Source organism: Acomys russatus, chromosome 24, assembly GCF_903995435.1.
Source record: "Acomys russatus chromosome 24, mAcoRus1.1, whole genome shotgun sequence".
NCBI lineage: Eukaryota > Metazoa > Chordata > Mammalia > Rodentia > Muridae > Acomys > Acomys russatus.
Genome location: NC_067160.1, coordinates 24,630,069 through 24,774,247, shown reverse-complemented (window position 1 = coordinate 24,774,247; position 144,179 = coordinate 24,630,069). Strand labels below are relative to the sequence as shown.

At 39.3% G+C, this 144,179-nt stretch overlaps 1 protein-coding gene across 1 annotated transcript; it reads left to right on the top strand.

Annotated features, from left to right (window-relative positions):
• The first annotated feature begins 81,509 nt into the window (after positions 1–81,509).
• Positions 81,510–122,428, top strand: Tank (TRAF family member associated NFKB activator). The gene is made up of 7 exons (XM_051166775.1): positions 81,510–81,638; positions 95,914–96,022; positions 96,985–97,103; positions 112,871–112,941; positions 113,489–113,604; positions 118,642–119,192; positions 122,239–122,428. The coding sequence occupies exons 1-7, from the start codon at positions 81,540–81,542 to the stop codon at positions 122,413–122,415; spliced, it is 1,242 nt and encodes a 413-aa protein (XP_051022732.1). The 5' UTR covers positions 81,510–81,539; the 3' UTR covers positions 122,416–122,428.
• Positions 122,429–144,179: the final 21,751 nt, after the last annotated feature.

The following is a 144,179-nucleotide window of genomic DNA, read 5'->3' as shown; positions in this document are numbered from 1 at the left end:
TTAGGCTTTAGGGATTTGGGGTTCAATTTTTAAAGAAATTATCAAAGTAAATAAACATGAAGGTAAGAAAATTTCTTACAAGGAACTTTGTGTGGAACAGTGTTAGACACTGACTTGTACTATAAATATATGAGACTTTCAAAAGTGACACTGACTATAAGAGTATACGTAATATCAGTGAAACAGAACAGATAGCTCAAGGATAGACCAGGATACAATCAAATTTACCCTAAGGATGTAATTTGTATTTTCTACTAAGAATATTTGCTTTAATAGTTCACTATAAAAAAAATAAAAATAAAAATAAATAAAAATTTAAAAAAATAGTTCACTATAATTAAAAAAAAAAAAAGTCTTTTAAAGCCAGGTTTGGTTGTGCACACAGTTGTAATCACAGTATTTGGGATATGGAGGGAGAAGGATTAGGAGTTCAAAGTCATCCTCAACTACAGAGCATTTAAGCCTGCGAGACATGACCTGTAGTCTAAAAAGAAAAAGGAAATTTTGAAATAGCCATGTAAAACAGTTCTTAAATAATGATGACATAGCTATAGTGGTGACAGAATGCTATTTAGATGATTAAAATCATAACTTTTAAAGATGAATAGGTGTGTATAAAAATAGCCATGAGAAAAGCAGAAAGCAAAAACTATGGGTTTGGCCAGGTGGCACAGGCTTGTAGTGCCAGCTACTTACAAGGATGAGGTGGGAGAATTCAGGTATAAGGTCAGCCTTAGCAACTTAGCATGCTACCCAAATGTGTTTTATATATATTTACATTTGTTACATATTTATATTTGAATCAAACTTTTTAATTTAAAGATATCTTTATTTGTGTGTGTGTGTGTGTGTGTGTGTGTGTGCATGCACATGCATGCATGTGTGCACATCTATGACATGTGTATTCACTTGCCCTGTGAGAGAAGGGTATGGAATTCTCTGGATCTGGAATTACAGGCAATTGTGAAGCCTCACGCCATGGATGCTGGGAACCAAACACAGGACTCTGGAACAGCAGCAAATGTTTCTAACTGTTGAGCCATGTCTCCAACCCTTTAGCAAAAATCTTAAGGAAGCACATCAAAGTATTGACATCATTGGTGTATGGTACAGCTGTGTTTCTTTTGCTGATACTTTTAAAGGTTGTTTATACTTTCTAAATTTCAGCACTTTTAAATTAGAGAGGCCACCTAAGAGAACTTGGGCCAATCTTCCTTTCAATGAAATAAAAAAATATAAGTAATAAAATTTAAAGCATGTTTATTTATTTTATTTCATCTTTATAGTCAGTTACTTTATGGCTATACAATTCTGTTGATGTTGAGTTTAACAACTTAAAATATGGAATGGGCTCCTCTATTTTCTCAAATTCCAGAGGCAAATGCCATGTTTTCCTTTGACACTGCATGATCCACAACCCACCAGCACCATACAAATAAGACACCAGCCAATGTAAGGCAATCCCATTGCGGCTGCCATACAATTACATCAAGTCTATGTTATACATTTCAGTAGAGGCTACTGCTCTATTCCAGGGCACTACTTACCAAAAGAAGGAAAACTGGTGGCACATACTTATGTCATTTCAAAGGCATTAGGCTTGAAACCAAAAGACAATTCCTAATTCAAATTTATGTGAGAGAGAAAAAAAGAAAAGAAAAGAAAAAAGAAACTTGTTATCCCACACAAGAAGCCTGGAGCTTGGCTGGGCTCCTGGCAATCTGATCAATGGCTGGGTGGTCCCGCCTCTTCACTCAGTCATTGTTAGCATCAGCTGGATTCCCAGGCTGGTTCTCTTTCTGGGACGTAAAAATAGACTTTCTTACTCTGTAAGGAGACTCCTTACAGATGCCCTTATCCCTCTTTGTCCATGTCACAGCCATGCAGCCATCTTAAACCACAGCAGAGGGAAGGAAACTGACACAATCATAGACAGATCAGGTTGGGGAGGGAAGACAATGGGCACACATACTGGGCCTGCTGTGGGAAGAAAGCGGGGAGCAAGGGAGGCTGTAAAGCAGTGCATGTGATGTGCATGGCAGGTGGACAGTGATGCCTGTTTCAACCCTCCACTTTTTTGGTGATGTGAGAAGTGTTCTTTTGAGGATTAAAGACTATAGTAGACCCTATGCTAGGTGCTAATGATGATGTGGAAAGGACTGATCCTTTCCCTTTCGGGATCTGAAGTTTCAAGGGGATCAGGTACATAATTACTCAGTCAATTACAACACTATGTTAAAATCATGAGGCCACTAAGACTCCTTGGATGGGTGACTTGACCAACTTTGCTTCCCAGAGGATCAGTTGGTCCTTTCCAACATATCAGTTGGTCCAGAATGGGGACAGATCACTTCTTGGGACGACTGAGAAGATGACATACCTGAAGCGCTGCTGAGCCATAGAATGGAGCGGGGAAGCCTAAGTGTAGAGAACACGTAGATAGATGCTCTTCAGTAATGCAAGCTAGATAGTCACAAATTATAAGATGATTTAGGCAACTAAATGTCTACTGGTCTCTTGCATGGAGTCTACCATGAAATATTGGAAATTTTAATAATAAAACATTTAAGTGAAAAGTAAACATTTAAGTAAAAAGAACTCCTCTGGCCTTCTTACAAATATTAGCAATATAATTAAATTGCTAGTACATAGTCTTAGGAAGACCATTAGTGACTGTCAGATTATCCAAGCATTTTTTCCTTTCTTGCTCTGACATGATTGGAGTGATATGAAATAAAAGGCATAGGAAGTGGTTTATATGTGCTGACAATTTAAACTAATGGTTTTAGATGTTGTGGAAGAAAAGACCTGTGGACTAAAGACAGTGCTGACATGTAAAGGCTCTCTGTAAACTTCAGAACTGTTAACCCTTAGACAACAAGACCAGACATTTAGAAATAATGCTTAGCATCTTGACCTAGTACTTTCTCTATTTTGCCTTCTGTCATAGGGTCAGGCATGCCCATCCTTATGTATAGTTAAGGTCTTTACTCTGGTCTGGATGTCTTGGTGTCCTCCTCTAATTCCAGCCCTTGGGACACAGAGGAAGACCAGCACGGTCTACAGAATGAGTTCCAGGCCAGCCAAGGCCACACAGTGGGACCCTGCCTTCAACAAACAAATCTTTCCTCTTCTACTTTGAATTTGAGCATGTGCTTAGAAAGTTTATCTTTGTCTCCTTGATGTATCTCCAGCAGGACAGAAAGATGAGCTTTCAGGTTATTTTGACACAGATTCAAGGATTGCTCTGACTGAGGAGCAGGAATATAAATCCTTTTGATGGTGTAGAAATGGCATTTTACCAAGTTAATCACCTGTCAACAAGTGTTTAGGCAACTTCCAATTTTTAAAAATTTTATTTTATGTGTATGGATATTTTCAGTTACGCATGTCTGTCTGCCATATGCATGCCTGGTGTCATGGAGGCCATAATATGCTTTGCAACTAGAATTACAGACAGCTGTGAGCTGTCAGGAACTAAACCCAATCGAAGGGTAGACAGGGCTCTTCACCACTGAGCACACATCTGTCCAGCCCCCTCAATTCTTTGCCTTTTCAACAAAGGCTGAGTTGAATGACCTTGAACATAAATGTCTGTCAGCATCTCCCAACTTCCTCAGGAAAATTCCCCAAAATGAAACTACTGAGTCAAATACTGAATGTTTTTTGAGCTTTCCATGCACTTGTCACATGCCTGTTTTTCAGGAAGTCTGTACCAATACATATTCCCACATGATGTAGTTTATAACCATCTAAGAATAAATTACTAATGCTTTCTCTCTTATAAGTACTCAATCTTATTTAATATTTACAGAGTTACCAATCTGCTCCCTTAACTTGTGACACTGACCAAGAAGTTTCTAAAGATATGACAGAGGATGTAAAACATCCTCTTTTTTTGGATAACTGTCAAACAACCACTTAGCCTAAGATTCTGGAGAGGAGCTAGAGCTGCCAGCCCTCCTGAGAGGCTAAAACTAGCTAAGGTGGATGAACAAAACTGGTAATTTTTCTCAGTTCTTCTAGTTCTGGAAAGTCTTTAAGGAGCATCTAGGACATGGCAGGCATTAGTTGGGGGTTGGGGGGCAATGAGGGAGAATTTCTAGACTCTCTTCTATCTTTATTTCCTCTCTTAACCATATTATTTGATATGGACTGTTAGCATTTTATATGTGTTGGTTCATATTCTATATGGTGCTATCAAAACATAGCTTCAAAGTTCTAGGATGATTCCTTTAAGCACCCACTCAAATCTCCACAGTCACCTGCACTTTCCCCTTGGAATGCATAGGTGTCATAGGATAAGAAAGACACAGATGCTTGTATAAAACATCTCCTCAAACTAGCTGAGACATATGCTCAACAGATTCGGTTGCTTTCTATGGTTTAAATGGAGATAAGGTAACAGCTTTCATAATAAGGAAGTGTGGCTGAAACCCACTTGTACCTAGATCATCATGAAAAAGCAGAGGATAAAATAGAATTCAGTAAATGTGGACTGTCTTTAAGTCCTCTTGAATATTGAAAGACCTTGCCCTGTGTGATGATATCTAGGATATTCTTGCATTCCTCTTTTTTTTTTTTTTTTTTTTCACTCCAGATTACCTCATGTAAGGTTGTGCTTCATGTTCCCAGTAGGGAACATGTTTTTGTTCTGTTTTGTTTTGTTTTGTTTTGTTTTTAAGAATTTTTAAAAGGCTTTAATTGCCCTACACTGCTGGGGTAGCCCAGGCACCCTTTGCCTCGCTTTCCTGGGTACTGAAATTACAGGCATGCACCACCACTTCTATTGAGGACACGCCTCCTGAAAGCCATGGCTGTTCATTTCCTTCTGGGGATTTTAGCATTCAAGATACAAGGAATGCAGCTGTGATGTGTTCATAAATGGATTAGAATAGAGATTAAAGGCTGCCCATAACTGGTCCCCTAGTTACCTGGCTACTTTGGGTTTCATCCAGTGTATGCCTCAGAATGTGCTTGCGTGGCAAGTATGTCAAAGAAAGATCCCGATAGGATTTTTCTCGGGGACAATTTATAAGTATTCATTATGACTTCTGCTCAGTTACCACCGGTAAATTTAAAGCCAAAATGAATGTTTGGTTCTCTTTTAGTTGAAAGTGCCACAGCTATACCTACCTATTTAGGAAGTCTTTCAGTCTTTACAAACATGATGACCATTAATCAAAACTTCTGTGAGCAACTTCAAAGAGAAGATTCCAAAATGTGACTATATCTGACCACCCCCATTTTGTACTGAGCTTTAAGAAACTAGAACATTAAAAAATCATGTTTTAGTTCTGCCTCTGCCCCAAAGATTGGGACTTTTTTTTTTTTTTAACACAATCGAATTTTTAAAAGAATGACTATAGTTTCCTCAAAGAGCCACTGAACCCAGATTTGTAGTTCAAATTCAGCAGCTATCTCTGTCCTTTTTTTTTTTTTTTTTTTTTTTTTTTTCCCCTAGCTGTCTGCAGGCTGGACTTGTCACAATTGGGTCACCTCCTTTCATTCCTTAATTGTGTGTAATGCCCTTCCGTGCACTGAAACACCAGACACTGTTAAGACCATGCTGTTCCAGTTCCGACAACTTATCTGCTGCTCCTATGTGTTAAATCTCATCACTCTGAAACTGTCTGTGCCCCCTATGATTATGACGTGATAAAATTGCAGCTCAGTTCAGATCACAACGTGGGGAGAGGTTTGCAGGGTTTGTTTACAATTAAGGATGCCATACGCTCCTCTAGGAAAAAAGATGCTAATTACCAGGGAAGAAAGGAGACATGAAAATATGGAATTGCTGTAGACCTACTATGCCAACGAGCAAGATGCCCTCAGTTCACTGGGAGTAAATGTGACACGTCTGTCCCACTGTGGTTTTATGTCCAGATGAATCTGCTCAGAAGAGGATCAAGAGTAAGAAAAGCCTCTTTTCTAATACTCATGTATCAGAGTAGAATGTGACACATTTCATAATATAAGAACAAGCTGCTTCAAATATTTGTTCACGTGTAAAGTTATGTAACAAGATTGGAACTTTTAAAAACTATGTACAGTAATAATCTAAACTGAATATTTAACGCTGGTTAAGGAAAAATAGACATTTCAGTCCGACATTTGTCTTCAAATGACTGCTAGTGCTTAAATTCTTCAGGTTATTTTACTTTCTATCCTCCAAGTGGTTTGTGACTTTGGGTGAATCTTTGCTTTCAAGGAAAGAACAATATAAAGGGAAAGCATGCAGCTTTGCACCCAACAACACACTGGCAGGAAATGTCACTGTAAGTCACACCTTCAAGGACAGTAATACCAAGACACTTCCACCTTGGGTGCCCTGAGTCCTCTCTTTAAGCCCAGGCAGCCATATGGGAATCAAGCATCCATTATGGTATGCCAACAGCCTAGGATCAGTACCAGCAGTCTGTACAAGGGCCATTCCTCGGCAGTGTTGTGAAGCAGACAGCCAGGCAAGTCGGTTTCTCCACATTCCCAACTGAACTAAAATAAGGAAAAGGCTAGGCTTTTAGTAAATGGCTCCTTAATGAGAAATCATTTCTAAAGACTAACCCCACTTGTGGTCCTTTTCAGCTGACTTGATCAGAGCTCTGAAGGGGCAGGCACTTGGCATTAGCCATGGAGTTCCCTAGAAGACACCCATCCCTCCAGTGTCCTCCATGGTCTTTTCATCCAGAGTCAAGCAGTGGTCTAACTTTGGACAAATTTCCACCTAGACTCCTGTCTAAATCTTACAGCTGTATAGCACGGGTAGGCATCAGCTTTTGTTTCTTATGCTTTAAAATGAAGATTGCTTCACAGTATCGTTGTGATTATTCAGAGATTATTTTCTTACCACTTGTTTCCCCTACCCAGAAGGAAAACACACCCCTTCCAAACTCTCTGCAATAGGATGAACTAATGTGGCCCTAATATTGGCAAATTCAATGTGGACACCCAGGCCTCAGCTACTGAAATGCCAAGTGGGCTCTGGGGACAAGCAGGAAACACACTGGAACATGGTAAGTAATGGTGGCAGAGAAAGACTTACAGGAATAGCGTAGAGCCTTAAGGGCTGACATGACATCAGTAGTGCTGAGATCCTGGTCTCTTTTGACCTTTTGGGGTCTTTGCTCAGACTTTCAGGACACCAAACTTCAGCCATCTGTTTTTTGGTTAGATTGTAAACAAAAACAAAAATTGATCTTCAGTACGCTTGGTTTATTATTCTTTTTTATTTAAATTATATTTATGTATGTTTGTATGCCCACACCCATGTGGTGGTGGTGGTGGTGGTGATGGTTGTGGTGGTGATGATGATGATGATGATGCTTATAGTGGTGGTTGTGGTGGAATGAAACCTAAGGTCTTGTGCGTGTTAGGTAAGCTCTGTGACTGAGCTACAGCCACAGCCTAGAATTCCTAAGACCACTATTCAGACTCTAAGGCTTGCATACCTAAGCCATCGCCGGGTCTAGATAGTCTAGTGTTCATGCCGTAAGTGGCCTTTGAATATTTGCACAAACTCAGAGCTCAGCAACACTGCCCCTCCGAAAATGAGTGTCTTGTTTGAGGCAAATGTACCTCAAGACATCTGAAAACCTAAGCACATAAATGCCTCAGCTGCTGGCACTTGGTTGTGTGAGCTGGTCCCTTAATAAGCAGTGGAAACATCCTAGTGATGAAAGCAACTATTTCCATCCATTCTTGTTCCACTGCTTTGGGCCATCTATCTTCACTTTGATCCCTTCTCCCCTTGGTCCCCAAATCATTGACTACATAACATCAATATAAATCCAACCTCTAATCTCCCAGATTTGATAATTATCCCAGATGTTTGCCCTGTCTATCACCTTGGATTTGACTCACTCTGGGCAATCCTCTAAGCACAGTGGACTAATTCATCTAGATCATATGATGAACCACATGACCTATATTAACTCATTAGGCCTTGTAGACACCGCAAGAAGCAAGTGTTCTTATGACTCCCCTTAATGGGTGAGGAAAATGAGGCTGAAAAGTATGGCTAGGTCACAGAATCACGCAACGAGTAGAAGGAAGATGACCTATCAGGAACACACTAGGCACGGCATTTTCTACCGCACATGCAACTGCTCTTGAAGAATGTCTAATCCTTTCACCTATGGGGGAATTGTGCCTTCAGCATCCTAAAACACATACAGTAGTTCAATCTTGAATTATCTCTAAGACTCCAAGACAGAAACAGTCTCATCTACTGATGGACAACCCTGGTGGTCATACGGTTCCTAAGCTTATTTCTTCAACTTTAGTTCCCTTTCCACACATCCTTCCAGAAAGCATGAGTTGCAGATGCCTCCTTATGATTAGATCTTATCCATTACTGTCCTGACGCACAGCAGCTTCAATCATCAGCATGAGGCCTTTCAGAACTCAAGCCTACTTACTAAGACTCCCTCTGGAGGGAGCTGAGAAGGTTCATAGGGCTACGAGCCTTCATGACACTCCTACAAGGACCGTTCTCTCTCCGAGATTATATAACAGGTACACAGTTGATCCGTGGTGTAAGGAGGGATAGGGGAAGGGGGCAGAAGGCTCTTCAGTGGTGTTGTTCCTATAAACTCCACAGAGAATTTCCCAGTAGTTTGGGTTGTCTGTGTTCCTGTAATTAACCCAAATAAACTCATTGGTCCACCAAAGCTGGACTTAGGTCTTTTCTTATTGTCCTTGTGCCCTCTCTATGTGGACCATGTATGCATTGCTTTATATCTCCCCAGGAGAGGTTTGACAATAGCATGGCTGAAACATGGCTGCAGCCATGGCAACAGCATGGGTGGTATATGCTGGCTAAGCCTACCTACGTATACCTACTAAGCATTCTTTCCCTAACTTCTGGTGTTCCTCTAGCCACCAAGGACCCTAGACTATATTTTTAAGGATGGAGATAATTATATTGACTCAATCAATATGTTGGATCGGTGCTAAGATCACGTCTGTCAAACAGTTCATGAGCCAGGTGCAGACAACTTTGAATGTAATAATAACAGTAACCAAAAATATACACATAGCCACAAGCCACGCCCCCCAAGGCTATGGGCAGTGCTCCCTGAATGGCAACAGACTGGCTGGCTGGCTCCCAGGGCCTCCCTGGCTCTCTGCTGCTGGGTATTACTTAGGTGTCTCTCAAGTCTAACTCTGCTTCCCTCACACATTCCCACAAACCTAGTCCTAAGACTTTGAAATTGCCCACAGTTTTTGTCCATGGCTTTTAATTTTTTTTCTGTAACTCAATATTTCATTTATCTGTAGTTTATTTAAACTGTGAAGAAAGATTACACATCTTAGTCTTTCTCTCCTTGGAATAAAAGTGTATTATTACAATGTACCATCGACTCTGATACAACATCGCCTCCTATCTATAGGTTAAGCGATACTACAGCAGGAGACCCAGATGTTCAAGTGGGAATGGACAAGATCCCCATCATCCCACAAACAAGGAACAGCTGCTTTGTGCTAGACTTCTAATCCCACCCCTCCCTGAGCCTTCACTTACTAGCTTCAGGTTTCTTCTGGAGCTCTTGGTTTCTGCTTGAACACCTTATTCTGTCTCTCCATCTCCTTGGCTTGTTTCTGGGTCTGCTTCTTGCCATCTTGCAGCCCAACTTGATACCTGACACCCCTTCTCCAGACCCAAGGTTGTTATGTAACTTTATAGGATGAGTTTTTAAAAATCTGAATGTGCTCCATTTGTGACCACACTTTTTTTTTTTTATTGCTCTTCTGTTTCACAATTGTCTCTTTCCCAACCGAATCCTCCAATAAACTTAGTATCATATTGCATAACACTTGACCTCAGGCATTCAGCAACAAATGACAGGAGAGAATGATGACAAAGTTATCTTGACTGTTGATCTTTAACAATGGATTCTTTAGTTTCTTCTAATTTTATGGTTTCTGTTACACAAATGGTATAGCTGGAACTCAAAAGGGAGCCTGGCTGAGTATTTACTGGGCACTCCAAACACGATACAGTTGCTACTCCAGCTATTAACAAATGATGAGGCCATATTGAAGTGAGCTCTTAGCTTGACTACATGCAACTAGAAAACCTGAGTGTACTGCTCCTGGGACAGTAAAGCTGGTGGTTAGTTCTTGTGGATATGAACAGAAACAGGCACCCAGGGCATTTGCCACCCAAGAAGCATAAGATTAAGAAAAACTGCATTGCTGTTTTTACCTCTAATACAATAAACCTGGGTTATTTTCCTGCTTCCCCAAAATATGGAACAACATAGTTGACAAGCTTTCTTACAGATTCAGAAGAGTATAAAGTGAGTTGGAGTGAAAGCCGTGGAGAACCTAACTGGGACGTGACTATGCTGTTGTGCTGTACGAGACTCCCAGCTTCGTTAGGAACATCTCTCCCTATGGCTAACTTGTGCAGCAACTAGCATAAGATTGGTTTACTAGCCAGATTTTGTAAAACAATAAAAAACACACACCCACGAAAAGATTTCTTCGTAAAGTGTGATTAGAAAATTTCATTGTGAGATTCATAACGAAAGTAGTTCTACAAATTTCAATAAAAATTGAGAATAGGAACAAGTGGCACATTCATTCGATAGAATGTAGTAAGTCCATAAGACAGGTCCAGTAGACATGGATTTCATGCTGGAACTGAAATGCATGCTATTATAAGTTTCCAGTTAGGAAAAAAAAAAAAAGTTCCCAGTTAGGGCTTCTCTTGCCCTCTTCGTTTTTCTTGGGCTTTCTCATTACAGCGAAAGAGAAGGTACAGGTCAATTGCCGCTGCTGTGCCTTGATCCCCCCTAATGCCTGCAATACAAACGAGTATTCCAATATCTTGACATTTCAGGCCTCGGCTGAATACAGAATGCTTATTTTGCCACCCTAGTTTCTCTTCTGGCCTGCTACTCTTCCTTTAAGAAACACATTTGCTTTAAGATGGCAAGTAAGAAGCCACTTCAAATGGAGAAAGTTCGTCCTCTGTTGTCACCTACACAGAGGCCAAAATTGAAAATGTGTAGGTGTCTTATGGTACCTCTCTATTCTCTCATGAGGTCATAAGAGAGTAAGCAAGTGTGATTCTTTGGCAATGAACTTTCTGTGACCTTCATGCAAGCATTCCATGACCTCTTCCCTGATGCATGCATGATTACTCTTTCATAAAGATATTCACAGATTCATCCCCACCTCCTCACAGTTATGATCACAGTTTGTTAGTGCCCAATCTGTCCAAGAGTTTATAGTATACACAAGCCCTATGACCCACTAAATCTACTTTAATTTAATCCAAAGTACAAAATTCGTGAGGCAAAGTAAAAAAAAAAAAAATTAGACATACTAAGGAATTTTTTGTGAAGAAAATATAAACTGAAATGCCCCACAAATAATACTTTATTCTTGTGATAATTATATTGCTGTTGCCAGGTAGTGGTGCACACCTTTAATCCCATCACTCAGGAGTCAGAGGCAGGTGGATCTTTGACCTTGAGGCCAACCTCGTCTACAGAGCAAGTTCTAGGACAGCTAGGACTACACAGAGAAACCTTGTCTTGAAAAAAAATTATATTATTGTTAAAGGCCACATTTTCAAAGGTATTACCGAAGTCATTATATAAAGATCCATGCCAAAACTAATGTGAATATTTACCAAAAATATGTAGGGTACATACAAGTTTGTAAGATATTCACTGTAATACCAATATATAATTCCAGATGCAACCTAGGTCTCGTCATCTTGTATGCAAGGAACTACAAACTATTCCAGGGATTGTTAGGTCTTGCTTTCCAATCGATGAACCCTAAGGATTCCTTTTGTTTGACTAACCCTCTGGAAGTCTCCCAAGGGTAGATGGGCTGTTCAAGAGAACTCTGGATAAAGGTGGATGTTTGTGCCATTTTCTGAGCAGCCTCTAACTTCTGCCCCTGCATAATAAGCAGGCTTTTCAATAGAAACAAGATAGAAGAATAGTAGGACAATCACTTTTTTTAAAGACCAGAAAGAGGCCTGTCAGCTGCCATGAAGTAAGGGTTGGCACATCTACAATGAGCAAGTAAGTACATGGTAAAGAGATTTGAGAGGAAGAGAAGTGGAACAGTTTATGCACTAGGAAGAGGCAGAACTGGGAACATGAGATGGTGAGGAACAGCCTGATATGAGTAGCCTGCACTGTCACCTGAGGACATGGTGATGTCCCTGCCCACACAGCAGCAAGGAGCTGTGCCAGTGCTACCACCAAAGGCCGTGTGGACATCCCTGATATATGCTGCCACCTGGGTCCATGCTGATGTCTGGGGGCTGCACAGAGCTGGCCCTAGCCCTCAGCTGCTGCACGAGAAAGAGCTGGTCCTGCCTCTCACCTGGGCAGTATGGAAGAGCTACCCCTAGGGCATGAGAGCAGGAAAGCTGGCCTCAGCCCTTGCTGGTTGACGCATTTGGGAGAGCAGCCTCTCACCTTGCCTGGGAAAAATGGAAGAGTTGGCTCTGTACTTTACCAGGGCAGTGCAGGGAGGGCTGGCCCCAATGGTGTGAGCTCTGAGAAGCAAGCAGAAGAGCTGGCCCCACCCCTCACCTGGGCAAAGCAGGAGAACCCACGCTGGTGGAGCACGTGCAGGAGAGCTGGTGGGCTGACCAACTCAGCTACCATTCCAGGCCCTGATGCAGAGCTTTGAGTTTGGCCCACCCTCACATAGATCTACCCCATCTACGAATTGCTGAAGCATGTGAAAGGGCTGTTCCTGCAAGACCAAAGCTCAAGATCTCCAGAGAACAGGGCAACAACAGTATACCCAAGAGGAGTCTTGGTGAGGTTCCAGTATTGATAAGGTAATAGAAGCCAGAAGCCTCAAACCAGTCCAATGACTCATTGCAGTGAACATTTGCAAGAAAAGCTGTTTGGGCAAAGGGGTATAATGTGTGCACTGTGACACACCACAGTTTCCACACAAAGATTTTTTTCGTTTGCTTGTTTTGTTTGTTTTCTTTGGGGAGAGAGGTTGCAAGGGTGGAGGGTAGATATGAAGGGATGGGAGATGAGTTGAATTAGGGTGCATGATGTGGAAATTTACAAAGAATCAATAAAATGTAAATTTAAAAAAAAAAAAAAGGAAAGAATCAGAAAACATTTCACAGGATTTTCATTCTGCCTCATTAATGGAAACATTGTCACGTGGCCACACTTGGCCTCAGGGGAATCTGGGAAATGTAGTTGGATCTTCCCATCTCTGGGAAGGATGAATCGGGAAGGCGAGTAGCCTGTTTGGAGGCACAGATTTTTGTTGTTGAAATGCAGAAAGGAAATACACCCAAATATTCATCGTAACCATCTTTTAAGTTAGTAAGATTTGGGAAGACTTTATTTTTATACTTTCTGAATTGCCTAAACTGTCTTCAATGACTGTTTTCTTCATAGAAGATAGTTTGAAACTTTATTAAGTTATAAGGAAAAAGACTAGAAATGAATACTCTAAAACATTACCATCGGTTGTGTCTGGAAGACAAGATCCCGTTTCCTTCTTTCTTTCGTGTGGTTTCTGATTTTTTTTAAAAATTTATTTGAAATTTTAGAAAGTAGTTCACCAAATGTCTTAGTTCCTGCAGGGGCAGGTAGAAACGTTGTTATGGACTATATATGGGCTTCACACATGGTCACAATTACAGTGTACTTCTGTCAAAGCCCTCTGCTTTCTTTGTTTTAAAATAGAAAGTGAACCTGTTTATGTATGACTCTCGGTAAGATGATGAACGGTTCAAAAATCTGCAGCCTGCCCCCCTAACGCAGCCATTTTAAGGAAGTCATCTGTTCAACTGTAGACTGGAAGGTCTTCCACCTGCTAAATAATTCTCCTTGTACAACATTCTCCAGCTATAGAGCAATACCTCAACTGTACTCAGTTATCTCTGCGAGACACAGCTGCCCCCTTCTCTCTTACCCGCCTGTGGTACATCCTGCATTCAAGTAGGGTTAGCTCACTAAATCGTTGGCTATGGTTCCAAATGATGAGAGCTCAAGATGCCATCTTGCTGTGCACTTTATATTTCAGTGACAGTCTTGAGGATCTGAAGAAATCAATCCTGATTAATAAAAGATTGAAAGAGGAAGAAATTAGAATATCATGAGCAAAAATGATAAGACTCAGGCCAGCAAAATGGCTCGACAGATAAAGGACTTACTGACAACATTCTTGTGGTCTGATTTGTGATCCCTGGAACTCACAGGATGGAAGGAGAGAACCAATTCCCACAAGTTGTCCTCTGACCCAACGTGCGCACTGTGGTACACATGGATATACACATATAAACAAATAGATAAATGTTTAAAAGATAAAAAGAATAAAATTCTCAGTAACATAAAAATAACAGCTCACTCACTGGGATAACTGCATTTAGAAGCATCTATGATAGCAGAAAGCAAAGCAAGCAAAAGGTAGACACCACACCCTGGAAAAGTAGCAAACTTGTAGAACGCTCTTCTCCCTCTTCTTTTGCCTTTGTCTCTCTCTCTCTCTCACTCTTAGAACTTGTAGTACCTTAAATGGAAGCATCATGGTAAAATGAGCAACAGGAACACTTACTACATACCAGTATTTACAAAAATCTTTTATTTCATGGGCCTAGTGACTCGGCCTACCAGCTTTTGGCATGAGCTGGACTGGAGGAGGGAGACAAAGAGGAATGAAGGCTGGTGAGCCTCTCATCTTAGATAAGGCTGTAAAGGCCTGCCTCCTGTCTTAGGCACAGCTTAAGTATTTACAGAGTCTACCCCTGGCTTTAGATTAAGCACTCTTTTGGTCTCATTTAGCTGTCCTGATAATACAGGGCTTTGGGGTTTCACCATGTTCTAAATGTCTTATCATCTGCCCTGGCATGGTCCTTTGTTCCTCTAGCCTTCCCTTTTTTTTTTCTCTGAGAAACACTGAACACACCGATTCCTGGCAGCTGTTCTGCATATCTTTGTGAAGACGGAGACAAAGAGTTAGCTGGGTCTGGTATACATGTCGGTCAAACTGCCCTGGGATTTTGTCTTTCTAAATATGTCATTAATGACTTTTAAAAAGGTATTATTCCCCTACTTCAGGTTTTCATTTTTCTAACCTACCCTTATTACTTATGAAACATAATAGGCAACCAATATAATTAACTTTCTTATTTAAGAACAATAAGCCAGGCATGATGGTACACACACACAGTCCCAGCACATGGCAGGCTAAGGGCCACACATCCAAGTCCATTCTGAAATAAAAGCAAAAACCAAATGACAAAGAGAAAGGAGGAATTGCCACTTTTTTAAAACATCCTGCAACTCTAGGTTTTTTTTTTTTTTAATAATTGAAAGATCAGTGACTTTGCAGAAACAGGTTTTTATGATTTTTACCCTTTAAGGTCCCCAGATCTGAGGGTTTACTCTGGAAACTACTTAATTAGAGCTTTTGCTGAAGTCCATTTTTAGCTGATGTTAACACAGTAGGTCACTGTTGGCTTTTTAATAATTAGAAAACTTTTCCTCGTAAAACATGGGTCTTACAGAAGAGCATCATACCCACAATGGTGTATTTGATGGTAAAGAAATGCATTTCTTTGGTTTACCTGTGCCCTCTTTTGTTTTCTGCCAAGAGGAGGCCCCTGCAAGCTACATTCTGCCAAGTGGCAGAGCCCTAACTCATGGAAAAAGGCTGTCCTTACGCTGTTTGCTTTGTAACAGAAAGAAGGAGAACTCTTTGTTGTAAATTTTGTAAGTTGCTTAAACGATAATACATTGTTAAGTTCAAGAGGTTTTTCCCCCCAGAAGAGCCCTGCGAAGTCGTGAATACAGAACATGCGGAGAAATTTTAGTCACTTCTGCCATATGGAAAGCAAACTAGGGAGGTCAGAGACATCTAAGGCCTGGAGAAATGTAGATGAGCTGACAGGACAGCTAGCTGCTCTTTTTTTCCAAAGCTGTTGACTTTTTAACAACCAGCAACTTCAGGCTTTCCGTCTAATGTTTTATTGATTATTATTTAAGGCAGCACATGATGACAGCCTATAGCTGTGCAGAAGGGGTTTGAAGAGTGAATTGTGGGAGGAAAATGTCAATTTAAAAAGTCAATCTAAACTAGAATAGTAAGTGAGTTTTGACATCGGAAACTAATGCCACATTATGGAACTCTCAAAATTCACACTTGCCTCTGGGTAATAAAGCCTGCCTGGATGCTCATAGCCCCAATACAATGGCATTGAGAACAGCCTATCATTGTTTATTATTTGTGATCAATTGTTTATCCAGTGTTAAACAAATATTGTGGGAAGAATAGATTGGAACAGGCTTCAGAACTATTCCTTGGATGCTCATCAACAGAAACACAGAGAGACAGCAGAGCTCGGCACTTGGATAGATAAAATCCAACATGAAATCTAAAAGAAAACTGACTCAAATTTTAAATCTTCAACAATGAATAGAGTCATGGGATTACTGGTATAAATGCAAACCTGATGCTGCAGAAAATAACTCTGAATTTTTGTTTCCAAAAAAATAAATATATCAACTTGTCTTTCCAAGGAGATCCTTAATGATACATGTGCCAGGGTAATGTATGCATATATATATATATATATATATATATATATATATATATACACATACATACATAGTGTGTAATTTATATATAGTCATTTTTGAAAAAAGCAGAAGGGGAAAAAAACCATGAAGAACATATAACATATGGCATTCCCTGTCGCCTCAGCTGGTGTTTGCCATTTCCTGCTTGTAACTTTCTTAATTTTACATCTTCTCCTCAATTTCAATATACTAGACATTTAAATCAGAATTTCAAGTTGGCCTTCCCCCCCACACACACACCCCTTTCTTCCATTTGCTGTTCTTACTCCTATTAATTTTTTTTCAGCTGCACGATGGGCTCAGTCTAATTAAAGAAGAGCTAGTGAGTACTGTGGGGTATTGCCAGGATTAATCAATACCATTTTCATTCTGATGGGGCTGCCCAGGTGGATGATGCTCAGAGGCGATCAATAAAATACAAACCTACTCTAACATTGTAATCAAATTCTGTAGGGCTGATGATATGACTGACATTAGAGAGAATGAAAATCTGTGACTGGCACAGAACCAGTCTTCAAAATAAAAATCAAAAGTCAGTGTGATTTGCTTACTCATTGCCTCTCAGTGTGGTGCCTTAGTTTCCTACCTCCCACCTCCAACTGAAGCCAGGCCACCTAAGGAAGAAGTCCTCTTTAGATAACTCAGGAAAGCAAAAGTGTCCTTAACCCTCAAACCAACAAGTTCCTCCTCAAAGCAACTTACTACACTTCCAAAGTATTAAGAGCCTGACCGTGGTTGGCTGCTAAACCTTTCTAATCAATTTTACAAGTCAAAAGTGAAGGGGAAGAAGAGAACAAAAAATAAAAATAAATGCCACATTACTCTTCTATAGTGAATCTTAGGGGCCAGGTAGATGGCTCAGAAGGTAATGTTAGTGGCTCCCACACCGAGAACCTGAGTCTGATGCCCAGACCCACGTGTGTCTCTTCTCACCTCCACGTGATTACCTGGCACATACCCATACCAAATACAAAAATGAATGAGATGTAATAAAATGTATCTGACTTGTTCTACACTAGAGATTGTCTCCTGGGAAACTTGCTAGCAGGTCAGGGTTGTCTCCAACTTCTATCAGCGTTCTCTTGGGATGTTATAGTCCTTAAATTTCTTCTAGTTTGTTTCAGTAATTAACTCTTGTTCCCATAGGTACTCCAAGGGGTGTTCCTGATTAAAAAAAAAAAAAAGTAAGTTACCCCAAACACATTCTTTCCAACTCAAGCAGCAATGTCTAAGATTAGACAGTGTCAGCTAATGGGTAAGGAGACTAGGTAGCACTCCATCAGAGTCTCGGCTGTCAAAGTGTACCTAGCTAAATTCCTAAACACAAACATCCACATGCTAGGAACCCATCACACTCCTGCTTCGTTAGTTTTTAGAGATTAGGGGTGTCATCTTAAAATCTTAGTGTATGCGATTGCAAACTCACCCCAGCACCCTCCTTGTATGCTTCCTCAAAGTTGGTTCCTCAAAGAGGGGGTTATGCTTTGCTCCTGCATAGGTCCGCCTCCCATGTGAGGATGACCAGGGTTTCAATGGAGATACAAGAAAAAGGGGTGAGGCTGGAGAGATGCTTCAATGGTTAACTTGTATTCCTCCTACAGTAAACCACAGCTTGGTTCCCAACATCCATGTGAGATGCCTGGCAGTTGCCTATCACTCCAGCTCCAGGGGACTCTGAAGCCCCTGATGTCTGTGGGCACTGGTGCTGACAGACAGACAGACAGAAGGACAGACACACACACACACATACACACACACACACACACACACACACACACACACAATCAAAATACTTTAAATTTTTTAAATGAAAAAGATATAGACATTGTAGGGTCTTCCTGTGATGTTGAGGACAGTAATTTCCTCTGTCTGCTGATGCTTTTGATGAACCAGTTCATAAGCCAAAGTTTGAGTGTTCAAGCACAGAACCAAGGCTTCAATAGAAGAAGAAGAATCCAAAGGAGTCGGGAAGCCAGCTGCAAAGGGGCTGGTGTGGGTGGCATGATCTAAAACAGAGAACTTTATTCTAGTGTCCTCTCACCTGTGAATTAGCTAACTGTAATGTGGAACCAGAGACATTTATGTCATGTAGCCATGAACATGACCAACCCTTATTGCGAATATTTTTATAATCATAAATACTTAGTTTAGAATTTTTTTAAATCTGTTCATAAAAGGGCAGTCATTGCCTCCTTGACAGTGTGAAATTTGTTTCTCTATAAAAGCAAATGAAAACAACAAATTAAAAAGAAAAAAGCATTTCAGAAGTTCACGTGGACCTGGGTTCCAAAACTACTTGCCGAGGTCGAGTCTAGAGAGATGTGTGAATGAATTGTTAAGTCAAGTGAATCTCTGAGTCTGTAAGAAATCACGTCTAGATATTGCTAACCCTAAGAATTCTCGTATTACCAAATGAAATGGGAAAAGGCTAAAAACTACTCCATTAAGGCAAGTCGGGACTTAGTGTGTCTTCACACAAAATTTAGCATTTTCGTTTCTTGCCCTTGTGCATTATAGCAGCTAGAGAATTGATAGGGAACTGGGGCTTAAGGCATCAGGTCCCAGCATCCATAAATCACCATGAAGATGCGCTATCACAAGACTGACAAGAGAGACGCCTTATGACGAACATTTACAGCATTCAAAAGCAGTGATGCCAGATGTCAAAATATGTACTTAGTGACTCATAAAATTTCATTGCCCTAAAGTGAAAAAAAAAAAGGAATACCAGTTAACAAAATATTTTCAGCAGATGTCCCTAAAATGCTTCTAACTTTAAAAGCATACTTCCACCGTCTCAGTATTTCCTCCTCCTTAAGTATCTCTCGCTTGGTTGGCATTTTCTTAGCACGGTTCTCCAGGATTAGGTACAGATCCAGAGGCAGGAGAAAGGGAGGCAAATGCTGAACTCACACTTCCCGCTTTTCCCCACCTTCCTCAGCCTTCCCAGACACATGGCCAGATGGACAAGTGAGGTCAGGGACAAAAGGAGAAGTAACCAAGTGGTTTGAACCGTATCCCTCCCCTCCATCTCTAGGAGAAACGATGTACATGGTCCACAGTGCGCATAACGTTTTCAAATTGTTCAGTGCTCCTCTGAGACCAAAACCCCTGCTTTCCCCAACCTCTGAAGGAGACTTAACTTTTACAAAAATTGAGACCAAAGGCTGAATAATCTGTCTACAGGTGTTCATTGCTTTGGTTTTTGTTAACTTGCTATCGGTTTTGTTTTTTAAGACAGGCTGTTGTAGGTGTGTTTTTTTTTTATCTATTTTTAATTTGGTTTCTTATATATATATTTCCCTCCTCCACCCCAATTCCTTCCAACACCTAACATCAGGTAGGAGAAAAAGAAGGATGGTGGGGAGAATAGTTTTTCTTGGCTCCTTCCTGCTGTTTAGGGTAGTTGGGTTCCTTGGGGGCAGGTCCAGCCTCTGTTCTGGATCTGTTTGACTTCTCATCAAACTGCGCCATCAGCAACCAGGGGCCGCACCGGGAAGCACCAGCAGCCCTTATTCTCACAGGCAAGGACCACGCCCCTTCCCAAGGTAGTTCCCCGCTGACAAAGATCAAGCGCCCTCTCAGGAGACAACTATCAATTGTGCACAAACTGGAGCAGCCCCTCCCCCGCCCCCATATTCCACACCTGGGATTAAAACCCAAACATGCTTACCTAGAAACCAAAACTTCCATCCCAGGCTGTCATGAAGCTCAGGCTATTGCCGAGAGAGGGATAATTTCACCCTCACTCTTGATCTTCCTTCTCTACCTACCAACGCTGGGATTCCAGGCATGTACGGTTTTACCAAGGTACAGCTACATTTATAAAAACTGCGTATCCTTCAAGAGCTATTCGCCCTGCAATTTGCCGTTGCAGGTGCCGCTTATTACCACCTCCTACAGTTCGCTTCACACATTCACCTTGTTTATTAGTCCCTGTATGCATTTCAGATTTTGGGGGTCAAAGCTAAAATCATCTTTATCCACTCACATAAGCTCAGCACTGGCAGAGGCTTTCAAATCCATCTTTTAGGACAACCGCTCATTAGAGAATTAGATTTCCTGATAATTATTTTTGCCTAGCTTTTTGCAATCCAGAAAGACCAAAAACATTTAAAAATTAGAAGCCTACGTCCTATCTCTCTCCCACTGAATTAAACGAGCCAAGAAACAGCAGGAGGGAAGCCCTTTATCTAGTCGGGTAAATCTACCAGGTGAGCAGTCAGCACACTGTTTCCTTATTACATCTAATAAGAGCTCACAGTTGTGTGTGTGTGTGTGTGTGTGTGTGTGTGTGTGTGTGTGTGTGTGTGTGTGTGTGTGTGTACAACGAAAGAGCTTTTATATTAGATATCAGTGTAAGAAAGTTCTCTCATCAGGCAAATGTAGGTGCTCTTACTAGGGAGAGAAAGCATGTGCCTGCCTCTCAGCCCTGGGGTACTTTGACAGTATATCACAGAGCCTTGTCAGAACTCAGAAGGGTTTGTCATCGAGTCCAGTCTCAACTTCTTCCTCTTCTTGGATATGTTTCATTCCCTGCTGGCTCAATCTGGAGAAATCTTCTCATCTCTATGTCCATTGAAATCTAACGGTACCTGTTTAGGTATTTCAGCTGCCATCAACAATATCCTGGTGTTGGGATGCAATAGATTTTGCTCCCAAAACTATGAAAGAGAATCGGCATGCAGAAATGACACATTACAAAATGACGAAGAACAACAGCTGGCTCAGAATGAGTCACACAAGTGCCGTCAACAAGACAAGCAGGAAATTTCCTTACTAAATAGCAAAGGTAAACTTCCAGGCTATCTTGGATGCTGTACTGGCGTATTAATCAACTGAATAAAAATGTGATGAGAATAGATTTGACCAGATGTTTGCCTGAATTAGTTAAAGTGATGATCATCATAACATGGCAAAAATTTACCCACATACCTTACCACATAAATTTAATACCGATAGCTAATATATTATAATATACCTGGTAGACATTGTAAGGTACTTTATACTTTTCAGAGTTTTCATTCACAAATAATCTCTCTACAGTAATAAATAAACCAGTGTCAGGTGATAACAAACCCGTATAAGAAAGAAACAGACACCCGTCACATGAATTACTCATTTAGAATCAGCGCCTATGAAGAGGACCAAATTCCCAAATCTGACGCCAGTGCGGAAGCCCTGCAGATCTTCAACTTTCTGGTTTACGGTGTCTAAGAAGAAGCTGGGAAGAGAGAGAAAACTTAGCTAACAAAAACCAAACTGTGACTGTAGGAAAACACATCTGCAGACAAGAAGAAAAGCAGGGGAGAAAATAAACGTGAGAACTGAGTGTTAAGGTACTGCTGGGACATAAACACCTGCAAACAATTCCCCAGCCCATCAGGAAGTGGCTGTCAAAGACGCAGATGCAGGGCAGCAAACAGGAAGACGGGACCAGCTGAGCAGCCCTGGCCCCACCAAGCAGAAGAAAACTGACGCTTTTTCTTGCTAAACTGATCCTGGCTGAGAATTAAGCTCTGGAACATTTGGGGGAGGTAGCTGAAAGGGTTTCTGAACCTGGGCAACCAACGTGCTTCCTGATGGCCCACGGACTGTCAGAGTGGGATACAAAGCACACACTCTGCTTTGTGAGGAAATAACTTTGAAAAAACAATGCATAGTTATTTGATTCTGCCACATTTTATTCAGTGTGCGAAGGTAAGTGATGATAAAAGTGAGGAGGGACAGTCTCTTCTATGTCAAGATGTTCATCCTTCTAGTGATTAAATTCTGGGATTAAACCGGGCGTGGTGGCACACACCTTTAATCCCAGCACTTGGGAGGCAGAGGTAGGCAGATCGCGGCCAGCCTGGTCTACAAAGCAAGTCCAGGATAGTCAAGGCTACACAGAGAAACCCTGTCTCGAAAAACAAAAGCAAACAAACAAACAACAACAAAAAAAAAATTCTGGGATTATCAGTTTGAAACGAACAAATGGCAATGGACAGGCCTGGGAGCATACAGCTTCAATGTCACTGCTCAGGAGGCAGAAGTAAGTGAATCTCCATGAGTTCAAGACCTGCCTGGTATGTATAAGGATCCCCAGACTAACCTAAGCTGCATAATGAGACCCTATCTCCAAAAAGTTAAACATAAAAAAAAATAAATAAATAAAAATAAAGCGTGACACTATGGTTTCATGCATATGTTTGCGGATGAGAATTAGCTGCGGGCTGCGGCCCTCTTTGTATGACTCCTCATGCTAGGACAATGTTAATAAAACTGTGCTATGGAATTGTAGACAGATTACTAATCTCTTTGAGGATTGTTTTATTTGTTTGTTTTGATTTTTTGAGACCGCATTTATCTGCATAGCCCAGGCTGGTCTCGAACTCAGAGATCCACTTGCCTTTACCTCCTGAGTGCTGAGGTTAAAGGCATGTACCACAACACCCAGCTCTCCTTGAGATCTGAACTGTATCCGTTTCATTTCTTTCACCTTTTTAAATTTTACTAGTTTCCAGTGTTTATTTAAAGATAGATAAACTTGTTCTAATTCTCATGTATGTTTGTACCAATATTTATTAGTAAGTTTTATATATATATATGAGTGTATACATGCCTGCTTTAGAAAAAAATGTAAATTCATAGGAAAAGCCAACATCATAAAATTTAAAATATTAAAATAAAAAGTGAGGAATGGAGAGATAGCTCTGCCGTTAAGAGCACTGTCTGCTCTTCCAAAGGCCCCAAGTTCAAATCCCAGCACCCACATGGCAGCTCATAACTGTCTGTTGTCCCAGTTCCAGGGGATCTGACACCCTCACACAGACATACATGGAGACAGAACACCAACGTAAATAAAATAAAATAAAATAATTTTTAAAAATTAATAAAGTAAAAAAGTGATTTTCTCCTTTGCTAAATAAATGCCTATGTGTTAGAATTCTGCTTCAGTCTGCCTATTTTCTTTTATTAAACATAAAACTGTGAATCTTGTTTTATGTTATAAACTGTGTGAATTACAAAGCTGCAAAGTGGAATACAGGTGAAGTAACCCACATCTGAAATTCCCGTGACCAGAAACCCTTCAGGTGTCAGAAGGTTTTTCAGGGTTTTAGAACATTTGTAAAAGCTTTATTGATTACGCTTCAACATAAAACTTCAGAGGAACACTTCTCTGAAGAAGAAGAGAGATTTACCTTGGAAAGAAAGGGAAATTGTTTAGGGGTTAAAAAATTAAGAAATCAATGAAAATATAATGATATTCAGAGGAAAGTAAAGACACAGGGAGGGTTCTGATGATAAAGGACTATGTAAAGCACCAGGGGAAGTGGGTTTTTATTGTAGGCAAGAACCATTGGCAAGTTTTAATAGTAAATGATTCTTAAAATCATATTTAAAAAAATAGTATTTCACTAAAAAACAAAATTGTTTGAAATGATAAAAACCAAGCCCCTCCCCCCTCTCTCTTTCTCTCTCTCTCTCTTCTTCCCTCCCTCTCTCTGAATTTCAAAGTAAAATGGTAAGGTCTTAGACCACCCATGGAAATGGGTGTAACTAAGGTATCCAATTGCCTGACTCAGGTATTGCTTTGAGAGGATCTTCCTGTACAAAAAATCTTAAGCTAGGAAATCCCTGACTTTTTAAGTCAATAAGTAGGAAGATAATAGTTTAAAATAAGTTGCTGTTTTTATAAATTCTAGGCTCTCTTTGTGAAACTGAACTTCCAGAAAGCTAGGCAGTAAAGGATTTATAAAAGCCCACAGTACAGGGCAAATAAGACTACAACTATAGAAATATTCTGGGTCAACATAGGAAGACTTCACCCACAAGGTAGGAATGAGTGTCATCAAAGAAAAAGAAGGACACTAGGCCAGAGATTTGGGTAGATTTCCTGAAGGTCTCCAGGAGATATTAAAAAAAAAAAAACATTAAGAATCTAAAATGATGCTCCATATCACGAATCTTCGGAGAAGCGCACATCAAACCCACAATGAGCCGTTGTCTCACCCTTTAGAGCAATAAGGGCGCCAGTTAGCTAGTGCGTTAGTGGGAATATGAAAAAAGGAAAGCTTTTTACACTCTGATGGGATGGTGGGACTGTAGAGCGGTGCCACTTCCATAGCAGTTCCTTTAAAAATTAAAAATAGAGCTACCATATGAACCAAGAATCCCAGCTTCCAGCATGGATATTTGGAAAAATTGAAAGTCGTTTTAAGGAGAAATTTGCAGATTATGTTCATAGTGGCATTTACAATATCCTGGGTGGAAGCAAACCATGTACCCATGGGCCAGTAAAAGGGATAGGTAAACAAAATATAATGTGCACACAATAGCCTTTCACTCTGTCTTAAAGGAAGGAAAGTCTATCATATGCCAAAACATGGATGAAACTTGAGAGTATCATGTTAAATGAGACATCAGAAAAAAGACTGAGTCCCCTTACATGAGATACATAGATAAACACACAACCTTCTGAACAATTCGCCTATAAAGTCCAGTGCCTTGGAAGATCTCTGTGAGTTCCAAGCAGCTAGGACTACATCATCTCAAACAAACAAACAAGATCACCTACAAAAAGAGATTCTGGCCAGCACTCTGTTCCCCAGGGCCAACCTGTGACTAGGACACAGAAGATAGTTTGGAGTGTCGGTTGTCGTATTCATGAGAAAATAATCAGAAGCCATGATGACTTCTCCAACAGAGGACTGCGTAGGCAAGGTTGCATAATTGCCTAGGAGACCTGCTTTGAACCTGCAGAGATAAAGGTGCATGTTATTGGCATAACCAGTGCATTCTGCCAGCAGCAAGAAGGAGGTCTCAAGAGAATATGGGAGTCAGTTGTAGAAAATAAAGTGAAAACATGAGTCTCGGTGTGTAAATTTCTACCACCTGCTACATTTTCTGTGTTCTGAGAGGTAAAAGTCACTGCAAATTGCGCAGATAAGAATAGGCTTCTGGAAGTCTTGATTTGGGATTTGGTGCTCTCTGAGTTCAACACAATGCATGCCCGTAATGGCAAGAGAGAAAAGGTGCTTGAAAGTAATCTATATGGAGACGATCAAGAGCATCGTGTATATCTTGTACGTTTCCTGGAACTACAACATATGTACTTGAGCCAAAAGCAACTCTATGACAGAGGGTTCTCAGAAGGAATGTAAGGCCCTCCCTTCCCCAACTACATAGCTGTGTGAGGCTGGATTTTAAAAATATACACTTCAACCAAAACAACATTTCACAACAGATTGAATGCAGGAGCAGACATGAGAATCCAGCTGTCTTCTTGTCAGCCAGACATTAAAGAGCTTTGCAAAGATGTAAAACAATGCCACTCTCCACATTCAGTTTTCTCTCTTAAAAATTTATACATAGTACTGTATCATATATAAATGTACTATGTCAACGAACCCATTACACTAGTTTTCAACAATTTAATAAATCTAGGTAAGCTTCCCTAATTTCTGCTTTGAGAAATATTAACATGAATCACAGACTTGGAGGATTCCTCAGCAATTTTCAAGAACATAGGGGTAGCAAGGATGATGAAACATGCCTATAATTCCAGCAACTTGGGAGGCTGGGGCAGAATAGTCAATCCTTGTGGGTTATGAGCTCAAGACTAACCTGGAACACACAGCCTTATAAATTAAGAAATAAAGCAAACTTAAAGGTGTCCTGACATGAGAAAGTTTAAGAGCCACTGTTCTTAAAAACCTAAATGTTTGTTATGTGTAAAAGACACTGTTTGACTTTGTAACACATTGGACCCAACAGAGACTAAGGGCTCAAAAACAGCACAGATCACACACACACACACACACACACACACACACACACACACGGGACTGGGCTGGCTTATAATGAGTGCATTTCTATAAAAGAGGTCAATGTGTGCTAGGGGGAAACATTTAAGTGCTTTCACCTAAACAAAGAGTATTTATTAAGGCATTTACAAAGAACACATATTAGCGTACATATAGCATACATAAGCATACCCTAAGATGATCTGATCTTTTCCCACAAGTGTATGGACAGCACTTACTAGATCATTGAATTCTAGATTCCCCTAGATGTTTAGTTTACAGCATAAACCAGAAAGTTCCACGGTTACTGCATATGGTATACATCCCTGCCCCTGCCCTGGTTGAATCTGAGATTGCTTCATCACTAAATTCCTTGCCAAGGTGTTTTGTTTGTAATACATAGATAATAATCCCTGCTTCAAGACTTCATCCTAAAAGGCTAATGTAAAGGGAGATAAGATTAGTGAAGGCAATGCTCTTTGTTTGAAAGGTACTATTTACATTTTTAAGTGCTATTCTTAGGGCTCTCTGCAGTGCAACAGATGGGACCTGGAAGACGCTTAGTGTTGTTGATATTTCCTTTGAATATTTTCTTCTTCTCATTTCTCTCATTTATTATTTATTAAAAGTCTAGCTCTAATGTGCATAATAAGAAAAAATAGGAGGTTTCTATCTTCGAGCCGAATTTGCCAAGATGACCTTATTCAGACAGTGTAAAGTGTGTTGCTTCATCCTTTGGAAATTATCTGCACAATTGGATTGCTACCCTGCTAGGACTTGATGCACATAAATAATAGATGATAAGCTATTTTCCTTGTAAGAGCATTGGTTTTTATAACTGACAAAGAATATGAAAAAAAAAAAAAGCGAAGACTTACACAGTGTTGGTGGGGATGTAAGTTAGCATAGTCTTTATGGAAAAGACTATGGCAGTTCCTCAAAATATTTAAAATGGAACTATCATGTGATCCAGTGTCCTACTTCTGGATCTGCATTAAAGCAAATTCAATCAGTATATGGATGAGACATCTGTACTCCCACGCCCATTGCAATATGATTTTCACAATAGCCAAGATAAAGAAATCAACTTCATTGTCTATTAAGGAATGAATGAGTGGACAAAGAAAAGGTGGCAATACACACCACACTTGAGCCACAAGAAATGAAATCTTGACATTGTGATAACATGAGTAAACTTGGGCATTAATAATGAGAAAATTTGGATAAACACAGACAAGCAAACGCCCAGGCTTCTCATTTGTGGAATCTAAAAAGTAGATTCTATAGACAGAGGGAGTAGAATGGTGGCTACCAGAGGCTAAAGTAGTTGAAGGAAAACAAGGAAGAGCTACTGATTGAAGATTATAAAAGTATAGCTGGGAGGAATGATATAAAGTATTGTAACTAGAGTTAATGATTCTATGTTGTTATTTATTCCTAAAACACAAATATGAGGAGTGTTAAATATCCTTATTTCAAAAATAACTGTGTAAGGTGATACATTTATTACCTAGATTTAACTACTCCATGTGCATATGCTTCAAGATATCATATTGTGTACAAGAAACATACAGTTTTTAACCTTTAAAATTAAAGTATTCTCTATTGGTATTTAACGTTTGTGAAACGGAAATAGGGAATTAAATAGAGTGTTAATTAATATTCATCAAAACAGGGCATATTAAAGTTCCACTGTGACTTAACTGTTTTCCTGGGATGACTAAGTGGATACCATGGATGGAAGCAGTGGAGTACAACTATCAGTATGTGCCGGCAAATCACAGTCACAAGGGAGGGAGATCAGGAAGGCCCAGTAATGGGAGCACTGGCCAGCCAACAGAGGACACTGGGCAAATCACAGCCATGAGGGAGGGAGATCAGGAAGGCCCAGTAATGGGAGCTTGGGGAGCTTAGAGCTGGTAGGTGGAAGTATTACAGCAGAGATTAAAAAATGGTTCTGCTATAAAGGCCTGATTCGAGAACCTAACAGAATTAGATGATGCCTCATATCACCCACTACCAACTTGCTTTCTGCATACAATCACCTCTGGGCCAAAGCAACTTTATTTCCAGGGTAACATCATCTTGCTTTTCATGTGAATGGTTTCTGCAGTCAACTCGCTGCTGCCGTGGTACAGCACCGAGAAACACACTGCCAATTTGACAGGGAAAATGCCTCAGAAGATGCCCAACTTGGATTAGCACAGCCACGGAGAGGAAGATGCTGCTTCTGATGAAGCAATCCAATGAGCAGGCTGCTGCTGGGCAGAATCTGAGGGAAAAGAACAGGTTGTGCCTGTTTATTGCTGCTTGGTGTTGTTCCCAAATAAATGGATGCTAATTGAGCGAGAGTGTGGCTTCCTGTTTTATGACACCCCGGGTATATACTAGGAAGCCTCAGGAGAGGTGATTTAAATTAAAGCTAATGTTAAATTCCACTTAATTAGCATTGCTGTAGATGATTTCGTTTTTTTCCCTGTTAAGGGAAGAATGTGCTAGGTTACTGTTTTCCTGTTGCAAATACTCAACTGTATGACGGAGGTGAAGAAGTTATTTCAGAACTGAGTGACTTGCTGGCAAAGGAGAACCAGACAGGATGGCATGCTACTAATTAAGATGACTGATGTTCTAGCCAGATGGAAGGAATACAGATTAGAACAATGGAAAGAAGTCCTCAGAATGACACCATTACCTTGGAAACTATTGCAAATCAGGTGTGGGTAGAGACTACAAGGAACTTCCATTAAAAAAAAAAAAAAAAAAAAAAGAATCAGTCACTCCTAAACATCCTTAGGGAGAGTCCATAATAAAACCTTTGAATTGAATATTCATCTCTCTACCTAATGGAAGCCTAAAAGTCTGGCAGGAGAGGGAATAGCCCTTACTTTTGCCAAATACTGCCAGTCAGCCCGCCAATTACTCTCACATTGGCCTCCCTTCATCTTAAGCTCTGCCACTTGCCTTTATTTTTCTCACATTTATGTGTACACTGTGCAGACTTTATGCATTAGATCAAGTTTTTTCCCTTAAGTGCCAACGCTAGAGTTGTCATGTTGACTACCAGTCATCCAATCTGTTGACAATTTCATCTGCAATGAACTTAAAAGCACATGACTGGTTTGCTGTGATATAGTCACCTGACTCTAACCTCTGACCACGGCATAAGGCACAAGTAGGCCAGAGGCACATTTTTTACAGATTAATAAAACAATCAGCGGACCAGAGAAGAAATGCAAATGTGTAATGATTCTACAAATGGTTTGCTAAGTGGCCTGTCCTGCTCACAGTCTCGGGAGAAAAACTCTGAAGTCGGCCAGGACTCAGCTGGCTACCTCTGCCAAAGTGGACCACTGCCATCTCAGAATCAAGATGATTATTCAGCTCCATGATGCAAGTCAAACACACTCCCAACGCCTGCTTACAAGGTGCCAACATAAAATGGATACTGAGCTGAGAGAACAGGTGTGTTTGTGCTTGGAGAAAGCAGCCAGGGATATGAAAACAACTTAGCAGCTGGTGGGAACGAAGACTGAAGCTGTGCCAAGCAAAAGGTGCTCTTCCCTCTCATTATGCAAAAGCTTTCATTTCATTGATCATGTTGTTCTCTTCTTTCTTCATCTAAATAATATGAAATCTATATAACAACTCTTTGGGGAAGTCAAAATCATTGCCAGCGATGCTTATTAAGAGCACAAGGGTCGGGAAACACTCTTTGGGGAATAACCTTGCTGTTTTATGAGGATTTGTGAACTGTGGTAAGATTAATTAGGGGGAAAAGACATGTTAAATGAGATGTAACGTTAAGATCTGATAAATATGTCAATAGAAAGAGTAACCTCTGAAAACAAGGGCCAGGAAACACGAAACGCTTTTAAATATTCCCACTGTTATTAAATTATTGACATTCATTCATTTTTCTCATTTGATAAAAATGTATCGACACGTATTTTGGGGTCACTGAACTATATATACTTATGAAACATAGGATGAAAAATACAACTAATACTTTCTATAGTGGCTCTCAATGCAGGTGTGAGAAAAACGTGCTGCCCTAACTCATTTGAGATGTGAATGAGGCAGCTATTTGGATAGAAAGTGATGCTAAAATCAATCATTTTAGGTACAAATTTAGTTTTTTTTAAATTGAATCTTATGTGATCCTGATAATTTAGGGGGAAAAAAAGAAAGAAAGAAAGAAAAAAGAAAAAGGAAAAAGGAAAAACAAAACAACTTGGTAAAAGATTTTAATTTAGTACAAGAGCCTTGCTCATCCATGTGAGAGTGGGAAGCACAGGCCTACGGCTTCCCCTGGCATTGCTCTCTAACCTATATGTGGCCCCACATCAGTACCTTCCTAAGATATGCCAAGCTTTTCCAAATAAGGTTTAAAAAGCGGGGGATTATACAATCAGACAACACCCCCTACCCATACACACACTCACGGCAAAGAACAACTGCGCGAAAATGTGCTGGTGACATTGTTGTTCGTTGCCTCACTTTATTCCCGTTTAGGAAAGCAACGTGTGCCAAGCCACCAAGTGGAGGCCACCTTCTGACTCTACAGCTTGTGGTTATGAACCAACATTACACATCTCTCCACACTGTCAAAAACTGTACCAGCAGTCCTCAGAGCTGGAAACAGCAGTCGCAGAGTGAGGTTCCATAGCTCTCTGTTTGACTTATAAAATGTCAATCATTGTGTGGTCTCAGATACATTGACTTGCTCACTGTTTGGTAACATTGCAATGACAATGTGTTTTAAATATATGCTGGAAGGACAATTTAAACACTTGACAGCAGTGAGAGTCAAGACAGACCATATTTTCTTTTCTGAATCTCGTGTGCGAGAGAATCTGCACATACTGCCAGTGTTTTATTGTCATTTGCATAGTCTTGGAATGTGAACGTAGTGGCTAAGCAAGCGTTTTGCTGGTTGATTTTACCTTGAGAGCCTGATACAGGGAAAGAGAATGTTGGCGGAAAGAGAACAAAGAGGGCATAAGCATAGAGAACCTATAGGCATCCTTTTGTTTTGCTCACTCTCTGCATGTACTTTATGTATTTACCGTTTGTTTATTTATTTATTTTACTACCTCTTTCCTTAAATTCCATATCAGGCTACTTCCCTGGAACATGTAACCTTAAAATGTTTCATGCAATACTCTGAACATGGTCACACATTTTTATCATCGGAAAAGATTCAAAGAGAATGTAAAGAGCGAGGTACAAAACACAGTGTGGTCATATTCATTATTGACCCAATAAGTTGTGCTTTATTTGCAAATTATTTTCCCCCTTTAGTCCCTCCCCAGAATAAGAGTCACACATACTTTAGATTCTAAGCAACATGGTGGTACACTTTTGTAATCCACTGTAGAGGTAGAGATGGGAAGACCAGAGGTTGAAGGTCATCCTTGGCTATGTACAAATTTTGAAGCTAGCCTGGGCTACATGAGGAATGTTCAAAAAGAAAAAAAAAAAAGTTCTCTGGGCTGCTTTGCTCCACAGTGGTTCCCTCCTGACTCTGCTTTCCAAAAATTACAAGCTCCTCGAGGATATTATGCTATCATGACGGTTGAGAAAGAAATTGGCCTAACAGAGATTCTCTGGGACCTGAGAACAAAGTTGGAGTGCCTAGGACTTGTAACCCCTCCCTGGGTAGAGCCTTTCCTGAGGTACTTATGGTCAAGGCCATAACAGAAGCAGCTGCACTAAATACATCAAGGGGACTGCAATGACTTGGACAAAGACATGTCAGAGGTGAGCATAATTGAGCCAGACTGACTCTGTCCCCATTTCCTGGGTAAAACTGAAACCTCTGTAGAGAAATAAAAAGAAGCAGTATGGACAATGATTTGATTTCTAGTAGTTCAGTATCTTACTAGACCATAATAATTTCTGTTGACACAAGTTTGTGATTCCAAATTCAACAACCAAGATTCATTATCTTTATTAATTATTCTACTAAAAAAAATGTTTCTTTTCCTGTCCCAGGGAATATTTGGCTTCTCTTCTGCCTCCTCTCTCCCCTACTTTCTTCTGCCCCCTCCCCCACCCCCACACTTTGTAGGCCACATGCCATGAATTTGGAGTATGAGGCCCTAGAGTCTTCTGGGTATTATTTAATCACGCTTGTATTCCACAGATATCAATTGACATCCACTTTTTAATCCAAGTGACTGGCTCTAGCATTTAATTGTGCTGATGAATAAAGCAGCCTGTCACGATTTCATGGATGTTGCTGATGGATGACATCTTGGGTCAAACACAACACATTTTACAACTGATGGTCATAAAGCTACATGAATGGTATACTTTGTGTGAGTATGCTTGTTTGTGTGGTCAGTCCTTTCCTGCCCTTCATCCCCAAGCAGGCCTACGCATTATGCTTGTACGTGCTATGTTTCAAGAAAGCAATGCTAAACTTAAGGGTCTCTAATGTTTCTCACTTTATGGCAAACCAGCTTGTTTTAGGCTCTTGAGACTCTAACTCTATCTGCAAAACCTATTGGCTGCACAAGCTATTTTGAAAATGCACCCAGCAATACCTCTCTTCCTAAGGCATGCAGAAATGTCATAGATCCATGGAAAGTTGTCTCCCAGCAGTGCTAATCCTACTTTAACATTTACAAAGGCTAAAAGCATGCATGACCTCGGCCCTTCAAGAATTCCATAAAAGAACTCAGATTAGCTGATGTGAGATGGCAAGCAAGGAACTTCACTTTTCAGTGTTCCTTTCTGTGACTATGAAATAGGAACGATATCTGCCCACTCATTGCTTATTTTGAGAAATAAAAGGGAAAGAACAGTTTGACTTTGGGTTTCATGACGGACACTAAAATAGAAGAACAGTGTATGCAAACATACTGAGTTCTAATCATGGCTTTATTCTCTGATGCTTTGTGGGGAAGTATGGTAAGTGTACAGATATTTTATTCTGATAAGGTGGAAAGCATACTTTTGTAAGTGTTGATCCTCAGTTTAAGCCTCTCGATTCATCAGATTATAAAGTCAATCAGATATGTATCCATTTTGTTGTTGTTGTTGTTATCAAAACCACCAAGGGATCCTTGAGGTCACGTGATCCTCATGATCTCCGAGTCCCCCGTGTAGCTCCTTCCCTGTGCCTCTCATCATCATACACCCAGGATGTCTGGCCCCTGACTCCCTTTTGTCTTCCAGCTCAGACCTGGGTGTTATCTTCAGTCTTTCTGCCTTAACAGCCTCTCTGTTGTCTGTTGAGTATGGGAATAAAGCCAAACTAGACTTTAAGCTTATAGGTACAAGAGTCATGGAACTATACCAGCTGCCTTTTCATTTTTATCTAAATTGCAGACTGCTAGCATTTTATGGTTAACCCTGCTAACAACTCAGATAGTCTGCATTTCCCTAGAAAGTGTTTACCCACATGTAGTCCCTAACCTTCCATATGACAAAGACACACACACACACACACACACACACACACACAAACACTCACCCCAGGTTAAACTTAATTAGAATATCTGAGGATGGAACCAAGATATAAACAATGTAGGTGAGTCTGAAAGTCTCTAGGGCTTGAGTACTGCTCATTAAAATAATAACTAATACAATAATACAATTCCAAGAATTATGTTAACCTTATACATTTTAGAATGTAAGACACAAGCATAGGCAACTCATTAAAAGGAAAAATGAGACAGAAAGATTCACTTAGGTAGTCTTTTTCTTAAAAGGACAATGGGCTAAAAAAAAAATCATCAATGAGGAGACAGTTAAAGTGTAGTATATCCACTCAGTGATTTTTTTCTCCCAGTTATTATAAGTAATCATTATGGAACATAAACAAAAATATAGAACACGAAATTGCGTGTTTGAAACTAAATATCTCATGTATTTGGAAAAGATGAAAGAGAAAAGGTCAGAGTTGTAAGATTATATTTGCTTATATAATCTAAGCTGAAGCAATAGAATGTGCCTAAACTTAGAAATTCTAGCCACAGCCTCAGCCAGACACATCTTAGTCTTATGAAGCAACAGATGAAGATGGCACATATTTCATGTTAGCATTTAAAATATCCATGTTTTCCATATTCAGTCACTTATGACCAAGCCCTCAAGACAGTCATCAATCTAGAAACCACATACTGTCTCTTTTCTTTCTCTCCACTCCCAGCCTCAAATGCCTGTTCCTCCAGTCATTCACAGTTTCTCAAGTGAAATCTCAGTAATCCACTTTCCAGAAGATGCTTGTTCTTTTCTTTCTGTAAAGACTAATCCCAGCACTTGGGAGGCAGTGTCAGGTGGATCTCTGTGGGTTCATGGCTAGCTTGTAAATACAGGACAGCCAAGGCTACACAGAGAAACCCTGTCTCGGACAAAGAAACAGGAAAACAAAACAAAAACAAAACTAAACAAAACAAAACAAAACAAAACACAAACCCACAGACTTTTGTGGCCCAACCTTAGGATTCATAGTTAAATTTGCTCTGAAGTGCAAAGGTCACTGATTGACCTATCAGAATTGGCTGTATATTTCTGGTTGCTGCTGTTCTTTTTAGAGTTTCTATTTGGGAAAAGAGGGATTTCCCCTCACTCTCTTCTACTTATCAACTGCAAACATACAAAATGGAAAATCCTAAGATGAAATGCTCTTCCATTCTTTATTTAATAGGAAGCACTGTAGCTCATATCAGGAGTACCATAAAATGCTGCTCAAGACACATATAACACAAAAACTGAGGCAAAGGTTGAGAGGCGGCAAACAACCAGCCAGTGCGGTGCTCACTGGACCTGTTCTTTGCTTGACTTAACACCTGGAGGAGAGTACGCATACCCTTATCGGGAGAAAAAAAACTGCGATATGTTTGTCTGTCGTTAAAACTCCCTGATTGATTCTTCACCCCATCAGAAACGCCTGCCTAAGCCTTCAGCACAACTGAGAGTCTGTGAATACAGAATTGTTCCTCTTCCGGTGCTTTAAAAAAAAAAAAAAAAGCAACTGTACTTGCAAACAAAGGAGCTAACTCGAATCCTGCCAAGATTGCCCCTAGTATTTGGTTTCTTTACTGCAGTCTGGTGAAGAGAACGTGGCTTGTAATTCCCTGCTTAAAAGAAACTCAGGCATCTGCCTTGCACTACTACAATCCAGGGAAATTCAGTAATAATAATGCCAGGCAGTGTCTCTGGAAGCAGCACGTCCTTCAGCAGATAGAGTATGAAAGGGCCATGTAGACACAATAGGTCCTATTAATAAGCTTTGAACCTTAGAGGTAATTTATACAGGTATTTAAGGCAATGCATAGAACACATGTGTGTCTAATAAACAGTGACTATTGTCATCACAATTATTGTTTTTCTCATGTGAAGTCTAAAGAAAGAGGACGTCAGTCAAGGATTAAGTTAGAAGGGTGGGGGGGCAGGATTCCCAAAGTAATATATGAGTTAATTCCATATTAATAACTGCTATATTTTCCATTTAACTAGCTTCTTTAACTGGGAATGATGACTGTTTCCACCACGCTCAGCAATAAAAGCATGATTTATGACTGTCATATGCCCATTCGGCTTTTCCACAGCATCAAAACATCAAACATTGTCTTTGCCACTGTGCCCATCTTCAGCTCATCCGTTCTTTAATTGGTGATATCTTATGAAACTGTTTTAGCACTATTTGTAGTTCAGACTAACCAATCCTGCAGTTTTCATTTTAGATATTTGATATTCAAACATCTATTTTGTGGTAATTCCCTTTAATGTCTGCTTTAATGGTCCAATTAGTCTTTTTGTGTGTGTTTGTTTGTTTTGTTTTGTTTTTCGAGGCAGAGTTTCTCTGTGTAGCCTTGGCTGTCTTGGACACACTTTGTAGACCAGGTTGGACTTGAACTCACGGAGATGCACCTGCCTCTGGCTCCTGAATGCTGGGATTAAAGGCGTGTACCACCACTGCCCAGCAATTCAATTAGTCTTAAGAGCATCAAGTTATAAGGGTAAGAATCACCAGAATAAACCCTTAGGAATTATTAGTTTTCGTCAGCCCCTTCAAAAATTCAACAATTCAGTCTGGGGGACCTATGAGGGTTGGGGGACCTATGAGAGTTGAGGGGTCTATGAGATTTGGGGGGTCTATGAGAATTCAGCCTGAACGAACCTGACTTCCAGTGGGAGCTAGGGAGATAGAACGATTGTGTCTCTCATCCATCACAAGACCATGGCTGACAGCTCTACAACAGAAGGCAGATTAACAAGGGAAAACTATGCAGATTCATTTAATAAGTTTTGTGTGATGTGAGCTTCAGAAAGGAAGACCAGGGGGGATAAAAACATTTCTCTTTTGTGCAGTTATACAGTAACAAGGTTGGAGAACAAGAGATCTCATGTAAAGGAGATGGTGAGGGTACAGCGTGCTCAGAAAAGCCTCTTTGCTCAGGTTTTCCTCGGCCTCCCTCTCCAGCATTCTTTCCCTTTGTGTGTGAAGCAGGTCGCCTGTGCAGTGGGTGCCTCATGAGCCACTTGCAAAGAGGATGGAGCAGAGAATGTGTTTATGGCCCAGTCTCTGAGGAGAAAAGCAGAAGGTGGCTGCAAAGCTGGATAGTGCTTGTCAACCTGTCCATATTGAAAAAGCTAGAAACTCGTAAAGCAAGTTCTAGGTAGGTCTGCGAGGGTATTTCCAGAGATGACAGCCGTGTGGGTCAGGAAACAAAGTGGAGAATGTTTGTCTAAATGAAAGAAACACCTTTCAATAGGCTGGTTGGGGGTGTTCTAGAATGGAATGAAAAATCAAAAGAAGTGGGAGGCTCCTACAGGACCATTTCTACTCGATTCTTATTAATAGACGATTTTCCCCCTTTGTCTGTTGCCCCTAAGGCGCGTGAACCAGATTCTTCAGTCTCTGAAGACTAATTTTCTCCAGCTATGCATCACTGGCCTATTTTATTTTGAGACTGCCAGCTTCCAGGACTGAGACACTACTGGTGTCTTTGGCTCTCCAGCCTACAACAATTGTGGCACTGTTCGGCCTTAGTTCACTGTCTTAGTTACATTTCTATTGTTGTGATGAAACACCATGACCAAGGCAACTTATAAAAGAAAGCATTTGATTTGGAGCACACACACACACAGAGAGAGAGAGAGACAGAGAGAGAGAGAGAGACAGAGAAAGAGACACAGAGAGAGAGAGAGAGAGAGAGAGAGAGAGAGAGAGAGAGAGAGAGAGGAATCCCTCCTGAAATCTCAAAGCCCACCCTCAGTGACATACTTCCTCTGACAAGACCACACCTCCTAACAGGGGATCAAATATTGAAACTTATGAGCCCATGGGACTAAACCACCACAATTATATGAACCAATCTAATAGATTCTCTCTTTTATTAGAAATATGTTCTATTGATGGTGCTTGGCCGGGGCAGAGAGTAAGCGTCCTACCTCTGCAGTGTTCTCATTTTGTTTTGTTTTTCCCTAAGCCTCAACAGAACTCTCAGTTCTCTTCCAGGCTGACATAAATGGACATGAGCAGGTTCAAAGAGCATCTCTGTGAGTTCTGTTGACCATCTTCAGAACTGGACCAATCTGACCCATTGCCTAAAGTTCTGAGAGATGCAGGCCAGGATCTGCAGCTAAGAGACTTGTCAGGTATCTGGCAGCTAGTCCAGCATTTGGCTCCTCAGTTACACAGGGAAAGAAGCAGTGTATTGCAAAATGCAAATTGCCAAAGGATACAATAGAAAGAAGATGTCGAGAGACGAGGAGGCGGAGAGATGGCCACTATCATGATGTAAGGAACTTATCTACTTAAAATGTGTTTTGTATGTAACTCATTTGTTCATTTGTGGGGGTTTTTTGGTTTGGTTTTGGTGTGTGTGTATGTGTGTGTGTGTGTGTGTGTGTTTTAAAAGTTTGTCCATTCTTAAATAATTGTCATCCTTTTTTGTGTGTGTAGAGTTTATCTTTATGGAGATAAACAAGGATGCTAGAAGTCCCATTTGCCCTCTGAAAAACACAACATGTATATGAAGAACACAGACCCATGAGACAGATATACTTGTCATGGTAGTTAACTTTTGTTGTCAGTTCAATTGGATCTGGGATCGACTAAGAGACAAGCCTCTGGGAGAGTCTGCAAGGCCATTTTCTGCCCCAGCCTTTCCTACAGCCATCCAAATACAAAAAAAGACCTGGGGGCGGGGAAGCTGTGGTCACCTGCCCACTTTCCTTCTTCCTGGTGAGTGCATCTGTCCCACTGCTGCTACTGTGGCCATCCTTCACTGATACCAGAACCTAGGTTCTTCAGCCTTCCAATATGAACAAAACCCAGTTGCCCTCCAAGGATTCTACAAGCCTTCAGCACCAAACTGGCATTCGTGAAGCATCCAGGCTTGAGGATGAGCACGTTGTGAGTTCCCAGCCTCTCCAGAGAGCAGACAGCCAGTGTCATGCAGATGGCCACCATCTGCAAACCAGTCTAATAGAGCTCCTTGTAGCATATATTCATTCTCTTGGTTCTGTTCCCCTAAACAACCCTAACTGCATACCTGACAGTTAGTGTATCTGCTGTTTACTGGGACTGAATCCCTAGGCCTGCCTTGCATCCTGAAAAATATCAAATTGACAAGGTAATTGTGAAAATAAAAAAGAAAATAGCCTAGCCCGGAAGAGGTACCACAATACAAGTTAGCTTCCTGCCCCTTTCTTTCACTGAAATTTGCAAACTAGGTGTTAAGTTAATAAAAAAGAATCTCCACATTTCCAAGATTAGCCTTTTGTGGAGCTGCTCCACTTCAAGGCAATCTAATTAACACCCATTTCACCTTCACCCACACAGCCATCAGCTCCAACAGCACTTAATCACCAGCAGGGGGTCACCGGGTGTATCCAGGCCTCCTGAGTCTTACTCCCAATTTATAGTTCTGAGTGTGTTTGCTACAGGAAATTTAAAAATGATGACAACACAATATTTTATTTGTAGTTCTAAAAATAGATAGGGAGATGGAGCTTTGAATTTATGCTTCCCCCTCATCCTAATTTCTAATATAAATAGATTATCTATAAATACTCTAGTATACATAAATTATTTCCAATTAAATATTTGGTATAATTTTCATATTCGTTTATGCAGCATTTATTTGTGCTGTAATGGAGCAGCTTTCTTTGGGCTGTAAATACTTGCTTTTCTGTTTCAGGACTTGAATTATTTTTTATTTTACTTATTTTTGTTGTGTGTGTATATGAGTGCACACATACAGATAGTACATGTGCAGGTCAGAGGGCAACCTTGTGCAACTGGTTTTACTGCTTTACTGGATCACCTTTTAGGTCTTTAAAAACATCTTTTTTATTTTAAGGTCTTTTAAAACGTCATGGATTGTGCAATGCTTGCTGCATATAAACAATAAACTTTAAATGCTGATGCCTGGGGCAGCACATCTGTCTGGATTATGTGGCAAAGCTAAGCTGCCCCCTCATGTCCAGGAAGCTGAAGAGAAATGGAAGAGATGGAGATCTTACAATCTCTTTTAGGGCGTGCCCACACTGATGCTAGTACCGCCCACTGGCCACACCTCCCAGGATTTCCCCTACTTTCTATTTGTGCCATCCTGGAAACAAAGCATCTTTTTAACACATGGGCTTTAGTAGGGTGGAGTCGGGTGGGGAGACAAAACACACATTATTCAAGATCCAAGCCACAGCACCAAGCTTGAAAATCAGTACCAGTATCAACCATACTGTGACTGTCATCCTGTTATTGCTCTGCACAGTGGCCAGCCAGGATTCCAGGAGTCCAATTTCCATGTCTATATGCCCCACTTCCTCTTCCTTCTGCTACCTTGAGGGTCCACACCCATAGGCTCTAGTATATCCAAGTTATGGCAGTCCTCTCTCCTGTCAACTGAAGAAATGTCAGACTCTGAACAAAAAAAAAAGAGCTGCATATTTTTTCAGTTTTTCTGGAACATAAACATCTCGTCTCTGTCAAGTTGCCACAGACAGCTTTATACAGTGTGGGCTGCATATATGAGCAGCCAACACAGTGTACGTACCTAGAGTAGGGGCAAGACCCTGAATCTCTGTCAGGATTGAATTCTGCCATCTTTTAAAAGTTAGTGTTGTGGTCCACAGAAACAACTAAGCAGGTCTCGTAGAGACTGACTTAGCATGGGCTCTGTACGACTCTGAGCTAGGTTCTCTGCATATGTGCTATGGTTGTGTAGTTTGGGGTTCTTGTGGGACTCCTACCAGTGGGAGTCAGGGCTATCTCTGACTCTTTTGTCTGTGCTTGGAACCCTTTCCCTCCCACTGGGTTGCCTTGTCCAGCCTTTATGTGTGGGTTTGTGTCTGGTCTTATTATAATTTGTTATGCTATGACATTCCAGGGAGGGCTGCTCTTTGTTTTTGAAAAGAAACAGAGGGGGAAGTGGATGTGGGGGAGGGGGCCAGAAGAGTGGAGGGAGGGGATGTAATGTATGAGAGAAGAATTTTTAAAAGCATATGAGAGAATAATTTTAAAAGGAGGTTAGTGTTGATGGGGTGGAGAGGCAGTTTAGACGTTAAGACCACTTGCTTGACTTCTGCAAGACCAGAGTTTGGGTCCCAGTACCCTTGCCAAATGGGTGAGTCACAACCACATGTAACTTCAACTACAGGAGATCCAGGCCTCTTTTCTGGCCTAGACAGGTACCAACATCCATGTGCAACACACACACACACACACACACACACACACACACACACACACACACACACATCTAAAAATAAAAGAAAATCACTTGATAGAGGAGGTAATATTATATTTTAGCTATGCTTTAAAACTGACACCAACAGCCATAAAAAAAATAAAGGCTTTTGAATTACAATGCTTGACTTCCCGGTTGCTTACTAGCAGGCAAGCTGTGAAAGCAGAGGCAGAGTCTTTCCTGCTGAGGGGACACAGTGGAATGAGTCACGTGGTTAAGTAAAGACAAGACCATAGACAACAGAATTCATGCAAGGGAGGAGCAGAAACCAGGCCCAGATTGCACACTCAGGGTTGAGAACAGACCACTGAATTCAACAGTAAAGCAGAAATAGTTCAGGAACACAGGCTGTTAATGCGTGGGGACTGTGCCAAAAATCTAGAGCACAGGAGATCAGAATTAGGTTGTTATTTTAAAAAGGAAGAGCACAAAAGACCAGAAGCAAATGAATGCTAAGCAAAACCCCTTGGTCTTTCTAGACTTTTCACTGGAAAGAAACCCTAACTATATCTCTTGTGAGTGCTCTCTGTTCACCCTAGCCTACAAAAGCATCAACATTCGCACAACCTGTTTCCCAGCCTGTTGGAACTACCCTGAAAGAATCACGGAAGTCTTGGAGCCTACACATCAAACTGGTCCAACCACATGGCCTGAAGGAATTCCTTAAGAAAGCATGTCCATGCACCATACTATCTTGTTCTATTTATACTCATAGCCAGATTCTCAATAGATTACTGACATGGAAAGCCATGCAAGCAGAATTTTTCTTACATTACACGTAAGAGCTAACCTATTTCAAACATCAGACCATGGTGATTTGGGTAGAAACAGACCTTTGTGGAAATATTCCTGAAAAAAATATTATAGTTAATGTTCATCTCTCCAGCTTCAACTAATGTAGCTAAGAAACTTAAGTAGATGCAGCTGTTGAATGACGGCACAACAGGATATCAAGAAAACTAATCCCCGTACACACAAAAGTGTGGCAGCTAAGTCTGCATTGTCCTTTTGCTCCAAGCCCATCTTCTACTCTTTGCTCTTCAATGGCTTGAGGGGAGGGGCTGACCCGTTGAAATGCTTCTTCTTTGCAGTGAACGCATGTATAATCTTTTTTCAGTATGGGCAGTTACAGGGGCACAAGAAACAGAACAAAGCTTTTTATCTCTCTCTCTCTTTCTCCTATTTTTCCATTTGTTTCTTTTTCCTAGCTCATGAATGACACCTAGATATGTGGGTTTGACCAGTGACATTTACCCCAAGTTATAGGGTCTCTATCTAGGAGGCCCTATATATACAGGTACCGGGCTAAGTTCCTCTGCACTTAGGAGGTGATCTCTGCTTACACAGCATGTGTAGACCGTTCCTGGTGGAAACAATCAAGCAGACTTCCCACAGGTCTCTTCCCCATACTTTGGCTTTATTTGGACACTCTTTCAGAGACTCGGGATGGTCTTAGGAATTATTTTGCTAGCTCTTAAGTAGAGCAGCACCTGGCATAACTTGCCATATTAAAATGTCCTGTTCAAGTGGAATGTGGTGGCGTACACCTGTAATCCCAGCAGTCAGGGAGGGAAGAGGCTGGCAGATCTCTGTGAGTTTGAGGGCAGCCTGGTTTACAAAGAGAGTCTAAGACAGCCGAGGCTACACAGAGAAACCTTGCCTCCAAATAAAAAAGTATTAGTATTACTATTTGTGCATAAAGTGTGTGGTGTGGAGAGGGGTGTGTGGGTGTGTGTCTCCCAGCATCTTTAGATTACAAAGTCACAAATGGTCAACGCTTTGGAGTTCAGGTCTTTAATGCCTGTACAAATCTGTTAGCATCATCACTCAGCTGTTCTATATTGGGAAAATCAATTTGTCTCTTCCTGTCTGTTTCCTTTTCTTTGAAGTAAATGCATCCAGCCAGGTTACCCTGAGAAGTGTCACGCCCCACACACCATCACTCTGTATGTTTTGCTCTACTTGAATCTTTCTCCCTGGTAATAATAGCTTGTGATTTTCCTTAGAACCTATTTTTATTGAATCTTCTATTGTAGATCAGGCATCTTACTAAATATAATCAACTTTAAAAGGAACTTAACTGATAAACTAAAGAACCTTGAAGTCACTTTGCAAGCTTCAGCCTGTTGACCCCCCCCCCCCCCACCCAGCATCATCTTGGGATCAAAGCTAAACAGGTTTCAAAGGTCAGCTCTCACAGTGAGTCTGACTTGTTTTATTACAGTCATGGAAACACCCAGAGCCATGGATTTTCCTGTCTCGGCAGCTTTTTTTTCTACATCTGATTTCTCTCTCCCTGTTGTTGTGCCTTAAAGGTTACAGACAGGCTAGCATGTTTTTTTTTTAATCTCATTTACAGAGAATTATAAGTATGAACTATGAATCTTGCTAATATTAGATGCTGTATACGTACAAAATTACCATGCTGTGTGTACTCAAATGGAAAATTATCAATGACCTATGCATCTTGAAGCAATTTTAATTTTGTGAATTTATCAATTCAAGAGAGACATATTTCAGGCCTACAAATTTGTTATAAATGTTGAAACTCTTTAATAGGAGCCAGTCATTTCTATTTCGTTCTGCTATCTAAGCCCTTCCTTAGGTTTCTCAGTTTAGAAGGAAAATGCCTATGAGACACATTTAGTGGCTCTCACTAACATCAGACAGGGATTTGGATACAAACTAAGTGGATTGATGCCTTAGGTACTGAAAGAGAAAGAAAACCATCGAATGCTTGGAACAGGCTTGCCTCATTCCCTGATGGGTTTCTGTCAACTTAAGATTTTTAAATGAAAACATAAGCAGCTCATCTTGTGCCTTGTAGGCTGGCTAAGCTGTCTGTCACGGATTAGAAGTGAAAAAAAAAAAAAAAGAGTTGAAGAAGAAATAAATCAGAATGTACATTGCCACATTCTTTAAGTAATGGCATTGCCTTCTCCAAGGCAGATCAGTTTTCCTAAACTGGCACTTATGAAGAGACTGTGAGCCTAACGTGCTCCTCCAGTTCATAGCCTGAGCATCCCCCTGCATCACCTTCCTTTCTGCTCACCATTCTCTTCCTTTATTGAACTGCACTGTGATCACACACACACCCCATGGCCAAACTTGTGGAGAGTAGAAGTTGAAAGTAGTGTATTCCCAGTCCACTACTTTTTGTCAGTCTGAAAGCTTCCAAAATGGCATGAAGTAATCAAAAGTGGCAGAGGAAAAAAAAATTGAATTCCTTTTCCCCCTCCCCTAGAAGTCTGTGCTGTTATTGAGTGATGGTCTCTGTGCTCAGGTGCATGACAGTAGGCAAGTAGACATGGCAGCTGTGCTATAGGGCACTTGTTAAAACCACAGGCCTTGGAGACAGGCATGAGGGCTTCTACATACTAGTTATTTGTACTTGATTAGGTTAGTTCATTTTTGTGCATCCATTTTGTCCCTGTAAAACAGCACCTTCACCGTGGAGTGTTTATAAACAGCACCTTCACCATGGAGTGTTTACAAACAGCACCTTCACCATAGAGTATTTATAAAAATTGAATGAAGTGATTAAGACTGTGTCAGGGTCACGGTAAATGTTGTTTTTAGCCATTGTTGCCTGAGAGGTTAATCCTCTTTCAGTGTTTGCAAACAACCATCACTTGCCATGTATTTGATTTATTTGTGGATTAAGAAGGAACTCATTGACTCAGAGGAAACTCCTAAAGTGAATTACTTATTTTCTGAGTACAAGAATATTGCTCTCCCTATAATAAACTAAACTATTTTTCTAATTGCTCCTGTCCACTAGCCTGAGGCCTACCTTGAAGAATTTCATTGGTATTTGAATGCAGGTATTTTCTCTCCATTTTCTTCTGAGAAAGACATTCCCCCTTTCCAGTAATAATGTGTTTATGAAATGAATATTTAATAATTTATCTTTGGTCTCAGAGATGAGAAAGACGGGACAGGAAGCAGGAATGTTGCTTCCTTTTTTTCCAAGGGAATCCCAAAGCTCTTGCTAGTTTGGGGATTGTTTATTGCCTCCACATTACTGCCTCGCATAAAACCCAAGTCAATTTCAAATGAATGCCCCTAAAGTGAATCTCATCAACCCTTCCTAAGCACAAGCAATTTTTGTTCCTGTTGTTTTGTTTGTAGGACGGTAGGCACCAGCAACTAAAAACTTTGTCATTGTTCCTATTAAATTTCATTTTGAAATCAGCCAGTTGCTAAAGCTTGTCCAGCGATTTCTAGATTTTGATTCTATCAGTCCTTAGTTCATAATATATTACCGCATCTTTTTCCCCTTTGGGTAGCCAATCAGACTAGTTGTCAAATAAATGAGAATGGCAGAGTGCTAGGGAACTTAAGATCTTACTTTTATTGCCATTCTCAAAATAGTAGAAATAATAAACCTAGAGTGCCTCTTAGCCGCTCAGTTTGTAAACCTTAGAAACTTTATTTTAAGAAGTGCCAAGAATATTAAGCCATATCTGTCATCAAAACTGTAAATATTCTTCTATAATATTAAAAAGAAAAGAGATATTTTTAAAAAATCTACTTGAAAAGCAATAAAAACTATCAAAAAGCCACAAATTTAACCCCAAAGAAACAGTAAATTCATTGAGATTATAGAAAATATATGAAATAAAATTTTAGCCTTTGATTCTTTTACTCCTTCAATGCCTGCTCCTCATGAATATTTCTTGGCCTGAGAACAGTCTCTTTGCCCATAAAGCACTGTTACATTATGTAGTGACTTGGGTATGACATACTCTCCACGCTCCCACACAAAAGGCCTGTGTGTAAGTGGGGGAGGGGGGAGGGGGGAAACACGCTTTTAATCCCAGCACTCAGGAGGCAGAGAGGCAGGCGGAGCACTGTGAGTTCAAAGCCAGCCTGGTCTACAAAGCAAGTCCAGGACAGCCAAGGCTACACAGAGAAATCCTGTCTCGAAAAACCAGGGTGGGGGGTGTGGGGGTGGGGTGGGAAGACCTTGATTGCCAAATGGTGAACATTCAGCAGTGACTGGATTGTAACGGTTTTGACTTCCTCAACAGATTAGCTCACTGATGAATCTGTAGCTTGGTGCATCATAAAGAGGCGGGGACTGCTCGGAAAAAGTAAGTCACTGTGTCTTTAAAAGGTCCACTTTGTCCCTGCTTGGCTTTTGTTGGTGTCACACTGTCTCCTATATGACATTGCCGACTGTCTTCAATGAAGTCTTACCTCACTCTACAAGCCCCCAGAAGCAAAAGAGTAACCATGAAGTGAAATTCCTGAAATCCTCGGTCTACAGAAATCCTCCCTCCCTTAAACCGTGTTCTCAGATGTTCTGTCACGGTGACATAAAAAGTGAGTAACACATCCTACTTTCATCTTTCTCAATGAGTCGGGCACACGCCATGTGCATGCACCCTTCAGCTCATGGGCTGTGGCTGCTGAGGCAGCTCAGTATGTAAAGGTAACTGCTTCCAAAGCCTGGGAACCTGAGGTCAAGAAATAGGTAATACATGTTTATTAAACAAGCACTGACATAGTAAATCATTAAATTAGATTACAGCTTACATATAAGAATTGCAACACTCTGTCCTATTACCAAAAGCTCAGGAACTATTGCAGAAGAGGGCGGAAGGAATGTAAGAGCAGGAGAATGAGGATGAGGCTGAGAAAGGTTCTTCTGGACATGCTATGTCTGGTGCCTTCATGAACTCATTGGAGTTGTGGCTTCCTGAACAAGGCTCACACAGATCTGGCTTGTCACCAATTCATTAAGAAAGATAGCAGGCTACCAAGAAGAGACTTGAGACCCTATGAGCATATACAGGGGGAGGAAGTCCCCCTCGGTCACAGTCATAGGGGAGGGGAGTAAGGGGAAAATGGGAGGGAGAGAGGAATGGGAGGATACAAGGGATGGGATAACCATTGAGATATAATATGAATAAATTAATAAAACATAAAAAACAAAAACAAAAGAAAGAAGGAAGAGGAGAGCTAGTGAGATGTTATCCTTCCCCAAGGAACTATGGACAGTTAGTGGTGGCTGGAGGGAAGGGATTTCATTTTCCTCAGTGATGTAGCCACTGACAAGCCGCCCATACTCCAGTAAAGAATTTCCCAGCCAGGTTCATTTAGGTGACCCTAGTGACACACACACCAAACAAAAACATAAAAGTAGGAGATGGGTGAGTTAGGAAGAGCAGGGGTTTCAGTGGGAGGGCCATAAAACAGGCTACTAGCTCGTTACAAGGACAGACATGTATGAAACTGCCAAAGAATTAAAAAAAATTATCTTGAAGAATTGTAACAAGAAAAGTTACTTCACTACCTTGCTACCCTTCTTAGATTCACCATCCATTCACACTGGCCCCACATTCTATTGAATGTGGGTATCAAACATAAGTATCACCATTAAGAAAGAAAATGTTGGCAGAAATGTATATTAAGCTGCAAACTCATATTATCAGCTTCTCTCTCCTGGACATAGTTTATGGGAATTGGGGGAGTGAGGTTTTGTTTTTTGTTTTTTTGTTTTGTTTTTTGGGTTTTTGTTTTGGTTTGTTTTGGTTTGGTTTTGGTTTTTATAAGCGTTACTTGTCTTTTCAGATATGAACTCTTCACTTTGTAATGGTTATTTACATCTCAGGGCCAGGCCTGCTGTAGCCATAGGCCAACAAAATCTTAGAGCTTTCACCTATCGTCAAGTAGAGCCAGGAAAAGGTTTCTACTCCCAGAAAACCCTTACCTGGAGCCCTCATCTTCCAGGTGCCCAGAAGTTTCTAAATTAAACATCTACTCCTGTACCAGGTAGTTGTCTAACTAGCTTCTTGGTCAGATTTGTGGGTACTTGGGTCCCCTGAATCTTAGTTAGCAGTTAACAGGACTTGCCTTTTACTGTTTCAGAGGAAGAAGGAAAAGAACAGCTACAGAGGGGACACCTTCCACACAGACTTACACTGAGAATCCCATGGCAGTCCTGCTCCTGTTGGTTAGCCAACATCTTAGCCATTTGTCTGTCTGAATCAAAACCTAAGTTTTTCTCCTACTCCCCAACTTGGGCTTCAACCTCCTTTTTCCCCTCTCACCTTGGTCGCTGTTCCAAGATATCCCTGCTCTTTCCTTGCCGCCTGGGATTTCTATGAGAAGATAAAAAGGGCCGAAGGGGGGGGGGGGGGGGGCTGGGGGGAGTACGAGGGGGAGGGGCAGGACAAGACAAAAGAGTTAATCAGGACAAGAAAGTAAAATACTGTTACCTTGCCTAAAGTCTAGATTAGTCAGCGATGTCTTAGGCTTTTAATTTCACACACTTACACAGAAGTTCTTCAAAAAGCATTTCTAAGCAAATCAAGAAGCTTCTAAATCAGTGGCCCGGGAAGCCTCTCTCAATGTCCCACCAAGCTGAGGCCTTTCCTCCAGGAGCTTGAGTCTCAGCCAAACTCAATGTCCAAAGTAAATAATAGAAGGAAGGAGCACAGGATGGAGAGACGAAAAAATTAAAAGTGCGAAGGAGAGGGGATTTCCCAGTCAACATGAAAGCGCTGCTTTTCCAAAACTCTGTCCTTTTAAAATCTTCCCACACAACAATACACTCTTAAAGAGTAAATCTCCTCACACCTATGTGCGATCTTAAGTTTTTGATGTTTGACTTAGTTGTAGTTACATTGTCAGAGTTGAGTTTTCCACTGCCCAAAAGCATGTTTAATATTTGATATTCAACAGTAAGATTATTACCAGTACACGGTGCTGAAAGAAAGCCAACACTTCACTGTGTGTTTTATGAATAAATAGACTGGTTAACCACATGCTTATTCAGCACTTTAGAAACTAAAATTAAAAAAAAAAAAAATATATATATATATGAAATAATTCCACCATGTGCAGCATTCCCTCCAAAGTAGTTAATATGTAATTTAAGAGATGATAGTGCTTTAAAGTAGCAAAGAAACTAGACTATGAATCAGAAATTGTAAATTTTCCACACTCTTCTTATGCAGGACCTCAGCAGGGAGATTACTCACTGGATTCTGTCGCGGACTTGCCACGGAGAGCAGACCACAGTAAGTCTGAAATTGCACTTAGATTCAGACCACTCGGCCTGGCTGTTGCTTCTAACTGTAACCCTGGGCCTACACCCTCCCTCCCCTGTCTAACCAACTGTAATAAAAGGGAAATGGGACTGGTGGTGTCAAAGGACATTCCCAGCTCTAAAATTTTATAACAGAGAAAAATATCCCAATATTGCTGCCTTCCACTTGCGTGTGAAGATGACAGCAAAATTCCACCTGACCCAAGAGAAACCCTCACCCAGTGGGCTGGGACAAGTACCTACAGTCACAGTCTGGAATCCTAATTTTTTTTTTTTTTTTTTTTTTTTTCTGTTTTCATTAGACCAACTGGCCTCTGAAAGTCAGAAAGCAAAGAAAAATAGACTGAGATTTGGATTTTGCCTGTTATTTATAAATACAATGATTTGGGGTCAAATGTGACTCCTTAAAGTCTAAAATAGCATTTTCAAGTAAGCTTGCTTTTAAAACTTTTTATGTGAAATTACTCGCCCCCCCCATTCATGTTTATAATTTCTAGATTTTTTTTTTTAAATGCCTTAACTATTCAGGTAAAATATCATTGCTTCAACAGGAAGTCAGAGCTATAGTCACGGGTGGTTTCAGAACATTTTCTGGTAGTTTTTGCTTCATTTCAATATCTGGCTGCGATTGGCTGTTGATAGCTACAAATAAGGAAGTCTTCAAGTCAGGGGACTTCTCAGTGGAAGTCCCCAGCACAACAAGGGAGAGGTCAGGACAGTTTGGGCAGCATTTGTAGAGTCTGTGCAAACGGCTTCCAGAATGTGTATGTGTGCCTACCTACATCTTTAAAGAGAAAGCGTCGGGGGAAGGAAAAGAGTGTCACCTGGAGAAGAGGTAATCAGTCCTTACTAATTCCTATCAATTCTTAGCTCAACGTGGCGGTTGGGATGCCTCAAGTGTGGCAAGATCTGTTCCATTCCCGTACCAGCCAGCTTAGCAGTCTGTAGCATGAGTCAGTGATGCCTCTGTTGTCATTGTTGCAGTGAGAAGTCTGCCCTTTAAAGCAGCCAAGACCCAAGGACAATTGAAAACACTGTGGCCCTTTTACTCTTTCCGTAACTTTAAAGATGGAATTGGCTATGTATTTAATTGAAATGAGTTTTAAAAGTTTGTATCTGGTATGTAAGTCTTCTCAAGAAGACTGAGAGATATTTGGTCTAAGTTAGGTTGCATAAAGCTTACCAAATTGGAAATAAATTAAAAGTATATATAGTCATACTTTTTGCTTATACCTTAAATAATCAATTCCAGCCTGATTAAATGTGTCTATTCAAATACTAGATTAATATTAGTACTTTTATTCTCATAAGAAAAATATAATGATGAATATTTATGACATCAAGTATAGCTTTATAAGCAATCCTAATTATAGTAACCAATCCCTATATTGTTACCCGCAGACCCTTTTATTTTTATCACCACAACTAAAATTGAAGATCATATAATGTTATTTTCTTAAGGGTACTCTTGGATTAATTATCAAGAACTATTTTCAGCTGTTGTCATCTTTTCTGTTTGTTTGGTTTTGTTTTTCAAGACAGAGTTTTTCTGTGTAGCCTGGACTTGCTTTGTAAACCAGGCTGGCTTCTAACTCTTAGAGATCCACCTGCCTCTGCCTACCTAAGTGTTGTAATTGCAGGAGTGCTGCCACCATGCCCAGCTTATTTTTAGTATTGTTATAGTAAATAGTTTTTAGACACTCAGTAAGAATGTCTGCTTAAAAAAAAAATCACATATTTTCAGTGGTACTCACTCCGTGGTATAGTCAGACCAGGCTTAAACATAAAACTCATACTGGTTTGTTTTCCCTGGCTTTTTATCACTACTTTATCACTGCCTTCTTACAAAATTGAATCCATGTTTGGGATGTTTTACCCAGGCTGCAGTAGAATGGGGAAAAGAGAAAATGACTTCATCCAAATTCCAGAATACCCACATCATTTCTGGAAACTGTCTCCATTCTCACTCATCTACTGCCATCTATGATTACAGTTCCGTGTGGACATACAGGCCCTAGGATTATAGTTCTATGTGGACATATAGGCCCTAGGATTATAGTTCCGTGTGGACATATAGGCCCTAGGATTACAGTTCCGTGTGGACATACTTGTCCACCTCCGGGGGATGTGGAACTGTATATCAACTTAATGTGCCTAAAATGTATGCCCAGAAGCCAACTGGGGTTCTAGAGCAATGTCCAATTATTTCCCTTAAACGTCTGTGATTATGGCTACCAGTATGACTCAAAACAAATCTGTTAAATTCCCCTGGAAATAAATCTGGTTGGAATGTTAGAAAATGCGTGCACTAACTTGAGAAAAAATGATCCTCTTTGCAGTATAAAACCTTCCTGTCTGTGAACACCCTGTCTTTCTATGCATTGAGGCTCCAGTAAACATATAAAGCCCTTTGCATTGTACATTGTAGATATAAATTGTAAGATATATCCCAAGCCAGTTTTCTTTGTTACCTTCTTAAGAGTGCGGTAGGGTAATTATCTCTTTAATCCCTTTAATCCCAGCACAGAGGCAGGAGGATCACTGTGAGTTTGAGGTCAGCCTGGTCTACAAAGTCCAGGACAGCCAAGGATACACAAAGAAACCCTGTCTCAAAGAAACCAAAACAAAAACCAAACCAAACCAAACCAAAAAAAAAATGAATTTTTTCTGGTGTGTTTTAACTACTGCTAACATTTTGATTTCATAATTTTATTTAGTCATTTTATTGATCTCTTAGTTTTTCTAAATTATATAATTCACATTATATAAATATGAATACAAAAAAATACTTGGACATGCTTCCTCCTTCTTGTTTCCTCACCCACACCAGCTAGAATTTCTGGATCAGGGCGTCATAACAAAGAAGAAAGCAGTTGACTATGACATTTCTGATCTCCGGGGAATTTCCCTAGTGGTTAATATAAAGAATGAGATTGAGATAAAGGATTTCATCATTAAAAAAAAATGACCAATACCCTTACTTATTAAGGGTGCACCTAAATGTTAAATAATATTTGATGTCTTAAGTAACATTAGAGACAACTATATGAGTTTAGCATTTTCAAACGACGCAGTGCTCTGCTTTCTTGAAAGATTTCTCAGAAGTCAGGTTTCTGCTGTGCTTCTGTGACAGAGCTGGTTTATAATTAGAAGCTGTATTTTGTTGTTTCTCAAATTAAAATAATAAATTGGTTGATCAAACCAAAGCAAGCCTACACATTTCCTTTTTCTCTCTGATCCACATGCTTAGACGCCTGTCCTCTATCATTTTGGCTTCACAATTCAGTTCACAGCTCAAACTAACAGGAAAGGGTGAAAACAATGTGCTGTAAGCCAAGGAGCCCTATCCAGGCAGAGCAACCAGTTCTATAAACAAAGCAGCTGTTCATATGCTTCCTGCAAACAGCTTTCGAAAGTCACATCCAAAGAGAGGATGCAAAATGCGTGACCAAATTGGTTATCCTGTATCCAGTTTACATCAAGAAAATACAGACTGGAAAGCAAATGTCTGCGGTTTACTGAGAGTTTTTGCATTCATATTCATAAGGCAAATCCATGTCTATTTTCATTTTTATGGCGCCTATCAATGATGAGTTTCCATACTAAAGTTTACTTTCAAATAGTAAAATGAGAAAAATGCCAAGAACGTGCCAATTTTCTAATGGCAAGAGTTTCATGCCACATGGTCTGTCCCTTGCAATGGTTCAGGGATAAATCCAAGACACCGACCTTGGCATCCCTGCTTGCAAGTGAGTCTTTAAAGCCTTTCCTCAATCTCTTGTATTGTTGTTGATCTGTGCAAATATAATGCTGCTTTTCACACAGTTTAGGTGTTTTGTAGAAATAAAATAAAAAGTAATCTTTAGTTGAAAAATTTTTTCATACAATGTATTTTGATCATGGTTTCCCCTCCCCCAATTCTTCCCAGGTACTCCCTGCTTCTTTACTTCCCCAACCATGTGTTCTCCTCTCTCTGTGTCTAAAAAACAAACAAACAAAACTGCAGAAACACACACACACACACACACACACACACACACACACACCACAAAAACAGAAATCAAAATAAAAAAACAAAAGACCAGGAAGATTAAAAAAAAAAAAAAAAAAAAAAAGTCCAAATGAAAGCAAATGAAACAAAAATTCTACAGAAATAAAGAGTTTATTTAGTTTTGACTAGCTACTCCTGGGCGTAGGGCCTGTCCTGAAGTGTGGTTAATACACGCAGCAAGACCCTATTGAAGAAAACTGATTTTCCCTTCGCCATTGGACATCTATTGCAGAGAGTTTCTTAGTCTGTGTCCACTCCCTCTTGTCAGTGCTAGGAGTCTGTCGTCTGTCTGGCTTGAACCTGTGCAGAATTCTGTGCAGGCTTTTGAAAACAATTATTTTTTAAAACAATTCGTCTGCTCATTTTTTCAAACATACTGATGTATGTGATAATAATCCTACAGTTTTATTTTTTTATTTTTTAAGACAGGGTTTTTTCTCTGTGCAGCCTTGGCTGTCCTGGACTCCCTTTGTAGACCAGGCTGGCCTCAAACTCACAGGGATCCTCCTGCCTCTGCCTGGGATTAAAGACGTGTGCCACTATACCCGGCAATCCTACACATCTTCAAAATCCAGTTCTATAACTGTATGGATAACCCTTTTTAGTACCCATTTTGTCTATGTTTTCTCTCTTTTTTTTTTTTCCTTGATTAGTCATACCACAGAACTAATCCCTTTGGATGTGACATTTTATACTTGGCTTTTTACAAAGTATCTTTTGGGTTTATCTTTGTTAATATTTTTTTGATATTTTAAAGATTATTTTACTTTTCTCGGTTGTTGAATTGAGTGCCTAGTTTCTGTGTTTTTAATCCTTTACTGTTTTTTATTAACACTTAATTACATAGTAATTAATGCATAATATATTGTACAATAATTAATCAATAATACATTATTTTAATAAAATAATCGATAATATGATTACATAATTTTTAAGGCTAGAAACCTTTTAGCACCATTTTAACTGCTTCCGATCATCGTTTTTATGCTGCTTTCACATTAGCATAATTTAATGGTTTAAGGACAGCTGTTTTGTTTTGACTTTGGGGGTGTGCATAAGGTGGGAATGGGGGAGTCTGAGTATTGACTCCAGGAGCTCACACAAGCTCAGTAAGCATTTTACCTTATAGTTTTTAATTGCAGTTTTGTTTTCTGTTTGATCATAAAGCTATTTAGGTTGGTAAAATTATTTTAGAATAATTTTAGATTTAGAAAAAAATTAGCTGGTCACGGTGGCACACGCCTGTGATCCCAGCACTCAGGGAGGCAGAGGCAGGCAGATCTCTCTGAGTTCATGGCCAGCCTAGTTTACAAAGTGAATCCAGGCTACACAGAGAGACCTTGTCTTTAAGAGAAAAAAAAAAAAAAAAAAAAAAAAAGCAGGGACTAATTCCTGTACATTCTCCAACCTCCTCCCTTCAAGCCAATGTCCTCTCATATTGCTCTGTATTAGCATAGTTGTAACAAATACCAGATCTTTTTATTTTATTGAGTCTTTACATTTTTTAATCAGTTATTTTACTTATACCTCCTCTAATCTTTCTTAATCATTTTCTCCTGATAATTTGTTTTTCTTTTTCTAGTTCTTTGAAGTACGCAGGATCTTACCTTATCCCACCTCTCTGACTCTCTAGAATGGAGTTTCAAGAGCCACACCACCATGCCCCACGGGGTCTGGAGATCAAATTCAGGCTCCCGGGCATGTAAGGAAATGCCTTCTCAGTAGAGCTAGTTCCCTTTCCTTAGTTTTCTCTTTTCTTCTTTTCTTTTTTGATCACATTTATATATTTACTGGGTGTGATGATCAGAGGCAACTTGAGGGAGTCTGTTTTTTCCTTCTACCTCGTTTGTGCTCAGGATAGAACTCAAGTGGTTAGGTTTGGTGATGAGTCTCTTTATAACCACCAACCTATCTCACTACCCCCTGTTTTTCCTTCTTAATGTGGGTGTTAATTTGTAATAATGTCACACTGAGCACTGTTTTTACTATATAAGCTTTCATGTGCTTATATAGTTTTGCTTTCATTAATTGCTAACAAAATCTACTTTCTTTTGCGACTTCCTTCTTGACTCATTAATTAGTAGCTAAAAATTGCATCCATTTTCATAGATTTATATCTTTTCCAATTTCTTTTTTGGATTACAGACTTGCAACTTTGTTCCCTCTTGGTTGGAGAAGATATTTCCCATGACTTATCTTCTGAAATATGTTGAGACTTTGGAGGGGGCAGCATTTGGTCTGTCCTTAAGACAGGTCCTTGCTCACTTGCTGAGAGTGTGTGCTCATCTTCCGTTTGGCACAGTGTTCTGTTTACGTTGGTTTGGCCTAGTTGGCTCACGGTAGCATTCCAATTGTCATTCTCCTCTGTTCTTTTAGTCTATTTATCATCAAATGTGCCATAATTAAGTCTCCAATGATTACTGTAGTCTATTTCTCTTTCCAATTTTGTAAATGTTCCTTTATCTACTCTAGGGCCCTCTTTGCTATTTATGTGTTTGTTATGTCTTCTTGGTGAGTGATCCTCTTGTTAATATTTATAAAATCTTATGGTTTGTCTCCTATAGAAATTATTTGTTTGTTTGTTTGTTTTTTACATAATGCATATTCTGCCTAATATTAGTATAGTCACCCATCTCTACTTTTGGTTATTGTATACAAAAATATTTTTCATCTTTTATTATTATTTTATCTTTGTGTGCTTGTGTACAGTGTGTGTGTCTGTGTGTGTGTAAGCATTTCTATGTGTGAATTCGTGTGCATGCATTTTGAGGTGCACCTGTGCAGATCAGTGGATCTCTGTCTTTGCAAAAGGTGCTCTTGGTTTGGTTTTGCTTCTTCCCACCACATACGCCAGGCTCCTTGGCCCCTGCACTTCCAGGGATTCTGCTGTCTCCATCTCCCATCTTTCCTTAAAGGTGTTGAGCTTATAGACAGGCGCTACAGCGTCTGCTTCACATAGTTCTGGAGATTCGAAGTTGGATCCTCACACTTGCATTGAGCCATCTCTCCAGTCCACACCTTTAACTTTCTTCTGTTTGTGCCTTTTCACCTAAAGTAAGTCTCTTCTAGGTAACATTTAGTTTGACCATTTGATTATGTTGAACTATACACCGGCCAAGCTCTGCCTTCTATCTACTTTTAAAACTAATTACTAATGGAAAAAAGACTTCCAGCCGGGTGTGGTGGTGCACACCTTTGATCACAGCACTCAGGAAGCAAGTGGATCCCTGTGAGTTCGAGGCCAGCCTGGTCTAAAAAGCAAGTCCAGGACAGTCAAGGCTACACAGAGAAACCCTGTCTTCAAAACAACAGGAAAAAAAAAGAAAAAGAAAAAAAAAAGAAAAAAGAAAAAAAAGAAAGAAAGAAAAAAGAAAACAGATTTCCGCCATTTACTACTTGATGTATGTACTTCTTATTCGATATTTCTTTTTTTTAAGGTCCAAACAAAGCAAAAACAAACAAACAAAAAACCCAACATGTTTAACAGTAAATGAATCACCTCATAATTAAAAAAAAACCAATCCAATGAACATATAGATAAATGCCTACAAACATTACATTTTTACTGTGGCACAACCTTAGGCCATAATTACTTTCAATAATTCAAGCGATGTTGTATTTAGAAACTAAAGTCCTACACACAAGCGATCTTGCTAATGACTAGCGACGCTACAAAATTAAAAAAAAAAAAAGGCACTCAATCAAGACAGACAACAAGAAACCTTATCAACCTCAGGCAAGGCAAGAAGTTGAAGCTTCTCGGATCTGATACTATTTGCCTACTTTCGCTAGGAATTTGCTACAAAAGTAAAAGTAACATCTCTAAGTTAAAAAAAATAGTTACTTCCTATCTGCATTCTTATCATGAAATTTAAATATTCCCTTATTGAAAGAAAACCATCTTTAAAGCATTAATCATTTCCATGCATTCACAATAGAGGGCCTAGTTATGAATTTGAAATATTACCAAGTATTTGGTTGAGCATCAGTTTAGACAAGGTGGCTTTTGACATTAAACGTTCATAAGAAAAACTAAGCCGTCTTTTAATTTTGCTTGAATGTCAAATTAAATAAAGCAACTTTTAATATTCATTAAAAAACAGTCTATTTTAAAAAGTATTTCCAAATTTCAACCGCTGAGCTTCTTTTCAGGAGAAATCATATGTTAGTACAGAATATTCTAACTTAACTTTGGAGGGACAAATACAAAGTCAAACTCACAGCATAATGATTTCCTCCTCAGTATGGAAGAATCGCTCTTTTATGTTCCTAGATGCTATTCTATTTCAACGGGTGATCAACTCATCTGGTAGCTTGACTACTCAGCATCATCCCAATCGCTTCTTGTTTGTATTGAAGATGTTCTGACATCATTGTCACTTTCCTTAAACTCTTCTGTGAATGCAAGCTGGCAACTTCCTGCCTGACCCAGCAGCTGCCAACAGCTTGGTTAGCATAACTACCACCCGAATGCAGGAGTCCATCTTCTCAAGAGAAGCCCCTTAAAGCCAGGCATGGTGGCACTAGCTTTTAGTCCCAACATTTGGGAGGCAGAGGTAGGTGGATCTCTTTGAGTTCAAGGCCAGCCTAGTCTACAAAGCAAGGCCAGGACAATCAGGGCTCTGTTAAACAATGAAACCCTGTCTCAGGGAGATGGGGGAGGGAGGAAGGGAGGGAGGGACGGACAGACTGACGGACCGATACCCATTCATGGACTGCTTGGGTCATCAAATCAAATTTGATTGCCAGACACCATGCCCTTAACTAGTAAATGCCTTTGTATGCTTTTGAAAACTGTTGTTGCATTCCTTACTTCTCCTATTACTTTTACCTACCTACTTTAACTAATTCTTTGCATTACACCATTTTGTCCCCTTCTCATTTTTCTTTTATGTATCTTTAAAAGATATTTTCTTAGGGGTCATCTGGAGGGTAAGATAATTTGAATGGAGATAGGCTTAGGTTTAGTAACATTCTATCAGTTGAATTCCTTCCTTATGTCTTCTTGCAAGTTATCTTTATATATTGTATGCTCATGTCAGAAAAAAAAAGAAAAATTATAAATAAAAAATGAATCATGCCAGAATTTATATTTATGTAGTTCACTGATTATACACACGTTTGTTGTTTCTCTACATGGTTTGAAGTCTAGTAGGCTTTAAATGTTTTCATCTTCCAGTACCTCCTTTATCATTCTTTAAGGTAATATTCTAACAACAAATTCCTTCAGCTTTTATTTAATGTCAAACTGTCTTTATTCTCTTGAATTTTTGAAGGATAGTTTTGCTGGATATAGAATTCTTAGGTGACACCTTTTCTCCTAAATTTTCTTATGGCATTGAATGATCTTGTAGTTTCTATGGTTTTCAAAGAAAACTGCTATTAATCTTTAAAAACATACAACCTGTTTTTAAATGTGTATGCTTGCTTTGACTGAATGTATGATATCCATGTGCCATGTGTGTGCCTGGTGTCCTTGGAGGCCAGAAGACGGTATCAGAACCCGTGGAATTATATTGCAAACTGCTGAAAGTTATCTCACGTACTGTTGTGAGCCACCATGTTGTACTCTGGGAAAGTAGCCAGTGCATTTGATTTACTGAGAAATGTGTCCAGCCATGGAAGTGTCATTAATCTTAATTGTAACTACTTTCAGATAGTGTGGCACACCTTTTTTTGAGACAGATAATAGGTAGACAGGGATTTGTGTAGTCCAGCCTGGCCCCAGACTTGCTATGTTTCTGAGGCTGACCTCGACCTCTACCTGAGAATTCAGCTGTGAGACACTGTACTTAGTCCTCCTCTGGTTCTCTCCATACTGCTAATATTCTCATTTTGTCTTGGGCTCTTTATGTTTTCCCCTGGGAGGTAGAGTGTCATGGAGCCCAGGTTGACCTAGAACTTACATCTGAAGATGACCTTGAACTTTTGATTCTCCTCCCTTTAGCTCCTGAGTGCTAGGATTACAGATGTGCCCGCCCACACATACCATACAGTGCTGGCTGTGACAAAACACAAGGTTTTGTGTATGTGAGTCCAGCACTCTACCAATAGGCTACATGCTCAGCCCCAAATAATTTTTCTTTGAGATAAGGTTTCATGTGACTCAGGCTGGCTCGAACTCTCTATGTGCTAAGGTTGACTTCGAATTCCTAATCCCCCTACCTTCACCTCCTGAGTGCTGGGATACTTTCTAGAGATGTGAGGATAATTCTCATTCCAGGCTTGTAGTTTGGGTTTTATATTAAGGTGATGAGATGACATGTAGTGACACAAGGTGATTAAAAAAAATAACATTAAAAAACCTGGAAACACGATAAGATTATATTTTGACAGGAGAAAATATGAGACTAGATATAATGTCAGTAGGATAATTATGAATTGACAGTGGTCTGAACAAAGGGTGGCACAAGCACACACACGTGAGCGCAAAAAATTGGGGGACGAATCTTTTCAATTCCTCTAACTCACTTTGCCAAGTGTTCACTGTTTTGTGTTTTCTTTATGCAGCATAGTCTTCTCAGAGGCGTGCTTGTCTTACTCGTCTGCATTCTGTTTTCCTTTTATTTGAAATAGGCTCTTGCCGTGTAGCTCTGGCTGTCTTAGAACCCACCGTATAGATGAGGCTGGCGTCAGATTCACGGAGATCTGGCTGCCTCTGCCTCCTGAATGCTGGGATTAAAGGCGGGAGCCACTACGTTCAGCTTATGATGTTCACTTATTTGAAGCCTAACGTAGCCCTTTCTAACTGGATGCATGGACTCTCCTTGGTCCCCATGTTCTGCCCGGTTGCTGCTTGTTCTAGCACAGATCTTGAGTTGAGAGGCCGGATAGACATACACAGTTCACCGCTAACCAGCTCCTCGGCTTGAAACTGATGGTCATCAACTTTGACACTGTGGGTGTTGGGCTGAAGTGAGAGCCCAGACACAGATGTCCACTTTCCGCTGTGAAAAGAATTCCTGTCTAATTAGAAACTATTGCTGAATTTGCAGAGGAAACTCACTTCAGATACAGAAGCTTAAAATTGAAAGCTTTATTTTCTGAGCTCAGGGAGGTGGCCAGTTTGGGATCTGAACTGCGTCTCCAAGGGGAAGCTTTATTTTCTATTTAAAGGGTGAAAAACAGAAAGCAAAAAGGAACAGGGTGGGAGGTAGCACGGTCCAATCATATTTTGACAAACAGAGTTTCCACCAATCAGGATAGGAGGAGGTCCCCCGGGCCTGGGAACATGAACTCATTTGCCCCTGGGAACAAGATGGAGAAGTTGTGCCTGAGATGTCTGGACTCAGACAACTATTTCTTTACAATAGGAGCTGTTCAGCTATTGGGAAGTTCCCCGTTCCCCTAGTCAAGAGCAGAGAGTTAATGAATACATGAGTGCACGCTTTCACACAGCTTGCTTTCTCTACTCCTATACAGTCCAGGATCCCATGTCTAGGGAATGCCACCACCCAAGTGGGCAGGTCTTTGCACCTCAATTACTGTAATAAAGATAACAGGCTGATCTAGACAAGCCACAGAGAGACTCCCGTCTCAGGCAATTCTAAATTATCTATCACAGGCCCAAAGATATTTGCTAAAAACTTGCAGTTCCCCATAGTACCAACATCAATGCCACGTCACCACTCACTAACCAAAAGTTTGTATTAACGTGTGCAAGGAATAATTGTGTTATTGTTTTCAAGGATTACTCCTCAAATATCTAAGCTCATTTTTTTTTTTTTAAACATGAAGTCATAAAGTCGTTGTTGCTTCTTAAAATTCTGACAGTGTTGGGGCTGGGGAGATAATTCAGCCAGTAAAGTAGTTGCTTCACAAGCATAAAGATGCAAGTTTAAGCATCAGTACTCATGTTAAAAAGCCAGGTGTGTGTGTGTGTGTGTGTGTGTGTGTGTGTGTGTGTGTGTGTGTAAGCCCAGCACTGGAGAAGTGGAGAAGGCACATCCTTGGGACTTGTCAGGCAGAATGCTTATTCTAATCAGTGCGCCAGCCCCAGGTCCCAGTGAGAAAGTATGTCTCACAGACCACTATGGCTGGACATGCCTGAGGAACAACACCCAAACTAGTCATTGTCAAGCACACACACACAGGTCAGAAACACATGTACACCTGCATATACATACACACAAAAACAGTTCTACCAGTGTTAGTTCCCTATAGTTTTTAAAGCTTTTATAAAGCATATACTGTACACCGAGCCTATTCCCGCCCATCCTTCCATCCTCTCTTTTTCACTCCTCTCCCTTCCCCTTAGTCCCTTTTGTTCCCCTAGATAGTTTCACTTCTACTTTTGCATTTTGATTTTATATATTTATTTAAAATCTAGGGACTACAAATGAAAGCTAAAACTAAAATAGAAAACCACGCTGAATGGGCTAGATTTCATTAAAATGTGAAATTTCTGATCCTCAAAAGACATTGTCAGGTGGCCGTGGCGGCTCATGCCCTCCACCTCAGCACCCAGGAAACAGAAATAAGCACATGTTTGAGAGTTCAGGTCAGCCTGGTTACATAGAGATTTCCTGGCCATCTAGAGTGACAAGGTAAGACCATGTTTAAAAATCAACAGATATAAGCATATCCAAAGAAAGCCCATGTGTCACAGGGCCAGGGCCTTAAACTAAACACTTCCTCCCAAGAAGCCATCAGTTATAACAATCAAGACACGACTGTCTACTGTAATGACCAAAACAACCCAGAACACTGAGAACACTATATCCTGGGCGAGGGCTAGCAAGGACAGACCTGTCCCTTCAACATTGGTGGGAAAACAAGCAGCTTGGCTGTGTCCTAACTAAACACACACTTACTACCTCTCATATTCCTTGCATTTGCCTTAAGGAGTTGATTGTTTTCTCCTCAGAAAAACTCGCACACTGTTGTCTATAGCAGTTTCTCCAGCCTCAGTGCTGAGGATACTGACATCGTACACGCTGACAGATGTGGGGATGAAGGGCGTATTGGAAATTCCTAGACCTTCCTCTCAATTTTATTTTGCACCTTAACCTGCTCTAGAAGAGGCAAAGCAGTTTGTTTTTGTTTTTAATGTAAGCAGTGCTGTATCACATTTAACTTGATTTCTTACTACAATTTTTTTTTTCCTTGATCCGTATGTTATAGATGGGAAGTTCTGGTTGTTAAAATTTTTAATGATATTTTTATAATTTAAAAAAATTTTATATAATATGTTTGGGTGTTTTTTTTTTCCTTTTTTAAAAAAATTGTGCAATCATGTCCTGTTTGCATGTACGTCTGTGTGAAGGTGTTGGGCACCCTGGAGCTGTGGTTATAGACTGGAAGGGCAGCCAAGCTCTTAGCCTCTGAGCCATCTCTCCAGTCTCACAGTATGATTTGCTCATATCTTCCTCAGTTCCTCCTTGATCCACTCCCTCTCCCAACTTTGTGTATTTCCCCCCAAGTGACCACCAAGTCCAGTTTGTGCTTCCTGTATGTAGTCAGACATACACAGTCGTCCACTGGAGCACTGGCCATACCTTAAAGAGAACTGGCCCCTCCTCCTCCCCACAAGCCCATCCATTGCCTGTGGCTCCTCAGTTAGAGGTGCTGGTTCTATGGCTTCATGTGGCCCTGCTGCTACCATGGTAGAAGGCTGATTGGTCTGATCTTGCACGGTTTTTGTACAAGCAGCTGAAGCTGATGTAAGTTGGAAAATTGTTTTAAACTACGATTTCGATTTTAAAAGTTGTCTCAAATATTCAAGCTCGCCGTTGTAAGCAGACAAGTGTTTGAATCCTTGGATTTACTGACCTATATAGAACACATGTAGGCTCCAGGGGTAGAGAGAAATTGGGGCATCCAGAATCCAGTCCTTTTATTCTAACAGGAAAAAATGTTTTTCTCACTGTGTCAGTCTAAAACTTCTCTCTTAGCTACCATCCAAGCAAGCCTGGCAATAGAATAATGGGAAAGTTTTAATCCATGGGGAATTTAAAAATACATTTCTACTCCTGTTTACTAACAACTGAATTTTATTTAGCAATTATATTCATAGAAAAGTATTACTAGCAGGGGAGCGGGGAGGGAGACCAAGTTGATGTGCATGTGTAGTATTTCCCAAGTTGTGGACTTTAATTCACTTAATTAGATTCACATAAATATCTGGTGAAAATGCAGATTCCTGGGCCTTCCCCTACTGTCTCTAAACAAGAATTTCACAATATCTCAAGTGTTTCTATAGTCTACATATAGGGTGATATTAGAAGTAGTTATTCATTGTTTGCTCAAAATTCTAGGTAGGTCACAGAAATGACCTTTAAATAAGTGACCTGTGTTTAGGGGTCTCTTGTTGTCATATGTACTTCCTGTATGGCCCCGGGTAGGATGGAGCTTGGCGGGGCGGGGCTTTACTGCAAGAGGCGGGGCGTGGGGCGGGGCCTGGCCCTGAGGCTGGAAGGTGAAGCGTTAATGACTCAGAGCGCAGACTTTGCCCTCTGAACTGGAACGGAAAGCAACTTCCGGCTGTAGTCATTCTGCCGGGCACCGGCGACCTGTGGCGTGAGAGAGCGCAGCGGAACCCCTCAACTGTGAGTAAAAACTGAGTTAGGGTGTCTGGGACGGCCGAGCCCGGGGACGCAGGACTGGGGTGTGTGAGCGGAAGGGACGCGCTGCCTCGAAGTCGCCTCAGAGAAGCGGAGCTGCGGCCACGGCGAGTTTACAGCGTGATTTTGAGCGCGCGAGAGCGCGGGTCCCTTGCCCCCGAGCTGACCCGGTGGGGCTTTCCCGGCCTGTGACCTCCGCTTGACGACGACGGTCTCCCGTCCGCCGCGGCTTGGTGACTGCCGCTCTCAGCGCTGCTTTCCTAGGGCGGGAAATGAGCGGCGCACGGCCTGCGGGTGTTGGGGTACGGGGGACCCCGGAGTCCTCGACTTCCCTGCGGGAGACAGGCTGCCTCGCAGAAGCGGGCGCCCTGGCGGTTATGCCCTGGGACGCTTGAACAGGGTCTTTGTGTTTATCCCGGGAGTTGCACAATTCCCTTCTCTGCTTCCCTGCGGAGTGTCATCATTGCCTTGTCAGTGAGAAGTTGGGTAACTTCCCCAGGAGACCCGGAGAGAATGGGTGGCCTAGGCGCAAAGAGCAGAAGTAGCCGGCCACCCTGCACCAGGCAGCCAGACGCTAGGCAGAAGCCCCACCGCGCTGTAGACTGACTGTGAAGAAATCTGAACACAGGGGAAGATGCTGACTGTAACCCAGAGGCTCTCCCGCTGTTAGGATGGCTGCACTAAGCAGCCTTCCTGGGTGTCTTTTTTTTTTTTTTTTTTTTTTTCCTTCCTCGCAGATGCTTTTGAGAAGTTATCACGAAGAAGAAATGATAGCGTAGAAAGTAAAGTGATGCGAAGTTGAAGGAGAAATAACACCCTTGCCATTTGCAACATGGAGTATACACTTAGCAGAAAAACAAGTACCACTTTCTTGTAAAAAATCATTTTGTCCCCCTTGAGAGGGACCCGTGAACCCTCAAATGGTACAGGAGAAAGTGAAACCGCCTGGTAAATGATTTCCAATCCTGTAAAGCAAAGCCTTCCATGTCTCTTAAAGGTGCAAACTCATATTATTTTGCTCCCCTATGAAAACGAGATTGTGCACACTGTCCTATGATCTGCTGGTTTAGATTTTTCCAAAATGTATGATAAAGTATGTAGTTGTATTATTGCGTCATGGTGACATTCCTCTAGCAGTGCTGTTGCTTACTATGTATGCCCTTTCCTCGTTGTTTATTTTTCCCAAATTTGTTTGTTTGTTTGTTTGTTTGTTTTTAACAGTTGTTACCAGGCATGGTGACGCCTGCTTTTAATACCGGCACTAAGGGGGAAGATACAGATACAGTAGCTTTCATGATCTATGCCAAATACTTCACAGAACTATTTGGCATTTAACTTTCAGCGCTTAGGTTTTGTATCCGTGATTATTGTCCTCTCACAAATTATTGAAATAGTTTCCTATGTTATTTCTTTTTAATACTCTGTTCATTTTAAATATCTATAGTTATTTTTGTACACTGTAGATGCTGAATTTTTCTTCAGCGATATCATAGTTTTTGTCCATGTGATAGGAACCTAGACACACTGAGGCAGTGGGATTTTCCTTTGAGGTATTGCCTCTATCAGATTGGCCTGTGGACTTGTCTGTGAGGCATTCTCTTGATTGCTGGTTGATGTGAGAGGGTGCAGCTGGCTCTGAGCGCTGTCATCCCTGGGCAGGTGGGTCTGGGCTTTATAAGAAAGAATGACCAAGCCAGGGAAAACAAGGCAGTAAGCAGTGCCCCTACATGATCTTTGCCTCCAGCCCGCTGCTTCTGACAGTGATGGATTGTGAACTAGGAGTTCAGAATAGAATAAAGCCCTGCATCCTCAAGTTGCTTTTAGTCATAGTGTTTATCACAGCAACAGAAACCAAACTACAAGTGGGTAATCTTTTTCCCCCAAATAATTTTTTTATAATTAGTATTTAATTGGTTGAGATGATTTATCAAGTACCTGCCTGACAACAGAGGTCCATTCTTAACCAGCATAATAAAACCAACTCCCCAGTATTGTCCTCTGACTGTTTACACACACACACACACACACACACACACACACACACACACACACACACACAGAGTTGTTTTCCAACTGACTAAAAATTTTGTTTTATTTTTTGAGGTAGGAGGATTGAACCACATGAGACCTTGCCTAAAGAGAAAGAGTAAGAAAAGCCAGGCGTGGTGGCACATGCCTTTAATCCCAGAACTAGGAGGCAGAGGCAGGATCTCTGTTGAGTTCAAGGCCAGCCTGGTCTACATAGCAAGTTCTAGGTCAGTCACGTCTATATTAGTGAGACCCTGTTCTAAAACAAAACAAAACAAAAACAAAAAACCTCCAAAACAAAACAGTTTACAATGGTTAATTTTATGCTATGTATATTCTATCACAAGTTTACTCTTTTGTTTTTTTAATCTTTTTAAATATTAGGGATTGCGCCAGGCATGGTGGTGTATAGCACTCGGGAGACAGAGGCAGCTGGATGTCTGTGAGTTCAAGGCCAGCCTGATCTACAAAGTAAGTTTAGGGCAGCCAGGGCTGTTACACAGAGAAACCCTGTCTTGAAAAACCTTTATTAAAAAAGATTAGAGATTGAAAATGTGACACATATATTACAAAGGTCTGAAAGACATATTTTCAGTTGCTTAGAACTAGGTACTTTTGTCTATCCTAACGATTCTCAGGGTTTTCCTGACTGCATTAGGCAGCCATCCACTCACAGTGGACCTTTGTTATCCCCTTCTAAATATAGTTCATAATCTTGATTTTGAGAGATATTTTTGCCTATTCTAATAGCTTCTTCTTTTTCTTACTGAAATTCCGCACCTCAAGGAAAGGAGAAATGGCACTATACCTTCTAAAAGAAATGTGGTTTGAATAAGAATAGGCTCATGTATTTGCATTATTTGCCCCCAGTTCGGTGAACTGTTTAGGAGGAATTAAGAGGCATAGCCATATTGGAAGAAGTGTGTCAGTGGGATGGGCATTGAGGTCTCAGAAGCCCCAGAATTTCCTTTCCTTGCTGCCTGGGGATCAGCTGCTACTTCCAAATGCCATGATGGTCATGAACTAACCCTGTGAAACTCTAAGCCAGCCCCAATTAAATGCTTTTCTTTATAAGTTGCCTTGGTCATGATGTTTCTTCACAGCATAGGATAGTGACTAAGACAAGATAAAAACACAAATTTTACTTGACATACCTGAACACAAATGAGTTAAAGTCACCCAATATTTATGAGTATGACTTAAAAATATTTCTTATACGGTAACCTCAAACGTCAATAATTTTTTTTCAGATTTTATTTTGTTTGTGTTTGCATGTGCACATGCATGTTTACATGTGTATGAGGCAGGAGGTGAGGGTATGAACTTAACAATGTGGAAATCAGAAGCAAGTGGTTTCAGGATTCTGTCTTCATCGTTTACCTTGGTAAGACAGTGTCTCTTGTCTCTGCTGAGCTGTGTGTACTGCAGGCTAGGTGGCCCACCTTCAGGTCATTTCTCTCATTTCACCAAAGGAATGCTAGGATTGTAGGTACACTCTGCTTCACATGGCTTTTTGTGTGGGTTATGACCTGAGCGATCTTGATAGCCCCAGTAATTTTTTTACTATAGAAAACTTAGTTATACGTTACAATATCCATTCACTGAAATGCCTGCATTCTAGTAAAAGTAGCATTTATGAACATCATGACATATCATCCACAGTTTACTGATATCTATTGCTAAGTTCCGTTACTTGCCTAAGGTGATTCTTGAAAGTAACTAAAAATTGTTTGAAATAGCCATTTATAGAAGTTGATAACTTTAGGGCCAACTATATGGCTCAGGAAATAGAGAGCTTGCCACCTAGTCTGATGATCTCAGTTTAACCCTGGGGACCCATATGGCAGAAAAAGAGAACCAACTCCCATAAATTGGTCTCTGGCTTTCAGACATGTGTCCTGACATACAACCTCCCCTCTATTTACATCCATATGTAAATAACCAACTATAGGGATTGAAAAAAATTGAATTGGTTATTCCAAGGCTAGCTAGATGGCTCAGCAAGTAATGGTGCTTGCTGTGCAAGCTTGGCAACCTGAGCTGGAACCCTGGTGTCCACTCTGGTAGCTGGAAGGACAGCTGACTCCATAGAGTCCTCTGATGGGCACATTCACAAATAATAAGTTACCATTATTTATATATTGACAATGAACTATTAGTTAATAAGTGCTGGCTAGTTTTATATCAACTTGCTACAAGCTAGAGTCATTTGGAAAGAGGAAACAACAGTCAAGAAAATGCATCCACCAGAATAGCCTATGGACAAGCCTGTGGTACATTTTTAAATTAATAGATTAATAGAGGAGGGCCCAGCCTATTGTGGGTGGTGCCACCTCTGGGCTGGTGCTGTAATAAAGGCAGAGCAAGCCGGTAAGCAGTACTCCTCCATGGCCTCTGCGTCAGCTCCTGCCTCAGTGTTCCTGCCTTATTTGAGTTCTTGCTCTGATTTCCTTTGAAGATGGACTGTGATGTGGAATCAAACCCTTTGCTCCTCAGGTTGTTTATAGTCATGGTATTTTATTACAGCAATAGAAACCCTAAGAAAAACAACTTTTGTATGATGATTGGCTTATAACCAATCCTTAAAGTTCTGATTCATGCTTATATAGCATACCACCTTTATCCTGAACTGTCTTGGTGCTTTTCACTTCCTATTATATCATATGTATTTTCTCACCTATTTCCTTTGAGTCAGCTTGGTTATTACCATTAAAATAAGTTTCCCAGCAAAATTGGGAAACTAAAAACAATAAAGTGAAGCTGATAGTTTCCTTCAGGGTATAGAACTTGCCTGTGCAGAAGCAGCAACACCTTTTCTTCTATAGTAGAATTGAAGGAACGGATAAAAAAGCAATGTGTTTTACTTACTAGCGCTCTCCTACCTACTTCATTTTTCATTTTGTGTGCAGGATTGGTGTTTGATCAAGATTAATAAATCAGTTCTTTGCTCTTGTTACAGTTGATGTCTTCACCTGGTCATTGATTTGGGTTTATTCCGGGATTTTTAAGTTCTGGCCTTGCTCTCCCACTGTAGGCTAGGCAGGCCTTGAACTTACGATTCTTCTGTCTCAACCTTCCTGCTGGCTGGGATTACAAACCTGTGCCAGAAGGTTCAGGAGTATTTTTAAAAGGACTTTTTGAATTTTTGTTTCTTGTTTTTGAGGGAAAGAAATTAGAGGAATATATAATGCTAATTTTTTCCACAGGAAAAATATCCTGGACAGTGACTTGACTTTCCTTCTTTCAGAGATACTTTAAGTATCAATATTATTATAATGACTTACTTACTACTAATACAGTTCCTTCACACATACATGAAAGTAAAGTCTAACTTTGATAGTAGGGAATTACATGAAATTGAGTAGATTAATAAGAATTCTGTTGCACTGGTTACTTAGCGAGTTAAAAGTATGAGTCCTTGAAATATTTGTAGTAGAATGGGAAATTGCTTATTGAGCAATGGACCGAATACAGTTATGATTTTGCTGCAGTCTACTTGCTACCAAGATGGAAATCAGGACGTATATCCTCAGTATAAAGGACCTGCTATTTTACATTGCTTGCAGAAAATTATTTGAGGGAGTCAGCAAATCAGCTGTTAGTATGAGATGGTTGAATAGTTTACACTGACTGTTTACTGCATCATAGTTTCATCTGTTTGTTGTCTCTACACTAGAAATGCTTCTCACTGGATATTAACATTTCTCAACATTTTAAAGTTATTTCTTTCAGATTAAATCTCATGAAATATCGATAATAATTTATGCCACTTTCCCCCACATAATTGTACTTTTCCTCTTCATGTGGCATGCTGAATATAAACACTCTCTGTAGGTTTCTCATCTATAAATGTCCCTGTGACTTATAAGAACAGATTAACATGAACCATATAAAATTTCATTTCCTCATGTCTCTGTCTCTAAATTCTAACATGGCCCCTTCTGAGGCCTTTTAAACATTACTTATGAGGTGGCACACTGCCTGTAATCCTACCACTTGGCAGGAGAATGACAAATTCAAAACCAGCATGGACCAATATGGAATGCTTCTGTCTGTTTCTCTTTTCCTCTTTTTTCCCCCTCTTCCTTTCTCCTTCTTACCCTACCCCTACCTCCATGAAACAAAACGGAATAATCACTCATATGTGTTAGCACAGCTTACTAAGTAAGTACCATGTTTATATTTAGCTCAGGTTGAAAATCATATCCCAGTTTTTCTTTTGATGTTCTGTTTTCTAATTATACTTGAGCCCGTGGCATTTGATAAGGAGTCTAAGAGAAAGTACAGTCATATTCCTGATGGACAAATAGACTATATATGATGATAGCTACGCCACACAGCCTGCATGTGTAGTAAGCTTGTCTGAGTATACAGTATAGTGTTTACATGGTGACAAGATCCCCTAGTACTTTGTCAGAATATTCCCCAAGTACTATGGAGAATAAGGAAGTGATGCAAAACTGAAACTCATGGGTGTGGTCCTATAAAATATTTCCTTTCTTGGGAGATGCATTTTCACCAGGTTCTAACATTTAGCAAAGTGTTACTCAGGGTTCTTTGGTTCAGCTGGTATAGTTGTCCTATTTTGTTTAGATCATTTCAGCTAACCAAATTATAGGAAAAAAAAAAAAAAAAAAAGAACAACCCTTTTTGACACTGTTGGAACTATGATAAAATATATTTTGTATCAGCTGCATAATTGGAATATAGAAATTGTTTATGTGGCATGCTATAAGAATATCCATAACTAAGTTTATGAACGAAAAGTAAGACTGGAAATGCAAACTGACTTGAGAGCTTGGCTGATTGCCTCTTACAGAGTCCTGGAAGTGATGAACGACCATTAACATTGGGCATGACAGTTCTCTACCACTTTCTTTTGAAGAAGAAAACATGAGTGTCTTTAAAGGTCTGCCTAACTCATCCCTAGCTGAGACTAGTGAATGCCTTATTTATGTGTCTGTACTGTTACTGATTTTTCTGGGTTTTGCTCCTGATGCTAAAATTAGAGATGGTTGAGATGCAGAAAAGATAACATATTTCTTTTGTGTACTCACCTGTGTACCACCCTGCTCAGGTGGCAGCTTTTGTGAATAGAATGTGGATTCTTACAGTTCCTATCCAGAAGGTGTTGGAGAGACTGGTGCCCTTCTGCTTTAGGGCATGGTAGAAGAAGTTGATGTTTTTAAGGTGATTTCCTTTCTCTGTCCTAAAACTGCATTAGGTCTGAGTTGGCCTCTCACCACAAGTGTGAACCCTAACATAACATTTACCCAGAAGTTCAATAGGCTCAGCAGTTGGGGAAATCTAGCAGGGAGCCTTCCCTACCTCCTAACTCTCCCACACTTGTCTCTCACCAAACAAACAAACAAACAAACAAACAAAGTAGACCTTAAAGAATGATGTATCACTTTAGGGTGGATATGCTCGAGTTTTTACCATTAGGCCTGTGGTTTTCCAGTCTTGTTGAACTGGAATATTGGATGTACAAAACTGTTTAGCACCTTTATCCCTAAGTCTTAGTGAGCTCCTAAGGCACCACTACTTTCTCTTGGTGTTTACTTTCTCTATCCAGGGTTGGCTGGCTCCTTTAGCAGCTAATACTGGCTTCAGAGAAAACAGACTTACATTATTGTGCCTGAAAATAGGGAAAGTTTATTTTAAAAGGCTAGGGGCTGGGAAGCTAAAGGAAGGTGAGGGCAAATCTGAGGGCTTGAGGCCAGCCTGGCCTACATAACAACACCCTGTTTTCTAGGAAAACAAAATAAAACAGGGAAGGGGAAAAAAAGAAAGAAAGAAAGGATGGGCCAGACATGGTGGCATAGCCATTAATCTTGGTACTCAGGAGGCAGAGGCAGGCAGGCAGATCTTTGAATCTGAGGCCAGCCTGTCTACATGATAAGTTCTTGATCAGCAAGATCTACATAGTGACCCTGTCTCAAAACACAGAAACCAGAGAGACAGAGAGAATGAAGGATAGTGGTAAAGATTAGTGTACCAATTCAGAAGATCTATCACTCATATACTAGGAGTCTCAGAAAAGAACAGAAAAATAAGAAAAATGAAAACAAACTCAAGGACTGGAGAATGGATTTCTAGGGTGAATGAACTCACCAAGTCTCAGTTCATGATGGATATAACATTTCAGAAAACTGAAAACAAAAAGAGAAAAACAATTGCGGAATATTGATATGGCAATAGGAAGTAAGATGAAAGATTTTTCAGGAAATTTTCTCAGGAATGAAAGCAACCATAGAATAAAATACAGTAAGTGCTAAGTGCTGATCTAACAAAAAGTAGAGGAAAATGGGGGGAGTAAGGGGTATTTAAAGACAAATTTGATATTTTGCATGTGAGGAGGACAAGTAACATAAAAAAATCATTGTGTCAGGCTTATATATTATTTAGAGATACAAAATGATAACCAGACAAAAAGAGTTGTTGCCAAAATGAAGTAGGACATTTAGAAGGAAAACAAAGGACTATTATCTGTCTTAAATCTTGTAGAGCTATTTCACTCAATAGGAAGGGTAGAAATATGGATGGCTTTGGTAAAATAAAGGCTACATTAGGCTAAGTAGAAAGGTAGGTCACACACACTTAATCTGAGCACTTACGAGACAGAGCCAGGTGGATCTCTGAGTTTAATGCCAGCCTGGTCTACAGAATGAGTTCCAGGACATCCAGGAAACCCTATCTCAAAAAACAAACAAACAAACAAACAAAAAAGGAGCAAAGAACTAAAAATTGTGTTTTCACATCAGAGACTTGCATTTTTCCAGTTCTTCCATTTTTTAGTTCTGTGATCTTAGGTAACTTTTGTACCCTTTGAAATTCAGTTTTTTTATTTCCTAAATACCAGAATATGTGCTCCTGCAGCAGAAAGCTTAGGTAGTTTATAAGAAGCTTCTGGCAAATACATGCCAAATTCCACCCTAGTCCTTGTAGTCTCCCATGAGGAATAGGAAACCACCTGTGCAGCCTAACATTTCTTGTGCTATTGTCTTACGTTGAGAGGACTACTTTTTACTTCTGACGTTGTTGGGATACAAGTCAAACAAAGAACTTAAATTGCTCTGGCCCATGACTGTAAATATATTAGGATCCTGAAGACATGCCATTAGGATTATGTCCTTAATTATTTATAGACAGTTTGAAATTTTAATTGGATTTAGCATGGTTATATATTGATAGGAGAAACATCAATTAAAAGGATCATTGTTGCGAGGTCAAAGAAGAACTATGTCATACTCAACCTTCTCCACAAGAATGTCATTATAATGAAAACATTTGCTTATACTATGAAAAGTAATGCAATTTTCAATAAATTACTGTTGTACTGGGCTATCAGCCAAAGCATCAAAATACTTATTTTTTTTAAAAGAGAAACTCTTCTGTAGAGTGGTAGTAGTGGTGGTTACCTTTAATCCCAGCACTTGGGAGGCAGAGGCAGGTGAGTCTTTGTGAGTTAGAGGTCAGCTTGATCTACAGAGTGAGTTCCAGGATGGCTAGGGCTATACAGAGAAACCCTATCTTGAAAAACCAAGCGGGTGAGGGTGGCATCAGAGTCAGTCTACATTAGCAACTGCTGTTTTTTATTTACATATTTTGTACTCTTCAGGAATATCAAAAAGCAGATCATGTGAGGAGATATGTTTTACAGTATTATTCCAGCTATGGCATGACCCATGGCAATGATTTAAATTGTTTCACATTACCCCTTACACAGAATTACCAGAGGACTTTCCTACAATTTTGCTGACCTGTGCTGCTTGATGGTTCTAATGTAATTACCAGAAGAGGCTTCTATTATAACCACATCCCAAACATTTTTAGATGGGCAGATGAATGAGGTCCATGGAAAGGTCTATATAAAATACCTAAACATATATTCTCTTAGAGAGAGTATGCTTTAATGCTATTTGTAATATAACCTCATCTGTAATCAGTTTTATATCATTTAACTTTTCAGTGACAAATGGACTCAGTGTAGAAGATGAAATTTGTAGTCAACTGTTGCTTCCTTACAGTAGGATGGCACAAAAATAATGCTAAAATTTATTAGATCTGACTCTTCATATTTAAGAGAAATGGGTATGGTCCTAAAGAAAAGGTGAAAAGTTGAATAATTGTGGCACACAGACAGAGATCTGAAAAACTGCCAGGCTAGCCAAGGATTTGGGGCAGATGAGGCTCATCGGGAATATTCAGCAGTTGTAATGAGAGTATGCTACGCAGTATAAAAATATTGAACGTAGATTTAAATGTACATTGTATATTTAAAGCCACACCCTAAACATCTTGGGAATGGCTGGAACTTGAGATCTGGAGAGCTCCGAAACCTTATTTATTTTCTCATTGGAGTTCTCACAATTACTTCTAATAAAACAAGTTGAGACTTGCAACCAGTTGTCCAACAGCCTCTAGGTGTCCTAAGGGAAATTAAACACTGAGATATGAAGAGCTATGCCAGTGGTTAAGAGCATGCAGGTTACAGCTTTCTAATTATGAGGCCTTTACTTCTTCTATTTATCAATGTAATATTCTCAAGGCTAAATGCTGCTCAGCAGTTTTAAACTTACGATTTAAGGAAAAAATAGGCCTTTTATGAAAAGCTCTAATTCCTGAAATCTCACTCTCTAGAGAAAAGCCTCCTCCTTTCCTAGTCTCCTTTTGTTTGTTCTGAAATGGGAGTGACTCTTACGCAGAATGGGAGGCTAATCTGCTGACTTGTAAGATTTTAAGTACTAGTTTAGAAACAGAGTCCCCATTATTAGTCTTATATAGCCTATGGCATTTCTTATGTTGTTCTCTTATGCTTGCAGGATCTTTTAAAAGATCACTGAAAAATAATTTTTCAAAGTTTCCATGTTAAGAGCTTAAGATGATACAAACTGCTATTCTTGAAGAAAACATTATTGGTCATACTTTATTAACATAAGTTTGGTAGAATAGAAAAGAGATTAAAAAAAAAAACAAAAAAACATTCATTCAAGAACTAAAGAGATGACTCTGTAAGCACATAGACTGCTCTTGGTCTTGAGCACCCATGTACGAAGGCCCAGCCTGGCCGAGCAGGCTTTCCTTCAGGAAGATTGCTAGTGCTTATTAGCTGCAATAGTGAACAGCAAGTTCAGTGTCGAGATACTAAAGCAGAGAACAATTAAGCAGGACAACAGTGTCTTCCTCCAGCTGCACATGGCCACCTGGATGTGCACATACATACATATTAAAAACTAAAATAAGTCATGCCCCCAAGCACCCTGCCAGAGATTTGTTTTTCATGTTGTTTAACTGTATTTAAAAGGTAACAAACCTGCATTACTACCTATTTTGTTAACAATTTCCTTTTATAAAAGCATGGAATTATGTTATAATGCCAAGTTTTATGCATTTCCTACTTTGTCTTCTAGCATTTATAGATAAATAAGCTGGCCTATCTTTTTGCTCTATATATGGAAGAGGAAAAAAGTATAAGTGTTGGTGATACAAACTGATATCATAATAAATTCTAATTCTCTTTTTTTTTTCTATTTCTTTTTCAAAATGATTTTTCCTGTATTTTCTTGCTGAGAATGTTTGAGTACAATTGCTCAAATGTATATCAATGTCAAAACATTCAAAACCAGGAACACAAGCAGTGGGAAAAACACATTTAACCTTTAGTTCTAATAAATTATCAATTCATTGGCTCTTTCTTACTCATTATCATGTACAATGTGTTTATCACTGAACCTATCTTGAATATTGTATTGAATTAGATATGGTACATCTCTTCTCTTTTAAAACCTACAGACCAATGGCAAACCAAGACAAATGGTTTCTTTTTCATAAAACAATTGAAATATAGGATGTTTAGACCTGAAGTAGTCACTTAACAATGTCATAGACCTGAGCTTCTTCATTCTCGTTCCACCTTTTCTAGGAGCCTTACCTGCACATATTCCATCCAGCTGAAAATGGAAATAAATAAAACAAAAGACAGCTTGTTTGGTGGTTGTGTCTATTTGTCAACGTCCTGACTATAGTTCCTTCATCAATACCTTCTACAATTAGAGGTGCTTGTAACTAGGCAGGTGTATCTCTGAGTTCGAGGTCAGCCTGGTCTACAAAGAGAGTTCCAGGACAGCCAGGGCTATTACACTGAGAAACCCTGTCTCAGGGAAACAAAACAAAACAAAACAAAAATCCAAAAAACCAGAACTACTTGTAACTTAAGGGAAGGAGGTGATTGGTCATGAAGGTTAGACTTAAGCATGTTTGCTCCAACTAAAAAGTATTTTCCTAGGGAGTAATTTTTTTTTCCCAAAAAGCACACTCAAAATGTAATTGACATGTAACTCCCCAAGAGACCTTCCTTTTTCTCTGGTCATTGTCAGAAATCTAACACACATTTCCCTTCTTGATTTAAATGTATCATTGAATTTACTTGTATCAACCAAAGCTTAATTCCTCAGCATATATTCTTATTTCGGGGAGTAGTATACACCCATGTAAGATTAACGTAGCAGTTCCTCTTATTGACATTCATGAGATCTCATTCAAGGACCTAAAGTGTTGAAAACGCCGCATGATTTGCTTGCATGTGATGAAGGCATTTTTATTATAGCATTTAGATTTTTGAAAATAAGAATGGAATTTTTTGATGGAATAGATGTATATACATTTTTCATTTACAGAGTAAAGAACTGTAGAGTAAGGATCCCACTTAGAAATCTTGTCTAAACATCATTTTTGTACTGATGAGAAAGAAACTTGGGTCACTGAAAATTTAGTGGCCAAGAACTAAAGATTATTAGCCAGTAGTAGAATAAAATGTTAAGCTAGAGTCCCAGTTTGAGGCTTTAGTGTCCCGGATTTTAAAATAGAGGTGTGGTTTACATTGACAAACTGCTGTATGTACAGCATTTTAAGGTTAGATAACTTCTAACATCTAACCTCTGCACTAGTGTGCTTTTCTTTCTGCCTTATTTATTTTAACTCTTATTTTTTGTAAACTGTCCTGAGTATTTGTTTTCTAAACAGAGCAAAAAGGAGAAGTGAGTAGGAGTGGCTCCAAGAGCATATCCTTAAATGGCTTTTGAATGAAAAAGCATTTAAATAAAATATTCAAAAAAGCACTTTATCTTAATGTTAATTGCTGATGTTTCTTTAATATCTGTGGGTAAGAAAACAACCTAGCCACATTAGGTATCCTAATAGGATTAATTTCTTTCATCTATCAGAGATATCAATGGGAATTAAATTCCTAAGTGGAACAAATGAAGACTTACTATTCCTTCCGTTCTTCAGAAGTAATTACCACTTTGATCTTTGTAATTAAAACTTGGAAATTGTTGTTAAGCCTGATAAGTTACTTAGAAATGTATTTAGTATCTTAAAATGATAGGATTTGGCAAATAGTATTGAAGTATTATTTGTGCCTGTGTTTAAAACAGCATTGTGGGAATAGGGCTGTAGCTCAGCAGGAGAGCATGTTCTTACCATGTACAAGTCCCTGGGTCTAATCTCCAGCACCACCACAAACAAAAGTCTGACATATAGGCAGCTGATTTTAAGAACATAAGACAAGGTAGCTAAGGATATTCAGCAAGAAAATAATACCTCTTTCAATAAATACCATCAGAACACCTAGATAGCCTCACACGAAAAAAAAAAAATGAATCTAGACTCTGTCTCATGCCATATATAAAATTAACTTACATGTATCAAAGGCCATATGTAAACACTAAGATTATAAAGCACTTCTAAGGAAACTTGGATTAGGTCATAGTCTTTAGATAAGGCACCAAAAGAAATTACCAGCAGCAAAAGAAAACTATTAGTAAATTGAAATTCATTCAGGTTAAGAATGTCATGATGTCATGTGCCAAAGAACACTTACAAAAAAGAAAGGAACTCTTTGCATCAGGCATAGTTCCCCGTGAGATTATGCCTCTCATAAGCAGCCCTTGTTCTCCACGAGTGACGAGGAAACACAAGCAGAAACCCCAGATGCAGAGCAGAGACTGGTGTTGTTGCCTTGTGTGCGTGAAAAACCCCGGATGCTATAAAAGCACCAGGGTCATACGCCTTTCCTAGTGGTCATTTTGTTTGTTGGCTGTTCACTGTTCTGTGTTAGCTTATAAAGAAAAGGCAAAATGAATGGAAATTATTTCCAAAGATAAGTGGCACAAAAGCACAAGGGAAACCATTTGTTATCGTTAAACATAAGGGAAAAGAAAGCCAAAACGACAATTTGATACTGCTTTACACCCAAGCTAATGCCCCATCCATTTTAAAAAATATATCTTTAAACAAAATATATCATATCCCCATACCTTTCCTCCAACCATTCCCATGTCTTCCTTTCCCACATTCCTCCCATCACTTTCTCTTAAATTGATGCCTCTTTTTCTTTTTTTTTTTTTTTAATTCGCTCCCCCTCCCTCTCTCCCCCATCTTTCTGTGGTTTGGGTTAGAGGTGTCTGCATGTTTGCACAATATAAAACCTACCTACCAAGTACATTTTTGTTTTTATGTGTTTATGATTTCAGTGCTGACCACTTAGTATTGGGTAACTGTTAATGTAGCTGTTTCCTCTGAGGTTAATTTTGGAAGGAAGCTTGTTAAGACATAGGATATAAAAGGAAAGCAAAGCAACAGGTTATTTAGGACAGATTATTTATTTACAAGGAGATGAAACAATGAGACTTATAAGTAGAGGTCAAACACTCCATCCATCCTGCAAGGAAATGCCATTATAACAGGAACTAAACAACTCAAAATAGCTTCAGAAAGTCTCTGAAACTTAATCAAATTCTCTATTCCCTCTGTTTGCAAGATTTATAAACAGTGGACTGCTTAGAGTCACTTCCAGACTAGCCAAGCTTCAAAAAGATTCAGATGAGGGGGCTGGAGAGATGGCTCAGGAGTTAAGAGCTCTGACTGCTCTTCCAGAGGGTCTGTGTGTTCAATTCCCAGCACTTACATAACAGCTCCCAACTGTCTGTAACTCCAAGATCTGACACCTTCACACAGACATGTGCAGGTAAAACACCAAAGCACATAAAATAAAAATAAATTACTTTTTAAAAAAGACTAAGATAAGCCCAACAGCCTAAAAGCAAGGACCAGCCAAACAAGCAATATGCAGAAGAAGGGACCAACTGGGCCACCTGGAATGGATACTTTCCAATGCATTTGGGTTTGCAGTGTGCTCCAGGTTTCCAGCTTGTGTGAGCTGTCACCTATGCTGGAGTAGCCGAATCATTTCTGTTCCTTTAAGTAACTCCTCACCCATACTCCTGTAAATAACCACAATAATCCTCATCGGTTTAACCAAGTTGGACTTTGGTAGTATCCATATTTTGGTCTGTTACAGACTCCCTATTTGGGGTGAGTAGATGTGTATATTGAGTCTCCTCAGGGAAAGTCTGTCACATGACAGTAGTCAGGTAGGGAGCTCTTACTTGAGAAAGAGTAATTTCCCTCTTTCAGCAGTCATTGGCTGCTTGTAGTTCTTTGCTTAGGGGTTGTACACTACCCCTGGGAGATTTTTCCCTATTGTCTATTGTTCAGATCTTAGCTTAGGCAATCATTTCTAGGAAACACAGTCTCACAGTGCACTTCCTGGTTGTCTGACTCTTAGAATCTTTCTTTCCAATCTTTTACCATGTTCTTTGAGACTTAAGTATAGGAGTGGTGTTGTAGACATATTCACCTGAGATCGCCAACCTTCTGTTGGTCTCTGCAGTGTATCCACTTGTGGTTTTCTGTGATGGTCTCCATTTGCTGTGGTTCTACCTACACTTATGTGTGGGTATAAGGATAATATTTAGAATGTAGTTTGGAATTATGTTTGTCTAGTAAAGTAGGGGTAGTAGGGTCTCTTATACAATCCCTGACCTCACTAACCCAGGGAAAGTGGTAAGGTTTCTAGTACCAGAAGGGATTAGTCTCCTGCTAAATGGGTCTGAAGTCCAGTTAGGCAGCTGTTGGTTAGTTCTAGCATGTGAGTGCCATTATTGCTATGTGGTTCATAGATGTCATGGCAACTATGTTTTTTTTTTCTTAATGGCCTATAGGAAGTGTTGGTGAGGATGTAGAAAAATTGGAGCCTTTGTGCATTGCTAGTGGAAATGCAAAATTGCCCAGCCATTATAGAAGCAATTTGGCAGTCTCCCCAAAAGCTAAACATGGAATTACCATTTGACCCAGAAATTACCCTCCACAGGGGGCTGGAGAGATGTCACAATAGTTAAGAGCACTGACTATGCTTCCAGAGAACCTGGCTTCTATTTCAAGTACCCACATACTGGCTTACAAAACATGTGTAATTCTAGTTCCAGGGGATTCGATGCCCTCTTCTGGACTGGGTATGTATGCGGTATATGGATACACATACAGGCAAAATACCTGCATATATAAAATAATAAATTAAAAAAATTTAATGTGTACACAAATGTTCATAGTACCTTTATTCACAGTAGCCTAAAAGTAGAAACAGTCTGAATATCCAGCAACTAAAGAACAGATAAATAAAATGTACACCCATTCAGTGAACATACAACATTTGGAATATATTAGCCTGTAAAAGAACAAATTATTGTTATGTGCTACAACATGGATGAACCTTAGAAATAATATCTTATGTCAAAGAAGCCACACATTAAGGTCTTGTGTTGTATGATTCCATTTATTTATTTATTTTTATGATAAATATGGGTTAAAATAGGGTCCTGAGTATGTTAGATTAGCACTCTGCCACCAACCTATATCCTCAGCCAGCCTTTATCATTTCATTTATATAAAATATTACAAAGAGGCAAATCCATTCAAACAGACCAATTGCTTACTAGGAGAGAGAGATATTATAAAGATTTCCCCAAAGAAACAATTTGTTACTCTTGAAAACCAGTAGAGAATTGTGTCTCTTCTGTGGCTTTTAGAAAATCTGAAAGAAAACTCTGGTTATATTTTTTTCATAACTGCACAAGAAGAGTCAGAATCATTAAAGAGCTCTCTGCTCAGTGCCAAGGATATGTTAGAGATGTTAGGCAAACTGAGATGATAAAACCAAATTACCTCCTCTGAGAAAATCATCTGTGTTCAGAAGCAGCAGGGAAGTTAGGAAACTAAGAGGTGGTAGAGTTGAGGCTGAAGGGATGTGAGTTTTCTTTTTTTAATGTACAATCCAACAGCAGCTCTCCCTAGATTTTGTTCTAAAATAAGAGCATTTTCACACATTTTAATTGCTCTGTGATAACAACAGTGTGAATTCCATCCACAAACATTTATTATCTATTTAGTTTTGCTCTAATTCAGTGTAGCAAGAATTCACCTTATAAGTAGGAGTAACTGTCCATTTAGTAAAAAGAAGTCCCTTCCCACATTACTAATCACATTGTAAATTTCTACACTAAAGTATTAATAATTAAATGGTTTTTCATATTTCTTCACTTTTAGATGGCATTGCAGGTTCCTGTTTTTCCAAAGCAGCATTGTTATGAGCTGGACCATGATTTAGGAATTGGAGTATTAGTAAAGCATATTTTACTTAACATTGTAAATTTCCTATTTTATGTCATGATTTCAGGCAAAATGTTTATGTTTTTGTAAACCTTGATATTACCTGCTGCTGTGTGTAAAAGGCTCTTTCAAGGAAGCATTTTAAAAGTGTATGTAATTTAATAACTGAGCTGTTCTGATATTTTCCAGAGCTGACAGTCATACCATCCTTTACAGTGATGCTACAGGACAAGGAGGGATGGACAGGAACATCGGTGAGCAACTCAATAGAGCGTATGAAGCCTTCCGACAGGCCTGCATGGACAGAGACTCGGCAATAAGAGAGCTCCAGCAAAAGGTGTGTGCTTTGGGGTTTGAAAATTGTAAATTAAGGTTGGTGCCTGAAAATGTTAGATTGTTGGAAACTATTTGAACTGTAATTATTAAAGCCCAATAGGGTAGTAATGAATAAACATTGAGATATTTATTTGTTACCTTTAAAAACATTTTATCTCTTATGGGAAAGATTGATTTGATGGGTTTATTTTAAAGTGATTATGATTAAGTGAGACAGAACATTGTTTCTCCATGTATAGGCTTTTAAATATTACTATTTACTTTTACATGAGAAAGAAATAACTATAAAAGTAGTTTTGTGACTAACTGAAATGTATCACTGCTTCTCAGTTTTTCATTGCTTCCTTCGTTTTTTTTTTGTTTTGTTTTGTTTGTTTTCATATTGTTATTTGGGTAACAAGAACTAAATTGTTAATATCAGAAGATGATAAGTTGTTACAGTGATGTATGCAGAAATTCATAACCAGAGTATTCATGGAAAAAGATATGTGAAAGAGTCTAGAGGAGTCTGTGTTCGGTCTTCCCGTGTACAAATTCTGTCACATGTGTGCAGAGCACAAGCAGTTCCACTTAAGATTCACAGTTATTTGGGGTTTGTTGTTATTTTTGAATTCAGAGCTGGCCTCATAGATACTATGTCAACCAAAAGTCCAAACTCAGGGAAAGTAGATTCTCGGTAAGTGTTGTTGCGGTGTCTAAATAAGCTGACACAGCAGTTACAGTCTTACCACATAGGAATGTTTTTAAATGCCACTTTCCCAAGTAATATCAAAGGACCAGTTTTTCAAGTAGGCATTTATGAAAATAATAGCCAAAGACTTACTAAGAGGAATGTTAGCTTATTCTTCCACTGACAGTTGGAGGTAGTTTTCATTGGTTAAACATTTTCTTGAGGAGCTAGAGAGATGGCTCACTGGTTTAAAGTACTTGCCGTGAAAGCATGAGGACCAGATCTGATTCCCCAGAACCCATGTAAATGCTGGGTAGGCATAGTAATCTGCCTATAATTTCCAACACTTGAAGGCAGATACGAGGATATCCCCAGAACAAGCCAAATAATCATTCTAGCCACATTGGCAAGCTCCAAGGTTCAACTGAGAGACCCTGGTTCGATGGATAAGAGGGAAAGCAATTGAACAAACTCTGAGCATCAACCTCAGGTCCCTACATGCACACACTTACACATGTGCCCATAAACATGAACATACACTCATATACTACACATATAAGTACATATAAAGGAAAATGTTATGCCATGAAATTGGAAGTAAAAATGAAAAAAAAAAAAAAAGAAGAAGAAGAAGCAGCTAGCCATAAAGTCCTTTGTTCGTTCAATAAATACAATAAGTCACTACACAGTTTCTCCCTTTGTAGGTGATACAGCTACTATTAATTGTTTCTGTATCTATCTTTATTCTTTGTGAATCTCCTCTTGGTTTGCAAAAGAATATTCTGTTACGTGAACTAGAGACTCTAAATCTTTTCCTTTTAGGTAGCAAGAAGGAAGAGGGGCATGATATGACAGGGCCTTCAAGAATTATTTAAATGAGTTAAAAAAAAAAAAAAAAAAGCAAAAAATACCCAGGTTTTAGTCCTGCTCTTTTATAGTTAGGTTCATTAAGAGACTTCACAGTTCCATTTGTGTTCTAAGGTAGCTTGGAACTAGTGAAAAAAGAATGTCTAGATGATTTTAGTTAAGACAAAAACTGGAATTTTTCTTACCTTCTGCCAATTCAATCCCTTTCTGACATGGTAGAAGCCTTTGCTCATATTAGCATGAATCTCGAACACGGAAATAGGAATTTAAGTTAATGTTTGTCAAGTACTCGAGAATAGATAAAGAAAAATACATTCTTTTATTTTCAAACTCAAGATAGCCTGATACATTTCTTTGATACATTTATTGGGAATCTGAGTTATTGGACTTCTGATGAAGTTTTTAGGATACTAAGATGAATGAAACATTATTTATGCTCTTAGGAACTTTTAAAAGCTCAAATAGGTAACAAATAAAATGGTTATTTCATATATAATTTTAAAAATAGAAAAGAAACTTAATGGCTGTTATCAGGCATTACAGAAAAGATCAAGCAGGTAGTGTGTGCCCAGAGAAGGGAGATCTAATTCACTCTTTGTGGATCAGGTCCGCACAATGCGAGTGTGGGTATCTGTATCTGTGTGTCTATGTAGAACAAGAAATGAGGGAATGTTTGCTACCTTGCATGTCCTACCAAGCGGTCTTATGAATCCATTAAGAATGATGAGGTATTACAGAAAAAGAAGCTGCAAAAATAACAACAGCCTCATTATGAGGAATATGACTAAGTAGTATGTATTGTATCTTTATTCAGTCAAAAGTTACTGAAGAATTGTATGCTTTAGAAAAGTCTTGACACTGACAAAGAGCTCAACAAACATACCGAGGATACATCACATATGTTCTAAGTGCAAGTAATATAAAAATATGACAATCATCCAGTCATACTTTATAAATTCTAAGATGTACATTAATTAAAATAATATATTAATAATTTGTATATTATACCTTTATTAACATATATTAGTAAGTATATGTACATTTATTGCACTGTGGTTTAGAAAAGGAAAAAAATGAATAGCAATCATTTTAAGAATTCAAAACAAGGGCATGAATTAGCAGTTATGGAATTAAAGGAAAGATCTAAAATTTCTTTAGGAGATAAAATGGAATGTAGGTCACTTACGAAGATGACGACAATAGACTCTAGAATGACTAGTGCAGTGCTGATTACTGAAACCAAAAGTGATAAAGGCTGGGCTGTAATGACACATACCTTTAATGCCAGCACTCAGGAAGCAGAGGCAGGTGGGTCCTTGTGAGTTCGAGGCCAAAATTGAGTCCAGGACAGCCAGTGCTTGACAGAGGAAACCCTGTCTGGAAAAACAAAAACAAAACAAAACAGAAAGAGTGAAAAGAAAGGTAGAGTTTGGGTATACATAAGATACATAATTCTATGATTCAGTTCTGATTCTTTGGTTTAGACCTATTGAACATATGGAGGAACCATCTGATGGGTAGGTACAAGTTCAGTTCTGAAGGCCTACAAGGAGCTCTGTGTTGGAGACTGTGGTGGTTTAAATAAGAATGGGCCCCACAAGCACATTTCTGTGAATGATTAGTCACCAGGAAGTGGCACTATTTGAAAGGATAAGGAGGATTAAGAGGTGTGATCTTGTTGGCTTTGAATTTTCAGTAGCCTAGACACACATATATACTTTTTATTTTACTACTCTATTCTTTAACAATCTTCCAATCACACATCTTCTGAAAAATTTCAAATCGTATTCGTTCCTTAGGGCATTTATGACTGCTATTCCTAAAGTGGCTTTCGTTTATATAGCGCCATGGTTTTCTTCCTTACTGCTTTTCAGTTCTCTCTTCAGATGCTGCCACCTCCTCAAGGATGTCTTGAATTTAAAAGTAGTCTCTACTACTCTTCAAGCTCTATTTGCTTTTTTTTTTTTTTCAGGTTATTCTCACTTTATGCCAAGGTGTGTGTGTGTGTGTGTGTGTGTGTGAGAGAGAGAGAGAGAGAGAGAGAGAGAGAGAGAGAGAGAGAGAGAGAGAGAGAGAGAGAGAGGATTTTTTGTTGTTGTTGTTGTTGTTATGTTTATATATGTGTCTACTAACAGAGTTTAGTCCCTATGATGTATGAGAGGATGAGGCTTTGTCTTGTTCAGTACTGAGTCTAGCATACAAGGCATCAGCTATTTAAAGTACAAGGAAGAAGGTAAGAGGAAGGCAACCAGTCAGTTTGCTTTTGGAAATTCAGAACTTAGGTTAGAAATCAACCAGGAATACAAAGGAAATTTCTCTCAGGACTGGAGGGAACAGGACCAAAACAAAACAAAACAACGAAACACAAAAGCACAGACACAAGGGAAAATAAATGTGGATGTTGGAGGAAGTTGAAGAAGAAAGAGGGATTGTCATATAAGAGTCTTTTTTTGTTTTTGTTTTTTCTGTGAAATACAATGTCAGATACTAAATAAAGTGATTTGAGGGTAAAATACTGAAGTAATGTCAGGTAAAAAATAAGAAAAAAAATGTTAGATTCAAATTATTTTGAGTTTTTAATATAACAGTTTATATATTTGTTGGTCTTTTTTTTTTTTTTTTTAGCAGCTGAGAAGAATCAGTAGATAAGATACAGAGTTAAGTGGTACTTACACATTAAGATGCTAAATTAAAGAACTGAGAGTAAAAGAAGTGTAAGTACAAACAGAAATGATATCAATTAGGTGCCCTGAAACATGAGCTGAAACTAGAAAGGAGCTTCTAAGAACAAAAAGCTGGTTGATGACTGAGGTCTTTATAAAGGGAAAGAAAATTTAGGAGTATAAGAGCAAAAAGATTGTAATCAGAGTTTGGCCTATATTAATGGCTAGGATCCCCTGTCTCTCACATCATAAAAGCAGGTAGCTAGAGTGACTTGAAGAAGTAGAATGCTTCCTGAAGTGATGGTCAGACTAGTAGGATTTAGAGAAGTCATATGAAAGAACCAAAGTTGTTGAATATGAAAGAATGACCAAAATATCAGATAGCAACAGTTTTGAAGAGAGACAGTGATAAATGGATAGTCCAGAACTGACCATGATAGGCTAGGATGGTACTTTTTTCTTTTTATTTTCTCATATTCGATTTCATTGTCCAATCTTTATGAGTTCATGCAGTATCACACAAGGTTTGTGTTGGGGCGGTTTTTCCTCCTGGTCTTACACTCCTGGAATAATGACTCATCAAACATATATTTACAAATACCAATGCCATATAGCTGGGCTCTTCTTTGACTAGCTCATAGCTCATAACTTAAAATAACCAGTTTATTCTAATCTACATTCTGCCACATGGCTGGTTACCTGTGTTCAGGTAGGTACCATGCATCTGTCCTCCTCAAGTCTTCCTGGGAGGAATCTCCCTCCTGGCTCTATCCTAGAATCCGTTCTTCCTCTGGATGTACCACCTTCTATTTGACAGGTGATGCATCCATACAGTCATAAAAGATTTCTTCTACAGGTTCATTTGTTCACAAATTTCAGAAATTCCTTGTTTTTAATAGCTGAGTAGTATTCCATAGTGTAAATGTACCACAGTTTCTTTATCCATTCTTCTACTGAGGGACACTTAGGCTATTTCCATGTTCTGGCTATTATGAATAAGGCCAATATGAACATGGTTGAGCATGTGTCCTTGTTGTGTGCTGGAGCATCTTCTGGGTATATTCCAAGGAATGGAATAGCTGGGCTTTGAGGAAACCCTATTCCCAGTTTTCTGAGATAGCCCCAGATAGATTTCCAAAGTGGTTGTATTAGTTTGCATTCCCACCAGCAATGAAGGAGTGTTCCTCTTTCTTAGAGATTTTCTTATGTGGTCATTTGTTTTATAAATTGCCAACTCCAACTCACTAATTTTCTGTCTAATTTGTACTTAGGAATATAATGTTGAATTTTTTAGGTAAAACAAGCTCATTTACAATCTATAAGAATAAAATGACATATGTTTTCTAACTTCAATAATGAGATAAGTGTAAAGCTTTGAAGTCAAACCTGGTGTTTTGAAAATTCTATACCACTCCAAGATTTTCAGTCTTGGTGGAGATTTAAATGTCCTCAGAAATACAAAATACTATATTCCTGCTGATACTGGTAAAGGATTTTTTTTTTTAATTTGGTTAGATATATTGAGCTTAAGTTCTAGCAGATGAGTTAAAGAAGATTCTCAGCAAGTAGCTGAAACTGAGTCTTTGAAGTAAAGTTACACTTAGAAATGCAAATTGGGGCTTATCTGCGTAGAGATGAATTTTGATGTGATGAAAGGAGGTGCTTTAAGTAATGATTACAAAGCAAAGAAAAAAACAGAACCAATGATGGCAGAAAAGTAAATGAACTCAACTGCTCGTTCTAATGTTGCATTTAAAGGAATTGATCTGCTGAGTGACATTCACAGATGAGAGGCTAGGACATTTCAGGACTACATTCCCACATGAAAGCTGACCCATATAAAGACTGTCCCAAAAATAATTTGTAAGAGCTGGTAAAACCAGTGATCTACAGTTACCAAGTTTATGCCTACTAAAGAAAAAGTCACATTCAGAATGGCAAGAAGTTTTGTGGCATTTTTCTTGTCTTTGTGCCGCCACTGTCCTAGTATAGCATGTATGTTTGGAGGAAAGAGCCCAACTTTTTGTTCTCTCCCTTGTAAAGAAGGAACATAGTAGAGCCAGCTGAAGTGTAGCTCTTCACATTTGATGGTTTCTGATGAGTGTGAGAAGGACTCAGTTTTCTTTAAGGGCCTGGCCACTGTGAGTTTAGCCATCCTCCAGTGAATATATGGACAACACAAAATAGACTTGGTTGTAAATGTAACTTTTTTTTCTCCCAGCTCAATTGTTGTCTGGGAGGCTTACTGCCTCCTTCTGCTAACCTAGGCCTAGTCCTGGAACCTTCTAGCCTCCATACAATCTAACCTAGGCTTAGAATGTTTTCAGCCTCTGAGACTTACTACTTAATAAGCTCACCCTTTCTTGTTCTTTCTGAACTCTGGGCTGGCTGATTTAACTTTGGTGTTCTGGCTTGAACTCTTCTCCTAGATGACTTATTTAAATCTGGCTTCTCTCTAAGCTTCTGAGTTGTTCTGCTTGGCCTCAAACTAACTCAGCAATATGCTCTCATCTGGCTTCTCATTTTCTGGCTGTTCAGTCTTCACCTGAGTTCTGTCTCTGCAACCCATCTCCCTATTACTGTCTGGTTAAAAAAAAAAAAAACAAAACTGTCTACTAGCTTCTCTTTCCACTCTCTTCTCATGAGAACTGGGCATATCCTATTCTGTCAAATCTCTGATTTGTCACCTTTTCTGCCACTCACACATTACTTTCCAACATGGGTGCTTCCTTTTACAAACTAACTTTACTTTTGTTTGGGATTAAAGGTGTTTATCACCATGCGTGGACCTAAGCTTTTCTTGTTCTGATACTTGTTCTATACCAGGCTGGTCTTGAACTCAGATCTGTTTGTCTCTGTCTCCTGGATTAAAGGCATGTTTGTATTCCAGCTGGATCACACAGACCTAGAAGATCTTTTGCCAGACAGCCATGTTCTGGATTAACATGTGTCTATACTTGTTTCTTTTTCTCCTTCTCCTCCTCCTCCTCCTCTTCCTCCTCTTCCTCCTTCTTCTTGTAAGAGAACAAAGTTGGAGGGTGAAACTGGGAAGACTAGGAAGTGAGTGTGATGAGATATATTATGTGAAATTCTCAAATAATCAATAAAATATTATGTTGGATTGAAAAAAGATTTTTAAAGCTGTTATTAGAATGTATCAATTCTTTGGGGGTATGAAGGTATTTTAAATACATGAATTTGGAGGTGTGGCGAATTGGGACAGAAGGTCATGTTTTGAATGTGTCCTTGCAAAATTCATGATGAAAAGTGGGGACATGGTGTTTATTCTTCATGGAGGATGCAGTAAATAGGAGCTACCTTCAAAATGAACATGTATGTATGTGCACCACATGTGCACATGGAATCTGAAGAGGCCAAAAAGGATGGCAAATACTGAAACTGGAGCCACAGAAAGTTGTAAGTTGCTATCTGAGTTAGCCAGCTGCAGCTGGTAGTTCATGATGCAGGCGCAACACCCATGCCCAAAGTAGCACGCCTCCCCAGCTTTAAAAATCTTAAGTACAAAGTCTTGTTTAAATATCTCAATCAGATATAAATGAGACTCAAGGTATAGTTCATCCTGTAACATGTTCCTTTTCGGTTGTGAGCCTGAAAAAAAAAATTAAACAAATTACATGCCTAAAACATACAATGATGGGGTCCTGGAGAGGTGGTAGCTAAGAGCCCTTGCTGCTATTCCAGCGCCCTGCAGTTAGCTTCCCAGCACCCATGTGGCAACTCACAACCTTCTCTTGCTTCTCCAGCTTCAGAAGATCCAAAGTGGACACCACGCACATGATATATAAAACTACATTATACATCAAATAAAATTTTTAAAAATCAATGACAAAACATGTATAGGATAGGCATTTCCATCCTAAAATTAATCAGTGAGAAAGAAAAGGGGTTAACAGGCTCTGACTAAATCTAAAATGCAGCAGGGCAAATAAAAATCACAAGGCATGAGAATCTTCTTTGAGTTCATGGTTCATCTTCTATACACTCTAGGGTAGAGGTTGGGCCCTCAAGGTTCTAGGTAATCCTGCCCCCATTTTTCTATCTGCAGATCTCCTGGTTTGGATAACATGCCTTTGATTCTCCCAGGCTAAATTACATACTGGTACCTTTACCAGTCTGGAGTTTGAGTTCCTTTACCCTGACTACTTCATGAAACTGCCCTTGGAGAGCACTTTAAGTGACTCAAACCCCATTACCCTAGTGGAAACTTCAGTGGTATAGTTCCCACAATTCTAAGAGAAGATATAACATTCATGAAAAGGTTAATATATACCACTATTTTATATTTGCCAGTTTTCAATCATTCCATTAAAGATTATTCTTATTTATTTATTTAGTGTTGAGATAGGGTCTCACTGTGTAGCCCTGGCTGCCCTGAAACTCACCGTGTTGTCCAGACTGATCTTGAACTCAGAGATCTGCCTGGCTTTGCTTCCCCAGTGCTAGGATCAAAAGTCTGCACCACCATACCAGGCTTGTGTATGCACGTTTGTTTGTTTGTTTGTTTCTGTCTGTCTTTCCTTCTTTTCTTTCCTCCTCCTCCTCCTCCTCTTCCTCCTCTTCTTCTTCTTCTTCTTTTTGTTGTTGTTGTTGTTTGTTTTTGTTTTTTTGACACAGGGGTTCTCTGTGTAGCCCTGGCTTTCCTGGACTTGCTTTGTTAACTAGGTTGGCCTTGAACTCATAGCGATCCGCCTGCCTCTGCCTCCCAGAGTGCCCTGCTTTATCTTTATTTCTAATAAAACCAAGGTTTTAAAGGGGGTGACCAAAATTGGATTGTAAAATGTATTAGTCAGGCTTCTCTAGAAAAACAGGTAAAGAGCAAAAGCATCTTTCTTCCATGTCCTTATTTAGGCTTCCAGCTGAAGGTGTGGCCCAGATTTAGAGATGGGTCTTCCCATCTCAAAAGATGTGCCTGTATTAAAGGTGTGCCTTCCCACCTTAGAGATCCAGATTAGAAGCCAATCTTCCCACTTCAAATTAAGCAAAAAGCACTACACAAATGCACCCTTTCATTTTGGGGTTTAGTTAAGCCCAGTGTAGTCAGGTTGACAACCAAGGATAGCCACCACAAGTCCACCCTGCTTGTCACAGAATCGTATCTCCTTATGTCATGATTAATTTCCAAATTAAACCAAATAACCAGGTCATAATTATGCCTAATCACATATAATCACAAACACATATTTAACCAGGTCATAACACTGAACACAATATAACTATCCCTAATAGAACCAACCACAAATGCATTATAAGTTAGAATAGGTGGCAGTGTTTCTTGGGAGATGTTCTTTTAGTGTATCAAACTTAAATATGATAATCCTTAATTGACGTTACATAGCATAATAAACTGAGTAAAAAAACAACAGCATCTGTACAAATGCATTCTTTACAAAATACAACAGAAGTACTCCTGCCAACTGTACTCCTTATTTTTACAACTGGTCACTTGGCCTTGGATGGTATTTATAAGTACTTCCTCTACTACCTGTTCAGTATTTCCTCTGCCCTTGGCAAACACCTCAGCAAATCTTGACTCTTTTCCTGGAGGAGTGACTTATACCTTTGTTCCTGAAGGAGCTGTTCTAGTTTCCCATTGATTCTAATCACTGGACACGATAGCACTAAGAGATGCCCTAATGGATCTTCTCACTCCCCACTCTTTCTCAGCTCCATGTGGAGAAGCAATCCAGTTTCCCCATGTTAACCTGCATCAATCACCCCTCCTAACACTGTGGTTCCTTTCTTAGCCTCTTGGCTTAAGAGCACCAGAAGCCCAAAGTAGCCAAGGGAAGTCTTGAGTTTCCAGCTGAGTGGAATGTTTGTTATGGCTCCTGGCAGGAGTGCTCCCTCCCCTACAGAACCAAAACCTTAAAAAGTCCTTCATAGTTTATCATTTGCCGTGCCCATTAATAGATGATAGTATTAGTAGTAGATAATCAAATTGATAATCTGATTTATCCAGCTTAATATATCCTAGTTAAGTCCTAGCATCTGATGGGTAGTGGGGTGGGAGCTTATTAAAATAATACACTAAGAATGGTTAAAGAAAGATCTACATGTAAGCCAAGATATATGATCGTATACATTAAAAATGAAAGTAAAATTGGTAACTCAGTTTACTAAAGTCTTATGATGGATTTTAAAATAGATTGTATAAATTATTAGCTTTTGTCTAAACTGCTGCACATTGAAGTATATAATACTTATTTCCTTCATGACCTGTGGCGCTTCCTGTTGTGAGCATTTTTGTGCAGGCAGAGACTTCAATAGAGCTCTTATATCTATTAATCTTGAAGCAGTTTTGAATGTTTTTAAATTGGGACTATGTTTTATCCACTTAACATTTATTAAATGCCCTAGTAGAAATCATTGGAAGAAAGCCATAGTACTTTTTTCAGAATATTGGGAATAATACTTGACAATGAGAGAAATAATACTTGGCCAATGTAGACTATTACAGATGACGTAAGGACATTTTAAGTTTTTCCCTCAATATAGGAAGTAAAGGTCTTAGAAAATATGGAAAATTGAGCATCCAAAGTCTGTTAGAGGAAAAAGCTTCAGTTAACAGAACATTATCTTAATATTTATGAAACTCATGAAAACTTGGACAGCTGTATGTCCAAAATTATTGGAAATATGCTATCTTAGTTTTGAAGAGGGTGGACTGAAATTTTGCTTTAGTCTTTTTATTTTTATTTCATGTGTATGAACATTTTGCCTGCATATATGCCTGTGCATCATGTGTGTAACTGATGCCTACAGAGACCCAAAGAGGGCACTGGATCCACTGAAACCAGTGCTACAGATGGCTGTGAGCTTCCATGTGCCTGCTGGGAACCTGACCCAGGTCCTGGGCAGGAGCAGCATTTGCTCTTAACTGCGGATCCAGCTCTCCAGCTTCAGGGTAATTCTTAGGATGGGGCTTTTGCTTTCTTTCTTTCTTTTTTTTTTTTTTTTTTTTTTTAATGATAGTCTATAGTATGTTTGGATGATCCTTTTTGATAAATTGATGATATCTGTATTATTATATATTTGATCTCCATGGTTCTGTTTTGCTATTGAACACTAAGAAAGAAAATGCAACCCTCTATGACACATTACCTGTATACCTATTTACTTCTTAGATTTTGATAGACCACTTGTTTTGCTAGTCTTTGGAATTAAAAGGAGTGTCAAGTACACAGAAGCCAGAGTCATCTTGGCCAGATGGTGTTTGATACAGATGGATGGTTAGTTGTCATGCAGATCTCCTAGTTGGTAACTTGTTGCTGCCATCTGACTCAAAAGAATCATCCACACACACTGGCTGTCAAAAGCATCTTCTCTTCTGTCTGTTTTAGCTGTCATGTCTGTGCTCTGTACAGAAGTGTTGACAAGACATTACTGTTGTACATTTTCAATGTGGTTGTTAGTGAGTTTTCTGTTTGTGGGGTCTTTGATAGTACTGGAATGCACTTGCTTTGTAATTGTACTATATTTTAAAATACTGTGACTGTGCATCAATTTTCTGATCTTTAAAAAAAGATTTTGTGCTATTTGTTTATTCACAGTGAACATAACCATTTGATATTAAAAAAATACATATAAGTAGACTTATTTTTACTTAGTTTCAAACATCAAAAGCAAGGCCACTTATCCCTCCATTATTTCAGGTTATTTCTAGAGGCATATCTATTTCTCAGATATTTCATTAACAATTTAATTAGGTTGTTATTCAATTGATATATACTGAACACTTCTCTATCTGCCAGGCACTCTATGACACTAGAGAAAAAAATATCCTCTGCCCATCAGACATGTAGACAGACTAGAATACCATAAACACATGCAAAGTCCTGGAGAACATGGGCCTTATTAGCTCTGTTTGCCCAGCTACACTTTCAGCATATTGATTTTTTTTTTTTATTTAAAAAGATTTTGCCTTGGCTTTATAACATATTATCATCTGATTCAAGAAATAGTTCAAGATTTCGATGTGAAATAGCCACTGATATATTAACTTTTCCAGCTATTGAATACATTTCATCATTATTTATTATAATATGTTGTAAGCAGATGTGCTGAAGTGTGTTTTTAAGCTAGAGAGAAGATGAAAATTAATTGGCAGAAGTGTTCTGAGTTGGTTCCAAATGAACATACATGGTCTTTTGGTTTCTTCACTAAAGTTGGGGAGTGTGCATAATAGATGAAGAATGGGCTGAGGCTTGAATAATTTAGACACTTATTCTCTGCCTATCTCTAATTTGCTAGGTTTTTAAAAATCTGGTTATTTGCTCTCTGAATAACTGTAGGATGTATGCACCTATCAAGATATAGTGAAAAATGGGTAATTATTAAAAATAACTTATTTAAGTTTATAAAGAATTTTGAGTTCTTTGAAATAAGAATATTCTAAATACATAAAATATATTTGGAAGATCATAACATATTGTTGATTCTTTCACCTCAGAGAATGTAGGTAGCCCAGATAATTTTAAAGTATTTTGAATTAACTAAATTGTTTGCATTCTTCTTGTAGTCAGTTTACCCACTCATTCCAGCAGCTTAGATGCCAGTGTATGTAGGAATAAGATGTTTTATTCCGAGAAGCATGGCTCTGGATTAGACTTGAATATCTAGGTTCATTATCTAGGGCTTGAATCCTATAAGGCTGAGACTTGCCATTGATTCTTCTGCTTATAATAGTCAACATATATTTAACATCATTTGTGGGGTTCTGTGGAGAATGTCAAGTTATGTAAAACTGCCCTAGGCAACATACCAAACTAACATGCCAGTTTGGTTACTTATCTGCTTTGCCAGTTATTTATGTTTGAAGTGTCTTATGTATGAAAGCCCATCTTTCATTTGAGTAAATGTAGTGTTTTTCTTTAATTTCTTAAATTTATATTTGAGACTTAAGGAACAAGTCTTTGATTTGTAAGCCGGGTGTGGTGGCGCATGCCTTTAATCCCAGCACTCGGGAGGCAGAGGCAGGCGGATCGCTGTGAGTTCGAGGCCAGCCTGGTCTACAAAGCGAGTCCATGATGGCCAAAGCTACACAGAGAAACCCTGTCTCGAAAAACCAAAAAAAAAAAAAAAAAAAAAAAGTCTTTGATTTGTAAAGAACTTTAGGATAACTTGGGATCTGAAAACAAAACAATTTCATTAATTGTTAACTTGTTGATTTAGTCCATTTAAAAAATCAAACATCTAGTAAATACCAAATGTTGCTATAATTATTAATACCTTTTTCATATTTTAAGGAGTTTATGTTTAGTCATTTGTTCTCCAGTGATAGAAAGTAGCCAAGCCTTTCATATTATGAATGCTTTCTTACTATAGCTTTTAAGAATATACTCCTTAGGTAATTATGATACAACATTTCCAGATTTTTCTTGAAGATTGGCACATCTGTATGTTTTACTAATACATATGTCACTTTCATTGTAGTTTTTATAGCCATTATAATAAAATAATATGGTGGGTAGAATAAAAGTATGAGGGGATTATACCTCTTAAAATCTATAAATAGTTTTTATATAATAAATGTTAATCCTAGTGTTCTTGTGTCTGGCCACAATCCTTTTAAAATTTATATTTGTTTCTTTCACTTTCATAATCTTTACTAATAAGCTACTTCTTTTGCAGTTTTATACTGTAAAAATTAATTGCAGTGTTTGTTTAAAAAATATAAAATTTTGTTTTTAAGACCGGTGTGTATTTTTAAAGCATAACTTTAATGCAGCATCTACTTAATCATTCATTCTTTTTTCTTATTTACAAGTATTAAATTTCAAATTATAATTTTTGTCTTTACTGAAAGACCAAGAAACCATAGTGTCAAAATCTTGACTGAAATGTCTTTAAATAAGAAAATTTCTGAAGGTGTATAGTGCTGTAATGATTTTAAGTCACCGATACTGTAATGATCACAAGTAAATTCCTGGAGCTACTCAGTGACTCCTGGATAGATTTTTAGTTACCTGGGTGGAACAGGCAGCTTCAGTGCTTATTAATGGACAGTAAGTGCATCTGTCAGTGATTATCCGGCTAACTGGGTTTTCTGTCAGCAGACTGAGAACTATGAACAAAGAATACGCGAGCAACAAGAACAGCTGTCATTCCAACAAACTCTTATTGACAAGCTAAGATCACAGCTGCTTCTTGTGGATTCTACTAGAGGTATTTCTTTCTTTCTTTTTTTAAATGCATTTCTGAAAACTTTTTAGAGAAAAGGTAAATTTTGAGTTATTCTTTCTTGTTTTTTATTAGTTCTGATGCAAGAATCATAGTACAGCTATATATTATGTTTATTTAATTTAAACTTGAGGCCATGAGGCGTGTACACTCGTATATTCTATAGGCTGAAACTCTGAACTGATGAAACTTCTTTGAAAGCACTTTGCCAATGAATAGCAAAAAGCTTTTTTTTTTTTTAAATGTTTGTGCCTTTGAGTTGAAAACAGCTGCCTAAGAATATATTGTAAGACAACTTGTATAAGTACAGGAAGATATACACACATTGCACATCACAGTAGATTTCTGGAGATAAGAAATCAAAGCAAGGATCTGAGCTTCCAGAAAAGGTGCAGAAGCTCCGTGCCCTTTCCATAGTCTTTGCCCTGGGCATCTCTCCCTTTAAATGTCCTTTGAACAAACCAGTAAATAATCCAAAAAGACACAGTGCCCAGCAGTTAAGGCACAGTGAACAACCGTGCTGCCAAGAAGGGCAGTGATGATAGTTGTTAACTTACCAACAGGAAATATGCTCATGATGCACGGCAAAATAAAGCAAGGCAAAAAGCAAATTAGTTATTTCATGTGTACAAAAGCCTTCTTGTTTGATTTTATATGTAGAAAACAAAACACTGAAAATATAAACCACAATGTTAATAAGAATAGTTCACAAGTCATGAAAATTTAGTTTTTAAAAATAATTTTTAAAAGTTTATATTTATCTTATGTGTATGGGTGCTTTGCCTGCATATCTGTCTATACCACATGTGTGCCTGGTATCCACCAAGGCCAGAAGGAAGGATTGGGTCCCCTGAACCTGGAGGCTTGCGCCACCACATACAGCTTCATTTTTATTATAATTATTTTTCCGGGGCTTTCTACTGATACACAAGTGTTTTGTCTTGCAGATAACAGTTATGGCTATGTACCTTTGCTTGAAGACAGGGAAAGAAAGAAGAATAATTTGACCCTTGATGAACCACATGATAAAGTGAAACTAGGAACACTGAGAGATAAGCAATCAAAGGTAGGAGGTCCTGTCAGACTCAGGTTTAAGGGTTAGGCTCCACAGAGTTGAAGATTATTTAGTCTATCTGCTCTCATAGTTTGCATGAGTAGAACATGAGAAGAAAGGAGACAATATTTTTTTCATCCCTAACATTGCTTCTGAAGAAACTAGCATTTAAATGTTGATATGCAATATATCTTCCTCATTTCTTTGATCTTCCTGAGGCAATGACCCACGACTAAAATTTGTTTAGAGATATTTTAAAATTAATTACATGTGTATGTATGTGTGTACTGTATGCATGCAGTTCTTCAGAGGTCAAAAGAGGTATCAGAGCTCCTGGACATAATTACAGACAGTTGTGAGCTACTATATGGCTGCTGGAATATAAAGCCAGGTTCCCTACAAGAGCAGTAAGTGCTCTCAGCCATTGAGCTATTCTCTCTAGGTCCTAATTTATTATTTTTAATTATGTGTGTATGTGTGTCTATACGTGGATATATGCACATGTATGCAGATGCCTGTGGAGGCCAGATCATTAAATCTCCTTGATCTGGGGTTACAGTTGCTTGTGAGTGGAGTAGGTGCTAGGAACCAAACTCAGGTCTTCTGCAAGAACACACTATTTACTGATGAGCCATCTCTCTCCAGTCCCTTACCACTAGAATTCTAAACAAAGTTCTGTATCTGCAAACATGACATATCTTCCTAAATATTTATATTTAAAATAAAGCTTAAGCTTCATATTTCCTAATGTTTTTAAAGGTTTGTTGGTGTATGTCTGTATGTTAATATGCTCTTTGTGTGTGTGGATGCATGTGCCTATTACATACAGAGCTAGAAGGGAGAAGCAAGTATCTTCCACTGTTGCTCTCTGCCTATTCATTGGAGACAGGGTCATTTTAAGATTCATTTGTGAGTTTTATGTGTGTGGGTGTTTTGCCTGCATGCCTTCATAATGCACATATGTGCCTGATATCCATTGAAGTCAAAAAAGATCATCAGAGTCCCTGAACTGGATTTAAGGATGGTTGTGAACCACTGTCTAGGTGCTGCAAATCAAACCTGGGTCCTCTGAAAGAGCAACAACTCATCTTAACCTCTGAACCATTTCCCCAGGCCCAGAAGGTAGAGTCTTTCCCTAAATCGGGATTTCCATTTTCTGCTAGGTTGAAAGCCAGCAGGCCCCAGCAATCATACCCCCACCTCCATTAGTGCTAGGGTTACAGATGAACACAGGCACTCTGCTTGTTACTTGAGTACTAGGATCAGAACTCCAGTCCTCATGACTGCACACAGGGACTCTACTGAGATGTCTCTCCAGGCTCCCTAGTAGTTCCCCATGCCCCTCTTATCATAAGCATTTAATGAAATGTAAACTTTAACAAAGTAATAAAACTTTAAAATGAATTAGATAGTAAGACAAATGATCCTGGGTTTAAATTATTTTCTATTTTCTTCAACTTCCTTTGCTTGGCTAGCTTATTTCCAAAGAATTAATAATGCTGTACTAATTGTACCGTATTTGTGGACAGACCATAGGAAAGGTCTAAAGATAGATGGTTTGGGTAAGGAATAAGTATAAATTCTGTCACTTATCATGATTATCCTTGCACAAGAGAGATTTGGGCACATATCTCTACACACACAACTTTCTGAGTCCATTTTTGTTGTTGGTACATATGGTTTTAGTGCTGACCATTCTGAGGTGGACAGCCAATAAGGGTGGGAGAGACTAGTGATCCCTCTCTCAAGAGTCATTAGTTGTCTACAGTTCATTGTCTAGGGTTAGGATGCACAAAATGTTGCCATTGCTACTGCCATTGTTCTGGCCTTGTTTATTAGGCAGCTTTAGGGGAGATGCTTCACAGCTGAATTTTTGGTATTCTGGCTCTTACATTTTTCTCACCGACTTCTTGGTATTCTGGTCCTTAATTTTTTTCCACTCTGTCGTCCATTATGTTTCCATAAATACAGGAACAGTGATGTAGATGTATCCATTGCTCTCTATTGTGCCCAGAGTGGTTTTCTGTGATGGTCTCCATTTGCTGAAGATCAGATTCTTTGATTTGGGGTAGTAGCTACACTTAAAAGTAGGTGTTTTGATAAGATTATAATGTACTAAGGAATTATTCTGGCCTAAGAAAGTAGTGGTAGTAGATTATTTTCTAAGTCCATGACCTCACTAGCCCAGGAAGCTGGATAGGTTTCCAATACCAGGCATGACTTCCGTCCTGTTAAGTGGGCCTTAAGTCCTACTAGACAACTGTTGATTGCCACTGACATGTGAGTGCCACTGCAGCTTTATGTGCATCTTGCCATGCTGGTAATTGCCATGGCTCATAGGTATTACAGTTGCTTAATTGCATCACTCCTTTGGCATCTTGCATAGTATATTCTGGAACCATGGAAGCAAGACTCCAGGAAACAGGCTTTCAGGTCAGATCTGTCTCTAGTTATCAAAATCCTGTGTCCTAAGTGTGAGCTGCCTTCAGCCATAGGGACCCACCGTCAACCCCTGAGAGAACCAAGGTCTTCATCTACATTGTTTTGGCAGTCACTAGACTATCCTGACCAATCTTTCAAAAGGAAGGTTTCCTATACCTGCTGCTTGGGTTTTCTTAGTCTGTGGTGCTTGAGGGGGGACCATTGTCAGCACAAGTGGTTTAACTTCCTTCAATATGTATGAATATTATAATACACACATACATATATATGTATGTATATGTACATGTACTTATGTACCATGTATAATTTTAGGTCAATATAAAGTAATGCAATTCCTTAATGCTTTCTCAATCTTGGTGTTACTTGTCCCTTGTCTCTTCTTTCTGTATTGACCACCTCTCTTCTACCCAGTTGGAGCAGCCCCTCCATTCCTTTTTACATTTCATATCACCCATATCCTGCTATACACACACACACACACTGGTTCCTTTGTCCTTTTTGGTTTCTGTGGTTACTCTGTTTTATACTCCCTTTTGAGGACGTGAGGGTTAGGAACCCAAAGATGAGAGAGGACATGTGATGCTTGTCATTCTGGGTCTGGGTTATCTCACTCAGTATTATCTGTTCTAGGTCTAACCATTTACCTGAAATTTTCATGATTTCATTTTTTTCTGTCAGCTGAACGGTACTCATTATTCTTTTGTTGTTGTTGTTGTTGAAGGCCGTTTAGGTTGTTTCCATTTCCTGGCTATTGTGAATAGGATAGCTAGGAACATTGCTGATCAATTATCTGTGGAGTAGGATATCAAGTCCTTTGGGTATATACCAAGGAATGGCATACCACGTCATGTGGTAGACTTCATTTTAGTTGTTTGAGAATTCTCCATCCTGGTTCCCAGAATGGCCGCACCCATTTGTGACCCAGCAACAGTGAACAAGGGCTCTTCTTTCTCTTCAACTTCACCTGCATTTGTTGTCAATCATTTTCATCATAGCCATTATGACTGGGGTAAGATGAAATCTCAAAGTAGTTTTAATCTGTATCTCCCTAATTGCCAAGGATGATGAACAGTTTTTGCGGTATTTCTTAGTCATTTTTTTTTTTTTTTTCCATTGTGAACTCTCTTTAGAGCTTATTTTTCAATTGGGTCATTTGTTTTCTTGACTCTTGGTTCTTGAGTACTTTCTGTATTCTGGATATTAGTGCTCTGTCAGATGTATACTGGGAAATATTTTTCCCATTCTGTGATTTTCTTCTTCTCTTGCTTGATTGTTTTCTTAGCTGTACAGAAGAAGTGTTTTAGTTCTTGAGGCCCCAGTTGTGAATTATTGGCCTTAGTTCCTGGGCAAATGGAGTCCTGTTCAGAAAGTCCTTTTGTACACTGTATCTTGCAGGTTCTGATTATGTTTTCTTCTAGAAGTTTTAGAGTTTCATGTTTCAAATTTGAGGTCTCTGGTCTACTTAGATTTTTCTTTTCAGGGTGATAGGTACAGGTCTGATTTCATTCTTCGGCATGTGGACATCAGATTTCCCAGCATAATTTGTTAAGATGTTGTCTTTCCTTTTGTGTGTTTTTTTAATTTTTGTTAACTATCAGATGGCTTGAGTTATGAGTACTCATGTTTGGGTCTTCTGTTTTATTCTACTGATCTCCATGTCTGTTTTTGTGCCAATGTCCTATTGTTTTTATTACTATAGCTCTATAATGTGTTTTTAAGGATAATGTAGATTTATTACATATTTGAAAGCCAGCTATATAGTCAATGTAATATATACTTAGGCCTAATTTAGAGAAAATATTGGCTAATCAAGCAATTGAAATTAAAATTTTTTACATTTGCGTATGTATTGATCTGTACTTAGTAAATTATAATTAAGTTCACTTTTAGCTAATACAGATGAGAAATCATTTCCTAGGAATAGAACTTTGAAATACTTTGTTATATTAGGCTTTTGTTTTTCCAAAATGAAAGCAGTCCATATTTAGTTGCTATTTTGTAAAAGTATGCATCTGCATGACGAGAGTTGGAAGGCAGAGAGGAATGGGTCAGATATATTGTAAGGTATGCTTTAATGTGTTGATAATATTTAAATAAAACTAATTTGTTTCTAGAAGTTGCCTTCCTAATTAGTTGGCCTTGTTTCTGTATAAATTAGTAAGTTAGCAGAAATGCCTTTCACCAGTAAGAGAAGGATTAATTATAAGCCACCTGTAATCCTTTTGTCCTTATATCTGATGGGTGACTTTTTTCTGAGACAGCATTTCTCTGTGTAGCCTTGGCTGTCCTGGACTCACTTTGTAGACCAGGCTGACCTTGAACTCACAGAGATCTACCTGCCTCTGCATCCTAAGTGCTGGGATTACAGGCATGCGCCACTGCGCCCCACAAAAATTTGTTTTCTTTAAACTTGTTTCTGTTAAAATATGCAAGAGGACACTTTGGCAAATTGTACTTGTATGGCTACCTAGAAAAATGAAACATGAATCCAAGGAATGAGTGATACATGATATGGAGGGTGGTCATTTTAGAAAATTTAACTTTAAGAAATATAAAATTGGGTACAGGTGTACCTCCGTGGATGAGTGCTTGCCTAGTATGCATGCATCCTGGGATCAGTGTTCAGTACTGCAGCTACTCACCCTATCAATAAAAATAATATTTATAGTTCAGCCTGGTTTTTTTGATATCCCTGTACAGAGAGTATGCAGGGGTCCTTTTTCTTCTGAAAAGAACATAAAGAGGATCAGACAATGCGGCTTTGTCATTAGATGATGCTCTACTTAGAGTTGAAAGAATGTGCCTAGTTTAACTTTAGTAACTGAACTTCACCTCTTGTTCACCACAGTAGTTACATATCTTTTACACTGCCTGTCATATAATTAGTTACTCTAAACTTACTAAAAAATTTAACAGCATAAAAACAACAAATTATTTTCTCAATTTGTCTGTCAGAAACTCAGGAGTGACTTAGCTGGGTGGTTCACGACTTCTGACGTTGAAATCAAAAGTAGGCAAGGATTACAAGCTTCATTGGTTGGTGGATCCACTTCCAAGATGGCTCACTCACATAATTTTTGGCAGGAAGATTTGCCATATGGGTATCTATCTACTCATAGCCTGGCAGCTAACTTTTCTCAAAGTAAGGAATCCAAGAGCAGAGTACAAGGTGTTTTCTGTGACCTAGTCTAGTGACTAGAGTCACATGCCTTTACTTCCACAGTATTCTGTTCAATAAATGTAAGTGTCAATTGCTTCAGGAACAAAGAGTTACATTCTGCCTCCTAAAGGGTAAAGCAGCAATGTTCCACATGTATTTTAAAGCATCATAGACATTGTAGGTTAGAGTCATCAGGAAAATGCCAGTGGTCCCCAGCACCAAATGATGACAATGACCTCGGTTTCCTGATCCTATGATTAAACTCAGAAGCAAGAAATACCATGGCCTATTATCTTTGAAAAATTATCATTTGAATATAGACTTTGCAGAAAATGTTAATGGGCAGTGCTTAAAGAACTAAAAAAATCATTGCATGTTGTTATAAATTTTATAAACAATTTTTAAAATTGAAAATACTTATAAATAAGAAATCAAATTATATGAAAATGTACCTTCCTCCTCCCTCCCTCTCCCTCCCATTGTGTGCACATACATTGAACTTGAGTTCCTTTTAAGCTTTGAGAACTCAATTGTTTTTTGCAGCTCAGAGTTGCAAATGCTACCACAGTTTTTTCAAAAAACAACATGGTCAGGTCTATCACAGCAGTACCCTATAGGCATGGTATTAATGTCTCTATTAGTTTGCTCTCTGTTGTTGTGATAACACTCCATAACTAAAAGCCACTTCCTTGGGGAGGAAAAGATTCATTTCATCTTACAGTTGTAGTTCATCATGAATGGCAGTCAGGACAGGAACTCAGGGAGAGAAGCCTGAACGCAGGAACTGAAGCAGAGCCCCATGGAGGAATATTGCTTATTGGCTTGCTCTTCATGACTTGCTCAGTTTGCTTTTTTATACAGCCCAGCATTCCCTGGCCAGGAATAGCACAACCTTCACTGGGTTGGGCTTTCCCACACCAGTCACTAAGAAAATGCCCTATGGACAGGCCAGTCCCATGGAGGCACGTCCTCAGTTGAGATTCTCTCTTCCCAGATGACTCTGGTTTGTGTCCAGTTGAAAAACAACAAAGAGCAACTATTACATCAGTTTTTAGGTTCAGTGGTGTTTTCAAAAGTTCAAAGCTTTTTCCAAAGTTATCAGAATTAAATGTCACAAAGTCTTAGAAAAAAAAGTTGATATGCAAATCTTTTTACTAAGTCCCTTAAATTTAAATTAGCATATATATATGTAAGAATTTTTAGAAAAAAAAGAGATGGCATCTTCCCTAATATTTAAGCAAATTTGAGTATGTTCAATGTGGCTGACTTTTCTTCCCTTTTGTCCCCAAGTTACTCCGTACTTTACACACACACACACACACACACACACACACACACACACTTTTTAAATTGTAAAGCCTACAAAATGGAGTTGGCATATTCTTTCCAGCCTTGGCTTCTCATGCTAAAGCATGGAAAGGCTGTTTCCTCTCACAACCTCAGTCGGTGAGGAAAAGACCCCCAACACACACAAAGCCATCTAGTTTCTCTTACTTTTGTGTTAAAATCTGTCATCCTAAAAGCTCTCCATATTTATTTTGAAGATACTATTTTTCAGTGTTATAGAATGGGTCTACATTCAATTTGATGTATTTTGGGTTTTATTTTATATTTTCTTCATTAAATTATATGCCACTAGTTTAGCCTCATATACAACACACACACACACACACACACACACACACACACACACACACATGTAAAAGGAAAGCTTTAGCTGTCACGAGTATTATTCTTTGATACTATACAAAACTTAGTCAGAGGCAGTTACTTTTTAAAAAGTGTGTTTGCATGTGCAAGTGCACATACCCTGTGGAACACATGTGGAGGTCAGAGAACAACATGCAGGGAGATCTGTTCCCTCTTATATCATGTGGGTACCAGGGACCCACGGCTCGGAGTCAGGTGCTCAGCCATCTCACACTGGCCCAATTTCTGAAAGGTTAGCTACACTGTGACATCTGAAACCACATCAGCCACGCCTCACCTACTTTAGTCAGTGGTCTGTCTTACATTTTGACTGTCTTTGTACTTACATGTAGTTTTATAATATAATAATGAATTAGACGTTTGGAGGCTATTTGGCGTACTGAATTGTATAGATTATAGTTCTACCAAGTGTTGACTTACTAGATGATATTTAAAAATGGAATGTAGTGTCATCACCAAGCTCACCACAGAAGCCTTTAAGTATTGGGCAGCTGTCAAGCTTACTATAACAGGTACAACTTTTCCAAAATTTTAATTCTCACTTGAAAGCTCAAATTTTATCATTGACAACAAGTCTTGTCACTTGTTTTCCTTAAAGTGACAGGCTTGCTTCATTTGCTTTTGAGAAAATGTCTGAATAACCATAGCCTGCATGTCATTCATTCTTTGAAGTGAAAATAGCATTCTATTAAAAAAGTGACTAGTTCAGCTTGCAACTCAAACATTACACAAGTTTTCCCCCCAAGATAATCCTTGCACTTCAAGACACATCAGCAGTTTCACTCACAGTTGCTTTTTGTACAATCAGTGTAAATGCCAATACAGTAAACACTGCAAATACCATTTTAATGCTATTGTGAAAATAGTTTAGCAAATGGATGGCATTACACAAGTTTAATCACTAAGCATTTTGCAGATGCTGAAAGAAAACATAGACCAAGTCAGAGAAAACTGTCTGTATTAGCTGTACCATAGCGAGCAGCAGTAATCTCTTTGCCTTGTTCCCACGTGGGCAGGAGGAGGTCACAGAGGAGGACTCAGATGGATGCCCATGATTATGTAGTGGAAAGGAACATGTAGCTTAGGAAGGCCTGCACCTCAGAGCAAGCAGCAGGGAAGCTGGGTCTTTGGGAAAGTATCTGGTCTTTCAAGTTGACTATCTGGAAACATAGTCCTGAAAAGTGACCATATAAAGAACAATCAGGCATCTCTCTCCAACTGCAGATACCTTGAAAGAATCTTGAAATTCACAGGGATTCTGAACTCTATGTTGAGACTCTTTGGTCTAGATAGATTGTAATTTCCTGTTAGAAAATCATGTTACCTAAATAAATTAATAAAATTTTTTAAAAATCATGTTATCTTTTTCTCAGTAAGAGAAATACTAAGAGTATGCTAACATTTCGTCAACTTTAGGAATACATGAAAATCACAGTGTTTTCTCTTCATTCCTTTTCACATTTATTGGATAATTGTTATATATTAAATGATACTTGTAAATTATTTCCAGTTACTTATCAGTAGCTGTTGTAGTAACTACATATTAAGTGTTGATTTTTTTTTCTACTGTAATCTACTAAAAGTGTGGCGACTAGGGGTGTGTGGCTTAGTGGTAGAGTACATATTTAGCCCATGCAGTCCTGGGTTTAAGAATACAGGTGACAGAACAGTAAGGTAGTTCAGTGGGTAGAGATACATCCCCCAAGTCCAACGACCTGAGTGTGGCCCCAGTGACCCACACAGTGCAAGGAGAGGATTACCATGGCATGCATGCACTCGTCTCATCAAACTGGTGAGACTGTATAAATTAGTGCAATAAATTTTTAAAAAGAGAGAATGTATGCGGATCAGGCGTGAACATTTAAAAAAAAGCCACTTGCTCTATTTTCTGGGCTATAAGACGCACTTAATTTTTAGAGCACTAAAACAACAAAAAAATATTCGGAGCCAAATTAGTGCTATCTAATAAAATATTTATTAAAATATAACAAAATACAATAATATTAAACAGTGTTGACTCAACAGGAGGAAAGACTTAGAAACTCAAGCACTTTTTTAGTCTCCTGGAAACTCCAAAAACTGATGCTAGTGTCAGAATTCAGGAAGCTCAGTTGCTGACAATCACTTGTACCGCTTTCTGCACTGTCTTCATATATGATACTATCTTCAGTTCCATCTCAGGCGTTGCTAATGCCACATTTTTTGAATAATCATACAATGAATTCCTCCTTTACTGACTGCCATGATGTTTTAACCCATTCACAAACTTGAGTGGTAATGGGCATCTTCATTTGTTCTGTTGGAGTCACATCATGCTTCCCAGCAGCCATTCCTGTGTTCCTTGGCTGGCACACTGAAGATATCGGTAGGTGACCTCTTTGTTGACACCCGATGGACAGCAGTCAGACCATAAGGTGCACCTTAGTTTTCCCCTCACTTTTGTAGGGGGTGGGGGTAGGGGAGAGTGCATCTAATGGTCCAAAAAATACGATAGATTTGTTTAACCACAGGCTCCCCGGCACTTTTCCCAGTGTGGTATTTTGACATTTTTTTACTGGTTTTATAATCCCTTCAATGACATTGCTAGAATTTGGAGGTTGATGAGGAGCAGGCTCAGCTAATTTTTCATTTGTACCTACTGTGTTACACTCTGCAACTCTGCATGCTCCTGCTTATTTAGGCAGACAACAGACTCGCCATTAGCCATATTTCCATATTCTCATTTAAAATTTGTTTTAAATATTTGTTTGTTTCTTATTTTTTGAGTATGGTTTTATTAAATGTAAAATACAAAAATGAATACTAGTTCTACTAAAAGAGTTGGCATCTCTTATGACTATGTCAAAGTTTTTAATTATCCAAGTAAAAGAAATATAGGAGTATGGGAAATATTAACATCTCATCTACATTTTCCATTACTAATCGAATAAAGCATCAACTCTGTGTGTTTTTTTCTTCTGCATCTACATAATTAAGAATATTTTACAGTTTTTAAAAACTTAATTCACAAAATAATAGTTAGGTCTTTGAAACTCATAATGTAGGCTTCTGTTCTGCCTCATGCACATGTGTGAACCACATGTATGCCCAGTGCTAGTCACATTGCAGCTACACTCGGAAAGCAACAGATGAAGAATGCTGGCCTCTGCTCTCAGCCCATGAGATGGGAGGGCTCATTTAAAGCAAGTCTTTCCTGTGTCCATGGTGATTCTAAATCTAATCAAAGTGGCAGTGAAAATTGATCATCACAGTACTGTGTACATTAAACTATAGTTAAAGGGTTTTCCCAGATCACTTTAACTTAAAGGCAGCATTTGAGAGAGGGGTATGAGAAACCTTATTTAAAATAGTTACTTAAGTTATGTGGTTTCTATTTTGCATGAGAATACACTCCCAGGAATAAATATTTATACATCTTAAAGAGGGCTAGAGATATGGCCCTACACTTAAGAGCACTGGCTGCTCTTGCAGAGGACCTGGATTGGTTCTCTGCACCTACATGGCGGCTCACAACTCATGTGTAATGCTAGTTCCAGGAGATCTAGTACTCTCTTCTGGCCTCCAAGGGCACCAGCCATGGGTGTGGTACATAGACACACATACAAGGAAAACACTCATACACTAAAACAATACAATTATTTTTAAGGAAAATAAGTTCAGAAATTATAGATAGATAGATAAATAGATAGATAGATAGATAGATAGATAGATAGATAGATATAGAGATATAGAGATATAGAGATATAGAGATAATGGAAAATGAAGGACTTAAAAGGTTAGTAGAGCCGGGCGGTAGTGGTGCACACCTTTAATCCCAGCACTTGGGAGGCAGAGGCAGGTGGATTGTTGTGAGTTCAAGGCCAGCCTGGTCTACAAAGTACGTCCAGGACATCCAAGGCTACACAGAGGAACCCTGTTTCGAAAAAAACAAACAAAAAAAATTAGTAGAAAAATATTAATCTTCAAGGTGATATTACTAGATTTGAAGCTATAATATTTATATATACATGAAATGTTTTTAACTTTTTTAAAGTATATTTTTATTATAGCATTGAATCGATACATGTATTTTGGGTGGATTTATATTAAACTAGAACCCTGTAAAAATTTTGGAAGTAATTAGGGTGTTTAATTTTATTTTTATATTGTTTATTTTCTTGCCATTTCCTTCAAAATACTGGGATGAATCCCATTTTGCCCTGGAGTTGTTCCCACACTGGCAGTGGGTTTGCCTAGCACACACTGTCTTGTGTAGAACTAATCAAGCTAGTATTTTGTTCCTCTTTTCTGCTGTATTTTCAAGAATGTTAACAAGGGTGAAAGAATCATAGATTTTACATGTACATAAATTTGAGCAGAATAATTACAATTTCCCTATTTTTTATACTTATTATCTAGTTTGTGTAATTTTTTTTCCTGATCTTATTTTCTGGAATCTTAATCCTCTTGTTTTGCTTTCTCCTTAGTTCAGTTAAATCTGATACTTGACATCGCCATGAATTTTTTTCTCTATATCTGAAGTGCCTATAGAAGCTCATATCCTGCCTCAATGTGTCTTTTAATATTTAATTCTTTCTTTTAATATCTAATTCTTGAAGTTCCAAGAAACATGAAAACAAATCCCATGTTTTCTGTTTCTTTTTCCACTGTTCGTGTTTTGTTCTTCTGAACTGAGCTTTACACCCCCTCCCCTGCTCACACTTAAAACTTCACAGCTTTTCACCCCTTAGCAATCCTTCCTCTTCCCTTGTGTGTTTCTTGATTCGTGTTGCTCATGTGAGAGTGTAGCTCTTTAGCCTGGGCTTGAAGGCAGAAGAGTCCCTTGGAATGGAGGGCCAGACTGTTCTATACAGCCAGTCCCAAGTTAGCCTTTCTTTAAACAAAATAAAAAACAGACAAACAAAAAACACTGAGTTGCCTAAAATTAAATATCATTTTTGCATGCAAGGATCCCAACTAAACTTTAGAGGGAATATTTCATACAGGACTGGCATAACATGACAGGCATTGCTGCATATGTCACTGAGAACTTATCTCCTTTATTTAAAATTAGTTTTCTAGGGGTGGAGATATAGCTCATTGGTGGCAAAGTGCTTGCCTAGAATGTTTTCAGGTCATGGGCTCAATCCCCAACAAAGTCAAAATAAATTTATAAAAATAAAGTTAATATAAACTAGCCTTTTAAGGTTTAGATTACTTAAATATAAGAGAATATACAAATATTTTCACTCTTTATACCAGCTATAACAAAGATAAGACTTGCCTCAAAATGTAAACTTAGCCACGCCTATAGTCCTAGCACTGTGTGGCTGAGGCACAAGGATCTTGGTAAGTTTTCAGTGACATACTTAGCCATGCCTGTCATGTTACATTGCGGTCTCTATACATGGTTCAGTTTAGCCTTGACTCAAGATTCTCCTGCCTCAGTTTCCCAAGTGCTGGGACTATAAGCATGGCTCATTTGCATTTCTTTCTTGGAGGGATTGCTATCTAGTATGTTCTGAAAGGCAATAACAAACATTTTCAATTCTTTTTGTCTTTCACAGTGCTAGGGAGCACACTGCAAGTCTTGGGCATGCTAGCAAGTGCTTTGTCATTGAGCCACATGCCTAGCCCAAATGTTCATTTTCTCTATATGAAGAATAAACTGGATTTTTGGCTAATGGGATATTGCTGCTCTTTTCTTTTGCCTCTTTAAATAGCAATAAATACTCAGGCTGTGGCATGCCAATTTCTATATGATACCTACACATGAAAAACTAATTGGTTAACACTAGGATATCTGATTTCACACAGGACACCTTAGGAATACTTCACATCTTCAGCTTTCAGATGGGTTTATCTTTTATTTTATTTTTTTCAGATGGGTTTATCTTAATCGATTCTCCATCGGCTTATCTCCATGGAGAGTGTATGACATGTAAGCCTTACCTCATCATTCACTTCACTAGTTAAGTACTGCAAACTAGAACTTGTAGTTCATTCTGTTGTGTATTTCATGCCTCAAGGTAAATTCATTTGTTGACGGATTTGACACTTAGATATCTCTTAAAATAATGTTCAGATTTCTTGCCTGTTTTACTCAAAATTATAATAATTTCAGTTTCTCATAGTGTAAAATACACTTGGATAATATTTGAGAATCAAAGGGAAAATGCATGTTATGTCTTTCTAGTGTTAACATCGTACCTAGCATGCACAGCAAACAATAGTTGTCATTAAGGAAGGTAACAGTAAAGAAAGACATGCTGGTACGTATGTACATACACACATACATACATACAGTCCAGTAGTTGGGAGGCTGAGCCAGCCTAAAGTACATCAGAAGAGAGAGGTGGGGGGAGGCAGTAGGAGGGAGAGAACATTGAAGACAAAGCCTGTGCTGAGAAAAGTGTTGAAGTTGCCATTGACTACATTAAACCTTTCCAAAATAATGAAATAAACCTTTCCAAAATAAGCAATTGTCTTGAGAAGGTTGCTTAATGTCGTTAATGGTATAAAGCGGCATTAACATGCTGTACCCCTTCTAACTAACCCCTGCCTCGCATATCTTCAGAAACCCACTCCCATTTTTATTTTCCAGTTAATATACTAAGTAAGGGTCCTTCTTATGCTGGGGTTTCTAAAGTTTTCAAGTGAGGGCTGGAGGTGCTGGCACACACTGTAAACTCAGTACTCTTTTGAGGCTAAGACATGACAATCTCAGAGATGGCATAGAGAGTTCCAAGCCTGTCTCAAAAAGAGAAAAGTACTCATTTGCAGCATATTAACAGATGCAGAATGAATGGTAGAAACTGCAGTATACTGCTTTGTATGGTAATACTTTTCTTTAATAATAGTAAGAACAAAGCTAAGAAAAGCTGTACTTTCTTATCCTAAACTAAAAGAGTTTCATTTTTAGATACTTAATAGAAATTCCTGAGTTACCAGAGTCCCCCTTTGCCCATGCCAGTATACCCAAAGATCTTTTCACTAGTTTTCAAATCTAGACACCAGAGAAAGCTGCCACCAATCATTTTCTAAGCCAAACAAAATTTTATCATTCTTTTATTACCCATTTTTTCCACCTCTTCCCAGTCCCAAATGGTTTTTAATGCTCTTGTAAACTCAGAAACAGTCACTCTCAATTTTATAAAAATAAGACATTGGAAATACAATGTTGTCATTACAACTTTGTGTAATTTATCTTCAGTTTTATGTTAAACATTCTTTTTGGTTCTTTCTACCTCCTAGTAAAATGGTTACTGCAAACTTTTTAAAAAAGGAAATCAGTCCATTTATTATAATCTTTTTGTAATTTAGTATTCTGTTATCAAGCATTTTTGTTCTGACTGTACCTCTCCTTCAACTTTTTTACTGTACATTTGATAATATTGTGGGCTGAAGAAATGACTCAACAGTTAGGAGCACTGGCCACTCTTCAGGGTATCTGAGGCCTGTGGCCTCCATGGGCATGTGCACTTTCATGCACAGACACACACCCCTAAGTCTTTATTTTGCTAGTAGCTAGCAGTGACATTAATTAAGTAAAACCAAAGGTTACTCAAGACTGGACTGGAAAGATGGCCCAGTGAGTATAGGCACTTGCTGCTAACCCTGCAGACCTGAACTCATTTCCCAGGACCTGATATTAGAGAGAGAACAGACTCCCACCACTTGTTCCTGCATGCACCTACAAAATAAGTAAATGTAAAAATGGTTTGAATTTGAATTTAAGAATTATATGGCTTAGGCTAAATTATGAGTATATGATATTAGGACAAATTCAGGTTTCAGACTTTGTCATCTTAGGCTTCAGAGAGCACAAAGAGCTTACCAGATATGATCGCTGGTTTAGTGTGTTTTAACTCTGGGCGGTACAATGTATGTTCTGTGGGGATCAGTTTTCAGTGTCACAGTATATGTAATACCAGTGTAGGCCACAAGGTGGGAGTGAAAGGCAAGGACTTGTAGCCAAACACCCAAATACATAGTAATGCAGTATCTTTATAAATGTTTTACATGCTTATTAAATAAGTAGGAGTTATAGCTTGATTACTTCCTGTATTACGGTTGCAATTCCTATTTTTAAAAAGCTGTAACAAGAGACAAGGCAATTGATTTACATATATAGGCTATTATTAGTGAATATCAAAGGACAAAGTGACAAATATTTTTGCTCCTAAGTTTCTGGGTATAGAGGTGCTTGGTAAACAGAGTAGCAATTTTTATTAACTGAATATGAAAAATCTGTTTAATTACCAATGGTAGAGATAGTAGCCAAAGTATTTACCAAAAATACTTGATATTTTCTATCTTCATTTTCCTTGATCTCACTTAAAGAAAAAAAAAGACATAAAACCTCTTGTACTATGTATGAGAGAGATAGCACATATACACGGTGTGATTGGCCTTAAGTAGGTGAAAGCTGTGTTTGCTCACCTGAGTTTGGAAGCATGTAAAGTGTGATCGTTTCTTTCATCTTAAGGGGAGAAGACAAGAAGTTTCTTCTGGAAGAGAAACCTCAAAGGACCTCAGTGCCCCTTTACATCATGAAAGGTGGTTCTACATCCTTCTTTGCCAACTCAGAGCTTATAAATATTAAAATATACACTATTTTGCATGTGTATTTTTTTAACCATTGTAAAAGAAAAATACTTGATTCTTAATTACTGGAGTGGACCCACATGTGAAAATTACCTAACCTATGGCACATAGTTACAAACAGACCTAGATCTAAAAGGCTGGATTCTCTAGTGGCTCCCTGTTTCAACAAGCCCTTACTGTGGCTTTATTGCTTGACGGATGAATCCTGGAATGAACCAGTAAAGAATAATTAATATTCTTATCTACAATGTTTAGAGAGAACATCAGTGTTACATATGAATAAGTAGATACGGTAACTTGAAGTACATTTATGATTTAGTACTGGCTTTATGCCTAGCTTTTCAAATATTAGAATTGTTTGTAGGATATTTTCTACAAATTTAAATTTTAATTTTTTGATAATTCTGTGGTTTATAAAAGTTATGTTGTGTATATTTAATCACAATAAAAATCATTTGAAGTTATAACCTTACATTTTAAAATACTGATTTGTTTTTAGGGATAATATAGAAAAGACTTTCTGGGACCTTAAAGAAGAATTTCACAGGATATGCTTGCTAGCAAAAGCACAGAAAGACCACTTAAGCAAGCTTAATATACCAGATATTGCTACTGGTAAGATTTACTTTGTCATGTAGTAATTTTAATTGTACTGGTTGAAATTGATTTAACTTTCAGTATAAAAATACTTTCAAGTGCTTATGAACATCTAAGAATCTGTACCTTGCTCTTTATACTTGAATAAATATATGCTATTAAATTTTGTAATGTATATTATACGATTCCTGTCTTATTACTGTCTTGATTGTATATGGTGCTATATAAATTGGCTTAATGAGAAGTACCATCTTGAAAAAGATAGGACACATATCTATTTGGGGGTCATATTAAACATTAACTCACATGTCAGTAAATGACCTTAAAGCATACCATATATAAGGTAACTTATTTATAATAAGTTGTTACAACATTATGATGACTTATAAAAATCACAGCTTTTAACTAAATTTTGCCTTAAGTATTATTAAATGCTACTTACAGTTTCTGGTAATCTAATTCAAGAATAAAAGCATGAAATGCATATTTCCTGAGAAGCAGTTCTCTTGGCAGCACAAAATAAAAATTGAGAGGAAAAAAACACGTGGGATCATCTGTTTTGCACACACATTGGGTTTCTGATTTTATTGAGGTAGGGTCTGAGCCTGCAGTCTGAGACATGGGACTCAGAATGTCAGCTGGGCTGGCCTCAAACTTGCAGCAGTCCACCTGCCAGTCACCAAGTGCTGGAATCGTAGGCTGAGCAGCGTGTTTATGCAGTGTTGTTTGTTTGTTTGTTTGTTTGTTTTGGGGGTCTTTATTTGTTTTAGTTATTTGTTTGATTATTTGGTTTTTAAGCTCTAGACTAGCATCTTGGTAGCTGTTTCAGTAGTTAATTATTAGTAACAAAAAAACAGAAATTGGGTCTAGCATCCAGATGCTTCAGTAAACAAAAGGAAAGAAAGTGGCCGTTGAGCATGACAGATTCTCTTCTTACCCCTGTGATTTGGGCTATCCTACCGGCAGTTCCCAAGCACATGGTTTACAGTTTTCACTGACAGACGTGGTGGCAATGATGACTACCATGTCCTTAATTGAAGATCCTGTTTTTCCACAGCTCTCACATCACGGCATTTAAAATATTGATAGTGTAAGTTCTCGTTTCACTGCTACTAGCATCTATTTCCAGAAGAGTGGTGCATTGTGTTGAGGGGAGAGGTAAATCTCCTTTGCAGGTAGATATAATTTGTGTTTCCCCTCTGCTTATCTTCCTGCCTTCTCAACAAACAAACAAACAAAAACAAGAACCTGTTCATTTCTCCATCTTAATTTTTGTAATGTTCATGAGAAACTGATCTTCTACACAGACTAAAGATACTAGAAATCAGCAGTTTCACCTAAAATAGGCTAGCTGTATCTAGAATTCATAAGTGTGTTCTTTGAATATCAACATCTTATCAAAACATTGTAATAGTGATATACTCTTTGTTACACAGAGAACATAATCCATTATCAATTATTTAATACTTTGACCACTTTTAAATTGCTTAAGTCTAACTCTTAGTATGTATCTGTCAACCTGACCACTGAGTGCTTAACTGCAATTTCTTCCCCACTAAAGCAGTTTCCTAACATTGCTCTTGTGCTGTATATTAACCGTCTCACAAATAATAAGTAAAAAACTGCTCTTGAAATGCTTTAGATCTATCTGTATTAAATTGAGTAAAGCTTTGCTTGGTCCAAACAAAACACAAAATGTTAAATATTACGCCCTGACAGTCTGGCTCTATACTATCTGCTACTGTATATTAGGGGCAGAGAATGAAGATACAGTTTAGAAACAGACACCTGTGCACGGCTTCCAGAACCGTGTGTCATTACCATGCCTCTTCAGGTCATTCACTCAGGGCAATAACCCTGAGAAAGGCTAGGGGTGGAACTGTATGCTTAAACAAGTATCTTCTCAGGGGAAGGTAACTGGTCTAAAAGCAAGGTCCCATTTCACTGGCTTTTAGAACAGAAGAATGTAGGATTAGGTATAGTCAATCATCAACTCTTTTGGCAATATTCATGACAATTTACAAAAACAGTCTAAATAGCCTATATGTATATTTGGAAATCTAAATATTCTTCATTTTACCGGTTTTCCTTTGTTTTTGAAACAAACACATTACAAAAGCTGCATGCTCATTGGCTCTCAGTGTGGTGGCAAGTGTTTCTGAGGACTTTGTTTCATTTTTCTAAGCTCAGACTTCTAGTGGTCATAGGATTAAGTCAAGTCACTTTAATATGGCTAAGATTGTATGCGACCTAGCTATTACAAAAGAAAATACATGCCTACCTATTACAGCCATTTGATATCTCTTTGTTTTCTTTGAATGGAGATTAGGTCAACTGTTAAGAAAGTCATGCCAAGCAATTTCATCAGCTTGAGGAGTCCTGTCAGTAGAAACCAGCATGTTGAGTTTAGCACAGTGGTTCTGAGAACACTGTGGAGCTGACTGCCTGGGCTCTCGTGCCAGATTGAGCACTCACTAGCTGCACCACCTGGGAAGTAGCCATGGAGCTTACCTCTCCTATCCTTTCCTTCACACGTAAATTAGGGATACTAATAGTGCCTAAGTTCCTGTTACTCTGAGGACTAAGTGAATTAATGTACATACCACAGTTAGTGCACAGCACATGAAGTGCTATCAGTGTCAACCGTTGTTGCCATTAGCAGCAGCTGCAGATTCTGAAGCATTTACCCTGTTCTCGTGAAAAATCATTTGAGAAGGTATTCCTTCTCAGGTATTACAGAATTATATTCCTGTTTCCTAACATTTCCTGCCACCCTCAGGACTACTGCCAAGAAAAATGACTACTTGAGAGGGAATGGACTTTTATCTTCCTCAGAGGTCAAAGAAATCCAGCAAAACAATTGCGTTTGGTCTCAGTTCCTATACTGTTCCTAATAACAGACAGGATATCTAGTAAATGTAGGTTTAATCCTAGAACCTCTGAGGAAAAGATACAGTATCATGTGTGCCAGGCAGACGGTAGGACAGGGAGCAAAAAAGTGGTTTTAGATGCCATAGAAACCTGCTTTAATGGGGGAAGGAGAGTCTACTTGTAAATATGAGTGTTCAGTCCTCAGAGCACCTACGATCATGGAAGAGCCATGCAGTCAGTGCCCATAAGCACAGCACTCGCAGGCTGGGGCTGGAGGACTGAGAGTTTAGAGTCAACCTGGGTACCATGATGAGGTAGTCTGAGAGAGTGTATTTGTATGTAATGTTACAGAAGGAAGCTGGGGGCACTGTACTACATATCATATTCAAACAGAAAGCATATAAGTGTCAAAAGGCCCCAAAGATCAAAGGGATATAAAGAAGTTAGCATTTGTTGGATGCCTACTAACACAGACTGTGGAAGGTGCTGTGTATACCCTGTACTCTTCTTACGCCTGCTCCATTAGTGAAGTCTTCATTTATGAATGTGTGACTTCACTAATGACTATTTACCCACCTAATAAAATATATTATTGCACACCTGTAATTCCAGCCCATGGGCGGTGGAATCAGGAGGATCAGGAGTCCAGCGCTAACCTCACCTACATAGTAAGTTCCAGGCCAGCCTGAGCTTCCAGAGACCCGGTCTCAAAGACAAAAGCAACCAGCCGGATACACTACACAGCACATTGGCTTCTTGAAGTGATATTGTGAAGCCTAATTTTGTTTTTTCCAGTATCTCAGGATCATAAACATGAGCAGTGCTTTGGTAATTGTCGGGTGTGGTTTGGTTTAGTTTGGTATTATGAAACATAGCTTTTGCTGGCCCTTTATTACACTGTGGCCTTTTGTTTGTTTGCTTTTAAATTTTAATTTTAATCATGTGTGTGTAACTATGTGCATGAATGTGGGTTGCCCATGAAGGCCTGGGATATAGGATCCCCTGGAGCTGGAGTTAAGAGGTGTTTTGAGCCACCCTGTGTGGGTTCTAGGAACTGAACTTCAGTCCTCTAGAAGGGCATACATAGTCTCCCCACTGAGCCATCTTTCTAGCTCAGTATTGTGGTGTTTTCTGAATTCGTAAGTCTGCATTTTTGTTTTGCTTGCCTCCTCCCATACACCCAGCATTTGCCAATTTCTTGTCTGTTCTTAACCGCTCGTATCTCCATATAATTTGCTGTGGTCCCTGTAGCTGCATCTCTGCTTCCTCAGAAGTCCCCATTGTCAGCATCTGACTGCAACCTAGAGATCATGTTGGAGAATTAGCTTCTAGACGAATGCACTAAAGCAGCTCAGGAGCCCACTTCACATCTGCATGTTAAAGATGAGAAAATTACATATACACAGTTTCAGTTTTCTCTCTTTTTTTTTTTATTCTTCTTTTTTTTTTTTTTTAAGATAAGAGTCTTTCCATATAGCCATAGCTATCCTTGAATTTGTTCTGTTGACCAGGCTGTCCTATAACTCACTGAGACCCACCTACCTCAGCCTCCTAAGTTCTGAGACTAAAGGAGTGCACCAATACATTGAGCCATATTCACATTTAATCCCTTAAAGTGTCAACCTCTTTTGCCTCCACTGTCTGATTTTATCCTGACCCTGACACCACTGCTCCTTCCCATGGCCTCTGAGTGTAGACAGTAACTAAAGTGATTAAAGGTGTACTTAATAACCAGTAATGCTGGTACTAAGCTAAATGAATTAACTACTTTATATAGTAAATAATAAATGCCCTAATTATTTGTGTGTGTGTGTGTGTGTGTGTGTGTGTGTATTCCCTTTTAAACTTACTTGTCTAAGTAGCTTCTGTTACAAAGTAATTAAATATATATGCTACAAGCTAGTGTTTTTTAAGTGTAAAACAGTGTAACTGAGAAAAGGATACAAAGCTTACAGAGGAAGACCTAGAAGACAAAGCAATTAAGTTGCAGCCTGAACACTGTGTCAGTTTACCTGCAAGGACTGCTGTTATCTTCACCCAAGATGGTAGCAAACATAAAACATTGTCTTCAGTTGCTATAAAAACCAACAGAAAAAACAATAGTCCTCTGCCTACAACTGGTTCAACAATTTCTTTCAATGATTTAAATGTGACTATTTCCCTTTTGTATCCTTTTTCCTGCAGATACACAGTGTTCTGTGCCTATACAGTGTACTGATAAAACAGATAAACAAGAAGAGCTGTTTAAGCCCCAGGCTAAAGATGATATAAATAGAGGTGTGCCGTGCATCACATCTGTTACACCAAGAGGCCTGGGCCGAGAGGAGGAAGATACTTCTTTTGAATCACTTTCTAAGTTCAATGTCAAGTTTCCACCTATGGACAACGACTCTACTTTTCTACATAGCACTCCAGAGACGCCAGACATCCTCACTCCTACCACACCTGAGGCAGTGTGCCAGGACAAATTTAATATGGAAGTCAGAGACAACCCAGGAAATTTTGTTAAAACAGAGGAAACTTTATTTGAAATTCAGAGAATTGACCCTATAACTTCAGCTATACAAAAACTAAAAACAACTGACAAAACAAAACCCTCAAATCTTAGAGCTCCATGTTTGCCAGCTGGAGACCATAATGTGTTCTATGTAAATACATTCCCACTTCAAGACCCACCCGATGCACCTTGTCCCTCCCTGGACTCCCCAGGAAAAGCTGTCCGAGGACCGCAGCAGGTAACTGTTTTGCATTAGCAAATATTCTATTCTGTGTGAACACACATTTTGTCATACATGCACAGATACGAATCTCTTTGAAGTCATTAGCCAACTATTTTAAATGAATGACTATCCAGAATTGAGGCTCTCAGTAAAATATGTAAGTTCTCTACTAAAGGACATGAATATTAAATTGAATACGATAAAGCTCTACCGTGATATTGATGGCATGGCTTTACTTGTGCAGTTTTCTTCAATCACAGTGTGTTTACATCAGCGTTCTAGTGGATGCTTAATTAAATTTAGTAATGTGAACAAATATTTTAAAAGCTTGTGCATATACACATAATAACGTATAATTTTCCAGGTAGATAATTACACCAAAAATTCAAAATGAACTGTCATTCAGCCTGCTTCTGTTACAGTCTCAATTTCAGCAGTCCACAGGTCTGTGGGGTTTAGTTTGTTTGCTAAGCTGATACTAAACAGACATCCTTACACATTTCTCACGTAATCTCTGCATGAGAACGCTTTAGTCAATGTCTTCTCTGCTGCTGTTTGTGAGAAGCACAAAGACTTGATAGCTCAAGAGGCTACTCCTACCACCCTGTCTTTCAGATTCAGGTTCTTTCACAGAAAGATTCTTTTTGTTAAGGAGGAAAAAGTTTTGTTTAATTCCTGAAGGCAAATGAAAGTGTATAAATGTTAAAATAATAGAAGCTTGTGAAAAAAAATTCTCATTAGAACTTTCAAACATTTGATTTTCTTTCAGATTAAAAAAATACCTTTGGCTTTAAGTATTTTTTAGAACTTACAGGTTTTTTTAAACAGTCTGTAAGGAAGCAATAGTCAAGCTGCAGTATGCTTTAGTAGTGGGTAAAACTAGGGATTCTGACAGGTCTTAATTATTAACTCTCTTGTGTTCTACCCTGTACCTTATTTCACATTATGGTCTCAGCTATGGCTGCTACCAAATGAAACAATTAAACAATTTCATTTATTGCAAGTGGAATTCCTGTGGAGCTGTGAACCGCATCAGTTCTAATGCTTGCTACTGTCCCTCCATTATCTCTCTCGCTTGTTCTTTTACTAGTCAGTGTGTGCGTCATGTTTCAGTAGATGGCACCCTGCATTGTACATTCACTTTCTATAGTGCAGCAAGGGAAACAGCTGGTATGTGATTACAACTTGATGGAAAAGTATTCAGCTTTAAAAATGCAAGAGAATTGGTGTTGAGCTGTCACAAGACATGGGGCATAAGGTTAGATAATTGATATTTTGGCAGAAAAAGCAAAGAAATTGATTAGATTTAAAGGCCATGTTAGTTTTCGGTTGCAAAAATATTTATTTTAAATGGGTCTTTGTAAGCATGACTCTCTTATATTAATGAAACTCATAAATACGATTCCTGAATTGCTCACAGACAGTAAGAAGGGAAGTTATGGTTATATTTTGTTTTTACTTTATATTAATCATTATTACTGGATATGTATTTTTCACTTCTGCTTTCATAGCAAAGACTAAAATATATGTCCTCGGCTTATTTTTGTTCTCTGTGATTTTCCTTTTTTACTTTTGCTGCGTCAGTAATTGGGGTTCCAAATAAATTCCAAGAACAATCTGAACCAAAAGCCACTAATGTCAAATTGAAAAAGTAAATTGTCAGTGGAAGACTGGCTTACTAAATTTAGGAACTGGCTCACTTTTAAGCTAATTTCTTGCTGTTTTATAAATCTTAGTAAAAATATCTGTAATAGTTTTATTGCTAGACATGACAGTTTTGCATTAGAGTGTAACACTTGAATCTTGTTAACTTTTAACTAATTTCTATTTATACACTTTCAATTATTACTGCTTTTCATCAGGGAAATTTTTCAACAAAAAATTACTTTGCCCCAAATGTATGACATTTATTTTGAATATTCTTAGTTTTGTGGCATCAGTCAGTTCTCATGAAAACAAACTGAGTCCACACTGTAAGGCATTTGTACTAGTACTTGAATGTGTCATGCTACCTAAGCAAAGCTTACATGTTAATATCACTATCCTGCAGTGCTAACTATTAGATAGTGATACTTTGAAACCCAGATACTTTGATTAGCAATACTATGTTATGTAAATACTTAGCAAACTAGAATGACTTAAAGTGCATAAAAACTGTCTGGTGCTGAACTGAGCTGTGTTTCATTAAAAACTTATTAGTAATTGAAGCACAAAGGAGTCTCTTTAAATGGTTTTTTGAGGTGCCTCTACCTCTGTCAGGATAATTTACCTGTGTTTAGGTAAGGATACATTTTTTTTTTTTTTTATAATCTGACTTAAAAGGTTCAGGAAAAAATATTTTTTGTCAATATCATTTCTATTAAACATTACTATTATACTTATATATATTATAGATTTGTTTAAAAAGATATTTAAAAGGTTTTATTTCCCAATAAATACAATGGAGATGGTTCTCTTAAATTATAATTTTTTATAGTTCTTTAATTGGGTAGTTACTGACAGGCTTCATTTTATCCATTTGCATCAAAGAGTAAGGCCAAACTATAAAGCAGAAGTAAAATAAGAAGTCAAATGAATGTGTCTCAGGGTAGGTTTTATTAAGTGATTTAATATTTTAATTTTTTAGTTTAAAAGAAACTTTCTTAAGAATTCAGAATACTGATTATATGTAATTTGTTTATTTGTATTTTGAATTGCCTTTAATAAAACTGCTTTGCACATGTACCATTAAAGACCATAACATTTAAGGTTCTTCTTGTAAAGTTGAAACTACAGAACTTAATAATGTCTAGTATTGCCCTTTGTTCCAAAACTGTTGCCATTAATATAACTGAATATTAATGACTGCCGCTGTTAAGATGCAGTAATTTTAAATGTGTAAAGATAAAATTCAGGAGTGTATGATTAAGTTGTTCCCACTGTGGAAAAGAAATCTGCTTTCACATTAGGGAATTTCAGATAGAAGCTCATACAAAAATCATTCAAATATTTGGATTTGAAATTTAATGCAAATTGATTTTAAACATAGATAACAAAAGATGTTTTTATTTGTTTCCTGCAGCCTTTTTGGAAGCCTTTTCTTAACCAAGATACTGACTTAGTGGTATTAAGTGGTTCAGACTCGGAGCTTCTTAAACCTCAAGTGTGTGAATTCTGTCAAGAGCTTTTCCCACCATCCATCACATCCAGAGGGGATTTCCTTCGCCATCTTAATACACATTTTAATGGGGAGACTTAAATCACATTGAAAAGAGGCACGTCACATACTAGAGAATGCTGGCTTGTAAGCTAAATTTAAGATTGTTTGTAAAAGAAATTCAGTGTCATAGCTACTTGAATTTTCTCTGAACTTGTTACTTTCTTTTAAGAGATCATTTTGTGAAAGACTATAATTCATTATATTCATGTTTACACTGTTATTACCCCAACTCAAAATTATGCATGTGACTTACAGAGTTATATAATTATAATTTATGTTTTAAATACCTAAGCTTATTGTTTGACTCCCCTGAGATCTATTAAATTTGGTGATTTCAAATGTTTATAGGGTACTGTGTATAGAATTTCACTTGAATTTTTAATTATGTATGCTACAGGTAATATTCCTTTAAAATACATATGTAACTTACAGAGAATAGTAGACAATATAATCTAAGTAAATATCGAATCAGACATTTGTCCCCCAGTGAAAATTATTTAAACATTTAAAATCATGTTTTAAATAATACACGGTTTTAGATTTTACTATGTGTATAGATGCATGCTTAACTGAGTTAAATATTATAATTACTTCTTATGTTGTGATTATTAAAAGTGTTTTTTGTTTCTGAGAAATAAATCACATTTGAGGAACATTCATAAAATTCATGTCTGATAGCGTTTATTACACATTAATAGGTCACTAAATTTTAAAATGATCTTTCAAACTAAGCATTCTAATTTTTTTCTCTTTTTTTTTGGAAACAAATATAAAAGCCTGTAAGGAGAATCCATATTTATTAATTTAGATTAGAAATGTTCAAATTCTTGTTGAGAAATTTGCTATTCATTGTTAGCAGCCTGATTGATGGCCACTGGAGATGTCTGAGAAAGAGTACCAAGTATGCAGTGCTACAGAATTGTTTAAAACGAGACTTCATCCTTCACGATTCTTGCCTTTGGGGCTTTTCTTCTCACCCCCTTCTGCCCCCAGTTTTTAAAAATGGTTGATATAGGGCTTCCATTTTATGAAGTAAGCATTGACTTGTAGCTTTCAACAGAAATATAACTGTCCTTGAGCAATGTCTCGTACTGGAGGGTTTAGCATGGGGGAATTTGAGGAGGCCACTGTGCCCAGTGGAAGAATGAGAGTGGTACCTCGACTTCTCAAGGTGCCAAGCACATCACATTGACATCTTCCTCACCAAGGTGACATAGCGATTATTAGGTATGCACTGTGAAGGGTTCTGAGGCATGTACATCTTTGCCATTGCCACTAGGCTGAATGGAAATGCCTAGACAATTATCCAAAGGATCTTTTCTTCCTTCTGTCCCTCCATCACACACATACACACACACACACACACACACACACACACACACACACACACACACACACACACTCGAAACTTCCCAGTATGTACTAGTCAGAATATATCCCACTACCTATCAAAAAGGGGGTTTTTCCCCCTCTCTCACACAATGGACATCTTCACTGACAACCAAGAACTCTGTATCCCAGAAAGTGACTCAGAGTGGTCCACTACCGTCTTCTGTCCTCACCACATTTAGTAAGGTGGAAATTTAAGATTCCAGCAGTACCCCAAGCTACAACTTCTTAAGGCAGAGACCCTATTGGGCCACCCGAGGGGCGGGGGCTTCTGTCCTCCTTGCGGAGGAGCCAGAGCGCAGCTCAAAAGGTAGAGTGGACACCGTCCAGGTCTGCCCCTCTGTCGTATTACTGTGCGGTGTCAGGGCTGGCCTCTGGGCTTCTAAGCTGGCCGGGTAAGAAGAGCTCCCAGGTAAGAAAGCTACAGGCGCAAAACGTTGAGTCTTGGGGAGGAAAAAACCACCCCTGCCGAGGCGAGGCAGTTGTGAGCGGGATGCCTGAGAAGTGGGAGGTGAATGTCCTCGGGATGCCCCCCCCCCCCCCCCCCGTGCAGCTTTCCCCGGAGGCTGAGGCTGCTGCCAGCAGGGACATCTGCTTTCTTACACTCCAGCCTGGCTCACCCCGCCCCCTCAGCCCCGGGTTGCGTGGTTATTTTACCAACACCGGGGGAGGGAGAGCTTGAGGAGGTAGAAAAGGGATAGATAGAGGCTTAAAAGATTTTCTTCCCACTCCCCCCACCAAGTCCCCTCCTTTCTTCTTCACATCTTTTAACCTTCAAGGTAAAGACTTTATAAATATGAAACAATAAGGGAGTCTGCTGACTCGCAGGCCCGCCGTGGGCTGGCTAGGCTGCCGGTGACAGCCTCGTTCTTCCCTCCATCCTCCGGAGTCCGGCCGCAGTTCTGCCGGTTCAGCCAGGCGCAGAGGCCGGCGGTGAGCGCTCGTCCCGTGGCGCCTTCGCTCCCGGGCTGCTGCCTCGACAGCTGCTTGTAGCTACAGTAATTAGACTGTCAGTGCTTGTTAGAGGAAAGAGGGGAAAACACGCTTCTGACAGCAGATTCCGAGACTCCCCAGTTTGTTAATTTCTAAGAGATCTTTAAAGCATTAATTGAGGTCTCCCCAACTCTTCCCTCCCGTCCCTCTCCCAACTCCTCCCGTCCCCAAAATATCTTTAGGAGAAATTTCTCTCCGCGTGGAAGCAGTGTTTCCCGCAAAACTGCCAGCCCGCCCCCTACACACACACACACACACACACACACACACACACACACACACACACACACACACACCCTAGTTTACATGTGCATATATAGGCACACACGTATACGCAAGGTTAACTCGGTGGAGCACTCGTCCAAACAGGCACCGAGATTGCATTTAAAATGATAATAATAAATAAATAAATCAACTAGGAAGAAAGGGGGGAGGGAAGCAGAAGTCGGGAAGAAAAGAGAAAAGCAGCAGGCTGATTACGAGGTGTCAAAACTGCCAGGAGCAAGAAGGTGATAGCAATCAGGGGTGAGAAGAGTGCGGCATTCGTGCGGGGCAACTAATTATCCGTCTCATTTGAGAAGAGCAGCATTTGAGGCAGCAGCGTTCGCCTGCTGAACGGTGACAGATTGGCGCGGAGGAGAGGGGAGGTGTTAAAACAATGGAGCCGGGCGCGCGAGCGCTGCTGCATGCTAATCAGCCCTCCCTCCGCCTGCCTGCCGCGCTCCCTCCTTCCTCCCGCTCCCTCCTCCGCGCGTCGTCCTCCCGCCTGCGGCGCTCCCTCCTTTCCAGCGGGCCTGCCGCCGCCCGCTTCCCGCTCCCTGGCTTTCCCGCGCGTCCTCCCCGCCGCTGGCGAGCAGCACCCGGGTTGGCCGGCCTAACGAGCGAGCGAGTGCAGCCCGCATGGGGCGCCCCGGACCCACGTCCCCGGCACACGCCTGCCTTGCCTCCCAGCCGGGGAGCGGACGCTTTGGGCAGTTTGGGGGCCAGAGCAATGCCGGAGGCCCAGGGACACCCCAGGTTGAAGAAAAGCCGGGAAGAGCAAAGCCAGATCCAGGCTGGCCCGGGTTCCCGTGCCCAAGCTGGGCCTTCACCCAACAGGCTTTCAGCCATAGTGTGAGCTGCTGCGCCGCGCTCGCCTGAGCTGTCGGCGGATGTCAACCCACCCCCACCCCACTGCGTGCCCCGCTCCAAAGCCTGTGGATGTGACCCTCACACCCCAACACCCGGCCCCGCGCACAACTGCGAGTATACGCTTTATTAAGCCGGAGAGGGCCTTACAATTAGTTGTACTCCCAAACCCTGACCTCCTGACCCCAAGACTAGGCTAACCAGGACTTCTGTGCCATATACCCCCTGAGAATACCACCTAAGACCGTGGGTGCGAAGCACGCCTTTCTACGCTGGCAACCCTCCCCCCGCCCCCCCCCCCCGACCCGGGACACCCAAAGATGGGGCCCTGAGCATGGCTGACGCCCTGCGTCTCTCCTTGGTCTGGTCGGTTGGCTCAGAATTCTGGCCTGTGAGAAGCTCGGCATAAACTGTAGCACCAAAGACCATAGAGTGAGTCGCGTCTGAAAAGTCTTCTGTACCTGTTGAGGCTCGCTGGGAAGCCAATGGAGATTTCACAGCGGTTCCCCCTTTTGACCCGCTGAGCAGAAAAACACTTAAAAGTGCCATTTCATCAACTACTCTTAGCTAAGATTAAACACATTGGAGCTCCTATGGCTGAAGTGTCTTAGCCAGAACCCAGAAACAAAGGCCTGAATGAGAAGGCAGATTCTCCTAAAGCTCTATTAGCTAACCAGGTGCCTAAATTAACGTGATAAAACTTTCTGATTACCTACGCTGTATAATTTTCTTTCTACTGACGTTTACCTTGACGTTTACCTTGGTGTAACTTGACACGAACAATTGTGTGGAGGCTTCCTGGGTATACAAGGGTTTCGTTTCTATTAATGCCGTTCCCCTAAAGTTGGAATGTCTCTTAATAAAAGTACATAAATATAAAGTCAAGTGGCTTGAGTGAGTCTTGGTGTTTTTAGATTCTCACTGGTTCCAGTCATATGGAAAGGTACACAAGTGCTCCGGATGTAAGACTATGCCGGATTTAGAATATGCCGGGCATACCAATAAAGTAATGAATGCACGATTATTAGGATCTACTAAAACGCTGCGAAGCTTTAAGATTGAAAATCCCTAAAAAGAGTTATATAAAGTAATACGTGCTAGTAAACAGAAGTACTTTTGGCTTTTCCTCTGGAAAACCACTGAACAGACATCTGCCCTTAGCCCCTCACAGACTTTTCAGTGCTATACTGTTGTCAGCCTGCATTTGGAAAAATCCCCGGGTCTGTTAAAATTGGAATCCATCTAACAGCAAGGGGGAAATTACATCCATTAATGTAAGGCTGGGTTCAGCAATTCCATCGACATCGAAATTTATTTATTATCTATTTATCAGCCTTTTTCTTCGTTAACTAGTTCTATGGAAGCATTGCATTTGAAAGTGTGAATTTATGGAGTTCGATTCCATGTTGCCTTATGCATATCAAATAGCTAACAAAATTATTTGCCTTCCATTGGTTTGGTTCTGATGGACCTCCGATAAATTTCTTCTCAGCCCCGTAGTCCTCACAAATTTGCATGGCTGTTTGAATGGCATCTTTACAGATAAGTTTTTATTTGCACATAAGGACAAAAAGGTGAAGTGAAATTTGGTCCCAATGGAAACCTGATAGCTTCCCTGAACATATGGCTCATTGGGCTGTTACTTCCTCTTTGAGATCATTTTCCAAGATTTTTTTAATATATACATCAATTTGACACCAGTTATAAAGAAAATATATTGGTTTCAAAGATGCCTCCACCTGGGACATATCTCTTAATAACAAACCATGTAGTCAGGTGTACCTCTGAATTTACAGGTCTTGGCAAGGAAGGCATACTTTGAAACCAGTTATCACTGACAGCTGATTAGAATGCCACAACCAGGATGATTAACACAGGTTAGGGGTGAGTGCAGAAAGCTCTTTTTGGAAGGCTCTGCACTTGGGGTGCAGTGTTACAAAGACTTCTTTCTCAGTAGATACAAATGATGCAAGTCTCATTTGCTGCAAGTGTGTGGTGCCAGCTTAAGACTTACGGGGAAAATCACAGCACTGAAAGAGATGTAAATGTTGGAGTGGTAAGAAAGGGGAGAGGCCGTGCTAACACACGTGCCTGTTTCCATTATGCTTCATTTAGTATTCAAGACAAGTTTTTCCTAATAAGCTCTATTGTTTCTTTCTGTTTTGTAAAATTTAGTATGTGTGAGACAAAAACCAGACTCGGAATGTGAATGAAGTCTGTTTACTGGAAGATTGTTGGAGACTATGGTTCAAGAAAGAGCTGAAATCAAGAGCGACATCACCCAATACCACTGACACCGTGCAAGGCGGGTTTTCTAGCTCATATATGTGACGACTTGCAACAAACAGTACTTCCAGCTTCCTCCAGCCTCAGGATGGCTCTCAGATGAATCCATACACTTAGAAGTGCACCAAGTGCCCACGTGTTAAGAATGATGGCGCTGTATCTATTGCTACCTCGCTTCAGCTCTTGTTTCATTATCATTATATTCTTCCATTGGCCTCAGTCAAAAACGAGGGTGGAAGTTAAGAGCTGGGCATGTCCATCTGTGAAAGGTGGAGGTCTAAGTCGCATGTCTCCAGAGAATCAGCACTTCACGATGGAATCCCTTCATAGTTAGCCAGTGCCCGCCCCCCACGCACACACACAGCCATCGTTGTATGACCCCCTTGCCATCTGCAAAGCCTACATAGTCTGAAGTATGTGTCCTTTCTTATTTTGGACCCTATAATGAATACACTGAAAAACAGATATTATTTGTTTGGAAGGAGTGTATAAAAGATGTTATAACTTATTAATTCAATATTGGCTTTCAAAATAACAATGCCTAAAAGGTGGCCCAAATCTATTTTCTTGGCATTGGGGGTAGGGGGAGGCAACACTATATCCAAAGAGAACAAATAAGTCTCCCAAAAGCACTTAAATTAGCTAGAACTCAACTAAGGCGCCCCAAACCATCAAGCTATTCTTTTTTCATAAAATCCCTCTCACACTTGCATACACACAAAGTATACTTTCCCTCTGGCTTTATACTGAGCTTTGTAAGGAAACTAAACCCATCCCACAGTCTTTTGATTCAAAGACACTAACTTAAGCTAAGTGCAATGAGCTGGGTAGGGAGCCTGGTAGTAGAGTGGCGTCTGCTGTCTAGGTAGTGTGAGGTCACCACCACCATCGCCTCAGGGCATCTCTGTGGAAAGAAGAAACTCCTTCATTGCTGGGTGTCGAACATTTCTCAGGCTGGCTCAGATGAAGATAGAGTATTGGAATGAATTTTTGTCACTTGAGATGCTTCAGGTAGGACAGCAATTATGTCTCTGAAATGTTCAAGTAACCCACACCACAGCTACCAAACTACCAGGCTAACTTATGGTAAACGGAATTCAGAACCAAAGGCCAGAGTCCCCTTAAGGAAGAGCAAGGAAGAAAAGCAGTAAGCCTAAGCACATTCTGAAAGCAAAATGTGCTGCTTTCAAAATGAAGGTTGTACTTGGCTCCACTTGGCCTTCCTTGCCTATGATTGCCCTGCATCTTAGGGGCAGGTCTCAGCCTTACACTATCTTCCTTCGGTGTTGGGGAATCAACTCTGAAAACAGCTCTCATTAGACAAATAGTTTCTCCATTTGCAGTTGTTAAATAGCACTAAGTGTCAGTGAGAAAGGGGCATCCTGTGTGGGTGTATTCATACAACTTCAAGCAATTGGCTTAAAAGGCAGGCAAGCTCATTGGGGATCCAAAGAATCCAGAAGGGTGGCAAAGCTTGCTTGAAAAAGCTCTCCCTGGCTGGAGCTGAAAAAGAAATGCAAGCAGCAGCAGGGGCTTCTTCCCTTTCTCCCTAAAACAGCTTTCATACACGGACGCATGCACGCACGCATGCACTCTCAAAGCCCCACTGCTGTTTGGTATCCTTTTCCATGAAGATTTACTATGGGAATTTTGAAAGTCTTCTCTTAGGCACCTACAAGACATTAAATGAGATTTCTAGATTAGTGTTTGAAAACTTTCAAAGCAGGTTTTGCTTTACCCTTCATCTTTAAAGTTTCCAAGCCCCAACTTTGTTTTCTTTCACAATAAATACTAAGAGGTAATACTGATCTATACAAAGGGGTAGAAACGTACACACAATCCTGACGAGGGTTCTGTTGTGATGGCCACGGATGTGGTAAGACCCAGTGAACCAACAGCCTCAGGGAAGGAACCCTAGTCTGTGTCTTTATAAAGCAAGCAGTGAATCTACCTTCTCCAGACTGTCCATCCACGGTACGCATGGTTTTCCCCACCACACAACGTACCTGGAGAGCTATGCTATGGAGACAACTCGTTGTTAAAAGAAAGCTGGTAAAAGCATACACAATGTCAGAATTAAATCAGAGAACAGGCCTTGCTACCTACCTACCAGTATGGTTTCTTAAATAACGTTGTGTAGAAGTGATTACAGGTGTAGCCAATAAAAATGCAGGATGATCAATAAATTTTGAATTTTTTTTAGGACAGTATGTTCCACCCTATTTGGCAACTCTATTTTTTAACATCATATGGACCATAAAGACATTCAACCAGGTCTTAAGAGAGCCTTCCCTAAGGGTCTGGGGAAAAAGCCATGGAGCCTGAAATTTTGATTTTGCCTCCCATTCACCAGACAGCCAGATCTCTCAAATACAGATCTGCTGCACACACTACTCTTGCTTTTGATTAAACAAAGCTCCATGTTGTTGCCATAAGAGTTCATAAAGTCTCTATGAGAAGGTGAGCTTTGAGAAGGGTGTGTCCCACCACTTCCTTTCAGAGCTCCTGGCATCTATCTTGTCTTCTCTCCTGCTGCCTCAGGTGGTTGGGAGGGACACCTGAGCCTTCTTGACTCTCACTCTTACCCGACTGCACAGCAAAGCTGAGGAAGTGGGTCTGTGGAGACCAAAAGCAGGAAGCCAAGAAGAGGGCCCAGGGCCCTATCCAGTTCAGCACTACAGGGTTGAGGGTCTGGTAGACCTTCCTGAGGCCTGAGCTAGAGGCCACCTTTAGGCCTGCTGTCCTTCACTGGAGGACGTTCAGAGAACCCAGGCTGGAGCCGAGGTGCAGGGCCCTTGCAGCCTAGCTGCTGCCAGGCTTCTGCAGGGCAATTCTTCCCCTCATTTGTTGCATTGTTTGCATTAATATGAATATCTTGTTCTGTTTGTTTTGTCTCCTGGGAGCCAATAAAGCTGTGAGTTTTTTCTTTACACCAAATGCGGCTGTACAGGCGATCAATCAATGGGTAGTCTTCGGATAATCTGTGAGAGTGAGAAATCTAATAAAGCTAGTGACTAAAAAAGGAAAACCAGATCTATTTTTCTCTTAGGTTAACTACGTCAGGATTAGTGTGCTCCGCTTCTGCTGCTGGGTTTAACTTTTAATGGATTTGAACGTAAAAAATGGGAGGGAGTTGAGGGGGATGAGGAGAGAGGGCCTCTGGGGCTATCTAGGGTTCTGAAGTTGGTGGGTTCTTGCAGGACAAAAAGTCAGTTTTTCCTTAAGTCCCAGAAAATGAGAGAGATGTCGGGGTCTAATAAGATACACTCTTCCGGCGAGAGCCTCCTGCAGCTTTCCAAAGAGAAAGAAAATGTACATTGACAATGAAGGAAACTAAACAATGGGAAATCAGGTTCATCATTGCATCCTGCGTCAAGCTCGGGTCCAGCAAACTGAATACACCAATCATTTCCTGGGAGACTCTCTGCTGCCCTTGGCAAAAAGGAAGATCAGGATCTGCCTGGACCACCACAGTGCTCCTCGTAGCACAGTGCAACCCAAATCATTTATAGGCAGACCGAAATAACTCTCGGCATTACCTAATATTAGCCTCTGCGCTGAAGAGCCCAAGATTAATTGATGAATTTGTTAAATTGCAGAGGCATTGTTTTGGATTGCTAATTTAAAAACAAAACAAAACAAAACAAAAAACCAAGCAAACCCCATGACTCTATATATGACAACTGAAAATACCCACAAATTATTTAATAGATGAAACATCTAACAATGTTAGCACTTCCTGGTTGCCTTGTTAATAAATGTAATTTGAGGTAGATTTTAAAAATCTTCAATCTAAACAGTGAATTCATTACGCGCCATTCGGATCTCTGGATGCCTATGGACTTCTTGGAATTAGGTGCTAAATAGACAAAAGTGAACCAAACTGCCTTTAAAAGCACAGCATGACCATGTAATTCTTTTTCCAGTTTGTGGTAAAAAATGATGAAACTTCTTTCCAAGTAGCTATCACCCAGATTTAGTGTGAAAAGTAGTGTAATTGTAATTCACGCCATCAGGGTCTATCGCTGATAGACGATCAGCTGTTCTGTGGTGGGAGAGGCTTTCTTTTCAAATAGGAAAGCTGCCAAGTGCTCTGCGATACCTCCAGCTAGCTTATCGGATTGAGTTCAGAGCCAAAACAGCAGCTGCACACATATGCAAATTGGCAATTAATAGTATAACATTCTGCAAAAAAAAATGTTTAAAAAAATTTTAAAGAAAATAGAGAGAGCTACCTGCACATTAACCTCCTGGTACCTGGGACTCCGAAGATGAATGACTGAGGATTAATTACCCTCAGGAGAGGGCTGGCTCTGGGTTGCCTTCCCTTCAGTAGACTAAGTCTTTGTTGTCTCTCGAGTTTTGTCTGCTTCGTGGAACACAATGGGCTCTAAACAAGAAGTTTAAAAATAACTTTGAAAAGACCCTATATGTTTGATTCCAGGAAAGAAGGGGCATTAACTCATTCCCATTGAGCGTTCTTTCCCTATGCAGAGAGCACAAAGCAGGGCTTTCACATCCTTGTGAAATGACATTTTGTTCCTGGTGTTACCTTCTTCCACTACAGCTTGCAGTGGGAACAAACTTCATGTCCTGGGGTGCTGCTCGCCTCCCTGGATTTCTGTCTGTCTCTTCCTCCCATTGACAGCGGTGCCATTTGTATGCTTCGCACAGCAGTTTGCAGTAATCCAGCAAGGTTGACAGGTTATGTTGCCCAGCATGTATAAACACAACACTCAATGTTGCTTAAAAATCCAATTTGTTAAATTTTGTATCACCCCTGTTCTCCCTACTCCACCCCAATGCAATTCTCATTCTCTCTCTCTCTCTCTCTCTCTCTCTCTCTCTCACACACACACACACACACACACACACACACGTAGAGTACATTGTTTTCTCTGATATAATGATACAGTAATTGTGACTAGAAGTAGGTCTGCTACCTAAGGCTCTGAACAGGGCCTGCCGTGCCTCACAGCAGGCTTTCCCCCAGCACTTAGTGTTCACCTCACGCTCTTTTCTGCATTCTCCCCAGCTCTCTAGTGTGAGAGTGGAGTGAGTAGCAAGCGCTTCTGTGAATCTTCTCTCTACTCCTAGCAATTGAACCCTGGGGTTCAGGCATGCAAGAGTCAAGCAATGCACCCCGGAACCACACCCCTCATATCATGTGGCTTCTAACGCTTCCATGGATGAAGGGCTCCTGGTTTCTGGGATGTTCTGGGTCCTTGACATTTCCAAGTTCCATGAGTTCAGAACTCGGGTCTGGACCCTGCTTCCCCCCTAGTGTGGGAAGGTGTATCTTGCTTTGTTTCTCCGGCTGTTGAGAGGTGAGAGTGTACCCTCACCTGACTGACGTGAAAAGCACACTTGAAATCCTTTCTTTTTCTCCTTTTAGCGCCTGCGTTTCTGAACTCTGTTTTATTGCAAATGAACTGTGTCTTTGGTTTACAAACTTCTGTTCTTACATTCCATGGACACTTATAATCTGGGACAACTTTCGTTACTAATGTTCCAGTCGAAAGGATACTGCATACTTTCACGGTTAATATAGGCTTTGAGCTTAGATGCAAACAGTCCTCTTTTTCATAAGGAAATACACTCAGAAACCTATTTGGAGTGGTGATGAATTAAGCACTGAAGACACGGTGGGACATAGAAGGTTTCTTCCCTCTGAAGAAAACTATCTCTACATCACTCACTGCAGATTTTTAGCTATGATTACCTTTCTCTAATCTCAGCAGACACATTCTATGGCCAGAAGACTAGATGTATAGGAAGAAAATGGTCCGTAACAAGTTTAAATTTTATGTGTAGGTATTCTTTTTCTTAACTTGCAATCCAATTTGAAGGCATTGTAAGGGTTTCCAGTTTTCTTATGATTAAATGAAGAAAGGTTTAAAAAGCGAGAAAGTCATTGAAAAGTTGCCTTTGAATAAAACAGAAAAATGGGATTGCCAACTCTCTCTATAACTTCATTAGCATGGCTGCATATACATTTGCATGTAAAATGTAGCTAACAAAAATTACGCAGAGGTAAATTTAGTCCCCTAGTGCCTACCTCTATGGTGAAATCAGACCATTTGGCATAGTGTGAAGTCTTCCAAGAAGCCTGGTTTCCACCTGGAAAATAAATTACTAAATTTGAATGTGTTACTTATATTATGGTGAGTTGTCTATCTGTTACATTTTATTTTAGTGCATATACTAGAAATTGTATTTAGAATGTTCTAAAATTGTCATCTGTCAAGGTAGAGAATTATAGTAATATAATTATATACAGAAAAAGTGTCTGACTTTAGATTGTTTTGATTCTGTTGCAATTATGATATACTTTTAAAATTCAGAATATTTATGATAAATTTATAGGTTAATATCAGATTTTGACGGTAATTTAGATTAGCCATAGCAAGGTTATTCCCTCCCTCCTTTTGGGGTGCTAGAGATTGAACTCATAGCTTCACACAGGCTGTGTGTCTTCCATTGAGCTATATACCCATATATACAAAAATTATTTATACACAGGCTTCAGTGTAGCAAGATCTACTTATACTGCCACTGTCTTGTCCTCAAATAATACTTGAAACTTTTCAATTGAAAGAGTTCAAATCATTATTGCAATTCTCAATTTACCAGTGTATCTTAGTGTTGTAAATGATAACAAATTGACTCCAAGTTATAAAAACCTGTTTTGAACTGAATTTGGTCACATATATCCATGATGTCTGTACTAAAAAGAAGCCAAAGTTTCAGGCTAGCCTGGGCTACATAGTGAGACTCTGCCTCAAAAAAAAAAAAAGATAATTTTGAGTAGTCAAAGACTCTACACTGTTTAACATCAAGTGTCATAATGACATCATTGCTGAGAGGTCACAATTGGTGAAGACAACTCTCAGTGAATTTATCAAAAAAGATACTGACATTTTCCGATCTTGAAGAGGTAAGAGGGACTGATATGTGGCCATGGCTCAGTAAAGAGCTATTGCTGTAGCTAGTGAAAATAAGTCTCCTTTAAAAATGGACAAGTTCTTCATCTTCTCAAAGGATAATGAGTTAATCTCCTGAAACAAGCCAATTTCCTTTCTGAAATATACATATTTGCGTATATATATATATATATATATATATATATATATATATATATATAAATATAAAGCAGAATTTGCCAGAACAGGTGTAGTGTTGGCATTCTGTACCCTTAAGTGCAGAAACTATATAACCCACTACACTGTACCAAATATGTCTAATTATTATACTATCTTCACAATAATTATAATTCTTCTGTTTGTCATTTAAAAACTTCTGAAGGGCTCTGTGACTGCAGGTGAATATGTAATGGATACGACCTTCTGTGTGAGTGAAAGGGGGAAAACGATTCCTATTTAAAGGTGCTATAGTTGAGCAATATGGTGTTAAAAATATTTTCTTCTGCACAAGGCATTTGTTTTAAAGAATTTATCTGCAGGATTCGTGGCACTGCTAGGCAGTAAAGTAAATGAAGATCTGTTCTTTATTATAATAAAGGGGGATTAGCTTAGAAAATCATACTTCTGGGAAAATTATTTAGCCATTGGATTAATAGCCTAAGAGGTGACAGTAGAAGAAGAAAAATAATGTGTTGGTTGACTTCTTCTCAGTGGTAGACACTTCACCTACGTTCACTAATTCCACGCTAATAGCCACTTAGGAGACCAGCATTATTATCTTGGTTTTGCTGTGAAGGTAAAAGAAAAAAAAAAGTCACGCTTAAATCACATGGCTGGTGAGGAATGAGGCCACGGTCTAACATGTGTTGCAGGTCCACTGCAGTCCATGAAGTACAGAGGATTGGAGGAGATTTGAAAACTCCTGGTCCATGAATGTAACACCACAGCCAAGGTCCATGTGATCAGGAAGTCTTCCTGTGACTAGGAACAGCACTACTCTGGCACATGCGTGAAGATGGATGAGCTACACATCCATCCTCAAATTTAGCAATTTGAAGCAGTTAGCTGTGCGGGCAGTTTTGTATGCATTGCTAAATGCAGACACAAAAACTGCATTTGCAAAAAGAGGAAACCCAGTTAAACTAGGTTGCAAATTTGGCCCTAATTTAGCGTAGCATTTGTGATACATATAGGTTAGAGTGACATTTATATAATGGTGTGAAATATGAGAAAGCTCCAATGCTAGACACAAAGACTTTTACGATTGCTTTTGCCTACTTTGGTTAGTTTAAGAAACAGGAGAAAGAATTTGGTTTTTCAAGTGATGGGAAGCCTTTAAAGATGTTGGAACACTGTTCAGTCCCCTGGGGTTCTGCCTGCTGTACAATTTTAAATGTCTTTTAGCTAAAAAATTGGCCAACAAGGGAAACATCGAGATGAAATCTCTTCTTACTTAGCTGGGAAGTGAGAAGCTATAGGGGACTAGCACAATCCAACTGTGATAGGCAACCTGTGGTCAGTTTGGGCGTCAAGCTGGCCTGCACTACTTCTAGTTACAAATGGTTAGTGCATCTCCCTGACTGGAGAAACCACACGAATATTAGAATTCATTCTGGAGAGTCTGTCTTCATCTTTGGTTGTAGAAAAGAAATGCAGCCAGAAGTGAGACTAGATAAATACACCACACACAAATGCTGCAGTCATGGTACCTGAGGCTCTCTCCAGCTCCCTACTGGAGGCCACTGGAGGGCAGTGTTTTCTCCTCTGGGAAGAGCACCTGGTCCTTGAGCCAGATTTCAAGTGTTAGAAAGACTGGCTCTTAGAGGAGGAGTTGCACTTCTTACTCAGACTGCGGTTTACCACTCCTGTCTTCATGTCCCGGACAGTACTGCTGATACTACACTGACAGCTAAAGCATCTGTGTCTAAGACCAGGTTCCAAAGGAAGATCCTGTCCAACATTTACTACTTAAGAGATGTTTTAAGTTATTAATTAGTCAATCATTTGAGAACTACGTAAAATTGACTTTGTTAATTTAGGTGGGAAATGAAAGAAGATATATAACCAAGAGTGAGTAACATTTACTGGAGATTTTGCATTTGATAACTTCAGTATTTTATTAAGTTTACAGAATTGATCATTATATTTAACATGTATGTATGTTTTAAACCATTAAGTCAGCATTTTCTAGAAATAACAAATGAAGACATTTCCTAAAAGACTATTCACCATTCTTTATCATGCACCTGCTGCCTTAGCATAAATAGGAAAATATTTAGATTTTTAAAAATAATTTTAAAGAAACAAAATCCGGCACAGCAGCACATATCTATAATTCCAGCACGTGGGAAGTGGAAGCAGAAAGGTCAGGAGTTCAAGGTCATCCTTGCTATAAAGCAGATCCAATCCCAGCCTGGGCTACGTGAGACACTGTCTCAAAAGAGTAAATAAATAAGCAAATAATCTGTTGTTCAGTGTTTACTTCTTTGTGGGTTTTGCTTAAAAACGAAACTAGATTATTTTTATAATCTGGTAGGTAAGAGAGAATTAATTTAATTTTTACTTAAGATAAAGCTAATTGAATTATTCTCATTATAACAGTCATTTGTATCATTTCTTAATGAAAAAAGCATTTATGCTTTTTCAAACCAAAGACGGCTACTTTTTAATAAAATAAACATATAGCTTTAATCTGATGTTTTATTTTGTTTCATTTTCTAAAATGAAGTGCCTAGATGCTAACCTGGGACTTTGCCAACATACAGTAAAGCAACCAGTCATTTCAGGGAGAAATATACATCTCAATGTCTATGCCACACATGGATTAAATTTTTTTATTTTCATTATAAAAGTAATACATGTTCATTGTGGAAATTATAGAAATAACAAAAGTTGTAAGATATCAAAATATTACTTGATACCTCATAAATATGTACAACATTAAATACAAGTTTAAAAATTTAAATAAATAAATAAATAAATAATAATCACATGTTATTCTTTTAAGGCTATTCCTAATAAAATTAATCTTTGTTGCACATTATTTTTTTTTCTATTGTGTACGTGTAGTCTGTGTGTGCCAGGGATCGACCCATGACCTGACCATGCTAGGCAAGTGGCCTGCTGCCACCACTGTACACAGCTTATCTAGTGTCCGCCCTTTGTGCCTGCGACGACAAGCTGCTTGTGAACAAATATTTAGATACATCTTCATCTCTCTTCAAAACTTTTCTAAAATTGGAATGTCAAAGTTTAAATTGGTTTTGCTTTTTAACCTGTTTCAGTACACAAACCAACGAGCTTCCAAACTGGAAGCATATGAGAATATCCATTTATTCTCACCTTAACACCACTAAATGTTCTGAGGCTTAGCCTTATGCAAACTGATAGCTGAAAAAGAAGGATATTCTTTGCGTTTTTTTCTACTATATGTGACAGTATCTTGACCATTCTCTTCCCTGCTCTGTAACTTAATTATTCCTGTATGCCATCCATTGTTTTCTACTGAGATATTATTTTTAATTATGAGAACTCATGTACAAGTATTTTTCAAAGCTAAGTTTTATAATATTTTGGTACTAACTCTTTCATTCTTAAACCATCATTTTCTCAATTGTTTCATTTCTACCCTGGCTTCTACATTTATAAAATTATCCTTGCCTGGGTGGCAGTGGCAGTGGCAGCGCACATCTTTAATCTCAGCACTTGGGAGGCAGAGGCAGGCGGATCTATGTAAGCTCAAGACTAGTTCTACAGAGTGAATTCCAGGACACCCAGGCCTACGAAGAGAAACCCTGACTCAAAAAGCCAAAAGCAAACAAACAAAAAGAGAAAACACTCAAGAAGAATTACTCACTTACACACACGTCATTTATTTTGGTTGATTACGTGAGTGGCGGTATGGTGATTTTCTCAGTTGCTAATCAATTGTTTATGCATGCTGTTTTGAATGGTACACTTCTCTCCAACTGACTTAAAAAATATTTCACAATCCAACTGAAAGCTTTTATGGTTCAGGATCTATTCCTGAGATTAATTTCTGTTCCACCATGTTCTCTACCCTTCTACCTCTGTCACAAATTTTTAATTACCTACTCCTCCATCTAATATTGAGAGTCCCTGACTATTCGTTCATGCACTGTAGTATTACGTTACTAAGTTAAAAAGATGCACTTGAGAACATATGCTTTGGTATGGAAAAATGCCCAAGATATATTAAGTGAAGAACAGTATGTGTAGCATCATCTCTCATAATGTAAGAGAGGCAGAACAGGCAGGCAGAATGTTCGTGTCCGTGATTACATGAGTATGTGCCTTATGGACATGTACAAAAATGTTGGGGAAATGATAGAAAATATTATTAGAAATGTTTACCTATGCCAATGAGAATGAATATTATAAGAAGAGAGAAACTTTTGCTTTTTACTATAAAATATCTTCTCACACTTTAAATTTCTGCCATGATATAGCACTGTTTTTCCGAGTTTTCATGGGTATTTTAGAAGCTGGCGCTTACACAGCATGGTGGCACTTGCCTTTGACCCCAGCACTCTGGAGGCAGAGGCAGGATCTCTGTGTTCGAGGCTGTCCAATCTACAGAGTGAGTTCCAGGAGAGCCAAGGCTACATCGTGAGACTGTCTCAAAAACAAATGGACAAATCTGGGACTGAGAACTTTATTGGTAAAATCCTTCCCTCGAGTACACAAGGTCTTGGGTTCAATCCCCAGTACCATGTAAACCCAGTGCAGTGGCACACACCAGCAACCCGACACTCAGAGCAAGCAGAGGCAGAAAGATCTGACATTTAAGGTAATCTTTCACCACACGAAGAGCTTGAGACCAGCCTGGCTCACATGAGACCCTATCTAAACATTGATTGATTGATTGAAGTAATTAATTAAAAAGCCAATCATAAACAAAAGGATAAATGTTGACTCTAGTTGCTCCTGGTGGCACCTGCAGTCCACTTCAGTGAAGAGAGAAATACTGTACCCTTTCAGTCATGAGTAATCTCGAGTAAGCCAGTTTCTAGGGATGGTGTTGGGTAAGGGGAGAACGGAGGATTTTGTCTGGTAGGTGCCAAGTCTCAGTTGTACAAATCGAGCACCCACCAGCTATTTCCGCAAGAGACAACTGCCTTAAGGCAATAAAGTGATACACACACACACACACACACACACACACACACACACACACACAAGGGGTAGATTTTAATGCCATGAATTATAATTTGGAACTCATAAGCAGAATTACAGTAAATTTAAAAATGAATTGAGGCAAATTTATAATACCAGACCTCCTCCCTCCTCCCAAAACCTTCTCCCTTCCCCTCCCTCCGTCCTTCCCTCCCTCCCTCCTGCCTTCCTTCCCTTCTTCCTTCCTTTCTTCCTTCCCTCCCTTCTTTATCTCTCTTTTCTTCTCTTTCTTCTCTTTCTTTCTTTCTTTCTTTCTTTCTCTCTTTCTTTCTCTCTTTCTTTCTTATTAAGACAGGATCTGACTGCAGCCCCTGGCTAGCCTCCAACTCCTTTTCCTCCTTCCTTAGTCTCCCAAGTGGTGGGATGACAAGCTTGTGCTAACATGCCCAGCTCTTTAAAAAAGAAAAAAAGGTCTAGGGGACTGGAGAGATGGCTCAGCAGTTAAGGACACTGGCTGCTCTCCCAGAGATTCTAAATTCAATTCCCAGCACCCACACGGTGGCTCACAGCTCTCTGTAACGCCAGCCCCTCATGATTTAGTGCCCTCTTCTGGCTTTTATGGGCATTGCACCCATGTGGTACACAGACATATACAGACAAGTCATCCACACATATAAATAATTTTTTGAAAAATATTTATTTTAAAATGTATGGTATTAAGTAAAGTCATAAAACTTTCTTCATGTAGGCTCTATACAAGTTCTGTAGTTTATTAGTTTATCTCTGAGTCCTGTATCTGTAGCTACAGTTTGATACAGAAGCACAAGACATATAATATATAATCTTTTGTGAGTTAACTTGCTTAATTAAAAACAATTTTCTCATATTTTATTTCTACATACTTTAGGGTAAACTGTTTATATTTGAATGTTTTGAATTTTAATTTTAAAAATAATCCTAGTTCAAGTTTAAGGTAAAATGATTATTTATAGAAATATTCTAAGATTAGTCAATATAACTTTTCTTTTAGATGTAAACTTTTAGTCATGGAAATATGGTTTAAGAACATAGCTATTAAAAGGGGTATTCTAGGTGAAGAAATAATGCCTGTTATTTTCTAAAAGGAGAAATGAACAAAAAATTAGTATATATGGGATTTCCATGAATATTTATGAGAGCCTAGAAAAGAACAAATATGACCTATTTTGAAGGCCGCATGCTTTTTCTCATATTTATAGATGATATTTATTTGAATATGTATTTTTATTTTCAAAAACAAGAATTTTTTGCTACTATCTCTAACTATAAATATGTCCTAATCACAAAAAACATTCAAATCTTCTTTTAACCTTTGTTTTATGTGTGCGGGTATTTTGCCTTCATATAAGTCTATGCACCACATGTGTTCAGTACCTGAAAAGGACAGAAGAGGCATTAGATCCCTGGGGACTGGAGTGACAGACAGCTGTGAGCTGCCATGAGGGCGCTGGGAATCAAACCTAGGTTCTCTAGAAGAGCAGCCAGTGCTCTTAACCACTAAGCCATCTTTCCAGGTTCTCAAATAACTTTTTCCTTGCTTCTTCTTCTTCTTCTTCTTCTCCTCCTCCTCCTCCTCCTCCTCCTCCTTCTTCTTCTTTTTAAGGCAATGTCTCACTACACTGTTAATTTTCACCATGACATTAAAATCTCTCTCTTCCCTTCTCCTCTCCCTCCCCCCTCTCTGTCTCCCTCTCTGTCTGTGTTGCTGCTGCTGCTAGGGTGCCGTGTGATACATGCATGTGACTGTGCGTGTGCACAAGCCCATGCCAGCCCTAGGGGTGGCCTGGAACTTCTCACTGCTCTCCCTCAATCTCCGAAGTCCTAGATAACACCACTATGTATCCTTAGATAAAGATCAATCACGTAACTTTTCCTTTTTACTATAAATAACAACAAACTATTTGGTGATATTTGGCTTATTCTTTAAAAAAAATAATTCTAGGGACTAGAGAAATGGTTCAGAGGGCAAATGCACTGGCTACTCCACCTGAGGACCTGTGTTCAGTTCCCAGAACCTGCATAGCAGCTCACAACTGTCTATAACTCCAGTCTCAGGAGGCCAACAGGTGCCAACACATAAGTGGTGCTCAGATAGACATGCAAACAAAACACCCACATACATAAAAAAGAAATTAATAAAACTATTAATATATATTTTACATATTTGTAAAAATGAAACTACATAGTACAAAGTTTTGTAGATTCCTTTTTCTCTTGATGTGCAATTACTGTTGATCTTTTAGTGTCTGTAAACATAGACCTTCATAATTCCTTTTAAAAATGATTTTATTTTATGTACATGAGTGTTTTGCTCACATGTCTGTATTAGGGGTTGGATCCTCTGGACCTGGAGTTACACACAGCTGTGATCTACCCAGGACCTCTGGAAGAGCAGCCAGTGCTCTTAACCACTGAGCCATCTCTCCAGCCCCTGTAACTCCTTTCTCTAACAATGGATTTCATTAAGATATTTCTATATGCGCATGAAATGTATTTTGGTCATGTGTCTCTCCCACTCCCACCAATGCCCTCCCTCTTCCTGCCTAGTCTCTATTCGACTCTTACCTGTCTTCTTTTCTTTCCCTTTTTGTCTTTATCTTTTTAATTACTGTTGATGACCCTGTGGATCTCACAAGGGTAGATTGCAGGGTCTTGGGTGAGGAGCTGTTTACAGGAGCATGGGCTCCCTCTTTACCAGCGGCTACACCCTAAAAATATGTTTCTCCACTCCTCCACTGACCACTAGCCGCCTAGAGATCACCACGGAGGGGGAAGCCTCAGGGGCGCCTCCCACCTCGATGCCATTATCTACCTATAATCCCTGGTGAAGAGTGGGTACATGAGCTGCTTTCCTATGACCGGCACAGTTGTGCACAGGCCTTGTGACAGTGATCACACTGTGATTAAGAATGGGACAGCAAGCTGGGCTCCATGGAACTCGCCTGTAATCCCAGCACTCAGGAGACAAAGGCAGGTGGGTCTCTGTGAGTTCAAGGCCAGTCTGTACAACTAAGCAAGTCTAGGACAGGCAAGGCTACTCAGAAACCCTGTATGGGGAAAAAAAGGGGAGGGGGCGGCAAGGTTGTGTTTCATAGACAGAGTTATAACTTTACTCCACTCCTTCCAGCTCTTACCTTCTTGCTACCTTGTCTTTTGCACTGCTCCCTGAGCATTTAGAAGAGTGATAAAGGATGCAGTAACAGGCAGTAAACTTCAAACTCCTACCCAGTGGACGGGACATTCTCCACAGTTGAGTGGAGAGTGGGGTCTGACTGTCACACGTACTCTGGTGCCTCACATTTGACCATGTCCCCTGGATGGGGGGACCTGGTGGCACTCAGAGGAAGGACAGCAGGCTACCAAGAAGAGACTTGATACCCTATGAGCATATACAGGGGGAGCAGGTCCCCTCAGTCACAGTCATAGGGGAGGGGAGTAAGGGGAAAATGGGAGGGAGGGAGGAATGGGAGGATACAAGGGATGGGATAACCATTGAGATGTAAGATGAATAAATTAATTAAAAAATAGACCTAAAAAAAAAAAAAGAAAGAGTGAAAAGGAGCTCCATTCATGGGTGCACATCCAGCAGGTACTTGTTCTCAGGACCTTCAACAACTGCAGTTACTGCCGCCCCTACATCTTTTCTGACCAAAACTGATGGCACTGCTAATCTACGAATATAAACATAATTATTTAAATGGAAACTTGATGGGAATATCATGTCCACTTAGGAAAACAAACTAGGTAGCTTGCCTACTAGGGACCAGCAGTGTCTCAGCCACAGTCTTTTGGCCAGATTTACAGTAGCAGACATGGACTGCCTCCTGTGAAGTGGCTCTCAAATCTGATCAGAGTAGTTGGTTTGCCCTGGTACTGACTGGCCAACGGGCACTTCTTCACTGGCCAGTT

Excerpts from the sequence above, each read along its gene's own strand:
- Tank (XM_051166775.1), top strand. The coding sequence starts at position 81,540 with ATGGACAGGAACATCGGTGAGCAACTCAATAGAGCGTATGAAGCCTTC. Across the intron at positions 96,023-96,984 it reads TCTTGTGGATTCTACTAGAG|ATAACAGTTATGGCTATGTA; the intron begins GTATTTCTTTCT and ends TTTGTCTTGCAG. Across the intron at positions 112,942-113,488 it reads GCCCCTTTACATCATGAAAG|GGATAATATAGAAAAGACTT; the intron begins GTGGTTCTACAT and ends ATTTGTTTTTAG.